The sequence below is a fragment of the Carettochelys insculpta genome, chromosome 1 (assembly GCF_033958435.1).
Source record: "Carettochelys insculpta isolate YL-2023 chromosome 1, ASM3395843v1, whole genome shotgun sequence".
Lineage (NCBI taxonomy): Eukaryota > Metazoa > Chordata > Testudines > Carettochelyidae > Carettochelys > Carettochelys insculpta.
In genome coordinates, this window is record NC_134137.1 from 254,160,065 (window position 1) to 254,304,243 (window position 144,179).

Genomic DNA, 144,179 nt, shown 5'->3' on the forward strand with positions numbered 1-144,179 from the left:
CAATGTGGGGCTGTGCACTCCCTTCTTACTGTTCTCCCAGGCTGTCGCTGCATACCCTCCTACCCCAGCCCATCCCAGGGTTGCCACCAGGGCAGGTTTCCTGAGGATTGTTCCTTTTCTGAGGGAGCTGTCCTGAGAAATCAGTGAGGGAGCTCAGTCCAGATTTATGAGCCCAGACTCATTCCGTTCTTGCTTTGTACTTTGTACCCCCCACCCTCACCAGACACCTTCTTACCTCTCCATACCACAGGCTATTGAGTCTCTAGGCCAGTCTCTGTCTACCCAGTGCAGCTGCTGCTACTGACCTTCACACCCTGAGCTCGGGAGCGTGTCTGGCAAGTGGCTGGTATTTCCTTGCAGGGAGGCAGCAGGATACTTTTCTCTTCCATTTGGCTCCCCCCGCTGGCTCAGTGTGGCACTGCCTCCATCTCTTCACTCCAGGCCATTGTGAGAGAGAGGTCTTGCCTGGCTCTGGGTCTGTCCGTACCTTCCCTGTGCAGCTAAAATATGTCTTATTAGGTGCTGAGCTCAAGACAGCAATGAGAAGCTAGTGTTTATGCTTGATCTGCAGGACAGGTGAGTGATAATGCCCTGTTTTCTTCCCTACACCCTTCCACGAACATGCACTGAAGTCTGCACCTAGAAAAAACCTGCACCAGCACCATTCAAGCCTGGGCAGAGATCAAGACTGGCTGCTAAACGACAAATTACAAAACACCCACACTTTTCCCCACATGCCAGTTGAACTCACAACTCAGCATGTGCTAGGGCAGGGTTATAACTAGTTTATAAGGATTCTACAAGGGAACAGGTAAGATCTTAAAGTGATTTATATAAATTAAACAAGCCTCCCACCACGCTTGGGACATAGGGATGTATTGCCCCTGTTTCAGGGGAGCAATAATTAAGGCACCTAGCCAGAATTTGCAGGAGGGGCAATTATTATTACTTTTTTTTCGGCCCTTTTGCACTTCAGTAGCTAGCAGAATCATTTATGTGTGATAAGAATCATCTCACCCTCTACTAAAATGCAGCCGTGTCTGCCGCGGAGCATGGCATCTGTTGAAAAGCACACACTAGTAATCAAAATTTAAGCACTGAAGTACAGATACCACCAAACACACAGATCATATGAAAGTATAAATTAGGCACACACACTTGTATCAGCACAAATACATGCACACATCTTAAAAAAATAATCCCACCTATGGTCAATTGTGTTATTACTATCGATCAAAACATTTAAAAAGGAATTCTGCTTGATGTGTACCACAATGGCTTGGCATCGATCCTTTCATTGCTTTGCAAATTCATATGAATATAGATGCTGCTTTTGCATGTAATCAGGACTCTTAGATTAGCATGGTGGAAAGATCACTGGGAAGCAGGATTCCCCTTATCAGGAGTACAATATGTTTATCCTAAAATACAATCTAGAGGAAAGTACCAGGCTTAACAATATACATAACAAAACCTAAGACATTGTGCCTGAGCTTGAGTGCTCAGACACTGCTTTGTCTACACCACACTGCTTCTGTGTTGTGAAAAGTCAGTCAGCACAGACACAGTGTGTCATATCTATTGCTCACAAAATTCTTCCACCCTTCAATGAATGGCATTCACATTGCTGATAGGAGTGTGTGCTTGTTGCTAACGTGCTGTTCACATTGGCACTTGCTGTGGCAAAGCTTTTGTCTGTTGAGGCGGGGGGGGGAAGAGGGAATATTTTCAAGCACCTCTGAACAATGAACGTTTTGTCAGTCGCCAGTGTAGACATAGCCAGTTACAATATGCTTTGCAAAATTCACAGCATAAATCATCACCTATTTTCACTATTGGGGGCAGGAGAGAGGGATGAGCAAAAGGTGTGCTAAAAAGTCCCTATTAGGTATTTCATTCAAGTTTTAAATACTGGTTGAACCTCTCTACTCCGGCATCATCCAGCAGGGTCCAGTGGCTGGGAGCGGGGCTGGCTGGGAGTCTGGCAACAGAGGGGCCAGCAACTAGGAGCAGAGCTGGTCAAGGGAGCCCAGCCAAAGCTGGCAGCAGAGCCTGGTGGCTGCGTCTGCGAGTTGAGGCCAGGGCTGCTGTGAAGGGAGCCTGGCTGGGAGGCTGGCAGTCCCTGGGCAGAGCCCAGGTCAATTCTCTCCTCCTTTGGTCCAGCAAACTCCCTCATTCAGGACCAGTCAGCTTCCGAGGGTGCTGGAGCACAGAGGTCCAACTGCAGTAGGTTTGCATATCCTGAACCTGGAAAATATGAGTTAAATTAGATCTCCTCATTTGAAGAAAAAAAGGTGTTACAGGACTCCATCTGGGTTTAGTGTTCACCTACCTTCCTTGGTTAAAATCAATTCAGATCATCTCTGCTCAACATATGAAATTCTGTAGTTTCATTAGGCTATTCTCCTCCTTCCATTTTAATAAAGGGTTGGAGGTACCTAGAGCAAAAGTAAGAATTTTTTGGTATCAACAATAGTTGGTTCTGAAGAACATTAAATCTGTATTTTGAACCATATATTCTCAGTGCCCTTACTACAGGGAGAGACTTAACTAAATTATGCATTTATCCCATTATGGGGAACAGTTAAATTAGTTTATCTAACACTGTTGACTGTTTTTCCTCAGCACTGAATGTTAGGTATGTCAGTCATGCATGTCAAAAAATGTGTATGTTGTAGCTATGGGCCCACATGGAAAATGTCAAGAAAGATTATTTAACCTGAGATTGTCCTGCCTCTATTTAGATCTTTACTGTAAATACAAGCTTTTTTAGCAATGTTTCGAGCTCAGCTGCAATGTTGCCAGGAACATGCCATAGTCACAGCAGGGACATGCTGTCCATCTCACTAAGGCAACAGAAGCAGCTGCTTAGTGCTGTGAAGTGCCAATGAGCAAAAGGTAGATTTAGCATTTATTTCGCGTATCTCACACTTTAAACATTATGACATTCCATCATGCTGTATGAATTGGTTAGTGTAACAAAAATAATATAAATAAAGTTAACACTACAGCTGTCAAAGGGGAGTGAGGCCACATTATGCTAGGCACTCTAAGGGTGTGTCTACACGGGCACAAATCTTCGAAATAACCATGCAAATGGCCATTTTGAAGATTACTAATGAGGCACTGAACTGAATATTCATCGCTTCATTAGCATTAGGACGCCTCCAAACGTGGCGCTTTGAAAGCGCCGCTTTCAAAAGTGTACCGCTACACAGGGGTCCTTTTCAAAAGGACCCACACCTTTCAAAATCCCCTTATTCTGCTCACTGATCAGAGTAAGGGGATTTCAAAAGGTGTGGGTCCTTTTGAAAATATTCAATTCAGCACCTCATTAGTAATCTTTGAAATATGGCTATGTCAAAGATTTGTGCTCGTGTAGACGCAGCCATGCAAATGAGGTAAACTGAAAATGCAAATGAGGCATAAATTTGCATATTTGACACTGCATTTGCATGTTCTAATTTCAAAAGAGCTTGTTTCAAAAGAAGCAAGCCAGTATAGATGCTGCTCTTTCGAAAGTATACCCCATTTTCGAAACAATCCTTCTCCCCTTTATGTAATGGGAAGGATTGTTTCGAAAATGGGGTTTACTTTCGAAAGAGCAGCGTCTGCACTGGCTTGCTTCTTTCGCAAGCAGCTCTTTTGAAATTATATGCAAATGAGGTGCAAGATATGCAAATTTATTCATCATTTGCATTTTTGAATATCATTTGCAGATCTCTTTCAAAAGAGGAAATGCAAGTGCAGATGCACCCTAAAAGCACAGATCATCAGTCCTTGGGCAGGAACTAAGGGTATGTCTGTACAGAAAAGAAAAACCTGCAGCTGGCTCCTGCCAATAGACTCCAGCTTGTGGGACTTGGGCCCTGCCTAGTGGGAGGGTTCTGGAATTGGGCTCCAGCCCAAGTCTGAAAGTCTACTTAGCAATGAAATCACTCTGCAGCAAAAGCCAACTGGCATAGGACACCCAGATTTTTCTTTGTTGTGTAAGCAGACAAAGGCTGGAAGAGGAAACAGGACTATGAGCTATCTAGGGTCACCCATTTGGCCAGTGAGGCTATATGTACTTGGTGCTGAAGTGTGAAGTAAGCTACGCAGTTTGCAGTTTACTTCCAGCAGATTTTGAAATAGGCTATTTTGGCATGTGGTGCTGAAGACACATACCGTTCAGACAGCACCATGTCACAATAAAATGCTATTTCCAGGCATCCCTGTATTCCTCATGCGATGACATGTACAGGGATGCCAGAATAGTATGCTCATTATCTTGATAACTTTTGAGGCATGGGTGCATTGTCAGACTCAGGCAGCTATTCTGGGATATCTTCATATCTCGAAATAGGGCCCGCTGTGTAGACATATCCTGACAGAGCTAAGAATGGAAAATAGGCCTTTTTGGGTACCATAGGCCCAGACCACATTGCTGTTCAATTACTGCTTGTGAAAAATGTATCAGTTAAGGAATCAAGGAATTCTGTTAAATATTAAGATACTTACAGTAGCAAAGGGGATGCCTACTTAAGAAATTTTAACTGACATTTAATAAAAAAAATCTTTACAGCTACACAGAGCTCTGCATCTGATGAAGCGGCTCTTTGCCCATGAAAGCTTATGCTCCAAAATATGTTAGTCTGTAAGGTGCCACAGGACTTGTTGTTTTTGAAGATACAGACTAACATGGCTACCTCTCTGATACAGAGCTCTGCGTAGCTCAAAAGTCTCTCTTTTTTACCAAAAGAAGTTGGCCCAATAAAAGATAATGCCTTATTCCCATTCTCTCTCCAATATCCTGGGATCCACATGGCTGCAAGAATGTTCCAAAGATCTAATACAAGACACTTATCCAGACTCCACATACTCCACTATACAATCAAGCAACACAGGCAAAACTGCAGTGTCCAGCTTTCTGCAAATGAAATGGTACAGAATATTTTCTTCAAAGAGGAGGCAGTTAAAAATAAAGACACGAACAATTAATAGAAAAAAAGTACTCATTTATTCAAGGTATGACAAATGTATTTACAGTACTCATCTGCTCAGGATAGATCCGTTAGTGAGCCTTAATGTAGCAGTTATAAATCACACTGAAAAGAGAAAATGCTCCAAATGTTTCTGTTACAGAAGATACATTTTTTTTGCAGTGACAGAAACACTTAAGGCTAAGAAGTAGTTGGACTTCTTCCCCACCACCTACAGGTATGCAGTAAAACTGATGTTTGTCTTTGAAAATACACTATCTTGAGGGATACGGCTTGCTAAATTCCACAACACTGTCCCTTCTCCATTGAGTAGTACATTTGTCAGTCTCATTCCTGACTAAAAATGAGCATCACTTGTGCTGACACTGGATGTGAAACAGTGAATTCAAGTAGCAGTGAGGTAAATAGCAATTGCACACACCTCAAAGATTCTCCCCAAATTTCTTGTTGAAAAAGGTTATTAGCGTAAGTTTTTCTAGCAATTGCTTCCAAAGTAGAACTGCAGCATACGGTCATGTGGTACAATCCAGATTTTGCACTTTAGATTACTTTCAGAAGAGTAAAGACCACAGCATTTTCCCACATCTACTATAAATGAAGCACTGATTTAAAAAAAAAAAAAAGATTCCCATGATGCAGAATATTTTAAGCCCATTTGGTTGTTCAGAAAGCAAACTATTTAACTAGTGTTAGAAAGGTGTTGCTTGACCAGAACATATACTCAAGGACAATTCAAATTACTTCTTCTCTTGAGGTAGGAGCCACAAGTCATATTTAGTCCTGTTTGTAAATCAATGCACCTAACATCAGGAAAGTAACAGACCAAGCCACCCAACCCATAAGCAAGTTCTTTTATTATTAAAATTCAAAAGCCACAATGCACATTGACTAAGTTTAAAGATGCTCTGAGCTACCGGGATATTTCTCAATTCATTTTGTTCCCAAAATGTTTTGCATTTTATCTTCCACTACCTTGTTCCCCAAAAGAAAAGTAAATGGGGAAGTTTAGAATATAAGCCATGTGATATATATATATCTGCAATTGAAAAACCCACCACATATGCAAAGATGATTTTAAATTCTTTCCAAAAATTTGTATTTTGTATGTGATGGATCATCCCATCTTAAATACAGTTTGAAAGCTTACCTTGGTATTTTCCAACTTGGCAAAAGAAACACTTATTAGATCAATGAGACTAAAGCTACTTGAGTAAAAAAAATTGAGAATGTTTGCACAAATAGAAGTTACTTGCTGATCACTTAAGATGAAAAATGTGATGCATCTAGATTTAGTGGAATTGCATGTTAGACATTCCAACAAAATTAGAAAGCCCACTACTCTTACTTTAATATGCATTCTTCATTTACCTCATTTAGGCTAAAGAAAGTTATTATCCTGATAATATAAATGTTTTGTAGTTGCTTTCATGACTGATGGAATAAATAATTTACAAATGACTAACATCAATTAAGTCATATAAATAGACATTCAGACTGGTATTTTTAGTTAATTTGTTAAATTTAATTTTTTTTAGAAACTCTCTCACAATTTAAAATTTTGATTTTATTATTTGGTTGGTGGAGGGGGTGGGGGAAGAGGAGAAAGATTAGTAGCTATGGCAAAAGGAAGCCTGTGCCTCCAACTATTTAAAAGCATGTTTCATATAGAGTAGGACATATTTCACAGGGTATGTGTAGCACCTTAAACCCAAATATATTATCTCATGAACATGATGTGCAGAAGTTTATTCAGTGACAAATGGCTACATCTTCATCTAGGTGTGCACATGTAACATGAGTGAAGGAGAAAAAAAAATCCGAAGGAGTGTAAGTCAGATTCAAGAGTTCCCATCTAAACTGTACAAGGTCTAAACCAATTGCAATTTTAGACTGAAGTTAGTAAAGATTGACCTTTTTGCTTATTCCAAAATTGAGGGAACATCCAATCAACTTACAATTGGCTATGGAAAATGTAGATAACAATGAAGTTTTAATTTACCCACATATTTACAAAAATGTTTACAGCAGAAGTGTAGAGGGATTTCCTCCTTTGTTGTTCCATATACTTCAAATGATTAACCATTTTAACTTTCATGCGTGAAAGACATCTTTTATTAAACAACAGGTAATTTCCCCCTCTCCCCCACTGTTTTTTGAAGTGGCAGGTGGTGGGTTGGGTAGGTAGAAGGAGAACACCTTAAAAAGACCTGTTCACTCTACCAAGCCTTCAAAATAAGGAGGTAAAGTGCAGGCACCATTATAGTTCCATGAGGGTTCACTATGTTTAGCATAGTTCCAAAAACATTAAAAACAGTCTTGAACAGTTGTAACATGGGTTATCCCATGACTTTCACCTCTTCCATTTACTTCACAAGTTCTTGGAGTAGCTTTTCTAAGAAGCATGCTTGCTGAGCTTCTTGTCTAATGATGTATTTTGTAGACTATATGTTTTAAATTAAACCTTTATGCAAAGAATGTTACAAGCTTTTCCTTTGTGCACAATTTAATCTTTGTGCTGAATATTCTTCAAAAGGACTTTATAAATAATACAATAAATTTAGACCCAGACTTCTGCCCACTTGTCATTATACCATGTTGTTGCTTTCTCCAGCTTTATCTACAAGCTGTAGGAGAGAAGAGAAAAAAAATTCTTTAAATTACTAGCAGATATTTATGGTTGTACACTCAAAATGCTATCTCAAAATATAAATTAGTACTTGTGTGCATTTAGTAGGTGACTGAAAATGGTTATAGTCAAATAGTACTCACCAAGGTCTTGTGAGATATACAAATTTGTAAACATTAAAAATACCTTATGTTGCAATTTGTGTTTCTGCATGATATGTTTTTCATGGCTATTAAAAGTGCAACATGAGAATGCAACACAATGAAAACATAAATCAGAAAAATGCAGATAACACTGCTAGCTGAACGGCCAAAATAAAAAATAAATAAATAAATAATTCACTAAAAGGAAAACATATCAGCCACTCATGCATTAACAGACCAAATAAGATACTTCAACTGACCATTTACTGTGGATTCTCTTCTGAGCCTACGTAGGCTTTGAATAAAACATTAACAATTATCTTTTTAAATAGGATTTAACCCCATTAATATCAATTTATATATGTAAGCAAGATCAATTGCGGAATGGAACAGTCAATTGATCATGGATTATGAGCCAGACCTTGGCCTGGGACTGTCAGACTACAACATTTGAATAGATGAACCTTGCTATGATTATGAGGGTTAGCCAGCAGCCTGGGAGTAAAAGGGTTAACCTCCTTAGCCAGGTGGGGTTGGCCTACAGGAATGTAGGTAAGAATTGAATTTTGGCTCCTTCCTTCTTTTGTTTTTTCTTCTTTTTCCAGCCATGAGGGAGAGAGACAAAATATTTTTCTTCAAGAACAGGCCCTTCAATCTTCTGTAAGTAGGGTAAAGTTTAGATAGATCCGTTAGGCTTTATTGTTTTATGGTTTGGGAAGTGGGATCTGATGTCTGTGCACTTTTTAGAAATGTTCTTTTACTCTCCTTGTAACTAAGTTCTAGGCCCATGGTGGAAACTCCCCATGTGTTTTACTTTGTGACTCTTCCATCTAGTCATAAGGCTTGCAACACAAATATTATTGTAATAACAAAAGTTCTTTCTTTTTTTTTTTTTTTATTAACCTGGTATTGGTTGATGTTTGTGTCCTGGTTTTTTAGTTTTGGGGCTAAGATTCCCCAAGTAGTCTCTCCCTGGTTTCCTTATTATTACTTGGATGGTTGCAGCAAATTTTATCCCCAAAATCTAAGGTTTTTAGGATTTTGGGGGGGAAGTTTATACCAAAACCTGGTAAATAAGGTTTTGGAGGTACTTTTGCTGGCCCCCACTTCTGCATTTATCTTGCTGGAGTGGGGAAGAAGCCAAAACAAACCTGAACTCTGAAATGAATCAATCTTTGCAACCAAGACTTTGTATGTCTTAGGGTATGTCTTCTCTACAGGAAAGATCGACACTGCCACAGTTGATCTTCCAAAGTTCGATTTAGTGCACCTGAAACATGCTAAATCATACTCTCAGGGTGCCTGCACTTCTGCCTCTTGTTAGGAGTAAGGGAAGGTGACAGGAGTGAATGTTCCCATCCATCTCCCTGAGTTGAAACGTCACTGAAGCCTGAATTAAGACACATCCACTTTAGCTATATTGAAATTGCATACCTTAATTTTCTATTCCACTGTAGCGTAGACCTGCCCTTAGTTGTGCAGCTTTTGCTTTTTACCACATTTGTATTAAATAGTAGCTTTCAAGACTAAAGTTAAAATGCTTAACAATTATAAATTTCCAAATACAAAGAGATGTATACGCAACACAAATCCTAGGTTACCCTCTTTCTGGCACTATCTGGCTTTTCCTATTCCTTGGCTATTTTATTAAGAAAATGGTAAATGACATTTGAAAAATGCAAATCTTAGTAAATGGCAAAGCTTAGCTCAAGCACAATGGACCTGAATAAGTATTAATTAGATGAATGATTATGTATCACATGAAAGTTTATGGACCCAATGATATTTTCATTTTACCATATAGTAAGAAATAACAAATCTAGTCTATTTCCTTATTATACCTGCATTAACATCAATAAGGTTCTACTTCCAGTCATCCTCTCATGCTGCATCACAACTGTTCTTCTGCAATAATGAATTAGCCCAATGAATACTACCCAGAGGTCTTAGTCAAAGAATCCACTTACTACCATGGTAACTAAAGGACCTACACAAAGGATGCTGGTGCCTAGAGACAGTGGCTAGGCATATTCTTGACTCATTTTGACAATCTATGCTAGACTTAAAAGCTGGGGCTACATGTGCCCCCTCTGAAAAGAGGGGGCATGTTAATGAGGCAGCTTGGAAAATGCTAATAGGGCACTGACATGAATATGCAGCACTGCATTAGCATAATGGCAACATGTGATTCAAAACTGCCACTTTCAGAATGCCGCTGCCCATGTAGATGGGGCCTTTCGAAAGACCCACCGACTTCAAAAGCTCCTTCCTATTTGGCTTTAGGATTTAGCGGCACTTTTGAGTTGTGCACGGACACCATTATGTTACTGAGGTGCTGCATATTCATGTCAGTACCTCATTAGCATCTTCTGAACTGCCTCATTAACACCCCCCCAAAAGGAGGGGGCATGTGTAGACCCTGCTAAAGAGAACAACTTGAAATTACTCTGCAGCTCCATTAGGTTTGATTTACCACAACAAATTATATCAAACATAAAAACCTAAGTCAGGGTTAAAACTACTCCTAACATTTTTTGACTTACTGGTGTACACAACTAATGAAGTCTCAAATCATTGGCATTTGTAACATGCATGGGTGATTCAAAACTTAACTACAGTGTTGCAGGGATAAACAGCTGTAAGTCTCTTTACTGCCGGGCTACTGTGGAAATTAATTTTATTTTAATTTCTTCTACAGGACTGAATATGACCCATATGGTGAAAGACATGTACAAAAAAGCACACTGAGCAACCAATCTCATTTACTGCTCAGGGACTCTGGATACTATGGATACACAACAGCCTTATTCCAAATAACACACAAAAGTGCATTCAAAAAGAGCACTTAGCTATTTCAAAATACGTTGTCTAAACACATAACTTATTTAGAAACAGGCACTATTCTCTGTCCTAACAGCATCTATTTCAAAACAGCTATTTCTCATGAAACAAGGTTTACTATGTTTGAAATAAGATGGGTGCCATTTTGAATTTATTTCGAAAGAGCAGTCGTGTCATGTAGATGCTAGAATAGTTATTTTGAAATGACAGCTGTTATTTCGAAATAACTGGGCTCTGTGTAGACTTACCCTATGTGTTACTGCATTCTTATTTGCTAAATCTACAATCACCATGGACTGAACAAAAAAAGATTCAAAGTTAATGTTAAGCAGGTGAATACTTACTGAGCTTACACCAGGTAAATTCAAGAGATAACCAAGGACTGGCACTCTTCTAATAAAACCAATCACCACAGGAAAGAAACCCCTTTAAACAAAAAAATTGTGAAGTTACACAGCTCCAGCATGATCATATTCTCACGTATTAGATTGGACAAAAGAACAAGTTAGAGTAATGTCTTAACTGGCATTCTATCACCTGGAACGCTCAAATAACAAGCATTTAACCATAAATAATTTTACTTATGTTTTCCAGAAGTACAGTATAGTGAAAATAACTACAAATAAATACAGCAAATACAGTATATGTTTACAGTGTACAATACTACTGCTGTTGGTAAATCAAGTACTCTGCATACATTTTTGTTTCTTAATATCTAATCTTGTTTTTCTTTAGTGTTATGCATTGCTTGGTATACCTCTCTCTTAGCCACAGTATTTGAATACCTGGTAACTTCCCGGTCCTAGGGTTGACAGATTATGAAAGAGTTTACTGTACTTGAAATAAGACTGCATTAACAAAATTACTTGCAGAGGTGGAAAAAGTACCAAAAAGTTACTTGAGTAAAGTCACTGGTGTCCCTCTGGAAAACTACCTACATACACCTCCCACCACACATTTATTGTACGCAAGCATGCAGAAGTGAAAGCACCTACATTTTTACTCATGTAATTTTTGGGTACTTTCCCCACCTCTCATTACTTGCAGCTTGTTAGCAGAAAGTAACTTCGGACACATGTATAGGCTCTGCTATCTCAGCAGGGGAGGGAGAGAAAAGAAGTTGCTGAAAAAAATGCAAACATCCAAAAGTTTTTTTCCCCCCTCTTTTAAAAGTTTTGAAAACCTCACCCAATAAAGGTAGGATTTTATAAAGTACTTAAGTGAGTTAGGAGAATGTTAAGGGTCACTGGAGCCTGCAATCCTAACAACTGTAGTACTTTTGAAAATTCCACTAATATTTAATAGAAATAAAACATGTTTTACGCATTAATTTTACGCATTAATTTAATCCAATATTTGGGCACAAAAGTATTTCAGAAGCTGATCCTACAGTACAGTACAGCAGATGCAGAGGCTGAATTGATGTTTTAAGGGGAAAGAAAAATCTCTGACAATGTTTAAAGTTTTGGGAAACTTCTTAAGTGACCTGGGGCTGCCACAGCAGATTAACAATTCTGACAATTTAACAAGCAAATTAATGCAAAAACAAAGGCTATGCATTAAAATACCATCTGTTTGCTTATTCTGACAAGTTTATTTAATTTATTTGATCTTTTATAGTACACCATTAATGTACTGCAAATGAATTTAATAAATAAATGACAGTCTCCTTACAGCAGCCACTTATTAGATGTTTACTTAGAAGTAGGTGTAGAGGTGTTTCAGTATATTAGCAGATATACAGATTAGTTATGAGAATTTGTGAGGTTCAACTGTTATTCTAACGGCACTACTGAAGCAAATTTTAAAAAGGAAGTTTATGTAAAAAGCTATGGATTTGGCCAGTTATCGTCTGTGTTTCTTTTGACATTTCAGACTTATGTGCAGAACAGCACTTATTTTTTCCACTTGATTCTGGGGCCGTCACATTTTTTTTATATTGCATACTATAACACAAGTCAATGTTATATCATAAATTCAGCATCATGATGGAGATGGGTTAAAAATAGCAACCAGGGAGCTGGGGTGCCTGGCTCTGGGGGGAAGAAGAGGGCATTTATTTTTTGGGGGGGGGGTAGGTAGGAAGGCTGAGAGTGCCTGGCTCTGGGGGACATAAGAAATAATAATTAGTGAAAGATAACGATTGCAAAATGCTATATTGATTTTTAATAATATTAATAAACGTATCATTTAAAATGCATGTATTATTTAGTACCAAACACCTATCAATATTCTTATATTATTTAATGAAAAGTTTCATATAATATAATGAGTGCATATGGAATGACTATTTTGAATTTATTTCTAAATAGCGGTTATGTTGTGTAGATGCTAGGCTAATTATTTTGAAATAACAGCTATTATTTCGAAATAACTGTGCTGTGCGTAGACCTATCCTACAAGTGTGGCAATCTTTGAATTCCTGTTGAACACTGCTGCTTTATAGATACCACAAGATTCATATCAACCTGTGCTTTTGCAAATTTAAAACAAAAATTTAAGAGTAAATTTACAAGTGACTAAAGCAAAACTGCCTCTGTTAATGCACCAAATACTGAACAAAGTTTTAAATTAATGCATAACAATGTGAAAAACAATTGTGGTGATATTTTGCAATTTAAGAATTAAATAATTTAGACCAATGAGACATGGAAGTTATAAATTAGTATCCAAAGAGGGCATTTTTAAAAGCATTCTGTTTTTGACATAACTCTCCTCCCACTGAAGTCAACAATAAAAATGCCATTGACTTCAGAAGGAGCAAAGGCGGGTTAATGTCAAGTGTTTTTGAAATTCCCAGCATAAAGATAGGATAAATATAGGATTATATATCTGACTAGATACAGTGCAAGTGGCTTCTGTATTGGAGTCACGAATCACATGACAATTTCATTTAAATAGTTCTGATCTCATCAGACATTCACGGTTAAATTCAGAAAGCTCTACTACATCATCTGTGGGTGAGCATTCTCCTCTTCCAGACCAAGAGGTGGAAATTTCAGTAAGGCAAAAGTGATATGAAGAAAAATGATGAATGGCTGAAGTGAAACTCTAGGCACAAGCATGAAATTTATTATATATAAATAATAATTTTTCAGATCTATATAACTTAGTTTGCTACCTATAAAAAAATGCTGCTCTATTTGAAGTGATTATGCTAGACAGAAGTTTTATGAGACTTAAGTTGAATAGGTAATGAAAAGAAGCCTGTTTTAATTTCTATTTCTCATACACTAGTACAGAATCTAAATTGCAAACAGTGGAGGCAAATGTTCAGATAAAGTTAAGCGCATGCATGTGCATGCGTGTGTGTGATTTTTCAAAAGAACATTGTGTTTGTTAGGATTAAAGTTGGTTTTTTTCAGGGTGGTGTGTGAATTACACAAAGTCCACATCTTGTGCCGAAAGGATCTTTTGATCCTTTAAAAAAATCCTTGCTTGATTCGGGGCTGGGGAGTGTTGAAGGGGAAGGAAGAAAATATGAAATTGCCATGCTCAATTTTTCACGTATGTAATAATACAACAGATAACTTTAGATGATGCTGATTTCAAAAGCAACAGACTAGTACACACCAAGTTCCCCTTGCTACAGATATGAATGCAGGATTTGCATAAATTATAACGTACACTTACAGATCAACTGCAGTTTAGCATCTATTGTGGAGGCAGTCAATACTGCCAGATTGACAAACTGTTTCCTCCTAATAACAAAAAGACACCAATAAAAAAACCCATTTCAGTCTTACCTGAATAAAAGGAAAAATCCATAAATTTCAAGTATCATTCCTATCAAGGGCCAACCAATGAGAACTACTAGCACGCCACCCAGGAAAAAGCCTGTTGCTTTCATTTTGTGTTTCTGGAAGAAGAACCTAAATGTTCTTTCCAAGCCAATCACAAATGCCAAGCCAGCCACAAATAAAACCTGAAAGAGAGACATTAAAATCAAACAATGAATGAAAGTGTGTGTTCCAAATGGACTTTGGGTTTTACAAACATTTGATGACCATTCTACAAAGCTGGAAATGTTATGATGTGGGAGTATTTACCTCTTCCCCTTGTCCCTCACTGTCTGTAAATTAGATAAACAAAGCATCTACAATACAAATACAACTACGTCAGGTTTCTGTGAAAGCACTTATTTCCAAAAATTACAGCACATATTTTGTAATGTAGACATGACTCTAATCGTGTCCATGACCAATGACGAAGCCATGGACCGTCTAATAATTTTTTGTGCACACAAGCCCCAGTAGATGGTAGGTCACAGGTGGCTCTACTGATTCTGGAAACATTTCTGGAAGTCACTAACTCATTACCTCTAACTTGCATTTAGCTGGTGTTCATCAACTTAATGCATGAAATGTACAGATATTTAAATGTAGTCATAGAACATAGTGGGAAAAACTGAAGATAAAAGTATCAGCCCTGTATCATTATTAGTTTTTCAATCTATCACACTTGTAGACTAAATGCTACTTACCTTGTTGACCAATTAGTCCCCTTAACAATAGATGCCTGTCAGCTACCAGTGTCTTAATTGTATCTTTCTCTAATCACAACTGCCACCTGCCCGTGTGAAAGCTAATCCTACTAGCTAGAACAGTGGTTCTCAAACTGTGGGTTGGGACTCCAAAGTACATCACAATCCCCTTTGAATAGGGTCTCTAAGGCTGGCTTAGACTTGCTGGGAACCAGGGCAGCCCCAGGTCCATTCCCAAAGCTTCCTGGAGGGCAGGACTCAGGCTACAGGCCCCCTGTCTGGGGCTGAAGACTTTGAGCTTCAGGTCTGGACCGCACCCCTGGAATAGTATGGTTGGGGCTTCTGCCTCCCACATGGGGCAGTGGAGCATGGGAAGACTCAGGCTTCAGTTTCTACTCCTGGGGTCACAAAATAATTTTTGTTGTCAGAAGTGGGTCATGATGAAATGAAGTTTGAGAACAGCTGAGCTAGAGTGAAATATACTTGTGCTCCAAATCCGTCAAAGCCACACTGCTTAGATTTTAAAGGAATAAGACTTGTACTATGTCACTTTTACTCCTTTCATACTGCTCTCTTGTTGCATTTTTTCCTCTTCTGGTTTCACTCCACATTTTTCCCTTTCCTATAAGCATAGTGTATATTTTCTTTGGCTGTTTTCAGTTCTGTTTGATCTTTACTTTCTCCTTCACACTTTTTATTACTTTCCCTACGTTGAGGTATTCATCTCCTGCCCTATATTATTGCTTTTTCCTTTTGTATCCCAAATGTTTTATACATATTTTGCCATATCCAAATTCTCTTTTTTGATGCTTTTGGGGGGAGGTGCTTCTGCTATTGTTCTTCACTTCAAGTATCTATTTTGGGATTTTCATTCAATTCACAGCTGCCACAGTTGCTAGCTTCCACTAGCAGTAGCAACAGAGCGAAGTCGACTTGACTACCATTGCCCACAGCAGTGTTTCTTAAACAATGTTCTACAGAACAAACTGGTGTTCTGTGAACAACTAGCAGGTGGGCTGCAAGCAACTGACACTCCTCTGATATCACACACTTATGGTCTGTATTTTCTGTTATTAAAACCAGACACAATGCTACTCATTCATTGCCATGATACCTGATTTAAATTACTTCATTTTGGTTTTGCTGGGTACATTTCTTTTTGTTTTGTGGTCTGAATTTTTTTCAAAGAAAATTTTCATAGGTGTTCCACATTAAAAATATTAGTGTTTGGTGTTCTGTGGGCTCAAAAAGTTTAAGAAACACTGGCCAACATGGCTCTGAATAGCAGGAGTGAAAAAACAACAAGTCTGGCCAGTTTATACCTCTTGTAGACAGGCAAAGCTGTACAGCAGAAGCACTGGAAAGGTCAGATTTGTAAAGGCAATATCAGTTTATATACAGTTTGTGTGGGAAGTGATCTACTATGAAAGGTGCAATTTTTTTGAAGTGAAAACCTAAGGCTACAGAAGATGAAAACGCCGAATAGGAAAAGTTCCTATTCAGCACAGAAAAAGGGTGTTTTTTTCAATTGCTGATTATTAGCAGTTTGCATGTGATTATCCTTCCTTATCTCAGAAAAATGTTCAGTCTAAATTTGTTAGTGTTTACAGAATATCATCAGAGGGTAGGCTGAGTTAGTCTGTATCTTCAAAAATAACAAGGCCCCTTTCGGAGGGGGCATGTTAATGAGGGATTTCGGAAGATGCTAATGGTAGAGCTTCCATGAATATGCAGCACCTTATTAGTATAATGGCAGCCATGCACAATTTGAAAGTGTCACTTTCAAAACGCATGCCACCCATGTAGATAGGGGCCTTTTGAAAGGACCCCTGATTTTGAAAGCCCCTTCTTCCTAAAACCAAATGGTGGTGATGTGCATTTCAAAAGCGGCACTTTCAAATTTTGCACAGCTGCCATTATGCTAGTGAGGCGCTGCATACTTATGGCAGTACCTCATTAGCATATTCTAAAATCCCTCATTAACATGCCCCCTCCGAAAGGATGGGGCTAGTGTAGATAGGGCCCAAAAGTCCTGTGGCACCTTACAGACTAACAGATATTTTGGATCATAAGCTTTCGTGGGCAAAAAACCTGCTTTATCAGATGCAGTGGGTCTTTCCCCATGAAAGCTTATGCTCCAAAATGTTTGTTAGTCTATCAAGTGCCACGGGACTCTTGTTTTTACAGAATATTAGAATTCTTGGAGGGCAATAAATGTGCAAATTGTCTTATGTCACCTTACATACAAGATAACAAAGGTGTCAGAGAGAATGTCCATACAGCAAAGAAAATTCCTTGGCTGACCTGTGCCAGCTAACTCAGACTTGCAAGGCTCAAGCTGCTAATCTGTTTAACTGCTGTGTAAACTTCTGGGTTTGGGCTTCAGCCTGAACTCTGTGACCCTTTCATCCCACAGGGTCCTACAGCTTACACTCCAGCCTGAGCTTAGGCTGCCATGGGCCAGCTGCAGATTCTTCTTGGCTGAACAGCCAATCCTAGAAGTCTCATCTACAGAATTTGTCGCAAAAGGAGCTGTAGCACAATTACAGCTGAGTTTCTTCTTGGCTGTACAGCTCTCTCTATGACAGCCAATCCTGGAAGTTTAATCTATAGAATTTGTGGCACAAGGAGCCGTAGCACAAGTTTCTTCACTGTGGCTGATCCAACTCTGACTCAGTGGCACCACCTTTAGAATGATCGGGGGGGGGGGGCGCGGGGGGGGACTGGTTTAACTTTCAGTAAACTCTTAAGTCATTAACAGAATGGACCACTCCATTAAAATATAGACTAACTGGTTTGTGGATCAGGAATGTTTTGATGTCTGTTTTGTGCCCATTAACTCTTTGTCTGAGAGAGTTTGAAGTCTGTCCAATATACAAAACATCTGGGCATTGCTGGCACATGATGGCATATATGATGTTAGTTGAGGAACATGAGAACGTGCCTGTCTTACTGGCGTCTTACTGAAGAAGAATTTTCAGTCTGTTTTAGAAAGAGAAGCTGCTGAACTCTCTTTCATATTCAAATTCAACACATTAACACGTGGTTTGAACCGGGATGCAAATTTTCTGGGACATTATAGGGGCTCTTTGGCATACTTGGCTTAATTTAATTCTTGACTCCCTCTCCCCTCCCCCGCTCTCCGATTTGCTCACCTTGATAATTTTTTTCTGATCTGTCAACTTTGATTACTGTTTTTGGTTCTCTATGCCTTAGATATTGAGCCTGTTCTGGTATGGCTATGGTCTGAAGAAGTGGGTCTGTCCCACGAAAGCTCACCTAATAAATTGTTAGTCTTTAAAGTGCTACTTGACTGCTTTTCTGTTTTGATAGTATATAGACTAGCATGGCTCCCTCTCTGTTCTTATAAGCCAGGAATTCTATGATTCCATTTTCCAAAGCTCAGATTCCATTTGATTTAAAAAAACCTCAAAAGACAACATTTAATACAAATTCATCATATACTTAAAATACCCTAACCTTCCTTATCAAAAGTGTATAAACTAAAATATGAACAGCAAACACTTACATTTCCAATAGCCAAAAGTGCTTTGTCAAAAAAGAGAATCATTCCAAAGAAAAGGAAAAACACACCAAAGCCTGTTAATCCCATTCCAATCTCTGCAATATAAAAGCAACATTTTAGAAATGAAGATTAATAAAACAAGTGACACCTATACATATATGTATAAAAAATTTATTTCACAAATTAAGAGTTGACGTGAATCAGCTACAAAAATTCATGTAAAATTTGGAATACTAATATGGAGGGAAGTTAAAATTCTTTATGGTCATATTCAAATTGTCATGAGCGTGGAGAATAAAGTAGGACCCCACTTCAAAAATTTTACAGATAAAAATTCATTTTAAAGCTTCCAACTTGTCTGTAATAAACGTTGTGGTTTTAATTGCCTGAGTCGTCTTTGATAATGTAAACAATAAGCAGTAAGTGAATGAAATGTAAATATTGTTTAACACAGTGATTCCCAAACTTTACAGCATCACGCCCCACCTTTTGATTTTTGAGAAACCCTCACGCCCCACAGCCTCTTCTTTACTATAATCCAACCCCCTTTTAAGAAAAAATTATATTCATAATTTAAAATAAACACAAAAGCTTGACATAAATATTATTTAAAATTAAAAATAAGCCTAAATAATTTTTCTTGGACCTTCGTGGTTGACTGGTGCTGCCCCAGCTGGCCAGCTGCCTGAGCCCCATGCCAGCCTCCAGAACTGCCTGTGCCAGCTGCCCGACCGAGACCTGCGCTGCCAGAACTTACTGACTGAGCCCCATACTGCGGGGGCCAGCCACCCGCTTGCCCACCAGCGGCCAGGGTCAGCCGCCTGCCCCCTAAGTCCCGTGATGCCAGGACCAGCTGCCCGCCCACTAGCCACCCACCCCAGCCGCAGGCCAGCTGCCTGAGCCTCCCACCTAAGCCCCACGTTGCCAGGGCCAGCTGCCCACCCACCATCCAGAGCCACCTGAGCCCCATGTTGCTGCGTCCAGCCACCTGCCCACCAGCCTGAGCCACCCAGGCCCTGCTCTGCCGGGGCCAGCTGCTTGAGCCCCATGAGTCCCACAAGCTGGCAGGCCACGTGAACCCCGCAAGCCCTGCGAGTCTCCCACTCAAGTCCCTCCCCTGCCCTCCTACAAAGCCAGGCACCCCCAGCCCCCCATTTAACCCCATCCTCCTCCTCCTCCCCCTGCAAGCCACATTCACTCTGACTTGCAGAAAGCAGCTAGATCCATGTGGGTCTTTGCCAGCTCCCTGCTTCTTATAGTAGCTGCGCCAGGTCACTCATGTAAAAGAGCAGGGGCTGAGAGCCGGAAGCAAAGGCTGGCTCTTTCTTCAGGTGACAGGAATGATGGGGGGGCTGGGTTGCCTCGTTCCCCCCGGAGGGCATGCCCCCCTCAATTTGGGAAACCATGGTTTAACACTACATCAATAAACTGAAAGCTATGTATAGAAACACAGAGCTAGCCATCTTAGTCTGTACTCCAACAAAGCAAAACAGCATTTTAAAGACTAACAAAATGATTTATTCAGTGACGAGCTTTCGTGGGAACACTTCATCAGACCAATCTCATTTCCAACACAGATTAACATTTACAAATACAGAGGACAAAAAAAAAAAGGGCAACAGCTGACAAATCAAGTACCATAAGGTCTCAACATTCGTGAAGGTTCCATGTTCAGAACCCTCACGAATGTTGATTTTCGCAAATCCGGGGGTGCTCCCAGCCCTGGGTAAGTGGCAACTGCTGGTACTCCCGCCCCAGAGCCCTGGAGAACTGGCAGTTGCCAGTGCTCTCTGCCCTGGAGCCCCAGGAAGCAGCTGCCTCAAGCAGCTGCTTGTACATAACTGAATTCCCGAATATCAAGTTTGCGAATGTGGCGACCTTACAGTACATAGGACTCAAGTAGGTGGCAAAGGGATGGGGGGGGTGTTAAGTGTCCTGCCTGAGATAATTATGAGCAAGCTGTGAATTGGAATTCAGATTCAGATTCAACACATTAACATGTGGTATGAACAGAAACATCAGTTACCTTAAGCATTACAAGGACTGTTTCCCTCCTTTTATGCTCGTAATTATCTCAGGAAGGACAGTTAACATCCCAAATCCCTCTGCCCCTTACTTCTGTCCTATGTACTTGATTTGCCAGTTTTTATTGCGCCATTTTTTTTTTTGGGTCCTCTGTACTTAAAAATGTCAGTCTGTTTTAGAAATGAGATTGATCTGATGAAGTGGGTCCGTCCCACGAAAGCTCATCACCAAATAAATTGTTAGTTTTTAAAGTGCTACATTTCTGCTGTTTTGTTTTATATAGAAACAGAGTTCAACATAAGCACATGATTGTGCATGTGTGCATCTGTGTTCTGTCAAGCAAATTAGTTAGAGCTTTATCACTGACTTATTAAGTGTGACAGTAAATCAAAGTTTGAATTTTTAGAATTACACTTCTTTAGTCACATTAGATCACACCACAAGATAAGTTTCTGTAGGAATGTCTGAAGACCAAACTTAAAAATTTCTCGGCAACCATTATCAAGATTAAAACACAAATGGCTGCAAATGTGGGCTTTGGCCTTTTCTAGCATATGTCTGCACTGTACTTCTGTCTATAAAACTTTGGTCACTCAGTGGTTTTACCAACCAGCCCTTTGTCAGTGGGAGATGCTCTCCTGATGACAAAGCTACTGCCCCTCATTCTGAGTGGTTTTGTTTTATTGGTATGAGGGAAATATCCTGTCAAAGAATGACTACACTGCACATCTTACAGAGGCAAGCCTTTAGCAGCACACCTGTACAACTGTAAGCTGAGCTCTGTAGACATAGACTTATCTGGAGAGTTTTGTGAAGTTCTCGTACAGCTTCTTGAACAGCAAGCAGCAAAGATTCACTGGTTCTAGCACTAGTGTAAATCAAGTGACAATGTTTTAACAACATGGCATACATCTACACTGCAATTAGACAGCTGCAGTTAGCTTGACTCACACAGGCTAAGGGGTTGTTTATTAACACCACAGAGATTCCTGTTCAGGCTGCAGCCAGAGCACTGAGGCCTCCCACCTACCAGGGTTCTACAGTCCAGGTTTTAGCCCGAGCATGTGAACTGCAATTAAAAAATCCCTTAGCCCAAGCCCTGTAAACCAGAATCAGGTGCTACTGGTCAGCAGTGGGTTTTTAACTGCAGTGTAGACATACGAGTGTCGTCTTATGTTGCTCATACAGCATAGGGTAAAAAACACTGTCTGCTGATGTCTTCTACCACTTCCACTTAATAACAATAGTAGAAGATTTTGCAAAACCTCCATGTAGCTATATCTATCCTGATAGCCTTTAGTTTTCTCACTTTTGTATGCTTGTTGAACACCTTTTGATAGCCAAAATTATACTTTTGCAGACTGACTTGTAATTGCACATTTTTAAATGTTAAAACTTAATTTAATTTTTTCTTTGAGTACAAGATCCAAGATGTAATTAGATTCACACTACTATTACAAGAACAAGACAGTTACTCTAGATGTTCTGCTAAAAGATACTGTAAAAATCCACACTAGAAACTGACATTCAAAACTGACCCATATTTCACTTTAAACTTAAATATATCAAATAATTACAGTATTAACACTATATCTGAAATCTGCTGTCCTCCCCTACACAATTCACACTAGCAAAGTGAAACACTGATGTTCTTATCAATTTGAATTCTGAAAAGAGAAATGAGGCCTCAACCACTACCAAAAGGCAGGACTGGAAAGACATCCCAGACACTTGTTAACCATAGGACTAAATAAACTAGTTACTGGCTGATGAGAGAGAAATTCTTACACAGGAGCACTGACAACTTGCTAAGAGAAACAGACCAACCCACAACAGCTGCTGCAATTACGATCATTATTTTTTGTTCTGTAAGCAGATCAGAAGCAGAAAACCCACAAATAATCAGTAAGACTACTGGGTAATCATGATGCTAAAGGAGCACTCAAGGAAGACAAGACCATGGTGAAGAAACTAAATTAATTCTCTGCATTGGTTTTCACTGCAATGGGGTGATTCCCATGCCCGAACTGTTCACTTTATGTGACAGGTCTGAGGAACTCTCCCAGATGAAGGTATGAGGTAGCAATAGAACTGGGTTTTGAACAAATAAATTAAACAGTAATAAGTCACTAGAACCAATCAATATTAACACAAGAGTTCCAAAGTGATTCAAAGACTCCACAGGCCCTCCTGGCAATTACAGGCCAGTAAGTCTCGCAATTCAATACCAGGCAAACTGTTTGAAACCAAAGTAAAGCACAGAATTATCAAACTCATAGCTGAATACTGTATGTTGGGGAAGAGTCAACACAGTTTTCATAAGGGGAAATTATGCCTCACTGTCCAATTAAAAGCAAACTGCAAGGGTGACTGAGAAGATATCATGTATCTGGACTTTCAGAAAGCCTTTGGACACAGTCTCTCACCAAAGTCTCTTAGGCAAAGTAGGCAGTCATGGGATAAGAGGGAAACTCTTGTCATGAATCAATAACTGGTTAAAAGACAAAAAAGAACAGGTAAAAATAAATGGTCAGTTTTCACAGAAGAGATTGGTAAGTAGCAGGTTCCCCAAGGATATTGTATTGGGGTATCAATAAGCAGTGAGGTGGCAAAGTTTGCAGTTGATACAAAATTAATTATGATAGCTAAGTCCAAAGCAGACAACAAAGATTTGCAAAAGGGATCTCAAAAAACTGGTGACCAAACAAAATGACAGAGGAAATTCAAATGTTGATAAGTACAAAGTATTGCACATTGGAAAATGTAATAAACTATATATGCAAAATGATGGCACATGCAATGATCTTGAATCATCAGATCCAACAGATCTTGGAATCACTGTGAATAGTTCTTGGAAAAAAATCTGTTTACTGTGTAGCAGCAGTCAAAAAAAGATAATGTTAGGAATCTGCTCATTGTGTATCAGCAGTCAAAAATGAAAATGTTAGGAACCATTAAGAAAAGAATAGTTAATATCATAAAAAAAAATCATAATGCCTCTACATAAAGCCATAGTATGCCCACAACGTGAATACTTATCACAATTCTGTATGCTCCACCTCCAAAAAGATATATTAGAATTGGAAAAAAATATAGAAAAGGGCAAAAAAATGATTAGGGGTATGGATCTGCTTCCATATAAGAAGAAATCAAAAATATTAGGACTTTTCAGCTTTAAAACCATGTAACTAAGGAAGGATATGATAGCGGGTTATAAAATCATGAATGATGTGGAGCAAAGGTGACATATTTTCCCAAAGGAGAAATAAGACACCACATGAGGCCAGCACAAGCCGCATTTCCAGTCCTTCTGATTCCTGCCCATGTGGGGCTGGCACAAGATCATCATCCTTTTTCTACCATGTCTGTGAGAGCTTGCTTGCCCAGGGGCCACCCTGAAGCCTCCCACTACCTATGGCATGCAGGACCTGCCCAAAGACCTCCTGCATTCCTACTCCCCAACTTGAGGCTCTCCCCTGCACAGGGCTGGCATTGCCACTTGCCCTCTTCGCCCCATATGTCCCTCTGTGCCCTGATTTCACTTTTTTGGCAAAACTGAACATTTATCCCATTTTCTCTTGCCAACTAATCATCAGTGGACAAATGCCCAGTTTAAAAAAAAAAAGTCAGGACCGTCAAAACAGAGCTTAAAAAAGGGACTATGTGACAAGATTGAACAAAGGAATGTCATTTACCCTTTCACATAACATGAGAACCAGGGGTCATTCAGTGAAATTAATAAGAGGCAGGTTTAAACCAACACAAGGATGTACATCTTTGCACAATGCATAGTTAACATATAGAACTTGCTGTCTAGGGATGCTGTGAGGGCCAAAATGGTAACTGAACTCAAAAACAATAAGATATCTTAAATGTTGAGTCTGTTCTGGTCTGGCTATGGTCTGAAGAAGTGGGTCTGTCCCACAAAAGCTCACCTAATAAACTATTTTGCTAGTCTTTAAAGTGCTACTTGACTGCTTTTTGTTTTGATAAATTCATGGAGAATAGCTCCATCAGTGATTATTAGCAGCAATAACGGGGGATACAATTCCATGCTCTGTATGTCCTAAGCACTGAGTGCCAGATCTGGAACTAGATGACAGCAGATGGAACACTTGACAATTGCCTAGTTCTTTCTGTTCATTCTTTTTTGAAGCAACTGTGATTGGCCACTGTTGGAAGACAGGATATTGGGCTACATAGCTCATTCGCCTAGCCATTCTTGTGCAAATACATGTTGTGCTTTGGCCGGGTTATTTATATTAAGGCTTCTTTACAATATCCCAGGAAATAAAGAGGTCTGGAAATAAGCATTAAATATATGTACACATTTTAACAAGGTTTTACCTTGCCAGAGCATTGTAAAAGAGCCATAATGTAAATGTAAATGAAAATCTGCCTATCTTTCTGATTTTAGTGGATTCCGGTTTTGTGGCACCCATTGTTACGAAGATTATTTTATAACATCTAGTTTCTTGGCTGATCAGATATATGCTACTTGGATAACTTTACTTGGGATGGTCGCATTTTCACTCCTGTTTTATTAAAGGCCTCAATAACAATGAAATGCACTGCCTCAAAATTCCTCCCCACCCCCGCCACTTTCATGGCATACAGGGTGGGTGGGGTATGGGCCGGGGCACAATATCGTTTCCGGATGAGAAGATAATTATTTGCAGGGCTAGTTCCTCAAACAGAGATGTCTGAAAACACGCTGCAAACAGCTGCCGTTACAGACAGCCCCGCACGAGCGGGGCTGCTCAGTTAGGCGCAGGGATCCCAGCTCGGAAATCCCGGGTATTGGAGCAGCCTCCCGGAGCACGTGTCCAGTGGGGGTGGCCAGCAGTAGACGAGCAGAAATGGACACTGCCCTACCCCTGCCGGGGTGAAGGGGGGGACCCCTCATCTCCTGCAATTGGCAAAGGGAAGCAGGACGCGAGCGCTGCTCCAGGACAAAGGGGCCGAAGCCGGCGCGCTGGGTCCCAGCCCGACCTGGTGGGGGTGCGGCGGGGAAGCGCCTGACACCCGGCCCAGCCCACGAGCCTCTGGATCCTGCTACTCCACAGCCCCCAGGACCTGCCCCCACCCGAGCCCCAGAACCGCCAGCCCCGCCCCCGCCGCGGGCCGGGCAGACGCTTACTCTGGGTGTCGGTGAGGGAGATCATGGTGGCGGCGAGACCGGAGCCGGCGGCGGCGGGGATCTAGGGGTTGGGGGCAGTGTATGGAAGCAGCGGCAGAAGCGGCCGCCACGTCTTCCGGAAACACGCAGCCCACCACTCCCGTGTTCCCGGCGCCGCCCATTGGCGGGAGACGGACCAATCATCGCCAACTTTGTTCGGTCGTGTTCCGTCGCCGCCTCGGTACGGGGGCTCGGCCGAACCAATCCTCGCGGAGCGCGCTTTGGGATTGGCCGGGCGAGTGGGGAGCCGGCTGCGGAAGTTGCCGCGGGCTGAGACAGGGAGGGAAAGCGCGGGCAAGCGGAAACCAGGCGCTGCGAGCGAGCGAGGTAGGTAGGTGAGGGCGGCGAGGACAGCGCAGCCTTGCACGGGGGCGGGGTATCATGCAGGGCGGGAGTAGGGGCGGGAGGGGTGGCTGTGTAGGGGTACCTGGGGCGGAGGGGAGGGAGGTGTAGAGTAGAGGGGAGAAGGGGCACTTGGGGCAAAGATTATTCAGTGACTGAGTGAAGCAGAAGTGGGGGAATTGCCTCTCACTGCCGCAGCCTCAAACGTAGTTTCAGGGCCAGAAGGAATCTTTGTGCTCATCTGATCTGACCTTTGTAACCCAGATTCCGACTTTCAGCTTTCCCAAGGGGTGCTTCACCCCCACTTGGCCCAGAGGTCTGCGCTCAGCCCCACCCTGCTTCTTCTTGCCTCCTTCCCGCTGCCTGAGGCTGGCCCCACTTTTCCCGTTATCTCTCTCTAGTGCATAGCTTCCCAAACTGGGGGTGGGGCGGCGTGAAGAAATTCCGGGGGAGGGGGTGCGAGGCGACATAGCCCCCTCACGTACTACATGATGGGGTCAAATTTAGCTACGACAGATCAGGAAAGGGATCTTGGAGTTATAGTGGATAGTTCTCTGAAGACATCCACGCAGTGTGCAGCGGCAGTTAGTAAGGCAAATAGGATGTTAGGAATTATTAAAAAAGGGATCGATAATAAGACAAAAGATATCATCATACTTCCCCTGTATAAAACTATGGTATGTCCACATCTTGAGTACTGCGTGCAGATGTGGTCTCCTCACCTCAAAAAAGATATATTGGCATTAGAAAAGGTTCAGAAAAGGGCGACTAAGATGATTAGGGGCTTGGAACGGGTCGCATATGGGGAGAGGCTAGAGAGACTGGGACTTTTCAGTTTGGAAAAGAGGCGATTGAGGGGCGATATGATAGAGGTATATAAAATCATGAATGGTGTGGAGAAAGTGAATATAGAAAAATTATTTACCTTTTCCCATAATACAAGAACTAGGGGACACCAAATGAAATTGATGGGTAGTAGGTTCAAAACTAATAAAAGGAAATTTTTCTTCACACAGTGCACAGTCAACCTGTGGAACTCTTTGCCCGGGGAGGCTGTGAAGGCCAGGACTCTATTAGGGTTTAAAAAAGAGCTTGATAAATTTTTGCAGGTTAGGTCCATAAATGGCTATTAACCAGGGATAAAGTATGGTGCCCTAGCCTTCAGTACAAGGGCAGGAGATGGATGGCAGGAGATAAATCACTTGATCATTGTCTTCTGTTCTCCTTCTCTGGGGCACCTGGCATTGGCCACCGTCGGCAGATGGGATGCTGGGCTGGATGGACCTTTGGTCTGACCCAGTATGGCCATTCTTATGTTCTTATGGTATGTTCTCACTCATTACCTCACCTGAAGATAGATCTGGCCTTTGCTTCCTGGTCTCAGCCCCTGCCATTTTATGTGGATGACCTGGTGCTGCTGCTCTAAAAAGTACACAGCCTGCAAAGACTCACGTGGAGCTGGCTGCTTTCTGCAAATGAGAGTGATTGTGGTTTGTGGGGGAGGAGGATGGGGTTAGATAGGGGGCTGGGGGTGCCTGGCTTTGTGGGAGGGCAAGGAAGGGGCTCGGGCGGGCAGCTTGCAGGCTCTGGGCAGCTGGCCAGCTTGTGGGACGTGCGAGGCTCAGGTGGCTGGCCCCAACAGCATGGGGCTTGGGTGGCACGGGCGGCTGGCCCCAACAGCATGGGGCTCGGGTGGTGTGGGATGGTGGGTGGGCTGTTGGCCTTGGCAGTGTGGGGGTCAGACAGATGACTTGGGAGGCTGGCATTTGGTTGAGGTTGATGGCTGGTGTGTGGGCGGCTGGTCCTGGCAGCACAGGGCTCAGGCAGCTGGTGCGTAGGTGGACGGCTGGCCCCGGTGGCTGGCCCCGAGGGTGTGCGGCTCGGGTGAGTGGCTCTGACAGCACGCATCTCAGGCGGGTGGGGAGCTGGCACGAGCAGCTCTGGAGTCTGGCACGGGGCTCAGGCAGCTGGCTAGCTGGGGCTGCACCAGGCAACAACAAGGGCCAAAAAATTATTGGTGCTTATTTTTAATTTTAAATAACATTTTTATATGCAGCTTTTGTGTTTATTTCAAATTATGAATTAGATTTTTTGTTAAAGCAGGGGTTGGATGATGGTAAAGAAGAGGTGGGGGTGCGTGAGGGTTCTCAAAAATCAAAAAGGGGGCATGATGCTAAAAAGTTTGGAAACCACTGCCCTACTGCTCCCTGACCACTATCAAATAGTGGATCTGTGACAGGCTGGAGGTGCTGGGGAGAGAGGGGAGGGGGTTGGTAGGTGACTGCTGGTGCAACTGAGAGCCTGCTCTTCCACTGCACCCGTGGGGGCCCCCCTCCAGGTACTGCAGCCTCAGAGCACACACTGAGTTGGTGCCTATGCTGTGTAACACAGGTGGTGTGATAGTCCAAAATGCCCCACCACTTAATTGCTATTTACTACTAACAGTTTCAGGTAACCCAGCTGAGAATTTATATAGGCATTAGCCACCTAGCCCTCACTTTTCCTTTTTTGTGGCCTGTACTTGTCCTGTACTCCACTTGCTGTGATTTTAGCCATCTTTTCCCTCAGGAATCTCACCAATGAATCACTACATGAACATTTTGGTACAATTTGCCAGATGCACATTTTCCACATAAACTTCCTGCATACAGCTGAATCATCTGCCTATACTTAGCCTATTTGGGATGTTCAGCTGCCTCTCTCTACACAGGGTGGAGCGCATAGTTTAACACTTTCTTTCACTTTTGAAAATATTTTTTAACCTTTGAAATGATCATTGTCTTATTATGAGATTGCTCCACATGCCATGCTCCTTTTATTCGCCGTTGACCAATGCTTAAATGGTTTTACTTTTAAGTACAGATAAACCTCAGAGTTATGAACATCTCAGGAATGGAGGTTATTCATCACGCTGAAGTAATCTGAACTGAGCAAAACATTACAACTGCTTTTTCAAGAGTCTTTGACTGAACATTAACTTAATACATCGTTCGAACTTTACTAAAAGAAAAAAATACTGCTTTCCTTTTTTTAAGTAGTTTAGCTTCAATCATGCAGCAGCAAAGACCAAACCAAAAAAGCAAATACAGTATGCTTTTTTTGTTTTAGTCTTTGCTGCTGCCTGATTCTGTACTTCAGTTCCAAATGAGTTGTGTGATCAGTTGCCCAGTTCATAATGCTGGTGTTTGTAACTCTGAGATTCTACTGTAAGCCTTTTAATTTTTACAAGCGTATTTTGTTTTGGGGTTTGTTTTGTTTTTGTTTTTGTTTTTTGTTGCTGTTTTTTGCAGTGTGTTTTAATGAGATCCTAAACATCACAGCTTGCTCTTTTTTATATTATCTAATGCAGGTTGATAAGCCACAGCTTTCTTGTGAAGCTGACTTTGTTTTAATAAGTGTTTTTGTAAGTGAAACTAGTCACTGTCTGAAGATTGTTCAGTGCTGTATGTGAAATTAGTCAGTGGTACCTGTGAAATTAGTCAGTGATCTTTGTTCAGTTCCTTAGCATCTGCATTACAGAAAAAGCAACTAATAATAGGACCCTCATTGACAGCATCAGCAGAGAAGCCAAGAACTGAATCATTTATGGGTGCCAAACTGTTTCTCAGAGGTGGATGCTTATTTCAGTGTTGGCAGCGATGCTTGCATTACAATTGCGCATTCTACTCCTGTTTATTGAATAAATTTGGTACGTCCGTCTACAGAGCTCCCATTTCTTTCATAACAAAGTAGGGGAGCTTATCCCATTGATTACGTCAATTTCATATTAATAAACTTCTGATCAGATATAGTAGAGGCTGAACATTGCCACCTGTTCTATGTGTATGAGCACTCTATACAACAATCAGATTCTTTCCAATATAGAGCTCCTTTTAGTTATTTTGAATCCATCATCTGATAAAACAATGTATTTTTGGTGGATATATTGATTGTTCCATACATTGGTCATGTTATCTCATGTTCCATTTCTAGGAAGAAACAATAAAAGTCTGCTGGAGAATTTTTTTTCCTTTACTTCTCCTCAAATCAGTATTCCTGCTTAGGTCAAGGAGGCCATCCTATTTTTATGTTTTAATTTTGTATTACTTTCTTACATACTATAACAAAAGGAAAATCATTAAATATATTTGTTAAAAATGTATATAAGAGGTTTTTTGCTTTGTTCTCTTATAGAATAACAAACTGTCTTATGTCATATCATGATGGTTCAATGCAGTGGTTCCCAACCTGGGATCTGCGGACTCCTGGGGGGCAGTTCACGAGGGTATTGCTAAGAGACCATGGAAAAAGTAGATAAAAGATAAAAATGCTCATAGAAAATAAGTTTTTTAAATAAATTGGAAAGTTATAATCTCTAATTATTTTTAAATGAAATATATTCCAATGATGTTATTAATCACTATCCAAAAATCTGTTGGTTTTCCCTTTTCATTTAATGAATTATACATAGCAGCTAGAATTGGCTTTGGTGGAGGTTCATGAATGGTTTTTGAGAGGTGATTGAGGGGTCCCCACTAGAGAAAAGGTTGGGAACCATGGTTCAATGGTTTTTAGTGGGTCACTATGTAATTAATTCTGGTGTTATGGTTACATTGAGAGACTAAGAGCTAAAATACCCGTGGAAAGTGCAAAGAGCCATATTTACATAATTTATGTAGATAATACATGGCTCAGTGCCCTTCCACTCCCCCAGAGCCAGGCACTCCCAGCCTCTCCCACTCTAAACCAATCCCTATCCCCTCCTCCTGAGCCAGACTCCCTCAGCCCCCTGCTCTAACCCAGTACCCCTGCCCTCCCTCAGAGCCAGACACCACCCCGCCTCTGTGCTCTAACCCAATGCCTAGGGCTCACCAGCGCCAGTTCCACACTGCACTTCTCCCTCCAAGCGCTGGGGCACGTGTACAGCGTGGTGGTAAGCAGTCCGGGTGCATGGCTCTGAGCAGGAGCCATATTTCTTTGCTCAAAGTGCTGTGGCTTGGCCACCCTTGCTGTAGGAGTTGACTCAGGAGACAAACTGACAAAAAGCTTACTTTGAAAATCTAGCTAATGTGCTAGGTATCCTATCATAGACGTCTCCCTGTGAATTAATTTTTTTATGGTAACATCAGTGTGCTTTGTTGAAGGAAATGTGTGACACCCTTAGAGGGGATTGTGAATGCTGACAGGATCTGAGGAATTTCTACAAAGCTGTATGTGTATTTAGCAAATTGAGTGGAATTGCAGGCAAATAATTTAATGTAATGTATTCAGTGTGATTTTACAAGAAACTACAAACTGATGTCCAGTTAATAAGGTTGACTTTTGTTAATAATACGACAGGAATTTATAGAGGGTCACTTAGTAGTTTTGCTGCCAGATAAGAATTGCTCTCGCCCTATTTTTAAAAATAATGAGGAGTCCTGTGGCACGTCAGAAAACCAACGTGTTTATTAGGACATAAGGGCCATGTCTACACTAGCCCAAAACTTCGAAATGGCCATGCAAATGGCCATTTCAAAGTTTACTAATGAAGTGCTGAAGTACATATTCAGCGCTTCATTAGCATGCGGGCAGCTGCGGCACTTCGAAATTGACGTGGCTCGCCGCTCCACGGCTCGTCCCGACGGGGCTCCTTTTCGAAAGGACCCCGCCTACTTCAAAGTCCCCTTATTCGCATCTGCTCATAGGAATAAGGGGACTTCAAAGTAGGCAGGGTCCTTTCGAAAAGGAGCTGTGCCGCGGCAAGCCGCGTCAATTTCAAAGTGCCGCGGCTGCCCACATGCTAATGAAGTGCTGAATATGTATTTCAGTGCTTCATTAGTAAACTTCAAAATGGCCATTTGCATGGCCATTTTGAAGTTTTGGGCTAGTGTAGACATGGCCAAGTTGTCCTGGGTAAAACCTACTTCATCAGATGAGCTGGAGTGGAAATTACTGGAACGGGTATATGTAAGACCAACAAAAGAAGTACTTCTAAATGTAGGACGAATGTTAATGAGTCTAATCAAGTCAGTGTGGCTGTATCTCATTTTCAGCATTTGTTGTGGGGATGTGAATATCAAGAGGGGGAGATTGTCTTTGTAGGGTGTTAACCAATTAAGATCCTTTTTCTGTCCTAAGCTGATAGTATTAAATTTGTAGGTGAACTCCAGTTCAGCTGTCTCCCTTTGTAATTGGGTTATAATTCTTTGTCCTATGTAGCTTGCCCTTTGGCTAAGTGGTTAACCATTATCTAATACCTCAGCTGATGTAATTTTCCCCCATTTCTTTCCTGTAATTAAATAGATTTGTACAGATTTTGATAAAATATGTTGTTTTTTCAGAGAGAATTGTTTGCTGAAGGAGCAATTTTTAATAAAGGAGAAGTCCTTTCAACTTTGAAGATGACGACAACCATTTCAGGTAAACCAGAATTATGATGGCAATTATTCATTCCTCCACCATTTAACTAGTTCTCTCAGATTTGTTAGAAAACTATATTTTCATTGATTGTTACTTCAACTTTGTGCATTTGCTTCCGGTTGAAAATGGTTTGAATTGCTATAATTTTATCATGTTTTCTTTCATATTCCATTTTGGACGTTTTGTAAAAGCTTACCTGGTTTCTAACAATTTCAAATATGATTTTTTTTAAGGACATCTTTCACAGGCCACTAGTCTGTTTCATTGACTTCTTCCTTTGGGTATTTTGGAAGGAAAACATCCACATTTTGTTTTCTTTCCAGCAAATTTGCAGTGTGGATTTTGGCACACAGTCTTAACTTCAGCTGCAGCTTGATTGCTATATTTGGATCAAAGGATAGCATTTTTGAAAAATGTATGTTGGTGTAGTTTTATCTGATGGGGCTGCAAACTGTCTCAGAAACACTGATACATTAATGGAGTAAATTAGATTATGAATTATTTAGTTAAACGGTAAATGCCTTGAATCCAGATACTGAACATTTGACTTCAGTTCACACTACAGGTTGAACCTTTCTATTCTGGCACTCTCTTGTCTGGCAACATACATAATCAGGCATGATTTTAGCTGGCAAGGTGACCACTTATCATGGGTGTGGCAAAGGATGGTTCCATAAAGTTTGTTTACATGCACCAGTCCTTGCTCTGTATTGAGTGCTGTTATTTATAAGACATTTAAGTGTAAATTACAGCTAAGAGCCCAGTAACCAGTCCAAGTATTGATAATATGCTAGACAATGTTACTCTTTTGGGCTGCCAATTTTTCTTATTCAGTACTGGTCAGGTCCCGAGGGTGCAGGGCTAGAGAAGTTCAACCAATCGTATGCTTAGACTCTGTGTGTGTGTGGGGGGGGGGGGGGGGGGGAGGGGGGAGGGGGAGGGGGAGGGAGGGGGAGAGAGGATCTGCCAAGATATGGCCAGCGGGTGGAATCCTGCATGCCAAGCTACTGGGTTCAGCCTGTGGGCAATTCAGGCACAGAGCAGCCAGCTGAATCCCTTACCCCGAGCTCTCTTATGCACCCAACCTTCATCCCAGACCCTGTAACTCCTCCATTAATATCCTGGAAAAGTGCAGCCCTTGACCACTTTCCAAATTCTTGTTGTGCTGCCCACCCGCCTCCCCATCAAAAATTATTGCCTACTCTGGCTTAGACACAGAAAAGAAAATTTACATCTGTACTCCTGAAAAGGTATGACTTCTATGCTCACAGATTTATACAGAATTCAAGCTCTGCAGATTTTCTTCTAGAATTTGGACTGTAGTCCGTATATTTTGACATGTCCCCTGTCTTTCCTTACCTCCATCCTCAATGCACTGTCCGCACTTGGAATTTAATGTTGTTGCTGATGAGAGACCTTTTCCCTGAGCAGCTGGACAGAGCTTGTGCATCCAATTTGGAGCTGGCTGGAATATTTGAGAATGACATGTTAATGTTCATGCTACTTTCATGAAGTTGTAATTCGCAAAATATACGTTTCACAACATTTCATATTCCGCCCCCCCCCCCCCCCCCCCAACCGATTCTCACTTCAGTCTTAAAGGAGGAGCTGATTTCCACTGACAGTGAGCTGCAGGCTGTGGAGATCCAGATTCAGGAACTCCTGGAAAGACAACAAGAGCTTATTCATAAGAAGACGGTGTTAAAGAATAAAATAAAACAACTATCAGAAGATTCAGAAGCTGGGGAAAGTGAAGAAACTGAAACATCAGCTGAGGCATGGAGCAAACAAGGTTGACAAAATCATATTAATTTATTGTTAATTCATCTTTATTCTGACTTAAAAGTAATGCCATTTAGGATGTGTCTACACTTGCATCCCTCTTTTGAAAGAGGTATGCAAATGAGACAAATCATAATGCAAATGAGGTATAATTTGCATATTTGGCACCTCATTTGCATGTTCTCATTTCAAAACGGCTTCTTTCGAAAGAAGGCGGCCAATGTAGACTCTGCTTTTTCGAAAGTAAACCCCATCTTCGAAAGAATCCTTCTTCCCATTGAATAAAGGGAAGAGGGATTCTTTTGAAGATGGGCTTACTTTCGAAAGAGCAGCGTCTACATTGGCTTTCTTCTTTTGAAAGAAGCTCTTTTGAAATTAGAACATGCAAATGAGGTGCCAAATATGCAAGCTATACCTCATTTGCATGTTCAATAAACCTCATTTGCATACGTCTTTTGAAAGACGAATGCAAGTGTAGACACACTCTTAATGTGAAGAGTGTACTGAGAATTATCAATGTGGATGAGATAATGAAAGTTAGAATATGGAATTTTGGCTCACCTGTGTTTCATTAGGAGGTGCTTTTTGTTTTTTCCATGTGGATAATTTCTTTTATTATATCATTTGTTTTTAGCAAGAAGTTTTTCTTGTTGGCTTTGGGTAGTTAGTTGTCCTTAGATTTTAATTGGAGGGTGAAGCAAGTATTTGCTTACTTAGATATTCCTGAGGACTGATGTTGGCGCTGCTGGACTGATTCTTCTAATAACTGATTGTCATCTGTGTTCTCCTTTGCTTGTTATGAAATTATAGTTAGGGAAATTGAAGTTAATAATGAGAATTTAAAGCTATTGGTGTGTTTTTGTTTTTGTTTTGTTGTTTGTTTCTTTGTTTGTTTGGGGTGGGTGATGGTATCTGTTAAGTATACTTGGACAAATTCAAACCCCAGCTTTACCAATCATCAGTTGTAGTCATTTGAGGTTGAATCACCTGAGGGGGACAGTTTTGGTCAGGTGAGTAAACTCTGGCTCTGCTTGGCACTAAAAGAATGTATTCCTCCTTGTATGTTTTCCCCCGATTTTGCTTGTTTATCTGCCTTCTACTTCAAGGTACACTGGTTTAAGAGCACCCTGAAAAATAATTAGAGAATCAGGCACTGTTAAAGGACCTAATCCTGTAAACATTGACTGTCACATATGAGTGAGGTCACTCAGGGTCAACTGCAAGTATGGGGCAGCCACTCCTCAAAGCTGGTGGTTATTTTAATACTTAAATTTTTCAAAGCAGCACAAAACAATCACCTATCATTCCTTACTGGTTACACCAACGACGCAGTTCCCTTAAAGTAACCCAATCATAGGCTTCCACCCAGACACCCAAGTCAAATAAAGATCTGCCAGTCCCAAAGGACTGAACTCATTACCCCAGATCAATGAATATTTCAGATATTATCCTAAATGTACACTTAAGGCCAATTCTTAAGTAAACTTACTCTTATTTTGTAATAATTGGATATGAGATCAGTATAAATACCGACATGAGTACGGTTTTAAGGTCAGATTTGTAGTAGAGAAGGTGAGCTTTGTAGTTGCAAAGAACTCTTCTTGAATTTGGGAGATACAGTGTAGTCCAGTGTCCAATATCACATTCATGGTGTACCAATTTAGGACTAGGACCTAAATCCTTAGGGCTCAGGTTTCTCTTCATGAAACCTTGCGTAGATCTGAGATGGCAGGATCAGGACTCATTGGTCATCCTGGGCAAATGATAGGTTTTTGATGTAACCTTCTGTTTCCCAAGCATGGTATTTAACATAAGGCAATTTATCCATTAAACACTTTATCAGACTTTAAAGAGAAAGATAATGAAATGATTTCACTAAGATTCATGTTAAGTCCCTTTGATCAGCCAATCACCAGCCTTAGTCATAGACAGGAACTGTCTGTTTACATGGCTAACAACTAATGAGATAATTAAGTAAGTCAACACACTTTTAGGTTGTTGCAGTTAATGTGATAGTGGTGGCAACAGTGTTTTTTATGGTCATATCAGAAAACATCACACCAAATAGCCTGCTTTTTTCCTGTTTATATTCATTGGACAAATATTCTGAATTAAGGATTAGCATTTTTATTGTATAGTACCTAGTTTCTTTGATTAGCACGCATTACAGGGTGAATAGATCCCTAAGCCTGGAGACATCTCACATTTATGCTTTCAAAAAGTCTGTAAAATATTTTCATGTAAGTTGTATACTTGTGAACACTATTCCTTAGTTTCCGTGTGCAAATCTTATGGGTGACTTGAAAAATGGCTTTTGAAAATTTGGCCTGATATGACATCACACTATGGTTGGTAAAAATTTCTTCCATATTGGCTTTCTTTTCTATGATTTAGATGCCCTAGTTTATTTTTATCTCTTTTTACAGACTTTCCGTGGTGTGAGAAGATCAAAGCTGCACTTCATAATAATTTTAAGCTCCGGAAGTTTAGGTCTCTGCAGCTTGAAACAATCAATGCTACAATGGCAGGAAAGGATATATTTCTTGTCATGCCCACTGGAGGTGGAAAGAGTCTGTGCTACCAGTTACCTGCAGTATGTTCCGAAGGTATATGAGAATCAAGGTCATGTATAAGCAAAGGCATTTGCTTTTCTCTTTTGTATTGTTGGGGATGTAATACATGTTGTAGAGATGCAATGCTATATTATTTAGTTACTGTAAATAAAATTGTGTAATGCTAAGAAACATAACTCCCCAGGAACAGAAAGAAAGAACAACACTTTGGAGAGACAAACTATGTTAAAAAGATATTTCTGCTTGTTTTCACTTTAAAGGGACACTATTGGCTTAAAAGCGTAACCTTGCTCTAAACAAACTTATTTGTCCAAGTTCCTATCAACAACCTTAGCTAATTAAAAGTGAGACATTTTAAAACCCAATTTTTTTCCTGCTAAATTTGCTCTGTTTCTTGAATTTCAGTTTATGCAAAGTAAATCATTGAAGCCAATTGAACTTCTGTTTCTCTCAGTTTCACTTTCTTAGTGGTACAGTGCTTTGATTTTTCAGATGTTGCAGAGGAATGTATTTTAAAAACAGCTGCTTTATTGGGATTTTTTTAAATTGTGAAACCATTTTTATTGTTCTTGATTTTATAAAAAGAGACAATTTATTGTTTAATATTGTTTAGCCCCCTCCCCCCGCCCCTTACATGGCTGTAGTATACCTGATCTTCTTTGGACAGATATCCTAGATGTTATGTGGTGATTTGTTTTATTGCATTCAAGATGTTTCAGTTCAGTCCCAAGTGAAAAATGGTGTGAGCTAAATATTTCAGAAAAGTAATATGAAGGAGTATTTGTTTCAGGTTTTACACTTGTGATCTGTCCTTTGATATCACTTATGGAAGATCAGCTAATGGTTTTGGAACAGCTGGGAATTTCTGCAACTTTATTAAATGCTTCAAGCACTAAGGTAAGTTTAACTGTCATGTGACACTGTTACCTTTTATTCATCTTGTTTATGAACATTATGTGGAAATTCTTACTATCTCAGCTTCATATCTCAAATTCATAAGCCAAGGAACACAATCTGCCTGCAATCTTTACTCAAGATATTGTTAATCTAAATTGAATGTACAGGTTTAACCTCTGTTGTCCAGCAGGCACCCTCACTACCTGATACGTGCTGAACCAAAGAATTTCTTGAAACAGGGGAGATCAATGTAGGGTGTCTGTAGGTCTCCATAGATGTTTGAAAGTCACGGTGTGGGTAGCACTGCAGCAGCTCTAGGCTTTGTGCCCAGTATGGCCCCACGCCTGGGGCACTGCTACCATGTGGGGTCCCTGCTGCTTAGAGTCCCTTGCCTGGGAGTGAAGGAGGGCAGAGGAGGAATCTTGTTGCTGATGGGTTCTCTGCACCCACTAATTTTTCTCTGTGAGTGCTCTAGCCCTGGAGCACCCACAGAGTTGCTGCCCACCAGACCATAGATGTTGTCAGGCCACAGAATTCTGGATTAGAGAGGTTCATTCTGTTTAAAACAAGACAAAATCTTGGATGAAGTCAATAGAATTTTGTGGGACTGCATTAGTGACATGAAAAATAGTTTGCAGATGATACATATTTTTGATGCTAAAGTGACTCTTTTATGGCTGTATCTCTCGAATTTCTGGATCTAAAAGAAGGTGCACATTATTGCATCAGTTAGTAATGTTTAGTAATTCAGATTCAAATACATGTAATCAAGTCTCTTGTTTTAGGCTATAAGCTGACTACCACACAGGGCAGAAAGGATTTCCCCACCCAGTGGTATGGCATTGTCCAAGTTCTTGGCTGCACTTTTTGATGTGGAGAAGTGTTTTGTGAGGCTATATCTAGACTACAGGGTTTTGTCAGCAAAACAGCTGTAAATTGACAGAACTCAGCACTTTTGTTGACAGCTGTATGCTGCTCGCCATGCGGAAGAACACTTCCTTTGATGGCAATCTTTCTACAAAAATCCAGTCTGGACATTTCAGGGGGCCTTTTGTCAATGCAAGGGGCTTTTGGGACATCGGATAACCCTGTCTGCTGTGGTTCTGTTCGGCCATTTTGCTGCTAGAGCACTGGGCAGTCTGGCTGTTCTCTGTCAACAGAGTGGATTGCTCTGATGGTCCACTTTGGTCTTTTGCCAGAGGCTGGCTTGCCATACAGGATGTCTTTTGGGATCCTTCCATCAATCATCCTGTGGATGTGGCCAAGCCAGCGAAGCTGCCGCTGCCTGAGGAGGGTGTGCATAGCTGGGTTTCCAGCTTGCTCAAGGACGGTAGTGTTGGACACTCTGTCTTTCCACGATATTCCTGCAGCAAGGAATGTCACTGTCATGTGGGTCTTCACAGTCACAGCCGACGCTGCAAATGAGGATGCCAAACAGAACTACGAAGGGCGCTATCCATAGTCTACATAGACTGAAGGATGCTGCTGCTACTACTACTGCTACCACCACTTTGGTGGTCTGGCCATGCTCTGTCGACAGAAGATTTGTCAGAAGATACTGCCAACAAAAGCTCCTGCTGAAAAATCCTTCTAGTTAAACAGAGCTTGTGCATGTAGTTTTTTTTGCTGACTGCCATCAAATAGTGGCCAGTTTGAGAGGAAGGACACTGGACCTAATGGATTAAGGGTCTGATGTGGTCTAACGAATTTCAAAATTGGGTTAAAAAATAAAGAGTACAGTCTGGGGTACTTTGCACAAAGATTTTTTCCCAAAATATAGCAGCAGACGTGGTTGACATGGGAAACTTGACAAAGAAGACAACCCTAACTAATACAGTACAAATATTCACATTGTATTTGCTACCTTTTTCTAAAATCTGTGACTTCAATTGTAATAATTTTTTCTGGAAACATCAATTTATATCTCTATATATCTACATAGATATTGTCAGATCATTTGGAAATTCTTATGTTGGGTGTTGCAGAGCGTTTTATGCATTGAGCCACAATTGATTCTTGCATAAAGGAACAGGTGCATGATCTTCTGGTTGGTTTCCAGCTTCCTTTTTTGTTTTTTAACAGGAACACGTAAAGTGGGTTCACACTGAAATGCTGGATAAGAATTCACAACTAAAACTCATTTATGTTACTCCAGAGAAAATTGCAAAAAGTAAAATGTTTATGTCGAAACTGGAGAAAGCGTATCAAGCAGGGAGACTCACTCGTATTGCTGTGGATGAAGTTCATTGTTGCAGTCAGTGGGGACATGACTTCAGGCCTGGTATGCCCATATAGAAATACATATGCAAAGTTATTCAAGTATAAATAAATGATGAGTTAGACTTGAAATGAGGGAAATGTTTCTCTTTTCATAGCTAAGTGTATGCACAATGCACGACACAGAAAATACTTGTACATTGTCTGAAAGCTTTTTAATTTCATTTACTACTGTTCACAAATAATTTATGGCCTTCTCTAAAGGCCCAAATCCATTTACGTTAGGGACCTCTAACTGTGGGTTACATTTTCAATTTCCTAGGAGATCTGATTTGATTGTGATAATATGGTACTGATTAATGTAGCATTGCTGGTGTAAGAAACCAAATCTTTTTTCTCTTATTCTTGTTTAGACTACAAGTCACTTGGTATCTTAAAACGACAGTTTCCCAATGCTCCTTTGATTGGGTTGACTGCAACTGCAACAAGTCATGTTTTGAAGGATGCTCAGAAAATTCTGTGTGTTCAGAAATGCATTACTTTTACTGCCTCTTTCAATAGGCCCAATCTTTATTATGAGGTATGTATTTATTTTATTTGTATTGGAGTAGTGCCAAAGGCCTTGTTATGGACCCCCACACCATTATGTTAGGTGCCGTACAAACACAGAACAGTCACTATGTTCCGCTTTTTGTAAGACAAAATTTCATTTTATAGTTCTAGGGCAGAATGAGGGTACCAGTAACAATTATGGTTGTTTTTTAAAATATTCAGAGCTTGGGCTCTGCCTGCCCTGGGTACCTTTTGAGAATATTCTCCTTCCTCCATTTTTTTCTATGGTGGTGATTTATTTGTCAGAAGATATAGTTCTAATAGTTAATTCATCCTGAGGACAAACAGTGGCTAACTTTTTTTTTTTTTGGGGAAATGTTTAATTCTCACAGGATTCTTCAAAGCTAAATCTCTGACAAATTAATTTCTTTTGAATTTTTTCACTCTGAATTTGTCTGATGGAATGACAGAAAAGGAAAGGCGAAGAAGTGGAGACTGCGGGCTCCAAACCTAGCAAAGTAGGATAGGACTCAGGAGTATGACAGAAATAATTGTAAACACTAGAATGCTAAAAGATTAGTTTTTTTTCTTGTCGTGTGAGAATTTGGATTCGTGGTCTGTTTTTTCTTAAATGTTCCTTTTTTTTGTTGTTGTTCTTGTTTGTTTCAAACTAATTTTTGCCACCTTGGTTCTAAGCAGCATCTGGGAACCAGGAGTTGTATACTAGTACTGATACTGAATTTTAGGCTTTTGTGATTAGTAATATTGGACGTTATCCTTCCCTGTTTAATGACTTAGCATCTGAGCTGGGCTTTAGTGCTTCACCATAACTTCTTGCTAAAATTTGCACCCTAGCCTTTCGTAGAACTTAGGAAGCTCCATATATCATGAGTGGAGATTGGCAGACTAAAATGTTCACAGTTGAATGGCAGGAGGCAAGCACTGTCGACTACAGCGAGTATTTTAGTTTAGAAAAAACAGTGCAAATGTCTGGAAAAGTTATGAACTTATGTGGTTTGTTTCGCATTTTTCACTGGAAAGCATCTGTTTGTGCTTATTTAGTTGTAATGGATCTTTAAATTGTAGAACAGATTTAAATTTAGTTCAAGGGGTGAATAATGGGCTTACTGTATTATGAGGAGCATAAGAAGTTGGCTAAATGACCCCTTAACAGTTCTTTGTATAAATTACCTGTGTGTGTGTGTGTGTGTGTGTGTGTGTGTGTGTGTGTGTGTGGTTTTTCAGGTTCGTCAAAAACCTTCAAACAGCGAGGACTTCATTGAGGACATTGTTAAGATCATCAATGGAAGATACAAAGGACTCTCAGGTAAACAATATATAAACTAATTCTTTTCAATTTTTTATTAAAGGCAAGGTTACAATAAAATGATAACGTAATAAATGGTACATCATTTGTCCAGGATCCAGTTAATATTCAAAGAACCTGGCTAAAGGTTCTGACTTGCTATCTGGGGAGCCCTCCTCCTCCTCCTCTGCATATGTTAAAACAGTGACTAAATTTCTAAATAATTGTCCTCTTCTTGGGGCATATCTTGTGTATAAGTTTTATGAGAACTTTTAACTACAAGGACAGCAGTTTTTTTTTTTTTGAGCTAAGCCATAATTCTATGTGGGGAGGAGAGGACCCACACCTTTTCAATACAGAAAGGTCTCAATGCATGTGAATCCAGAGTACGCAACCCCGCTCTTGCATGGCTGACCCTCCCGATTCATGCTTATGCTCGTGATCCGTACTTATGTGCTATGCATGGGGCGAGAAGCAAATGTACAGTACTCACCCCCAACATCTCTCACTAGCATCACTTGGAAAGTGAGTCTACCCACACAGCAACTTTCTTCTCTCATAAGAAAAGCGAGACTACCATCATCCAGCATCTTTTGCCCTGCATAAGAAACAAGTCCACGCAACTAGCATGTTTTGTGTGTATTTATCATGTTGTTATACTTAATAAAATATATATTTTTTTTATCATCTAAATACTTTTATTTAGATTGTTCATTGTGTTGGGATTATTGCTGAAAGGTCTGCCTTAATAAATTACATAAGAATCTCGCATGCTAGTGTGCAAGCTTACGGACTATTGGACTACGCATCTTCTTTCTCTCTCATGCTGTTATTCCACGAACGTCTCCCTCTTATACTCTTGTAAGGTTTTTCTTTGTTAGTGATTTTTACTGCAATCATGGGCCTTAACAGGAAAATAAGTAGCGGAGCTAGTTGTGTTGAAAGTGAGAAGAAGAGGTAAGCTCATACTGTGAGAACCTTTGAAGAAAAGTCAAGATTTTGGACTCATTAAGAAGTGGCGCATTGAACTCTGAGGTTGCACAGCGGTTCAACGTGAACGAATCTTTTGTGCATTCTGTTAAAATTCGTGAAGGGGAAATACGCAAAGCTGTGGAAGACAGTGCACCAGCAACAGTCAAATTGATTCAACACATGCGGGATCCAATTCTTATTAAGACTGAGAAGGCCTTAAATTTATGGCTAGAGGACATGAATAAAAAGTGTGCGCCATGGAAGGGTGTTACAGGAAAAAGCTCTCTCTTCGTATGAGCACTTCAAGAAATCCATGGGTGGTGAAGGATCTACCGTGTCTACGAAAACATTTTCAGCAAGTAAAGGGTGGCTGGCAAAATTCAAAACCCAATACTCGCTGCATAACATACAGTTAATAGGGGATTCGGCAACTGCCAACCATACTGCAGCCAAAAAATACCCAGCAGAAGTAAAGAAGTTGATCCAGGAGAAGGGATATAGACCAGAACATGTGTTTAAAGCAGACAAGACCAGCGTTTTCTTGAAGAAAATGCCTAGTAGAACCTACATTTCAAAGGCTGAGAAGCAGGCAACTGGGTTTAAGACATCAAAAGATAAAGTTACACTCCTATTTTGTGGCAATGCTACTGGGCATGTGATCAAGCCTGGGATGTGTGTTGCTCTGGGAACCTCAGAGTATTGAAAGGAAAGAATAAAAACCTCCTCCCTTTGTTTTGACAGCCCAATAAGAAGGCATGGGTAACAGCACAGATATTTTTGGACTGGTTCAACAAGTGTTTTGTTGCTGAAGCAGAAAAATTTCTGGCTGCAAAGGGAATGGAATTCAAGGTGCAGCTCATCATAGATGATGCTCCTGGGCATCCTGAGTCTCTACAATTTGCACACCCCAATGTGGAAGTTGTTTTCCTTCCTCCCAATACTACCTCTCTTATCCAAGGTGTGACGCACATCCAAGGCTATCTACACTTGCCTCATCTTCTCCCACATCTGAACTGCTATGGATCTTGATCCTGAGCTTGATGTAAGCCATTGTTGGAAGAACTTCAGCATCTGGGACTGTATTACGCATGTCAAGGAGGCTATGGAGGAACTTAAGCCTGAAACTGTGAATGGGTGCTCAAAGAATATTTGGGAGGAAGCTGTGAGTAACTACACAGGCTTCCCCAAGGTAGATGACAAAGTCAAGAGGATGGTTAACATTGCTTGTCAGGTAGGCAGTGAAGGATTCAATGACATGGCAGAGGACGATATAGAAGAATTACTAAATGGTGATGGGGAAGAGACCATGAAGAGTGTGGAGGAGGAAGAATTAGAAGAGGAAGAAGAGATCGAGCAGGCATCATGGGACCTCCATAAGTTCAGCAAAGTCTTTCAGCTGCTTAAACAGCTAACTGACAAGGTGCAGGAGTATGATGCTTCGATGGAAAGGAGTTTAAAGATCACTCAGGAAGTGAACAGATGTTTCTTCCTGTTAAGGGAGATGTTCAGAGAACTCCAGTGCAAGAAGAAACAACTGCGTATCTCCATGTTTTTCAGGAAAGTACTGCAAAGAACATGATCTCCCTCGCCAAGCTGTACCATCGCACAGTCTCCCACCGCATCGCCGACGGAACCTCCTTGCACACTCCTGTTTTGTTGCCTGCACGAAAAAAGGTTATGAAATCACTGACCAAAACACCTGTCGCAACTCAAGCCTTGCATTCTCCTGCTTCGTTGCCTGTGCTAGTTGAAGCCTTGCATTCTCTTGCTGCCTCAATGTCTGCGTCACCTGTTTGCAAGAGAGCTTCACAACCTCTACTTTCCTCTGAAGTGGATCCCAATGACCTCCCATCTGTTAAGGGGTCAGAGGAGGAGGATCAGAAATAAAAAGCCTCCATCATGCTATATATTGCACTTCATCATTGTCTTCATCTGTCATTGAACTGTACATCGGGCTACGTCGTCGTCATCACATGAAGAGAAATGGATGATCTTGCATTCAGATAAGCCCCATTTGATTTTTATATAAGAATTATAGTGTCCAGGCACAGTATTTTATAACATTTAGGCTACATCTACACTAGCCCAAAACTTCGAAATTTACTAATGAAGTGCTGAAATACATATTCAGCACCTCATTAGAATGCCGGCAGCTGCAGCACGTCGAAATTGATGCGGCTCTCTGCCACGTGGCTCATCCAGACAGGGCTCCTTTTTGAAAGGACCCCAGCAACTTCAAAATCCCCTTATTCCTAGCAACAGATAGGAATAAGGGGATTTTGAAGTTGCTGAGGTCCTTTCCAAAAGGAGCCCCGTCTGGACAAGCCGCGTGGCGGTGATCAGCCTCAATTTCGAAGTGTTGCAGCTGCCGGCATTCTAATGAGGCGCTGAATATGTATTTCAATGCTTCAATAGTAAACTTCGAAATGGCCATTTCGAAGTTTTGGGCTAGTGTAGACACAGCCTTACACTTTAAGATTTATGTACATTTAATTGACACAAATAAAATTTATAAGAACACGTGCATGGTTTAGAGGAGTTTGCAAAGTTTTACTTTCCGTATACAATAGTTTTCTATAGGGAGACCCAATTTATGCATATTCAGTCTTATGTGGGGCTAACAGGAACCAAACCCTTGCGTACTTTGAGACCTTACTGTAATGTGAAATAGACAATCAAGTGGCTAACAATAAATAAATAGTCATTTTATGTAAACTGTGGATCCTTTATTAGAGTATTACATAAGGCAGGGTGGGATATTTTTGAAGCTGTCATCTTGTTATAAGACGATTTTTTAAATTTCCTCTCAAAATAATCTGATTCCTGGACGTAATCACCATGTTACCACATATGTTTCAATTTCCCTGCAACCTCCCTGACAGATCAGCTCCCTACTAACAAAAATCTGGTGGGTGTTAACTGTAATGAAATGCTGTCAATACAGTGAATTTTATAAATTGAAGATGAATATCCCCTTTTCCATATAAAGGCCCACTCCTCCAGATCAACTTGTTTGTCCAAATCTCTCTCCCATCTTTTCATTGGCTGTATTTTTTAATCAACATCTTTTTTTGAATCAAAAATGTATTTGTTAGAAATTAAATATTTTGTTTAAGCTGTTCTTTGGTCAGCTCCTCAAATGAGAGAGCCACCGTGTATCCAGATTTCACAATAAGATAGTTGACTTGTAAATTCTGAAAATATAGGATCTTTAATTTATTACATGCCTCTCATACATTTTCAGATCAGGATCAAGGACCAGCTGTCTGAATTGAGTAATATAAGCTCTTACCCACAACTGATCACTTTGCTATTTCCTGTGGATAAATTCATGATTTTTAATAAAAGTAGGTAGGGGAGAGGGTCTCAGTAACAGGAATTTTAGAAAATGTATCTAAAGCTGCTAGGATGGTCTGGATGAATGGATGCCTTCATTTTTTTTGGTTACTTGAATTTCTCTATAACTCAACAATTAGTATACAACCCAGTGAAACCTCTGCAAGAGACCTTAAGCAACCTCCTGTGTTATGGAACTGCTCCAGAGTATTCCCAAAATATATCAAGTACTCATCATTCTTCTTCGAGTGGTCCCCGTGGGTGCTCCACAATAGGTGTTGGGCTCGCCCGGCGCCGCAGATCAGAATTCTTCTAGCAGTTTCTATTGGATTGTGCATGCGCCGATGCGTGCCGCTCCCTTGCACGACCCGGCCATGTGCGCGATCCGGTCCCCGCCAGTTCCTTCTCAACCGCCATCGGCTGCAGACGGAATCCGCTCCGGCTAAAGCCAGAGACAGATAAGATTGTTTGTTTGTTTTTTGTCACTATAAAAAAAGAAAAAAAAAAAGAAAGAGGAGGAACAAAGGAGAGAGGGGTGGACAAGAAGGCTAGTTAAGCCGTCCGCTGCCCCGCAGGCTGGTGAATGTTATTTTGGGTTAGAAAGCACTGATTAGTGGCTAAGTACCCTATTAACAGTAAAGACTCACCGCGATGGCCTCCTCGGGGTTTAAGAAGTGTGAATCATGCCGTGAGGCTATGCCGGCCTCTGATGTGCATAGTGAATGTATTCGCTGCCTGGGAGAGTCACACGTTACCCAGAAGTGTTCCCACTGCGCTAAGCTTACAGCCAGGGCCAGGGCCAGGAAAGACAGAGAGATGAGGCTCAAAATGATCTTGTTTGATAAGGCTGTCCAGCCGGAACCGCCGGAGAAGCCTCGCACAGAAGGGCCCTCTGGGTTGCATAAAAGGAAGGCAGCCTCTTTGACCCCCTCTGTGCAGAAGAGGAGGAAACTCTCCCTGGCTCGATCCTTGCTGGCGGGCCCAGCGGAACGCAAAGCCCCCAGCTGCGAGCTCATGAAAGCGGCCCCGCAGCAGCGCACGTGGCAGAGGCTGAGCCTCCGATTACACAACAGGTGGCACGGAAGGTGCCGCGAGCGCCAGTGAGGCAAGCGCCGGAATTGGCGGCACCGAAGCATGTGGCACTGGCCCCCGCGGCGCTGACAGCGCAGGGGCACCTGGCACGGAGCCTATCGACGCCAGATGAAACTACCCGTGCAGCACCGCAGCTGAGTGTGCCCAGCGCGGCGCCGACAACGGGGCCAAGATCCCTGGCACGGGAAGGGGCGGCGCCCACCCCGCAGGGGAGGGGCAGGGCAAAAACAAAAACTCGGCACCTCAGTCCATCTCCAGGCAGGGCTGTGCTGCCCTTATCTCCTAGTCCCCCCCCTCCAAGATATACACGCTGCACCGACGGGCTGTAACTCCACCGGCTTATTTAGGGCTTCCCTCTCCGTTCCTCCAACCAATTTCGCCGTGGCTTGGGCCACCTTCACCATTTCTGGGCATGGATCCCCTTGAGTACTATCACAAACCAGCTTCACCACTGTCTATGTCGTCGCGGAGGTCCCGCTCTCCCAGACATCATGGGTACACTCCCCGATCGTGGTCCAGGTCTCCATCACTGGGCCCTTGCCCATGCTGCTATGGTCGTCCTCATCATGCTGAACACAGACACCGCAGGTCTAGATCCAAGGGCAGGTCCTCCCCTGCTACTCGTCAATACTCCCGTGTACACTCTCGCTCTGGGACGGGAACACAGTTGTCTCAGGGGCAATTAGGTCCAGAATCCCGAGACTTCCCTTCACAGTCCTCCAGGGAGCAAGTATATCACCAGACTCAGGAGCTAGAGGATTTGAGGGAGGTGTGCCCGAGTAGTTCCTCCTCATCCTCCCCAGATGAGGCCATGGTCCCCGGGGATGTTTCCCACCCCCCGGATGACCTTAAACAATTCCAGGAGCTGTTCAGAAGAGTAGCTTTCACGCAGGACATTCAAATAGCAGAGGTGCAGGAGAAGCATCATAAACTCCTGAAAAATTTGAGACCCCCGGCTTCATCTAAAATCTCTGTCCTGCTGGACGAAGCCATTATGGAGTCAGCCACTAACATATGACAGACCCCGGCCTCTATTTCACCTACAAACGAGAGCGGATAAGAAGTACTTCATCCCAGCCAAGGGCATGGAGTTCCTCTTTAGTCACCCGCAACCGAATTCTTTGGTGGTCGAATCGTCCCAGCAGAGGTCGAAGATGTCTCAGTACAAGTCGGGGGGGTCGGATAAAGATGCTAAGAAGCTAGAGCTGTTTGGCAGGAAGATATATTCCTCCTCTACCGTATTATTGAGAGTGGCAAATTACGTGGCACATCTGTCAAACCACAACTTTGACAATTACTCTAGACTCACTCCCCTCATGGATTTACTCCCGGAGGACAAGAAGCCGGTGTTAAAGGCGATTGTCCAAGAGAGCTATGCGGCGTCGCGGACGGGAGTCCAGATTGTCCTGGACGTGGCGGACACAGTGGCACGTTCAACAGCTGCAGCAGTGGTAATGCATAGGGAATCCTGGCTCCAGACGTCTGGTATCCCCAGGGACCTAGAGGCGAAGATCGTGGATCTTCCCTTTTGATAAGCAAAGGCTGTTTGCGGACTCAACCGACTCGGTCCTCCACTCCAGCAAAGACTCGAGGGCCACACTTAGGACCTTGGGTATTTATACTCCCCCATACAAGAAGAAGAAATTTTATCCTCAGCAGAGACGCTACGCTTACCAACCACAGCGTGCTCAATATCAGCGAGGCTACGACCAAAGGCGCCATCAACGGCAGCAGCAATACAGGACTCCCAGGCGACGTTCTCAACAAAGCCGTACACCCTCGGGGCAGGCCCAGAGACAGCAAGTTTGACGGGTATGTCGGGGGCTGCACTATCAACACCATCGCTCAAAGCCACTCTCATTTCATGTTCCATCATCGCCTCAAACCGTTCCACTCCCAATGGCAAAAGATCACCACAGACAAATGGGTGCTAGAAATTATAGCCACGGGTTACACGATCCCTTTCCAGTCACTTCCACCGACGAAGCCTCCCGCCAGGCCTTATCTCAGGGATGCTGCCCACAAGGCGAGGCTCAAGCAGGAGGTAGATCACCTCATGTTCATGGGGGCGGTGGAAAGAGTGCCGGAACAATTCCAAGGGAAAGGTTTTTATTCATGCTACTTCCTAACAGAGAAGAAAACAGGAGGCTGGAGGCCGATCTTGGATCTACGGGGCCTCAACCGTTACTTGCACAAGCAACGCTTTCGGATGATCACAGTTGCCTCCATACTTACGGCAATGGACGATGGAGACTGGTTTGCAGCCCTTGACTTGCAAGACGCTTGCTTTCATATAACAATCCACCCGGCACACAGATGCTTCCTCCGCTTCACGGTCGGCAAGGAACATTTCCAGTACAGGGTTCTTCCATTTGGCCTATCCTCGGCACCCAGAGTCTTTACCAAAACCCTGGCAGTGGTATCAGCCTACCTGCACAGACAGGGGGTGTTTATTTTCCCATATCTGGACGACTGTCTGCTGAAAGGGGCCTCAAAGGCAGAGGTCTTACGCATGATACGCGTCACTGCGAACACGTTTACTTCACTAGGCCTAGTTATCAACCTCACAAAGTCAAAGACTGAACCCACACAAGATATAGAGTTCATAGGGGCATGCATAAACTCTATCACAGCAAGAGTATACCCACCCGACACCCACTTCCGCGCCATCAACTCCCTGGTGCAAGTCATGATGTACAGCCCCACGGTGCCGGTCCTAATGTACCTGCAGCTGTTGGGGCACATGGCAGCAGCAACGTTTGTGGTACAGAATGCCAGGTTACACATGCAAAGCCTGCAGCATTGGCTGGCGAGTGTTTACAAACTGGCATCCCACACTGTCCACAGGGTAGTGTTGCCCACGATGAAGGTGTGCAGATCCCTAGCATGGTGGGAAAATCCCAAGAATCTGCTAGTGGGGGTGCCTTTTCACCAACCACAAATTTCTATCTTTCTTACTACCGATGCCTCCCACATAGGATGGGGAAGCGCACATTGGCAGCAAGGTGACGCAAGGGCTATGGTCCCCTGCGGAACAGACACTGCACATAAACATACTGGAGCTCAGAGCAGTGTTCAACGCGTGCAGACATTTTCGAGATTACCTGCATGGCAAAGTAGTCGGGATCAATACCGACAATACCTCCACTATGTTCTACATCAATTGACAAGGAGGGGCACAATCCCGTGTGCTATGTGCGGAAGCAGTCCAATTGTGGAACTGGTGCATTGCCAACAACATAATGTTGAAAGCCTCGTACTTGCCGGGCGCTCACAATGTGAAGGCAGACCAGCTGAGCAGGCGCTTCGCACTCACGCACAAATGACAGATTCGCTGCGACCTGCTACGGCACATATTTCGTACATGGGGGTTTCCCCAAGTCGATTTGTTTGCCACCCAGTGCAATAACAAGTGTCCCCAGTACTGCTCCAGAGCAGGAATAGGGCGGGGGTCCATGGGGGACGCATTCATGATTTCATGGAAGAGCCCGCTACTCCACGCGTTTCCCCCCACAACGCTTATCCACAAGGTTCTGCAGAAAGCCAGAAGGGAGACAGCTCGCATGATACTCATAGTCCCAACTTGGGACTGGCAACAGTGGTTTCCCTTGCTTCTGCACATGTCGGATCGTCCACCACCTCCGCTACCGGTGGCGCTGGACTTACTCACGCAGGCTCAGGGGTCCATAGTGCACCCGCACCCTCAGGGTCTGCGCCTACAAGCATGGTTAATCCATGGCTCAGCGCCTTAGAGAGCACGTGTACGGAGGGAGTACAACAAGTCCTGGAGTGTAGCCGAAGGACCTCCACCAGGAGGACTTATGAACAGAAATGGACTCGATTTACAGCCTGGTGTTCTGCCAAGCAGTTAGCTCCCCTTGACGTTCCTATAACCATAATACTAGAATACCTATTGGACCTCAAACGAGACCGGCTTTCTCTATCCTCGCTAAAGGTCCACCTCGCTGCTATATCAGCTTTTCGGCATACAGAGGAGGGGCCCACTGTATTCGCCCACCCTATCGTCACAAGGTTCTTGAAGGGGCTGGTAAACCTTTACCCCCCTCGAAAACCACTTCCGCCGTCGTGGAATTTGGACTTGGTGCTCAGCGCGCTATTGGGACCACCCTTCGAACCATTAGCCACGGTACCCCTCCGACTCCTTACGATGAAAACAACCTTCCTCCTTGCGATTACGTCAGCCCTCAGGGTGAGCGAGCTTGCAGCAGTGATGGCAACGCTCCCCTGCACAGTATTCTCAAAGGAGGCGGTAACCTTACGGTTACACCCAACCTTCATTCCAAAAGTTTCCTCGGAGTTCCATCTTAACGAACCAATAGTTTTACCCTCGTTATACCCAAAGCCTCACAGCTCCAGCAAGGAGGCGCGCTTACATCTCCTAGACGTGAAAAGGGCATTGGCCTTTTACATAGACAGAACTAAGTCCTTCCGGAAAACGGACAGGCTCCTAGTGTCTCTCGCTCCCAGGTCAAAAGGGGAAGGCCTCTCTTCACAGAGAATTTCAAAGCACATTGTGTCCTGTATAAAAATGTGCTACGAGCTTCGAAAGACCCCTTTGCTGGCCCCGCCTACGGCTCACTCCACCAGGGTGGTGGCGGCGTCAACAGCCATCTTCAAGGGCATCGCGTTAAAAGACATCTGTAGAGCGGCGACCTGGTCATCCTACGACACCTTCGCCAAGCATTATGCCCTACATCGGGTATTCGAGGAGGATACCCGTCTGTCGACAGCAGTCCTCTCGGGGGCAAGCTGCACATGAATCGATTACCCACCTCCTTACTTGGGTTACTGCTGGGTAGTCACCTATTGTGGAGCACCCACGGGGACTACTCGAAGAAGAAAGAGAAGTTACTCACCTGTAGTAACGATGGTTCTTCGAGATGTGGCCCCGTGGGTGCTCCACCACCTGCCCATCCTCCCTGCTTCGGATCTCTGTTTGGTGTTTTTCAGGAGCATCCGAGGCGGTTGGTCAAGGAACTGGCGGGGACTGGATTGCGCACATGGCCGGGGGCGCGCAAGGGAGCGGCGCGTGTTGGCGCATGCGCGATCCAACAGAAACTTCTAGAAGAATTCCGATCTGTGGTGCCAGGCGAGCCCGACACCTATTGTGGAGCACCCAAGGGGACACATCTCGAAGAACCATCGTTACTACAGGTGAGTAACTTCTCTTTACAAGACGCCCTCCCATTAAGCATCCAATTTAAGAGCAAAACAAAAGTAATAAGACATTTACTTTCAATGTTGTATCGTCCCGTATTACTTCTCATGTTTAGATTGTAATCAGGCCTGCACCTGTCTGTGTGTGTTCATTGTTGATTGATCCTGAGTAGGTCTTTTGACACCACTCCAATACATACAATAATAAAATGTTGAGGTTCCCTTGAATGGTAGCTTAAAATTGCTTGAACTGTATTATGAAGCAGTTTTAAAGGTGCTACGAAATACTGTTACAACAAAAGTGGTTTGGAAAAGGAAGAGAGAGACAAGGATGAATATTTCTTATTGGCTCAAGTTCTGATGGTGAGAGAGACCAGTTTTTGAGCTTACATAGAACTCTTTTGCACAGCTGGGAAAGAATCTTGTATCTAAATAAAAGAATGAATGTAAGCACATGTTCTGAGGAATCATTCAAGGTGAAATGGCCCATTAACATCCTATCAGAGAGAGAGCAGTTCTAGTCTGTATCTTCGAGAACAACAAGAAGTCCTGTGGCACCTTTATAGACTAACTGTTATTTTGGAGCATAAGCTTTCATGGGCAAAGACCAGCTTCATCAGATGCATGAGTGGGGAGGGCAGGGTTCCAGAGGGGTATTTAAAGAGTGGGGTCCCAGTAAAAGGGAGGGTCAGATCTGACCAGGTCTATTCAGCAAGGTGGAAATGGCCCATTATCCGTAGTATATATCTTTTGATGGCTCAATCTTTTGATACACACTACTGATAAGGGGCCATTTCCACCTTGCTGAATAGACCTTGTCAGCTTTGGCCATCCGTTTTGCTGGGACCCCACTCTTTAAATACCCCTCTGGGAAATGCCCCCTCCCCCATGCATCTGACGAAGCGGGTCTTTGCCCATGAAAGCTTATGCTCCAAAATATCTGTTAGTCTATAAGATGCCAGAGGACTTCTTGTTGTTCTCGTTAACATCCTAGTAACTCATAGGACAAAAAAGGGGATGGGGAGGTTGTATGTTTTTGTAATAAGTCCAGTGCCTTAATTATTAAGTGCATGAAGGTCAGAGGGGGGGTTGCACAACAGTTTTTCTTCAGGATAGGGATCCTGAACTCTCTTTGCCTTCATATAACCTGTCAACTGCTCAGAGCTCATCACAAGAGCCGTGCTGCCCACAGACCAGGACACGCTGTCTCAAAACTGCACTGGACCCTGCCAGACAAACAGGTCTGCAGGTTTTGCATCTGTCTTTACTGCTACAATGGTCAAAATCCATGGGTCTTACATCATGTGGTATGGCTCATCCAAGCACTAAACATCCTGATAACTATGTGGGCAAAACCAGACAATTATGCACCCTTGAATTAATTCACACAGTTAAATGACAAAAAGGTGTTTATCACCTGTAAATAAACACTTTCACAATCAATGACTCTACATCTTGCCCTCAGTCCTTATCCTCAAAAAGAAACCCTCTCAGTGATTTCAAATGAGGAGCCTGGGAACTTAAATTTATAACTGCACTAGACGCTAAAAATCATAAAGAGAGGGACTGGGTTTATGTCTATGAAAACAATTTGTAACCCACTAGCCACTCCTTTTGTTTTAAGACTTTAGAGGAGGTAATGGGCACCTTCATCTTGAAGAGCTCTGTAAAACACATTCTAAATACTTATGTTAAACTGTTTAATTTTTGTATTTAGTTGTGACACACTTCAGTGGCCTACTAAGTGACATTGGGCAGTTAATTTCCCTTTTAGTTTCCCTGTTTTTATAAAATGGGCTAATGATATGGATCTCATTTGTAAAACATCTAGGGGTCTACTGATAAGTGCTATATGAAAGCTAGGTGGAGATGATGTTTGTTGTTATGAATGGCATTGCTATCTAAGCAGAGAGTCCAAAATTGGAATAGATGGAACTGCAATACTTTTTCTGCATTAGACAGGCTCTTTACACAAGGCCAAGCTTATTAATGAGTCAGTGATATGGAGTTTTGCGTTGTCCCCATGTTTTATCAGATCCTTTTGGACATACAGAGGAAGTTATCTTCAAGCTTATTAATCCTGCAACTTGCACAACATGAAATTGACTTACTTTTTTTAACATTTCATTGTCATAAAAGGGTGTATGTGTTTTTCCCCCCCCCCTCCATTTTTGGTACAGGAATTATCTACTGTTTTTCACAGAAGGACTCAGAGCAAGTTACCGTTAGTTTGCAGAAACTGGGAATTAAGGCAGGTGCTTACCATGCAAATATGGATCCCAAAGATAAGACCAAAGTTCACAAGGGATGGGCAGACAATGAAATTCAGGTTAGGTATACCATTATTTCTCTAGACTTACCTGATTTAAATAAACTATACATCTGTATTCTGATGGTTAATTGTTGTATTCCTCAGGTGGTAGTGGCAACAGTTGCGTTTGGCATGGGAATTGATAAGTCAGATGTGAGATTTGTAATTCATCATTCAATGAGCAAATCCATGGAGAACTACTATCAGGAGAGTGGACGTGCAGGTATTGTGAACAAGTTGGCTTCTGCTGTTAAAGGGAAAATGAGTCCTTGGAGGGCCAGGCAGCCTTGTAGTTAATACACCTGGTTTCTAGTCACATAATTCTCAATGGGAAAGGCCTTCAGTCTGGTTCCTAATCCTTATGTGGCTTATCTTCATGTCGGAAATCTCAACATTCTTACCCTCTTCTCCCTACTGTGTATAGGGAATAGAAACGCTCTGTAATCTGGAAAGGAGTTGGGCAGAAATTAAGCTTTTGCTTTTCCTGCCGCAAGGGTTGTTTGTTAGGGGAGCCCAGGTATCTCCTCCATCTCCCCTGTCCAATGCGTCCAAGTTTTATATAGGACAGTAAAAGAAAATGCTCCAAAATATTGGTTAGCCTGTAAGATACCACAGGACTTCTTCTTCTTTAGTAAAAGAAAAGACCACTAAACTTTCAGCCCCAACTGGACTCAGCAGGCAGTCTTTTTCTTCACATGCGAGCTTCTTCAGCACCCTTATTCAGGAGCCTGCAGAGTCGGTCTCTCTTCCTCTGCCTTCTGAGCTGAGTTGCTCCCTTTGAAGCTTCCTTTCAAATTAGACATTGAAAGCATGCTCCAGAGAGGTAGGGCTACTTGGGCTTAGTGTTATTCATTAACTCACTCTGGCATAGGTTTATATACCTCATAACAGCATTGTAATTGCAGTATGTAGTCATCAGGCCCAGATGGTGTTTCCCCAAGAGTTCTGAAGGAACTCCACTATTAAATTTCAGAACTACTGACTCGGACATGCAACTTATGACTTAAATCAGCTTCTGCATAGCTGACTGGCAGATGGCTGCCATGACGGCAATTTTTAAGAAAAGGCTTCAGAAGCAGTCCTGGCAGTTGCAGGCTGGTAAGCCTAATTTCAGTACCAGGTAAATTTTGGCTGGCACTGTAGTGAAGAACAGTTACCAGACATGCAGAGGAATGTTGCCTCTTTCCCAATAAATAACTTAGCTTTTGTAAAAGGAATTCACACACTAGGAATTAAGGGACTGGCTACAGAGAGGGGTTAACTGGCAGAGGCACATCCACAGGGCCTCTTTGCTGTTGGAAGCCCCCTCTGCTGAGAGTGAAATCTCATGCAGCTATGCTAATTAGCCATGTGATTATGCTAATGAGCAACTATTTGCAATTGCAAGACTGCTCATTAGCATGGAGCTGCCAGGAGTGCAGCTCTATGTAGGTGTGACCAGCCTGTAGGACTGTTCTTATGCTAATATACATTGTATTTTGACCTGGCACTCATTTACAGTTAAGGTACCTTTACACTATTCTGGCAGTTAAACAGGTCTTATAGTGGGCATAAATTATGCTTACGCTCGCCTACAAGGGTTTTATACACTGCAAGAGCCTTAGTGCAAGTGAAAATCTGTTCCTTTTGCCTTTTGGTTTTAGCTTATTCTGGTTTTTTGTAACACCAGTTGTTACCAAAATTACTTCATGACATCCAACTTGGTGGCTGATCAGACGTGTGCTCCTTATTTAGCTTTACTTCAGATGTTTGTTCCATGACTGTGTTTCAGGTCTCTGCAGACCTCACTCTCTATGTATGGGCACCAATCCCCAAATGCTTGAAGCATTCCCTGCTGCCTCCAACCCCTTGTCCCCAAACACTCAGAATTCGTGGTCCAACTAGTCCCAGGGGAACAGTACACGCCAGTTTGTAAGAGTTCCATTTAGGTCCAACACTTTGCTTAATACTTCAGCAGTTAGATATCTGTCTCGTGAAAACAAGAATTACATTGATAACTTAGGGAGATTCAGGTAATGGGGAGTTACTATATTATAAATGATTAGATATAAAACATAATGATAACAACTTCTAAATGAACAGATTAAGCTGTTTTAAATAAGTTTCTAACGCAAGTTCTCTTGAGCCTTTTCAACCAATCCTAGCTGAGGCCCCTTTTTTCCATGGAGTAAAATGCAGCCCTTTAGTCCCTTTTTTTCCTTGACTGTGTCTCCCCTCAAGCAAAATTTGATACTCATTTTAAGACAATGTTTTCTTTCTCTCATGTTTCTTCTTGGTGTAGTTCATTTTACAATCCATCATTTTCATTCAGTTCATTCTGGTGAAAGGAGAACCTATTGTGACTTGAATAGCATTTCATTTACAAGTCTCCAGTCGGTCAGACACACTTTTTGAGATTTGCTGGGGACTGTTGCCTTGCTATGGACTTTTAGGAGCATATTTTTCAGTGTGTGAAAGTCAGTGTGACACTGGTCATTGTTATCATTGTGAAGTGTATCTGCGTTCATTTCATAATGATAATGATGACCAATGTCATGCTGACTTCCGTTTTGAGATCTCACTACACATTCTTTAAACCAGAATGTGTATACAAAAGCCAGAGATTCCTGTAAAAATCCTGCATCCCCTTTGCCAGTTGGCGTTAATTGGTTCTTGGGTCACAATTGTATGTTCATAGACCCTTTCTTCTTTGTTCCTAACTTCTGACAAGTCTAATTATTTGGTGGTGTTTCAAATGCATCGTAGGTCGAGATGACCAGAAAGCTGACTGCATTTTATATTATGGGTTTGGAGATATATTCAGAATCAGCACCATGGTAGTGATGGAGAATGTAGGACAACAGAAGCTATATGATATGGTATCTTATTGCCACAACATGAACAAGTATGTAACCCCAGCTTCGTGAATGTTTTATTTTTATGAATAACTTTTTGGCTTTTTGTGTTTATAGATATTAATAATGAACAATCACATATGCCAGCAGTTGTATATCTGAAACCCCTATAACTTAATCTTCCATATGAAAAAAATGAGTGCTAATTTATCACTCACTGTCTCTCGTTATTTAAAAATATTGATGGTAGAAGTAGTTGTATTACAGCTGCAACACAAGTTGACTAAAAGCACAAAGTTGCCACCCCTTTCAATGTATGATGGCATGTATGAACTGGAACGTTTTTGCTTTTTTGAGACGTCGATACATAATAGTCATACTGGATCAGACTACATAATAGTCCTAATGTTTAATCTGATATGCCTCAGGAGAAGGTGAAACTTTGGCCCTCAGTGTCCCTGACCAGTTTCAGGAATACAACAGGTATAGATGAAAATCTTGGCCTAATCTAATCAATCAATTGATATGCTGGAGAATTAGAATCATAGGCCTGGAAGCGACTTCAGGAGGTCATCGACTCCAGCCCCCTGCTTCAAGCAGGATCAGCCCCAGCTAAGTCATCCAAGCTGTAAATGACTTAACCTCTAGGGATGGAGATTCCACCACCTCTCTATTCCAGTGCTTCACCACCCTCCTATTAGAATTAATAGTTCTAGTAATTGTCATCCTACTTACTGGAATTGCAGATGGTGCTCATTTTCATGTACCTAACGCTCTTTCCTATTTAACTAAGCTATTCACTCAAAAATAGTCATAGTAGTGAATGCCATTGATTATTCATATGTTGTGTAAAACAGTATTTTCTTCATCAGTTATGTACTTCTCGAGTGACCCCCGTATTCTTTTTTGAGAAAAGATCCGATTACCTAAGTGGCTTTATCTGTACCATTCACTTGCTTTAATTGTAAAATGCAGATGCACATACACATCACTTCTTGTTCTCCTCCTCAACTCTAAAAAATATATCTATGCTCTAAGGTGTCGCCGAGTACTGATTGCTCAGCATTTTGATGAAGTATGGGATTCTGCAAACTGCAACAGAATGTGTGATAACTGCTGTAGAGAGAAGATTTGTAAGTAAACTGGTGTTTTAATCTGAAAACAGGTGATAGAGCTTGAAAAAATTGTCCAGTCTAGACAAAGTGTTTATAGTCTTCTGGAAGAGGAATTCAGCTAACATGCCAATCATATAGGCAGGCTAGTTGCGCTGCCTGTGTATTAAAGTTGCTCAATATTTCCCATTCCCATCCTTTTCCTATAAATTTGCCTAGATTTAACTGTTTCAGTGAAATTTTTTGTGCTGCTGGATATCATCCTTGGGCTGAATTTTAAATTTCAGCTGAAACAGTGCAGCTGTTTTCAAGACCTAGGCTAAGGGAAAATGTTATGCCAGGGTTAAAAATATATTCTGGTGTCCTTTTGTTTGAGAAGCTTTAGATTTGCAGCAGACAGTTGAAGTTTGGCTGGGGGTTAGCTTTTGTGTCAGATGTGCCTTCTTGCAGTCCCTATGCTAATTTGCCCAAATTTGTCTTCGAAAAAATTGTTCCTGTATTTTCGGTAGAGACTACATAGAAATCAGTAGCCAAAATTGCAGAAGATTCCATTCAAAATGGACATGCTCCTTCTCCTAGGCTTTCTGTGTCAATCAGACTGCACACATGCATGCTGTAGTACAAGGTTGTGGGTGCTCAGAAGGACTTTCCAATTGCTGCTCTGGACTGGCGTTGGTCCAGGCTCTGCAATCAAGATCAGGGAAGCTGTCTGGGCTGTGCTCTCAGTGATTGTGCCCAGGTTATATGGAGGAGGAAGGTACTTGATTTAAATTATAGGGGACAAGAGGGAGATTGGGCTGTGGAGGCTGGTGACAGTGAGGGAAGCTGGCAACTGGGAGCTGAGATATTTGGAACTGACTGGGAGATGGGATGGTGGGGAGCCAAGTCTAAGAAGTGCAGACTGGGAGAGTGTAAGCAAGGAGAATGGGACTAAGATGAAGAGCTAGGGGTGGGAAAGAAGAAGACTGGAAGGGACGGGACAGAAGGATCTGTGCCCACTGGAGCACACTGTTTTTCAGAGCCTGGAATGGAACCAAAGACTCCAGTGTCTTGTCATTCCTCTGCTGTCAGAGTGGGTGTGTCACCCCCTGCTGGTAGTGGTCCATGCGGAAGATGACTCTCTCTGTGTTACTCATGCACCTAATGAGGCAGAAGTACAGGGGGACAAGTAGCGTGTAATCATTAGACACATTTTTGTTAGTGCTACAGCCTTGTCATGGCAGTGGAAGAATTTAAAGATACTGTGGCATGTTGGGTCTGTGACTGCCTTGTGGAGAAGTTCTTGGTGGATCATCCCACTGGCCAGGTCAGAAGGGAGAAGAGAGGTAGGAGAGCAAATCTGCCTTACACTCAACCTGCAGCAGCAGCTCCTATCCTGCAGGGCTGGGCAGTGCCTCTGGCATTTGGCTTTGCAGCTCCCCTGTCATGAGTGGGCTATGGCTGAGTCAAATCTGAATGTATAATTTTGCAACCTGTTGCACAAGGTTGCAGCATCATTCACTCGGATTTGACCCAGCCACCTTTCCATCATGACGGGGCCAGAATGCTCAAACCTGAGCAGTGCTGTGAGCCCAAGCTCCACGTTGCAAAATCTCAGGTAGCAGGCCAAGCTCAGCCCTGCAAGACACAGGGCTACTGCTGACTGTTCCTAAGGTGAATGGGGGAAAGGCTCACATCTCACCCACTCTCCCTTCCCAGGACCCCCTTTCCTCCCCAGCCCAGGATTAGCATAGCAGTGCCTGAGTAGAGGGTGACAAGTCACTGGGGTGGAATGGAGGACAAGAAGGACACTCATTTTGAATGGAGAAAGTTGAATTTCTTTTGTTCCGGGCATTTTTAAAAAATTATGGTGCAATCACTGAGGCTGTGACTTTTACTAAAGTAAAATCACCAGAGCTGTCATGACACATCTGCAGGTGTAATCATTACTGGCAACTTTAATTCTGGCATTTGTAACTTTTAGAGTGTACCATGAATATACTCATCCCTCATTTAATGAGTACTTTACTTATGAGTACTCGCTAAAATGAGAGGGACACATCCTAACCTTTGTTCACTAAACGAGTGAACTTCCCCAGCTTATATGAGCCAGCTGCAGAATCCCTGCCTAGGGGGCAGGGAGACCTGCAGCCCTACTGCTGGAACCTTCTCTCAGACATGCAGCCGTCTGACAGCCCTTCGGCTGGGGAGGGAGAGGGAGAAGGCTTAGCCTGGTTCCCTCCTCTGCACTGGTGGAAACATGAAACTGACCAGCCATGAGCTGATCAGTTTCTTGGCCCCGCAAGCCATGGGGAGACTGGAACCAGCCTGCCCCTGGTTCCCAGCTCCTGCCACTCTGGGAGCCAGGAAACTGACCCACCCTGGTGTTTCCTGGCTCCTCTCCCCTTGCAGAAAAATTCAAGCTACGCAGGGGTTGCAGGAACAGCCCTGGGTAACGCCAGGATTTACTGTATTAGTTCCCCCGCAAGACCTCACCCTTGACCAGGTTTTAATCCCCCGCAAGGTCCCAAACCACCCCCAGCCTTAGAGCCCCTCAGCAGCCCCAAACTACCCTCAGCCTTAGACTCCCCCAGCAGCCCCAAACTGCCCACAGCTTTATACATCACCCCCCTCCAGTAGCCCCAAACCACCCCCACCAGCCTTAGACTTTCCCTGCAGCCCCAAAGTTCCCTGAGGCATGCACCCCACAGCAGTCCCAAACTTCTCCCAGCCTTAGACACTCCTCCTCCTCTCCTGACGCAGCCTTTTCACCAGGACTGCTAGGCTGGGTGGCCCCCCCAGACCACCTGCTCCCAGCTGATAACAATCCTTAAAAACCAATTAACTCAAGCATTACGGTTTCAGCACCTTGGCATAAGGTAATTGCTATCTCTGATAGGTGCTGGGAGATGTCAGCTATTGCTATCTCTATTGACAGATATCTCCCTGAGGCAGCAATGTTAAGAAACTGCAAATGGCTTTAACTGCCACATGCAGATGGGAACTGCGCAGCTGGCGACCTTTAACAAATCTAATGGGACCCATGTTTGGGTACTGACCCATCGGTTGGGAATCCCTGCTCTACATACATACGCTACATCCTATTTCTGGTGCCAAACTATTCAAATAAATCAGAAAAGTACCTAAACTCAAGTGGTTCATGTCAAGTTACGAGCACTTGGAACGAATTGGAGACATTTACGTGTATTTTAATGGGAATTTAATGTCACTTTTATGAGTTTTTTGCCTACAGGCAGAAATTTGGGAACCAATTGTTCTCGTATAGCGAGGGATGAGCAGTCCTAGCATTTACATAGTACCTGTCATACCACAAGTTCGGAATGGTTTAACCATTGCAGCAGGCCTATGCATTGTCAGAACTTGGAGTAAAGCAAAGGAATCCTGATTCTTCAGTCTCCAGCTCTGATTACTAAAATACATTCCTTCCCTGTGTACTTATTTTTCTTTATTGTTTTAATAATGGGCTGGGGGAGAGATCTGTGAAGAAGCTTGAATTACTTCTTTGACATTTTTTGTCATTTGCTTATGTATAACTTACAGTGTGGTGAAGCTCTTAATTTCACACAGTGGGTCTTGGCCATGTGGTAGCAGTAGGCTAAGTAGTCTCTCTCTCCATCTGGGGAAAAGAGTTGCTCACTGCTGCTCTTGGGCTAACCCCTGTAGTTCATGGACAGACCGTAATCTGATTTAGTTACTCTCATAATTGATTTGCATAGCAGTGGGAGAAGGAAGGGGAAAAAATCATAGTCTCTAGTGGCTTTTCTGGGCATGAAGGCAACATACTAGATTTCTTAGCTCTAACGGGTTTTACCTCCCTTGGACTTGTGGGCCTCAGAGAGGCTATTCCCTGCCCCTCGCTGCTGTACCTGCAGGATTCCATCCTGGCATCTAACAGCATTTCTTCAGCTCCTAGTCTCCAGCAGCATATCCTCCTCCCCCTACTCCTGACATGCCACTAAATTGACTAACTGGGAGGTTTTTAACCAGGTCCAGCCAGTCCTTGATGGGTTTGATTGGGACACCTGGATCCAAGCAATGTCAGCTTGTTCTAGCAGGTTCTTGACTGACTCCTGGTGTCTTAATTAAATTGGGGTAGACCTTGTTTGGTTACCAAGGAAATGGATTAGTTTAACCTGGGACTGTAACTTTCTTGTAGCTATCTGCCCTGACCCTGTCAAATATATAGCTGTCTAAGTTTTATTTTTTTGCAAGGAATGAAGTTGTAGATCATTAGAAATGAGGCTGGCACAGCAATGTTCAGATCCTAGGGTTTGATTTGGACTTGTGTCTAATAAGAACTGGTCAGTGAAAAATATTTGAAGCATGACCTGTCTGGTTGGTATTTTATTCTCAATCTTCTGACATACAGTCACTCCAGTTTGTTTGGTAAAGTGGGTTTTATCCACAAAAGCTCATGACCTAATACATTTGTTTAATCTCTATGATGCAACAGGACTACTTGTTGTTTCTAAGATTATAGACTAACACAGCTACCTCTCTGAGTTTTTCTAGTTCCATTAGAAGGTAGTTGGGAAAGGTCTAGAATTCTCGGTAGAATTATAATCTAAGTGTATAATAAACATTATTCTAGTAGCTGTTGTAGTAGATCAGCATTTCAGCTGACAGACTAAATAATCAGGCTGAGCCTGTAAAAACAACTTTATGATCTGATGGATGCCATTGAAATCATTGACTATTCAATATATGAAGTTGAGCATATATGAAAGGTTTTGTGTTGTTGCTGCTAACTTCTAGCATAAATGTGATTTTTGTCATGTATTATCCATCACAAACATCTGATTTCTAAAGATTAAAGCTGTATAGGATTTTGTTTATATTTTATTAAAAAGTAATATGCATCTGGCACAGTATGTTTTGTTTCAAAGTCCAACTACTCTTCTTTTACTTGTAGTGTTTGAGAGAATGGATGTAACGAGACACTGCAGGGATCTAATCAAAATACTAGAGCAAGCAGATAAAATGAGTGAAAAACTCACTCCATTGAAATTAATTGATGCCTGGCTGGGCAAAGGCGTGTCAAAGTTAAGAGTAGCTGATGTTGTTCCCCCAGCACTCCCCCGTGATGAATTGGAGAGGATTATTGCCCATTTTATTCTGCAGCAGTATCTGAAGTATGTGTCACCATTTGTCTCTTTCCTTTGAAATATATAATTATTACTTTCTCTGCAGGAGTGCTGTTGTGGTATATCATCACATTAGTGGATGTGCTAGCAACTCATTCATTTCAGAAGTGGTGGTTTACACAAGGTAGGTCTACATAGCACAGTTATTTTGAAATAACAGCCGTTATTTTGAAATAACTGCGGTCTACACCTACTCTGTAAACCAAGCTTCTGAAATGAATGAATAACAGTCATTTTGAAATAACTGTGCTAACTAGTCTACACAATGCAACTGCTATTTTAAAATTAATTCGAAATAGCAGCAGTCTTATTTCAAAATTGGTAACCCTCATTTTATGAGGAATAGTGCTTATTTTGAAATAGATATTTCAAAATAGGTGCTGTTAAGACAGGGAATAGAGCATATTTTGAAATAAGCCATAGTGCATGCAATGGGTCTGTTTCGAAATAGGCTCTGTATGTAGAGGCTCTATTTCAGAATACCTAAGAGCTAGTTCAAAATGCAGTTTTGTGTGTAATAGTGTAATTTTGGCATAGTTATTCCAGAATAGTTTATTTTGGAATAAGGCTGTTGTATAGACATACCCACATAATATTATTTTTTCCTTATTTTCTTGGAAAACAATCCATGTCAATTTTAGGACAGAAAAGTTGGAAAAAATTTAAAATTAAATTGTGGCTTAACATAATACTTTTTTGCTTTTGTAGTTTAAAAATGCTGCTGCTTTTTTAATATACTAATTTTTTGATACTTGTTCCCAATCCTTCAACAAGTGCCACAGAGGCAAACTGCTGCATTTGAGCAGCATGATGTTGACTGCAGTGTGATGAGGTGGACCAAGAAGGCTGCCTCTGCAGAGCCTTTTGCGGCATTAGTGATTTACAGTGGCATGTGAAACTTAAACACAGTAAAAATGACACCAGTTTCATTTTGTAATCTACTATTTCACATATGTATGTTACTTTCTTTTCAACTTAAGGCCCTCTGAATGTAGGGGACTGTTAACATCCTTGGGTCGTAATTTTCTGCACTGAACAAAAAAATATGACAAAGGATTTACATGCTTGACCTTTTGGAGCCTGACTGGCCAGGAAGATGACTGAGTCAAAATATTTTTTTTCTTGTCATTTTGTTCCCACCATTACATCAATGGGAGGTGCCAAAAAGTCAGCAAAGTGGAATAAGGTTTAGAGTGCCCATGATGGCCATATCTACATGAGAAGCATCTGTAGACAGATGGCACTGTCAGAGGAGATGTCCTGGCAGACCTCTGTTGACAGATTGCGTTTACACACAAAAGCAGTTTAAAAGAGCAAGCCTGTCTGTCGACAGAGACCAGCTAAACTGCCTGGCCCTCTCTCAACAGAATGGCAGACTGGAAGCTCTGCAAACAGGGCAGCCCCGCACCCGGAAGTTCTGTCTTTCGACTAAAGGGGCCCCGGAGCAGCTACTCAGCTGTTTTCTCGACAGAACACTGTTGAGAGAGGTGTTAAACCTGAATGGAGAGAGGTATAATGCTGCTAGCGGATGCACCGGATTTTGACGACAGACTGTTGATCATTTTGCATGTAGAAACTCTGTTTCTTTTCTGAGAAAAGCCCAGTTTTGTTGGAAAAAGCCTTTCTTGTGGACATGGCCCATAAGAGCCAATCTTGCCAACTCCCATGACAATTGGGTTATTTATTTGCTTGCATAAGTGCAACAGGATGAATGCATTAGTGTGGCACAGTTATTAAATGTAGGCACAGTTCCGCTCATATATTTTCTGCCTGCTCGACTGTTTCCAGTTTTTTACTCTGACTGTGGGTTTATGTTTGCAGGGAAGACTTCAGTTTCACAGCATTTGCTACGATATCCTACTTGAAAATAGGACCCAAAGCTGATCTGCTGAAAAATGAGGCACATGTTATCACCATGCAAGGGAGATCGAGCAAAAAAAGTGATGACAAGGTATTTTGTGTGTGTGAATTGTCTGTCTGTCTGTCTGTATGGACTGTTTTTATTATTTTTTCCATTAGTATTTAGCACAGCTGGTTAGTGCCTGTTTACTGTGTGGAAAATTAAGAATGCTATCCTCTGAGTACTTTGCTCTCTACCTCAAATATGTTAATTTTGAGCCTTTTGTGATGGTGTCCTATTTTTCCAATTTTATATCTTAAAAAGTCTTGTACTGATTTAAAAAAAAAGTTTGAAGTGTCATTTTCTACACTTCACCTGAGCAGATTTATTCATTCTTGCTCTGTGTCATACAATGGAATTAACATGAGTGATCTATGCATTTAGAAGCATATTGCATATAAGCATATCATTTGTTCATTCTAGGGAATATAAATATTAAATCATAGTTGTCACTATGAAGTGTCTTTAGAGCTCTCATAAGTTGCAGGTTCCCTGTTAGGCATTATAGCGTTGAAGATTTATATTTGAAACCCTTTTTGACAATAAGACAAAAGTTATGTAGCTATAGCAACATATTCTTTCCTGTTAGCCTGGGTAAGTCCCTAACGATGCAATTAATTTTGCTGGATTTAATAGGAGTTATTTTCATGTCTTGTAACAAGAACTTGGGTCAGTGATTAGACTTTTTGGAAGAATTGTTGCTGTCCTCATTGTTCAATATAACTGAATCAGTCTGCAAACAACATTTTAATTTGCCTCTGTATCCCCAATTAAAATACAGATTAACGAAACAGTGGTACTTATATAAAATTAGGGACCACATACATTTTATAGGTACAGATCTACCAAATTTTGCTAATGTAAGAACTGGGCCACGTGAGCAAGAATTTCACAAACTGGACCCTTGATCAGCTCTAGTGAGGCTGTAATTGGTTGCCCAGGAATGGATAATTTGAATGGATGAAATACATACTGACTGGCTGGAAAATCTCTAGGTTTAATAGAATGTGTGGTTGCTACATGGAATACATTTGTCATAGATGTTAATGGCTGAGAGGGATATTTCAGGTTCAGCTTCATCGTTCTCCTGTTGGGCATAATACACAGATGTTGTTGCAAAGGAGCAGAACAATGATCAGGAAAAGAACTCATCTGTGCTTTATTATTAATAAAACTTGATCATTATAGTGTTTCATATGTAGGGAGAGAGGAGAAGGAGAGTCTCAAGTTTCTGTATTTATGATCCACAGGTCAAATATCCTCAGTCTTCTAATTCTGAAGGGGCTGGTGGAAATGTAAAAGAAGACATTTCTGAGGTTGTCTATGATGCTGCCACAAAGAAGCCAAAAGAACATAAACGGCGCCAAAGTGGGAACAATTTCAAAGCAAAGAAGCTTAAGCTTGAGGATGACGATGACAGCTGGTAGTCCTTGACTGAATTTTCTTGTGAAAAGTATATCTAGGGTCTCACCATCTCTGCTTCTCTATGAGAAATTGGCGCACATGTATAATCCATATTTTACTAATTGCTTTCTTTTAAACGCAAAGCATTTGTCTGAGTTGTTCCTCATAATAGTTCAGCAGAACACAAATATTCAGAAAATTGCATATATAAGCAGACAAACTGGCATCATGGTGTTAAGTAGACACTGGATAAACAAAGCACCATTATAAAAATGATCAGTCCATATCTGATGATATGGATGTGTTGTCTCATATGCAGATCACGTCAATATATATTGCTTTTTTCACCCCTCTTTATTTTACTAAGCCCACAATGTCTGCTTATACAATATCTGGTTTATATGCATGTAAACATAAAGCATCCTCATTTTTCCTTCTAGCTACACTGCTTTTAGGATGAAAAAGCAAAGTAGACAATAGGTATTCACATACACAACAACAAATACGTTCATCACATCGTCTTAGAAATTGAGGTAATATTTTCTTAAATTCCTCCCTCTTATTCAGATTTAAACAGATCCAGAAAAGGTAATGTCTCTATGTTAGAAAGGGGTATGTTGGCTTAAGGTTTGTATTTTCTAAAGCATGGGAAGAGGTTAGGTGTCTGACCCCTACTGAAAGTTATTGGGAGTTAGGCACCTAACTCCTTAGGTGCTTTTGAAAAATCCACTATTCAAAATAAAAACAAACTATCTCCATGCTCTACTGTGAGCACATTTCTCTGATTTTTAGCTCATGTTGTATTATTTGATGAATGTGCAAACCATATGTTCACTAATGAATCTTACAAAGAATTCCGTTTGAACACAAATGTATAGAACTAGTTCAACATGCCTCATATTGAACCTGATCCTGCTTCCATTGAATATTGATGGAAAATTTGCAATTCACTGAGGAATGACTGCGCCTGCAGTCTCACAGGAACACACATACTTCTGCTCCAGTCTGTGCTGTGGTACAATGTGGGCTAAAGTCTACTGGTGCATCCGTACTTCATGGAGGCCATGGGGCAGCTATAGAAAAGTGTTTGTCAGTACTTACACAGTTGAGCGTTTTTGGCCTAGGATATAGCCTACATTAAATTTATCTATTGCCATATAACTATTCAATCCTAAGTTTTTAGCTCAAGCATGTTGTCTCTGAGAAACATGCATATATTAATTTATATACACGTGTTATTGTAGACAGCAAAAAGAACAAAAGCCACTGAACAATCTCCATTTTTAGAACCCTGCTGATGATTATTTGACAACAGCTTAGACGATTAGCAAAGAAGGCAGCTTCTGTTGGCTTATCTGTAAGAAGCAGGAAATCCGTATTTAGATACAGACAAGAACAAAATTTGCTAACAGACTTGGGACAAAATTTTAAGTGGTTCAAATTGATGTAGCTACACATAGCAAGGGAACAATGCTGATTTACACTAGCTCAGGTTCTAGCCCCTCATGTTTAAATTTCTACAAGAGACTATAAAAGAACAAAGTAAAACCAAAATAGATTATTAAAATATTATTGACAGCATCCCTTCCTTTATGATCAGTTATAGTTATAAAACATTCACCTTTTGGTTATGAATGTTTATAATCAAGTTCAAAAATGATTTTAGGAAATCTCTGAGATGGCAAACTAGTTGAATGTTAACCCTAGGAACTTGAAACTGACGTGTTCTTTTGGCTGGCTTCATTTAGCTAAAATATGTACCCAAAGAGTTGTTGATATAAGGTTAATAATAGCCCTACAGTAAAATTCAGGATTATCAGGAAAGCTGTGTGCATTAGTCAACTTGAGAAAAAATTGCCTTAATTTGTAACAATTCTGTATGTGATTCCTACATCCTGAATCTATATATAAATTATATATATATGCCTTGTCTAGTTTCATTAGAACAGTGCATATAACAGCATGTTGTTTGGCAGACAGTCATGTGGCCAGTACAGGTTTTGTAAAGTGATATGTTAGAAGGACTTCTTATTGTTTATATTGCAGATTTTTTATATATGTATATGAGAAGTGGGCCTAAGTTTCTAAAACGTCAGTGAAATTCAGATTTGGATCTGAAATTTCACACAAAGTCCATGTCTCTCTTTGTTTGTTGTTGTTCCTATCCCACATAAACAGAGATTTACTTCTTACTAGTTGAATTTTGTCCTGATGGGCAATCTGCATGTCAGCTTCTTAACAGTGACAGTTGTTGACATGAAAACCTGCATATCATGGACCTTATCAGTAGACAAAACTCTCACAAACAGTTTAATCCCTTTATTGGGATGGTGTAACAAAACTTTAGGACTGCATTGTTGTGCTCGTGTATGTTCTGGGAATGGTCATAACAAGTACCTCCTTAGCATGGTAAGTTTCTCATGTGGCACTGAACTAGATAGTCAGAGCTCAAATAATTACTGAGACAAAGGGATGATGCTAAAAATGATCTGTTACATCACAGGAAAAGTTGGTGGTAGGACAGCTGGTCTTGATAAATATTTCGAAAGTAGGAGGAGTTTGGTAATTTCTGACCTAAAGTTGGTAGCTTTTGGTATTAAATTTTGATTATGAAGCTACATACGCTGGCCCTTGGAATTTGGGAAGTGAATTTACATATTGTTCCAAACAAAACTAATTTTGAATAATCTTTGGCCTGCTTTGCTGGAAATACATGCAAAAACAGTTTCCAAATTCTGTTTCCAGTTAAGCATTGTCAGGGCCTGAGGCTGATAGCGGGGGAGATTTCATTGTGGAAGGGAATACATAAGTGGAAAATTGAGTGCTTGCTCCCTGCCAAACCATTACTCCTGCTTTTTCCTATGAATCCAACCTCGTGGCTTTTCAACTCTGAGGCTACGTCTACACTAGCCCCAAACTTCGAAATGGCCACGCAAATGGCCATTTTGAAGTTTACTAATGAAGCGCTGAAATGCATATTCAGCGCTTCATTAGCATGCAGGAGGCCGCAGCGCTTCGACATTGACGTGGCTCGTCCCGACGGGGCTCCTTGTCAAAAGGATCCTGCTTACTTCGAAGTCCCCTTATTCCCATCTGCTCACAGGAAAAAGGGGACTTCGAAGTAGGTGGGGTCCTTTTGAAAAGCAGCCCCATCGGGACGATCCGCACGGCAGCGAGCCACATCAATTTCGAAGCGCCGTGGCTGCCCACATGCTAATGAAGTGCTTCATTAGTAAACTTCAAAATGGCCATTTGCGTGGCCATTTCGAAGTTTGGGGCTAGTGTAGACACTGCCTGAAGCTTGCAGAAGATCTGTTGTTGAAATCATTTAGTATGGTACATTAACAAATCACAGTGCATCAAAATTGAAGTGAGTAGAGAGTAAGTTCCCCAATCTATATTGCATATGGCTTAAGACCTAAGAGCACTGCTGGTTCACTCTTCTTTTGTTGCAACTTCAGGAGGATGACAACTGCCAGGTTTTTATGCTGGCAAGCTCAAATATCAAGCAATTTTTATTCTTTAAAAAAAAAAATACAAATGTTATGTTTTTTTATTAAAAGTAGACAAACTTGCATAAATGGCCTGTAGGGCCCTGGTTGCACTGACATTCTACCTGCACATGTGCACTTAAACAGGAAATATTTTCATAGACAAGATTGTACTGACTTGTTTGTACTTTGTTACAGAACTGGACATTGTTATTTCTTTGATTCCTTGCTTAAGTCACTTCAAAATGTATCTTGAAACAACTGTTGCACTTAATTTAATTTTATGTTTTTGAATAGTGTATTTTAACCCTCTCTGCTTGATATATAAAAACAGTGGTTACAGTTGTGGGTGGGGGAAAGCATAAAACCAATTAAAGATGAAAACAATATAAAGCTTCTGAGTTCTAGCTAGAAAAAGTTCTGGATTTCCTTCAGTTTAAGATGTTTCTTTCCCTGTGCCCATTCCTCCCTTCCACTTTGTATTGCTGGTGTCTCCCTCACTTTTTCGGTCATTATCTCTAATTTGCAGATTTACTCCTGAAGGGATTCTGCAGCTAAAATTCTGCACACATTTTAAAATTATCCATCTTTTTTCTTAATTTCAATCATGCTGGTTTCAATTATTTTAGTAATTCTATTTAAACACCAGTAGCAAGGCTGGAGAATGGAACTATACAGCACTGGGGGAAATCTCCAAGCCTATTTTAATAGTAATAGAGCTAATTTTGATTCTCTACTTCCAGCTAATGGGCTATCGAAAAGATGTCAGCACAAGATAGGCAAATTGCACAATGCCTTTGCATATGTCCTGCTGCCAGTTCTGTTGGCAGAGGCTTTCCCAACATTTGGCCTGCCCACATGGGGCCAAATGTTGGTGAAAACCCCCTCTGATGACACATTTTCCTCATGGAACAAGGATGACCAGCATGGTGGCACACTTCTGGTGGGAGAGCTCCTGACAGAAGCCTGCAATCTAGACATAGCCTGAACAAATATACACAGCTGTATCCTCAGTGTTACATCAAGTAAGGACTGGGGACTCAAACTCACAATTTATGTTGGAAACTGATCACCTCCAAAAACGTCACTAGCAATAAGTTCATGGACCACATTTTGATAGAAAATTTTTTCAGTCCAAAATTTTAGACCAGTTTTAATCACTAAAGTGTCATAAGCCTTTATAAGGCCACTTTGTCCTTTACAGTAAAACTTTTTTCTGTCACGTTGGCAACGTAAAGGAACCTTAGAATACGTGTTATGTTTTTTTTGATCCTCCTGGGGGAATTCACTAAGCACACTGGGAAAGATTCATAAGCAGGCAGGCAACTACATTCTGTTCTGCCTGTGGGGAAAGAGCTTGCCCCACGCATATCTCCTCTAAAGCCCACTGTGCCAAGAGTGCTACAAGTACAGTCTGTTTGTCTTATGACTGCACAGACCCTCTTCCCTAGGTGGTGATTTTATGGCTGTGTTAGCTGCTTCAGGTGCCCAAGTGACTTACTTGCACCGCTGAGGAGGGACTCGTGACTTTTTGTGGTTTCCCTTTCTTGTCCCATCAGAAGTCATTTTTCTGGGGGGAACCAAATAAATCTGTGGGTGGCCATGAATTCTCCCAGGCGTGAAAACTGTATCTGACTTACTACAGTAAATTCTTTCATGTCTATCATCTGGTATTCTCAATTAAATGGCATTTTAGTTAGTATAGTGAAAATAGATACAAATAAATGCAGAAAATCCAGTATAAGTTTACAGTGTACAATACTGCTGTTGTTGGTAAATAAAGTACTCTGCATACATTTTTGCTAATATCTGATCTTGTTTTTAGTGTTATGCATTGCTAGGTATACCTCTCTTAGCCAGAATATTTGAATATCTGACAACCTCCTGCTCCTGGAGATGCCAGATATGGAAAAGTTTACTGTATTGCCTAATATGTAAGAGTCTCACAAAATGCTTTGTTTAAATCAGCTGAAAAGGAAACCACCATTCTCACCAATTTCCTTCCCCATGACCATTTATGATGGATCTCATTCTATTCCCTGGTCCATCGCGGGAAGAGGCAGAAACTCTATGGAAGAACCTGACACATCAATTCATGTTGCTCTGGAGGAGTGGTGCCTGCATGATAAATTTGGAGTAGCAGGGAAGCTGAGTGCTGGGGATCCATACTTAGAGCTCATACTGTGTATCACAAGGTTATGAGTGGTATATTGTGCAGCCATATCAGGTTGGTGCAGAACCTGTGGGCAAGTAGTAGAGACCGGTTAGGTAGCCATACCAAAGGAGTTCCAATAATACACTCAACCAACATCCCAGCCTTAAGACAAGCAAGCTATCTGCCTTTGAGACTGGACTGGACTGGACTGGACTGAACTCCAAATACAAAATTAAGGAATGTTAGTACCTACAGCCCTCCCCTTTCCAAACCTGATTGGGAACTGCTATTGTTTCACCTTAAATTGAAAATGTCTAAACCACTGTAGCTAGCGTATTTGCAAACCACCCCTTCCTTTAGCTGCATGTGTACAAGGAGTTAAGATCTACTTGATCTAAGCTTCTAAATCCAAACTGTCTTCAGGGCATTCCAGGGGTGTGGTACACCTGGTATGCTGCAAGAACCTCAGAAGCATGGTGTACCACAGCAGAAGCAGCTGTAATAATTGTGCTGTTTCTTATGTCAGACATCCTGCCTTCCATCTACATTTTAAACATCTAAATACTTAATTAGGTAACAGATCATACTAGAAGGTTTGATCATGTTTTGGGGCATAACATAAAGGCTATAAAAAAATTGGTTTTCAAATTTTTGAGGGATAACACAGACAAATGCAGAGTTCTGTCAACAACAATTTATAGGTGTAAAACGCTCCCTCTTTTGTCGACAGAAGGCCCCTTCTTTTGACAAACTCTAGTGGAGACAGCCTTGGAGATTTTTTTTTTTTAAAAATGTGCCTTGCAAATTAGTATTTCAGCATAAAAAACAAATGATGTCATTGCTGCAGCTTGTACTGTAGAATACATACAAGATATTTAGAATTGCTTTTAAGTTCTTGACTCCTTTTGAACACTTAATTTCAAGGGTAACAGATACTGAACAAGCTGCAGAAAGTTCTTAAGAGTTGAGTTGCTTTACATCTTTCCATCACCATCTAAAACATGCCTCTTTGGAGAACTTCAAACACACTATGTGCTAGAACGATGTAGTAAATTTATTTTAGTGGCACAAACAAAAATGACAATTATTTTGCAATTCACAGTTAAATATTCCATTTATAATTATCATAATACATGTTTTAGGCTTTAATGCTGCCACTAACTCCTCCCTGGAAACAATGATGTGGGACAGTGCAAATAAGCCTTGAGGGAAAATAAAGTCTTACCAAAAAAAGGTCCTCTTTAATAGCGTTCTCCTTAAATGACAGAATCAAGTACCTAGGGAGAACCTGCACACACATTTGGGAACAAAGGGCCCCAAAAATCTTAGTCCATGTCCTGGACTTCCCCTTTTGAGAATGGGTTGAGAAAAAGCTGTATGATGCCTGAACTGACATGATGTGGCAGTTGCCAAGAGTGAAGTTCTCACAGGGGAGCCTCTTACTACCAGTTTTCCTACAGGTGGTACCGAATATGCAGTGTGGGTGCTACCCACTCTTTAAGTGGCCTTGTGCTCTATTCCACTCAAAGCTGCTATCTGGAACTTCTAGAAGCCAGCGCAGTACTCACGACACTCTGGATTTGCTAATTTAAGAATGACAAGGAATTAAAAGTAGGCGTAAAACAACATATAATTCCAATCTGATCACCACCCTTCAAGTTTTTCAAGTGCTGTATTACCAAAATGTGAAAAACTCATGTTTTTAAAAAAGAACTATAATTCCCAATCTGATTTATAGCAGAGTTGTACACATTTTGCTCATGGACAGCAATGTTTTTGTTTCAATCAAAATAATCCTCTATGTCAACATCTGGATTTAAGAGCTCTTCTCCATATGCAGAAAGATCCATCTGATTTAAAATCAAGTTTTCAAAGGTTTCTTCTAAGTCTGTTTCACCGATTAATACAGCTCCCATCATTCTTCCATTCTGCATCACCACTTTGATGTATTCTTGCCCTTTGGTACATCTCAACATTAGTTCATGGTCTAAATCCAAGCCCTGAGCATTGTACTTTCCCAAAAGAACCACCTAGAGATGGGAAAAAATTAAGACGTTATAAGATGAATACAATGAGTCAGAATCTTCTCTTTTATACAAATGCCGTCAAATTCTAAAGGGTTGATGTTAACAGGAAATTCTGCTTTCAGATGTGTCCATAAATTCTCAATGGCTTAGAGGCAGCATGATCTAAAGCAGAGGACTTGGCATCAAAAGACCTGGGTTCTATTCTTTAATCTGCCACCATATCACTATCAGTTTGAGGCAGTCTGCTATCCCCCATGTGATTTAATTTCCTCATCCATAGGAGCAATGCATTACTTACCTTTAAAAAGCACTTTGAGATGTGAACACAGTGGGAACTGCACTGTGTTTATATGATAGTAGAATGATTTCACCAACATTACAAAATGGATGAACAAAATGGCCAAATAAGTTATATTTAATCACCCGTGGAAAACTGAATTTGCATCTTTTAGATCACAGATTAAACAAGTTTGGTGATCAGTGGATATTTTTCCATAACACAAAGATTATAATTTTAACACAGAGGCTATACTTACAATCTACTTTAAAAACTAGTCATTGGAATATGACTCATTTCAAGAGTTGGAGTTAGATGTAATCATCCATTGAGATACAGAGCATTTAATGAACCAGCCACCATGTTGAGTTTGCACTGAATATAAACATAGAATGCATCATAAGGCTATAGGCAGGGATATATGAGCAAAAATGGAGGATAAAATCATTGACAGAAATTGTCCTGTGTTCGTAGGTGCTCTATTTAGTTCCAGTGTTGAGCCTTCAAGGTTAGTATCAACAAAGAGACAATGAATGAAACACTAACAGAATATTATATTCAGTACACCAACAGGGTCTTTTGTCAACACAGGTTGGACCTCTCTAGTCCAGCACACTCATCTGGCAACATCCATAATCCAGCATGATTCTGATTTGCGGGATGACCACTTACTAGGGGTATGGCCAAGTTTCCCATGGTCCCATAAAGTTTGTTTACACTACAACCACCAGTCCTTGGTCTCAGTGTTCTGTGGTGATATTTATTTGTAATTTACCCCAAATGGGTGCATCTACACTTTGCATTCCTCTTTTGAAAGAGACATGCAAATGAGGGAAATTGAAAATGCAAATGAGGCACCGATTTACATATCTGACACCTTATTTGCATATTCATCTTTCAAAAGAGCTTTTTTTATGGGAAGAAGGGTTTTTTCGAAGGTGGGGTTTACTTTCGAAAGAGCAGTGTCACCACTGCTTTTCTTCTTTCGACAGAAGCTCTTTTGAATGAGGAATATACAAATGAGGTGCCAGATATGTAAATGTGCACCTCATTTGCGTTTTCAATTTCCCTCATTTGCATGTCTCTTTCAAAAGAGGAATGCAAGTGTAGATCCACCCAATGTCTTCTAAGAGCCCAGTAAGCAGTAGAAATGTTAATAATGCTCCTAGACAATATTGACCTCCCGTGTTCTGGCAAATTCTCTCATTCAGTACCAGTCAGGTCCTGAGGGTGCTAGACTAGACAGGTTCAACCTGTATTAGATAACAGAGAAATCATTTGTTGAAGTGGTATAAGGGTTGGTTTGATTAAATCAACAGATGCTAATACCAACTAATCAGCGCTTTTAAACTTTTAGAACAATTTACTTACCTTATAATTGAAAAATTTTGTAACATGAGCAAAGAGTTCAAAACTGAAGTCCATGTCAATAGATTCTCCTAAAGAATCTGCTACCATGCACTTTGCTGCATACCATCCCATCTGCCTAGCTTGCGTCCAGAGCCTCATCTAAAAAATACAAGATTAATAGACATGCTATGTGTAACAAACGTATCAGTTCACATGTCTTATATACTCAATAGCCTCACCCATCCAGAGACAAGGATCTTTGGTCTTTGTAAACAAACTATAGGTACATCAATATCAGGTAGAATCACTGCACTTCTACTGAGACTTACTGCTGGAATAAACTTAATTACAATCATATCTACAAATACACTGTGCCGTTTAATGTTTGGATTAGAATGCACATAATTTTATTCACCTGCTGCCACACTGGACTAGGTTCCCACGATGCAGTGCAGATATCACCTGCTGCATAGATATCTGCTATTGAAGAGCACATGTGTTTATCCACTTTCAGGCCACCATCTTCACCTAGATCAAACTACATATTTTTATGGATCAGTGCTGAAGAAGAAACAACCCTAGCAAAAGTCATTTAATTGGAAAGCTTCTGGAGGTTTAAATTTATCCTGGTTAAGTACCCATCTCATTTACATACTGTGTGTCTTAAAGCTATCCTTCATGCCCTGGCTCTGCTGCATTTTATCAATTTTCTGCAACCAAAGCACGTGCAGTTTTAAAACCGTACCGACGACCCTTATCCAATAGGACAGTTCCCTGGCTGACACTGGGCAATGCAGGCTCGAGTCATTAGCCAAATCAGTGATGTTTACTCCTGCTTCTAATAATGCTACTTACAATTGTTGGGACCAGAAACCCTTACCACAAAGCAGCTAGTATAGTTAAAACAGTCTTGCTAAAATAGAAAACTTATTAAAAAAGCAGGTTTCTGGAGCAACATCACATCAAAGCAGCTTTTCTAACTGCCTATGTAGGGCCTAGTCAAGCATCTTCTATTGAGCTAATAAAACACTTCTCCATATTATATCAGAGAGAGAATTTTAATTTCTCCACAATACTCAATTTTACCATTCAAACATGAATGTTAAACATGATTTTGTCCAATTGTTAGAGCCCATAACTCTAATGAAATGATTTTTTTTTTACTATGTACTCAATTTCATAGCATCTACCTCATTTTAAATCTGTTTACAACATGCAAAATCCTAACCTTTCAACATTTTATCTTAGGAAATGTAACATAAAATAGCTACCACAAACTTTAATATAAAAAAGGAAAGTCAATAGTTATATTTAATAAATAATCCTTACGTTATTACCATCAAGAAATGGCTTAACATTTGGCACAACTCCAGTTGCACTGACAATGAAATCACAGCCATATATCTTCCCATTGGTTAATTCCATGTATACAGGCCACATCTCTGAAAAAGTGTAAATTCTAATTTGAAAACACAACCAACGCAAGTTATTATTTTAGTAAGACACGAAATACACACACAACAAGAGCTACTTGTGTACAACCTACCTTATTATCTGAGTCAAAAATAATTCTCACAAGCAACTGCTTTTCTTATTTTAATCCTAGGAGACCTAGAAGGGCACTAAAGATCAAATCCTCATTCTGACATTAACTCCTTGTTGGAGTTATCCTGCCTTAATTAACCTACTACTCAACACTGTGCACACTTAACTGGAATATTCTGCGGATTGGATTATATTTGTAAAGTGTTAGGAAGATATAAATTGTATGTAAATATTAAATATTATTAATAAATCTACACCTGCAATGCACAGAAAATGCTTTACTGAATTAATGCACTGAACATTTTAAGATTATTACATTTTAAGAGATCACCAAGTGTGCAGGAACATATTGTGTAAAGGGAATACTCTCAATACTAGTGGAAAGGCAAGGACTAAAGTTGATAAGTGTAGGTATGAACTGAAGAGAAACAGGAAAATGGAAAAAAAAATTATAATTTACCTACATCATATGAAGGTAGATAAGTAAATACTTAAAAGTTTGTAAATGCATGTATACAAATTCATCTGGTGCCACATTGGACTAGGTTCAGGCTGGATGTCTAAATACTAAGATAGGTGAACTTAACTGCCTTATTTTAAATGAGGATACTGACATAAAAGGCATCACAAAACCTTGGAGGAAAAATGGTAACCAATGGGACATGGCAATACTGTACCATGATACAAAATAGTATGCTAGAATGACAGAGTAGATAGTGCTGATGCAGGAGGGGCACTAAATGTGAAAGAAAGAATTGAGTCAAATACAGTAAAATTTTAAATTACCCAAACTTACTCCAGAATCTCTATGGATAGAAAGTCCAAAATTGAACAATAAGAGTTTAGAACTATTGAGCACTAAAAAATATAACAGTCATTTTGAAATGCTCAGGGAGATTAGAGGGGCTACAAAAATAGGAAATCCAACAATACACAATTTCATATCTTTAAAGATTGACTGGCAACATGTCACCTCAGGATGGGGTACAGAGATAGCAGCTGACTCAGTTCTAAGTGGAGCACAGGATCTGGTCCAAAGGTGAATACAGCTGAACCACTGCTAACAACAACCATAATATAATTAAATTTAACATATTTCTATGGGGAAAATACAAAAGAAATCCACCACAATAGCATTTAACTGCACAAAAGGGAACTGCCCAAACCCAAAGAAGTTAATTAAGTAGAAATTACAAGGACTGATCACAGCAGCAAAAGACCTGCAAGCTTCAAGGAAATTATTTTAAAAAAGACGATAATATAGGCTTATTATAAACATACATCTGCCCCCCCCCCCCCCAAAAAAAAAAAAAAAAAAAAGCAGTAAGAGGACCAAAAGAAAATGCTACCCTGGCTAAACAGGAGTAAAACCGAGGCAAAAAGGCATCCTTTAAAAATTAAAGTCAGGTCCTACAAAGGAAAACAAAAAGGTGCATGAACTCTGGCAAATAAACAGCAAAAGTACAATGGGGCAGGCAAAAAAAGAATTCAAAGAACAATTACAAAAGAGCATAAAAACAACAGCAATTTTAAAAAAATATATAGTTGGCAGTCTTCCTGCTCCTGATAACTAGCCATACCACTAGACAAGGACGGCAAGGCAATTACGAAAAAGTTAAATTAATTCTTTGTATTGGTCTCCGCTGCAGAGAATATGAGCTAGCGTCCCATAGCTGAGCCATTCTTCTTATGTGACAAATCTGAGGAACTGTCCCAGAGTGAGCTTCAGCAGAGGAAATTTTTGAACAAACTGATAAATTAATCAGTAATAAGTCAAAACTAGATGTTATTCTGAAGGACTCAACCATGAAATTCCAGAACTACTCGCTTTCATGTATTTCTTAAATCAGCTTCTGTACCAGATACGTGGAGGATAATAAATAGAATGCCAGACAAATAATGTTTGAAACTATAGCAAAGAACAGAATTAACAGACGCATGAACAAGATATGCTGAGGAAGAGCCAATGTGGCTTTTGTAAAAGGAAATCATGCCTCATCAATCTACTTGAATTTTTTGAGCGTATCCAGAAATGTGGATGAGGGTAATCCCATTATACAGTGTACTTGTACCTTCAGAAAGCCTTTGACCAGGTCTGAAACCAAAGCCTGTTAAGCACATGGGGTATGAAGGAAGGTGCTCTCGTGGATAAGTAACTGATTGAAAGCTAGGAAACGAAGGGCAGGAAGAATCAGTTTTCACACTACAAAGCAAGGTGCTACAAGGATCTGTTCTGAAACCTGTGTTGTTCAACATATCCAAAAATGAGATAGAAAATAGAGTGAACAATGTGGAAGCAAAGTTTGCTGATGTTACAAAATTACTCAAGATAGCTAAGTCCAAAGCTGACTGTGAAGAGCTACAATGCAATCTCTCAAAATTGGCTGAGAGGGCAAAATGCCAGATGTTATTGTTCTCTTCTCTTCATTCCCTGTGAAACATCTAACCACTGTCAATGAAAGGATGCTGGGCTAGCTGGACTTTCGTTTGATTTTGTATATGTTCTTGTAAAATTTTAATAGGAATCTATGCAGGATCAAAAGTTAACCCTGGAACTAGAAGGTGATCGTAGTCAATTCTCTAACCATCTCAGGATTGTCCCTTAACATGTTCTCTAAGGCTTTATCCAGTCTAATTTGACTGAACGAAAGATGGGACAGCCACCATTTCCTTTAAGAGATTCTTCCATAGTTCGGATGAGAACACATTCAAATAAGGATAATGAAAGACTATTTTCCTGTATTTACTATGATAATAAGGATATGCCTTTATCTAAATGTCACCGTGGCTACGTCTACACTAGCCCCAAACTTCGAAATGGCCACTCAAATGGCCATTTCAAAGTTTACTAATGAAGCGCTGAAATGCATATTCAGTGCTTCATTAGCATGCAGGTGGCCTCGGCGCCGCGCGGCTCGTCCCGACGGGGCTCCTTTTCGAAAGGACCCCGCCTACTTCAAAGTCCCCTTATTCCTATGAGCAGATGAGCAGGAGCTCCATCGGGATGAGGCGCGTCAATTTCGAAGTGCCGCGGCTGTCCGCATGCTAATGAAGCGCTGAATATGCATTTCAGCGCTTCATTAGTAAACTTCAAAATGGCCATTTGCGTGGCCATTTCGAAGTCTGGGGCTAGTGTAGACACGGCCCATAACAGTCAGAGTGTCCTGTTAATTCTACTGGGTTTAAGTCTGATATCTATTTGCTTTTTGGAAACCACAGGTCAGATCCTCAGCTGGTATAAGTTTTCAAAGTCTCACTAATTTAATGGAGCTATGCTAATCTTCAGGAACAGATTATCTGCCCCCATTTATCTTATTTGCTTCAAAACAAAAATATATAAATATATTGTACTTCTGCTATGCTTGCATCACCAAGAGTGTTTCAAATACTTACCTTCATCTGGGTGTGCATTCTGCTTATCTGAATTATCTTCAGGAAAAGACAAAGAGGTCTTCTGCAGTTGCTTGAATTCTTGCTGAAGGTATATTTTCTTTATTTCACACAATGTTTCAATGTGAACTTTGTGAGAAAACTAAGTAAGAAAATTGATAGTTATAATATATATGACTATAAGCAATACCAACACTATCATACATGCTTATAAACTTCCAAGAACTGAATGTTAATATTACAAAAAAATCCCAAATGTTGAACTTTGATGCTTTATTTGAATCCCTTTTGTTACTTCCCTTCAGAAGGAGCATTTATCTATTTTCTTGTCACTTTCACTGTCACGGAATTTTAACCAAAACAATCTTAATGTGCTAAATATATGCTCAACATGTCTTGAATGCAGGTTTCTGGATTAGAAGAGCTCTCAAAGTCTCTTCCAATGCTACAATTCTATGATTATGATTATTTTGAGAGAGAAAGCAACAACTTTGACATGCCCATTCCTTTTGGGTATGTCTACACTTGCATTCCTCTTTTGAAAGACGTATGCAAAGGAGGTAAATCAAAAAAGCAAATTAGATGTAAATTTACATATTTGGCAAAAGAAGAAAGCCAGTGTAGAAGGATTCTTTCGAAGATGGGTTTACTTTCGAAAGAGCAGCGTCTACACTAGCTTTCTTCTTTCGAAAGAAGCTCTTTTGAAATTAGAATATGCAAATGAGGTGATGAATACGCAAAGTTACACCTCATTTGCATACCTCTTTTGAAAGAGGAATGCAAGTATAGACACACCCTTTCAGCATAGTTAAAAATACAATTCAAAATTGAAATTTAAGGCTAATATTTTTCATATAAAAATCTTTCCAATAGAGGTTCTATTCAAAAACATTCTTCAGAATGACAGAGAAGTTCAAAAAGTGAAAATGTAAAGAAAACACAGAAATGCCTATTCAGTTGATTTTTGAAAAGGTCCTCACCAGTACTTCCAGGGATTTTAAAATTTATTCATGTTGTGTTTCATTTTTAATGAAATATCTATATCTGTAATGATAAATGACTGCTGTACCATTGGGTAAGTTTCATTATCTTCTCTCTCTGTGATTAAACTTAATTTGAAGAATCTGAAGTTAGAGAGCTATTTTTGCTCTTTCTTAAAACTACAATTAGGCGAAATCCCACAGAAATTAGAAACTGAAGATGTGTCTGAAGATGAAGGAGCAAAAGTATGGCAACAGATCCAATTCTCTCCCAGTAAAAGTCAGTAGTAACTCTAAGGCTACGTCTACACTAGCCCAAAACTTGGAAATGGCCATGCAAATGGCCATTTCGAAGTTTACTAATGAAGCGCTGATATACTCAGCGCCTCATTAGAATGCCGGCAGCCCCAGCACTTTGAAATTGATGCGGCTCACCACCACACTGCTCATGAAGATGGGGCGCCTTTTCAAAAGGACCCTGGCAACTTTGAAATCCCCTTATTCCTAACAGCAGATAGGCAATGACAGCAGATAACATGGCCATTTCGAAGTCTTGGGCTAGTGTAGACACGGCCTAATTGTATTTACTGGATTTCCAAATGTAAATTTGGTCTAGTAGAATTAGTTCATTTGCATGCTGGTTTCTTCCTGGCAACAATGTTTTGCATTGTACTTTTAGTGCAATACTGCATACTTAAACAAGCATTTAAACAAATGTAGTTAGGGTGTGAGCCTTACCTCTTTAGCCCCTTTAAGATGTAGGCCTTCGTGCCAATCAGGGCCTAAGGCGCTGCCAATTTTGCTAGCTGCTGCCACACTTCCTTCTTCCTTCTCACTTCCTGAAGTCAAGGACGCGGAGAATACAAGACTCAACATATATATTATAGAAATACATTTAACGAGATAAAGCATTTGAAATCTGGGGCATGAGAATAGGTTAAGCAAAAAATATTAACATCTAAATTAATGCAGATGGGGAATTTTAAAAAGCATCTAGTGTCATGAAATATTAATAACCACAAACAGCTAGAAAATTAGCTTTGTGTCATATCCAAAAGAAACTGTACTGAGCAGTAGCATCTCCTAACATTCTGCAGTGGTATTAATTCAGAGTAGAGTACTTTCAACTACCAATATTATTTGCCGCAGCTCTTGGGCAATTATATTCAACATTATCAAATACAGATAGGCTGTTTCTACACATGCCACTTGTTCCGAAAGAGGCAAGCTAATGAACAAGAAGATGAGGCTTCCAGAAGGAAGGAGATCCCTGGGGTCTGTGCTTCTATACGGCTATTTTGGAGACCGGAAGAACCTCTTCCAGACTCTGAATCATGTGACTGCATACTAATGAGGCACTGGAAAATTACATCCACACCTCATTAGCATTTTCCAGGCTGTTGATGAGCATCCTGCTTTTGGAACAAGTGGCATGTGTAGAAACAGCCATAGAAATACATGCATTATAAATTAAATAATCTTTAGGAAACTATATTACAAATAATCTCATATATGGAAATTAACAGTTTATTTCTGCAGACTGATAATTAAGATCTTTTTAACATTTGTTTATATTTTTGGAGGGCATACTATTTTGAACAGTAAAGCTTTTCTGAACATTATTAATTTGGCTCATCTAAGGTTTACATATGATTTTGGATGTTGGTGTAAATTCAAGTGCCAACCAATATGTTAACATATTAAAGCAAAGAGTGTAATTTACTGTTTGCACAATACCTTCTGTTGTATATTTAGTTCTTTTACATGTGATTTCAGTCTCTGATTTCTCAGCAGTTAGCTTTGGAATAAGGAATTCAGCTGCTCCAGCATCAAAAAAAGTATTCCCAATAGCTTTATCTTTAATGGCCCAAATCACTTCACATCCTTCAATTTCATACCTAGAAATCACATTTCAACAATGGATACAGTTATGGGTTTTCACAGAGGAAATCTTTGTTCATGAGTGGATTAGATTAAAGGAAGGTAGGAGCTTTCATTTCTAAACCTTGAAATGAATGTAATGCCTCCCTGGTGATAGAAGAAATTGTATACATCCTATTTACATTTAGTATTGGTTATAGAGATTACACTGTCCTCCTTTTCATGAGGCCAATCTATACATACAGAGGAAAGCGTTGTGCATTTGTACCACATGCCAGTTTCCAAGATCCAAGAAACAGGGATTACAAAATTTCCTAAACCAGTCCTGCCAGCTCCAGTCATGCTCGAGAGACTGCATCTGATCTACTCCATTCCCTCCTGGGAATTTAAGATAGAACCAAGGCAGATAATATGACAATTTACATCCCCCTTTTGACTCACAAGTTATTTGGATTATCACCACATCTTGTCTCCCCATATTTGGATGCCAAGATCTAGGCACTAATGGGTCCAAAACCCTACAGCAGGGGTGGGGAACCTTTTTGGGGTAGGGGGACACTGACCCACAGGAAAATCAGTTGGGGGGCATACCCTTCACTGATGTGTGTCCCAAATGAGAATCAGAAAAACTCTCTGCTTATAGGAGTGCGCACCCTTATTTTGTGCGCACCCCTACAGTCTTGGGTGGGGTGAAAAAATGAGGGGTTCTGTGTGTAGGAGGGGAGTGCTGGGAAGTGGGATGAGGCTTTGGGGTGTCGGGACATGGGGTGTCCAGGTGGGTGGGAAAGGTACAGGAGCAGTCTTGGGGTTGGGTGATATGGGTGGGAGGAGGGTGCAGGAGCAGACCAGGGCTGTGAGATCTGAGCAACAGGAGGGTGCAGAAATAGGCTAGAAGCGTGGGGTCTGAGCAGGAGGGAGAGTACAGCGCTTCCCTCCCACTCCCCAAAGGACTTCCCTTACCTTAACAAGCAGATGCTGAAGCCCCTGCTGTAGCCAGGCAGGGGAGGGCTCCTGGCTTTCCCTTGCTGCCTGCTGCCTGAGTTGGGTCTGGGCAGCGAGCGCTGAAGCAGGAAAGGGATCCGGCCTTTCTCTGCTGCCACCTGGGCATTGAGCTCTGAAGCTGTGGCCACCTGGCCACCTGGAGGGGAGCGCAGAAGCACATGGGCTCCTTATCCTGCCTACCAGAAGTGTGCACGCTGCAGTTGAGTGTGGTGGAATAGGCTGGCGACCCCCTCCTCCCACCCGGCACGGGCTGGATTCAATGGAACGACTTTGGTCCCTCAGTGGTCCAGATCAAAGTGTGTTGGGGGCCGGATCCAGACCACAGGCTGGGGATTCCCCACCCATGCCATACAGCCTTGAGAAGGCTCCTCCCCACATCCCAGTTACATCTACTACTATCCCTAAAGAAAATCTTTTCCTGATGAGACAAAAGCCATAAACAAGACTATCTTTGGACGTTCAAATTGGTGATCCCTGCAGTGTCCCCCACCACTTGAGCCTCAATTTAGAGCAGGGGTGAGACTTCCAGCAGCACATTATCCTGATTCCAACACTAATCCTGGTATTTAAAAGAGTTCAGAGGAAGGTGTAAGGACCACACAGCAGAGAGATCTACTCTATGCTACCACCCTGGGTCTTGTTCTAATTTCTAATAGTTAAGGAAATACTTTAAGCATGAGCTTTATCATCCCTTTCAATTATTTTATACTACTTTAACACAGGATTTTGTTCTCCATACAAATTTCCAATCCATTTTTAAATCTTGCTGAATTCTTGGCCTCAATGATCTTCTGTAATAAAAAGTCTGATTACATGTTGTATGTAACTACTGCTTTTTTAATCAATGCCCATATTAAAGACAAAGAAATAATAATTACAACTTTATTATGATGCTTTTTAAAAACCCCTAGCATAATATACCCTTGGTTTACAGCCCAGTTGTTCTATTCTTTTTGCACACATTTTTGAGTAGCTTAAGAAAATAAATTTACTTACACTAGTTCAAGTGCAATGCCACCATTTCCCACAACTGCTATTCTTTTAGCTTTAGCCAAATGTTTCTGAAATGCCTATATTTAAAAAAAATAAGTCAGCTTACAGTGTTTTGGTCATTCAAACATAATAAAATTGAATAATTTAATACTCCGCATGTGTGTAATTTTGATAATTATAATTCATGATACACATCTAATTATGCTAAGGCATCTAGCTCTGTTAGGATGCCATAGTGTTATACCACTTTTATAGCTAAATAAATTGCAGAGGGGAAAGATAACAGTTTTAGTTAAAAATAATGGCAGAGCTCATACAGGTTGAATCTCTGTAGCTGGCACTCTCTCAGCCAGCAACAACCGTGGTCTGGCATGATTTCAGTTACCTAGATGTCCACCTATCATGGTTGTGGCCAAGTTTCTTGTGGTCCTGTAAAATTTGTTTACAGCCACCAGTCCTAGCTTTCCGTGTTCTATGCTGTTATTTAGCTATAATTTACCTCTAAATGTCTTCTAAGAGCCCAGTAAGCAGTGGAAGTGTTGGTAATGCTGCTAGACAATAATGACCTCCCGTGGTCTAACAAATTCTCTGGTTTGGCACCGAGATGCTGAGGGTGCCAGACAAGAAAAGTTCAACCTGTAATACAACCCAGGAATCTTTCCCTTGCCCTAACCAACTAAAGCACGTTTCTTCCCATATTATATAATGTATTTAAAAGGCAATATTGAAATCTTGTTCTGTTTGTTTGAGTCCTATTTTATTTCACTCAGTCTCTTGTAAAAAGTCAAAATAGACCACAATAAGGGGACTGTTTTGCATGTATAACACTGTTTTAATAATAAAATTCTTACGTTTGCCTGGAAGAGATTCTGAAAAAGTAAAGTCCCAGAATTACATATTTATGAAGAAAAGAAGCTGCTATTCAGAAAATAAAATATACCAGACAGTATTTTGTATTATCATCTCATCATCTCTTGGGACACTATTCCATTGCAGAGGTGACCTGTAAGCTGCTGTCAGACCACTAGACAGGTTGTTTACCATGCATTTATAGGTACAGCCGCTTGCAGCTCCCACTGCCTACAGTTTGTGATTCCTGGCCAATGGGAGCTGCAGAACTTTGTTTATTCTGAAGGTTCTCAGATGAGTATCCTCTTTATCCATTCAGAAGTAATTTTTTGAAAATAAAGATTTTACTTTTAAAATGGCATTTCAGAGCTACTTCTCTAATTCTAAAAATGTATAACAATGGTTTCTGTTATTTATTCCTGCTATTAGAATAGCATCTTGTTTATCCATTTCATTCCAGATTCATTTTTACATTACATTGTGACTAACCACACATGCTTGGTTAGGATACAAAATGTGAACATGTTTATGAAGCACAAAAAGATGTTACCTGTGCACTGTCAGTATCCCGGATTCCTAATACATATGGGTTTTCTTCAAAAATTAGCTTAGGTTTTGCTCCTGTGCATAGGCAGAGTTTTTCATATACATACTCTTTGCCATCTTCAGTGAATATTTTCTGATAAAAGATTAAAAAGGAAAACCATCTATAAGTCAACTATAAGGTGCATGTAAAAATCACAGTATTTTGCTTGCATCAAAACTGTAACTGGCTATTGGAAAAGTAAAAAAAAAAAAAAAATTATGCAAGTCCTCTCTCACTAACTGATTAAATATCCAGCAGTTTACACTATGCTCACGACAATGCTATGTGAGCTCCTAAATCAGTAAAATGGAATTGCATATAGTAAATTCAATAAGAATACAAGGCAAAATATAAAGTTTGCCTCTTGGTGGCACTCTGTATTTTATTATGGTGTTGAGGGAAAAGTTTGTTTTGTCCATCAGACTGTTTTTCACACTGCTTTACTGGACCAAGTGCTATTATGTCAGAAATTACTGCTGTATTTTAGAATGGAAAGCTGTGATTAATTTACATGTATGCACACATAATTACGCTGGGGCACTATGGGGCATAAACAGTTGTTTTACGAGATCTGTGCTGTGGTGGTGTGTGGGGGCGAGCAGCTGGGGAAGCCACTTGAGCAGAGTTATGCTATAGCAGCACAGCATTAGGGCCACCCAATGTTACAGGGCAGGGGTTATTAAACCCCTTACAGGTCTGGCTGATCCCCAAAATATCACAATGACCACAACTGGGGACCTCCCTAAAACAAAACAAAAAATACAACATATTAATAAAGCACACATAAACAACCCAACAGATATAGAATGTAAGTATGCTACCTCGCACTGAATACCGTGAATCAATTAGAGGTATACCAGATACATAAAATAAAAGCAAAAACACAGACTTGACTCTGAATGTGGATAAATGAATAATAATGAGTTGAAAAACAAAGCCTTCCAACTCTTTATTCTGTAAGTAAGACACCGAACAAAAATTAGAGAGACTGCCTATAGTATATTTTTGCTGGAAAACAAAGTGTAAGAATTTATTTATTTTGTTTTCTTGAGTAATAAAGGTGGATATTATAAATTTATGCAGTTAATACTATTTTTCACTTAGTTATACCAAGACTATTAGTTTTGCTCCAGCAACAATGAAGTTAGCATTCACAGAGCCCCAATTAATGAGTTAAGAATTTGTCAGCAGTCTCAATTCCAGCATATCTAGTTTCACAATCAACCCCTTTGCTCTTCAACTCTAAAGATCCATGCAATATGTTAGAGGAGTGATCCAACCTTCATAACCACTGAATTTTTCTGATGACTATGTTTGCTTTTTACCCCACTGCATACATCTGACATTTTAGTTCTGTTCTAAATCTTGGTAAATTAATTAAATAATTAGCCATTCTACTTTAAAAACACATTTCATTTGAAAAAAAATGGATCCCTTTAAACCCATTCACCTTCAGGATCTACAGAAAATCAGGTAAAACAAAGTTCTCTCACATGCTCATGACTTTTCAACTGTTTCACCCCAGATTCTATAACTTTAATGTTGGGATACCGTTTTTCCAACACAGCAGTAGGCTGTTCTTCAACATCAAATTCCTCTAGTGTTTTGGAGACCTATATTTTAAAAACAAAAACAAAATGAAAGAGAGAGAGAGAGAGAGAGAAACTGTTGTAATTATCTTTCCTCTTTTATTAAGCTTTTAATTAAACCTACTGATTGAAAAAACAGATGTTCATTCTCAATCTGTAAATTTAAAGCACCAAACGCACAGCACATTCTTTCAACCAATTGAGAAACCTGCTGATGACATTAAGCATTTAGCTACATAATCAGTTAACAATATTCCTGAGAAAGGCTGTCAGCAGCACATTGCCATTCAAAATGACACTTCTCTCTATCTTGAGAAATTTAAAATGAAACTACACCTGAAAATATGCAATAGTGCAAAATACTATACTTCCCCTGGGAAGGTCAACTAGGCAATCAGATAGATCTTTTCTATGTCTAATTTCCATTACTGTACGTAGGGCTCATAGACCCATCTATTACTAAGGTAGTCCTATACTTTACATTTTAAGACGGTTTCCAGTTGCTTATCACTTTGGAAAACTAATTCACTTGGGCTGCAATGTTCCAATGAATTAGCCTAATATTTTTGGGAAATTTTTGTCACATCAATTTAGTTGTTTCTGAGATGAAGGCTAGAAAAAATACACTGTTTTGTCCACATTAAAAAATGTTGGTGATCTTTTCTTTGAAGAAATCTATGACTTCTACACTGTGAGCAGAGACTTCAAAGTTGCCAGGTGGGAGGGATGAAGGTGACCTCTGTGTTAGGGGTATGCATTTTGGTGCTTCTGTGAAAATATGCCCAAATTTGGCCAAGTTATAAAAGTGAATGAAAAATTTCAGTTTGTACAGGTATTCAGAAGAGGTTAAGAAATTCACAGCTAAAAACTGTGAAAATTCCATCATCACTGAGCATGTTTGAGCCTTTCACAGTTCTTCACACAGCAAGTAAGCTTGCCCCATTCTCTTGTAGCGCCTACACGTGACCAAACTCTGCATAAACTGTCCCCTCAACGCAATTTGGTATGCTTTAGCCTAGGTCTGCAGGCTGAAATCAGATTTTCTCTGTCAAGACTGCTCAGAGCTGGGGAGCACAGTCTCTTCTTGGCATGTGGCGAGGCTGGAAAATGAAGCTGTCTCATTCAAATTCAGAGAAGACCAGAACCAGATTAGAGAGTGGGAAGGAATCTGGTATGATTGGAACTGGCAGAGCACAGGAGAAACTGGAATTGGCTGGGCATGGAGACTGTGTCAAGGAGCAGGACAGGGGAATAGAAACTGAGACTGAGAGCTTGAGGGAAGAGCTAGAACAAGTTAGACAAGTAGAGTGTAACAGCAACGAAGGGTCCTGTGGCACCTTACAGACTAACAGAAAAGTTTTGAGCATGAGCTTTCGTGAGCACAGACTCACTTCATCAGAGTCTGTGCTCACAAAAGCTCATGCTCAAAACTTTTCTGTTAGTCTGTAAAATACCACATGACCCTTCATTGCTGTTACAGATACAGACTAACACGGCTACCCCTCCGATACAAGCAGAGTGGGACTGGAAGCCAGGGAAAGAAGGGGCAAGTGACTGAAACAATACACACAAGAATTTGCAGAGTTAGACCCTAAATTATCTCTGTTGAGTAAATGCTTTAGTAATTTTTATAGACACCTACACACAATAAAATTTCTCTCTCTCTCTCTTACCTTCTTGAAGTTTGTTACTGCTTTTATAACTGGAGAAGCTGTTACTAAGAGAATGTCTTCTGATGGAAATTCTGTTGCCAGCTTGTAAAGAAAGAGAATGATGAGTGACTATAGATGTTGGTGGAATTTAGCTTTAAATAAGACAATAACAATCCAGCAACAGAGTGGCCGCCATATTAATCTGTATCCTCAAAAAAAATGAGTTTGGTGGCACCCTTTAGACTAAGCATTTGTTGCATCTGACAAGTGGGTCTTTGCTCACGAAACCTTATGCTCCAATAAATTGGTTAGTCTACAAGGTGCCACGAGCCTTCTCATTGTTAATCCAACACTAAAAACACAAGTTATAATTTTAATCTTGTAAAATCCAGAGACATAGGCGAACACTATCTCCATTTTAGAGAAGGGTAAACTTGACTTGGGTGATTCAATTGAAGTGAACCTGACTCCCAAGTCTAGGGCTTAATTTATTTAGACATTTCTGTAAGATTTATATCATGGCATGAAAGCCTACCCAGAAGACAATCCTTTGTACCATTATACTAGCCAAACTGAGAGGTGTAACGTCACAGTGAGATCTGAAGAGCCTGTATATCTGGAGGAACCAATATTAGTGGACAGTGGTAACTCACTGACAATTATGTCAAAGACTTTTGACAGTGGGAAGAATGATAAGTATTTGGTATCTTTGAAAAATTTTATAGAAAATGAATTATAATCTTTGCTTAAGTATGGATTTTTGATACACTGGCAGGGGTGCACAGTGAGAAGAAGGGCTGTGTTGGAAAGCGTGAAATTTCTTAAAGGGGCCCCTGCAAGATTAGGTTCCGGATGGCAGGCTCATCCATCTCATTAAAAATATTGAAATACATTACTGTTTTTATGTATGGATGTGTCTACACTACGGCGATCTTTCGAAAGAAGTCCTTCCAGAAGATCACTTCCAAAAGAACTTCTTTTGGAGGATTGATCCACACACAAAAAGGCAGATCAAAAGATCGATCCACTCTTTCGATAGAGAGCATCCACATAGTCCCTGTTTGTTCAAAAAAATAGGCCATGAGGACTGCTCTTTTGAAAAAAGGGCCCGTGGAGCATCTGCACACATTTTCTTTTGAAAGCAGCTTTTGAAATAAGGCACTCTTCCTGAAACAGGAGTGGAAGAGTGCTGTCAAAAGGAGCACTGCATTCTCAAAAGAATGCTTTGTGTGTGTATATGCTCCACTGGATATTTTGAAAGATCCCTTCTTTTGAAAAATATTTCAAAAGAACTTGCTAGTGTAGATGCGGCTTATTTGTATTCACATGTTTATACTGATTAATAAAGTTTTCACACACTTATTTTCTTACACATGCTATCAGGGTGGGTTTTTTTCACATGAACATTACCAAAATTTCCATTAGTTTGAATGATCTTAGACAGGTGCGTGTGTGTGTGCGCGCGTGTGTGTGTGCGGGGAGGGGTGTCCTGCTCGTTGCAGGGGGGAAAAGTGAGGCCCCATGTAAAAAGCGTGCTCATCCCTGGATTATTCAATCTGAAGCTGTGAAAAATTTGAAATAAACTGTTTAAAAATTCCTATTTGGCTATTTTTCCCAGGGAGGCTTCGCAGCTTTCTGCACTTCTCTAGCAGAAAAATACAAACACAGATATAGCTTAAATTTAAATATATCATTGTTTCTGTAAAAATGCTTCCTAGAATAGAATCCTTGGGTGACTGAATAGCTGTTTTTTAAACAAAAGTATACTAAAGTGGTAAGAGCAAGTTTATATGTTAGCTGAAACCACTGATTTTTAATTTGATGACAAAAAAACTGTTTAAAAAAGACTGTGCTCTGGCAAGAATATCAGAGACAGACAGACACATTTGGTTGCTCATATGGGGAAAATTGCTTTAGCTTAGAATGAGGAGCCCAGATGTTCAGATTTCACCCCATTCAAGTGCAGTAAAATTCTCATGCAATTCACCACCTTTATTACTGACTAAGGCCATGTAAATTTGAAACGGAATTTTAATTTGTTAGATGCCAAATAATTTTATTTAAAAATTATTTAGGTTTTTCAATTATTTAAAAATGATTTAGAAAATATGAAATGGTAGGTCAAATCTTATTGTTTCTCTTACTGTCAACTCACGGGTTTTGGCCCCCTCTATTTAGTCACAGGTACTGCAAGGGCTCCACAAGCAAGACTAAGCAAAATAATCACAAATTTCAGAAGGGTAGTTGTGTTAGTCTGCACCTGCAAAAACAACAAGGAGTCCTGTAGCACCTTAAAAACTAACAGATTTGTTAGGGTAAAGCCACATAATCAGATCCATGCATGCCAGGACCTGAGGAACACACCTCTGCTTCGGCTGCTCCCTGCGTTCCATATTCCAAATAATCTTTTTAATCTTCTGAACTTTTTCCAATTCTAATATATACTTTTCGGGATGGGAAGACCAGATCTGCACACATTCACAATGTGGGTGTACCATACATGTATACAGTAGTATATTTTCTGTCCTACTGTCTAACCCTTTACCAATGATAAACTTCTTGTGTTCGTTTTGTTTTTTTGTTTTGACTGCTGCTGCACAATGAGAAGATGTTTTCAGAGAGAAGATAAGTAACAGTCCCCTGGCTTTATCAATGACAAACTGTATCAAGCCAACCCACTAGAATGGGACAAAGCTGTAGATGTAATATATCATAATAATGTGAGTAATAGTTTTATGATCATAGGATGTTCTCTGAAACAAACTAGGGAAATACAGCGTACAAAAACCTGTAATATGATGGGCGCATAACTGGTTGGAAAACCGTACTCAAGAGAGCAGTTATAAATGGTTCACCATCAAGCTAAGGGAAAGGTGGACACCTGAAATTGGGTCCTGCAGGAATCTGTCCTGGATCCCACACTATCCAATATATTCATCAATTATTTGCAGAATGGTATAGACATTATACGTATAAAGTTTGTGAGTGATACCCAGCTGGGAGCAGGTGTAAGTGCTTTTTAGGACAGGATTAGAATTTAAAATCATTTGGACAAACTGGAGAAATGTTCCGCAATAAATAGGATGAAATTCATTAAGAAAAAAATACAATACTAATTTAGACAAGAATGATCAAGTGCACAATACAAATGGGAAACAACTGCTAAGGAATACTGCAGAAAAGGAGATGGAGTCTACAGGGGATCATACAATAAACACAAGTGAACAGTGAGATATTGTTGCAAGCAAAAACAAGAAATCCTATGGCACCTTATAGACTAACAGATATTTTGGAGCATAAGCTTTCAAAGCAGGTCTCTGCCCACGAAAGCTTATGCTCCAAAATATCTGTTAGTCTATAAGGTGCCACAGGACTTCCTGTTGTTTTCGACAATACAGACTAACACGGCTACCTCTCTGATAATTGTTGCAAGCAAGCGAACACCGTTTTGGGACCCAGGTGTCAGGGCTGTATAAGCAAAGCACGGGGGGTGGGCGCAGCGTGCAGAGTTGTGTGGGCACGGGCACAGAGAGGAACAATAAACAGCTCAGACAGGCCATGTGCGAGGTTGGGACGGGCTGGGCAGCGCGGGGCGGGGTGCGGGAATGGAAATGCATGGGGGAGTGAACTGGGGGCAGAGGGTACGGTGCTGTGGGGGCGGAGGAGGGGGACACTGCTGGGGACGAGGTAGGGACCGCGGTATTGCGCATGTGCGCCCAGAGCGGGGTTCCGCGTGGAGTGGGGAACGCGCGCGCGCCCGCGGGGGGGGGGTACCTACCCGCTCGGCGCAGGTGACTCCCGCAATCCCCCCTCCCACCACCACAAAGCGACTCCGGAAAGGGAGGGGAGTCGCCATCTCGACAGCTGGCCTTGGCAACGGCGGGGAGAAAGAGGAGGAGGAGGAGGAAGAGGAGGAGCAGGAGCTCTAACTACGGTGCTCAGCGGAGCTCAAATGTCTTCCCTTCGCGTTTGCGGTGCTCTATTGTATTTCCGCACTCGTGGCTCTTGGCCATGGGCTGGAACGTCAGGCGTGGCGCGCGGGAGAGGCTGCAAGGCTGTACTCAGCTGAGTCCTGCCTGGTGCTGCCTTCAGAGGTGGCTCTCCCTTTGTTTGCACTAGCGGTCGGTCACGGTAGTCTCAAGCCCGAAGTTAAAAATACTCTTGAGTCAGCCCTGCCGCACCCTCAGATGTAAAAGGAAACCAAATATAGTTAATTGCGGCGTTCTTACTGTCTTTTGGGTTTCAACCCATGAAAGCGCCAGATTCCTCCACATGGGTCCTTGAGCACAAGGGGGAAAAGGTGCCCTCCAGTTTTTTCCCGTGTGTGGAATGAATTTTGTCATGTGCATGGGCATAAGCAGATGTGCACCACCAATATAAACAGCAGCAGTGGGTGTTCTGTTAATCAGCTGGGCAGCATTTGAATTTGCTGGATGGCTGCTCAAGCACTTAGCTTATGGGGAACACTGCTTTCTGCCCCCAAGGATATTAAAGAAAAGATGGGCTTCTAGGAGAATGTCAGATAGCATGAGACTAGTGACCAAGATGTGGCCATGGAGTGAATATTCGTTCTACTGCATATAGGCTACATCTAAAGGAGAGGCGTCTGTCAACAGCAGTCACTGTCAGAAGAGATTTCCTGGCAAAACTTGTGTTGACAGATTGCATCTACACATAAAAGCAGATTGAAAGAGCAATCTGCTGTGTCAATGGAGAGCAGCCAGACAGCCCGACCCTATCTCAACAGAATGGTGGACCAGAAGCTCTGCCAACAGAGCTGCCTAGTCAACTGGAAGCCCTGTCTGTTGACAAAAGGCTGTTCTGTTGACAGAACACTGTCCAGAGAGGGTAATGCTGGTGGATGTGCTGGGTTTTGTTGACAAACTGTCAACAAAGTGCATTTTGCATGTAGACACTCCACAGTTTTTCCTGATAAAAGCTCAGTTTTGTCAGGAAAAGTGTCTCATGTAGGCATAACTACAGTCTTAGAGGCATACGCTGCAGGTCAAACATCTATACTGAGGTCTTGGCTTAGGGTAGTACTCATTCCAATGTTTCTAATAGCTAATTGCAAGAAAAAAGGCTCTCCTACCAGTGGATATACCAAGTCTGGAGCTTATGCAAATACCCTTTTAACATGAGTAAACACATCTTGTTCCAGTTCCCTTTCCCATTTGCAATCTTTCCTTAATAACTGTACAATGAACTAGTTTTTCTGCATAATTTTCTATATAGTCTTGAGAAATCAGTCATCCCTAAAAATGACCTTTGGGTTGATATATCTATTGGGGCTGGTAATTTTGCAATAATTCTACCCTCTGTCTGGTGTTCATCCTCCTTGTTCTAATGTCACTCCAAGGTAGCTGACTTGTTCTGGGCTAGCCTTTAAGCCTATTTCTTTTACTCTTTGTAAATCTAATCAAATATTTTGAGATTTAATTTTTGTGCTAATGAGGGTAAACTCTACATTGGATATGATGCTATCCTACGCAGAGCATTTTGCCCCACATTTTAGTCACATGTATATGACAAATAGCTGGGGAGTTATGAAAACCCTGCAGGGGAGGGGTTATGTAAAATAGAACTGTTGTACCTGAAATGTAGATCTATACCAGGAATCTGTCTGTAAAGGTATGGCAAAGGCATTTGCTAGACCCAAGACTGTAAATTGCCATGCTCATCACATAGGAGAAGGAATTACTCCAGGATATTTTGGATGAACTTTATTAAGTGGGTTTAAGATATATAGTTAACCTCCGAGTTTTACCATCTACTTTGAGAACTGGCCAAATATCAGCATTATTTATTCTCTGTTGTTTTACTATAATTCCCTGCTGTGTCTACACTACAAAATAATTTCAAAGTTGCTTACTTCAAATTACAACATTGAAGTAAGCAACTTCGAAGCTGAGTATCTACACACACCCTACTTAGAAGTTAAACTTCAAAGAAGGGCACTACTCCATTCCTGTGGATGGAGTAAGGACTTTGAAGTTGGGCTCCCTGCTTCGAAGTTGTAACGGAGAGATAGCTGTGTTAATCTATATACTACCAAAACAAAAAAGCAGTCCAGTAGCACTCTAAAGACTAGCAAAATAATTTATTAGGGTGAGCTTTCGTGGGACAGACCTATTTCTTCTATCCCACGAAAACTCACCACCTAATAAATTATTGTGTTGGTCTTTGAAGTGCTACTGGACTGCTTTTTTTCTTCGAAGTTAACGTTGAAGTAAGGGAAAAATGTGTGTAGACTCTCTGCTGGCTACTTTGAAGTAATGCCTAACTTCGAAGTTCATTTTGAAGTTACTTTCTAATGTAGATGCACCCCAAGAATCCTTGAATAGTTTTAATTAAGCTAGGTTCTGCTTCCTTAGGATGCTTAAATTATCTTTGTGATGAGAATCAGATCCCCTAATCAGTACTTCAGTTTTCTACATATTGCCTTATGAGCAGCCCAAATCGCTTTATGCTTTTGTGCAATTTTGTAAAACTTCTGATAGCCAATCAAGCCATTTTATTTTTTCTGCTGCTTTAATAATAGCTAATTTATGCCCTGCTTCAATAAAAATTATTGATCTAAAATTCTAATTCTATCAAAAGGTATTTCCTATCATACCTTATTTACTGAATCTGCTATTATGGTAAGCTTCCTAGTATACCAACACCAATTATTTCATAACCATCCAAATTCACCAAGCCAAACTGTTCTTTTCCTTGTTTTATTTCTAAGTGAAAATGAACTGGACCATTAAACATTATCTTCGTCCTTGCTTCCTTAAATACCTGCTGCTCCTTGGCTGTTACAGAGGTCCAAATTAATTTTTATTGCTTGTATTTATTAAAGAAAATGTGGCACGTGTCTATTAATATATTATTTCTGAACATTCCCTAATAAAATTCCACATGAACAGTGTGCTACCAAATCAGCATGATCTTCTCCTGATATCATGGAGATATGGGTTGCTTGGTCTCTGTACCTAATCTTTAGGGTAAGGCGGAGCTGTAGGCATACTCATGTCAGGATTCCCCAGTCTTTGAAGTAACTCTTCTACAATTTGTTCTTTAGATTCACGCTGCAGCAAGTTTCCCCAGAGCCAATTTTTTTCGGTATTAACCATACTTTGTTCATAAGAAATAAACCCTGTATTTTTATCTTTTCCTTTACTTAATCCTTCACGATTCTGATGCTTTTGTTGATTTCCCAGTCTTCTTAGATCATTATTAGAGAGAGAATTACCAGTATTTTTCATTTTTTCTCTTAGAAGATAAGTGTGTTTCCCTTGGTATTTCATATAATTGTTAACCTTGCGACTATGTTGGTCAGGAGTTATAGGCCAAGTATATCTTGCAGCTACTTAGCAGGATCTTGGATCCTTATCCCATATCTGTCACTTAGGGTTTAGGGTTAAAAACAGTAGTGTGCCTCCCTATGTTGTGACACAGAGGCAAATAAAGAAGGGAAAAGGATGAAAGTAAACATATAGTAGGCATCCTTCAGTCTGCATAGACTATGGATCATGCCCTTTATAGTTTCAATTGAGGGCTTCATTTACAGCGTCTACTGTGACTATGAAGACCCACATGAGAGTGACAATCCTTGCTGCATCTCTTGCAGATGTGATGGGTGTCTGGCAAGTCCTTAGTGTGCTTTCTGTGCGCTCGCTTCTCCTCTGCTAGCTGTCTGATCCTCATCTCGCCCTTCTGAAGGCCCTTGTGTAACCCCTGCCTCCATCTGCTGCGGTCGTCTGCTAGTTCTTCCCAGTTGTCCAGCTCGATGTCTACCTCTCTAAGGTCTCTCTTGTAGACATCTTTGTAGCACAACTGGGGGATTCGATCATTAGAAATATAGATAGTTGGATTTGTGATGACCGGGAGAACCGTATGGTGACTTGCCTGCCTGGTGCGAAGGTTGCGGATCTCTCGAGGCATCTAGACAGACATATGGGCAGTGCTGGGGAGGAGCCGGTCGTCGTGGTACATGTTGGTACCAATGACATAGGGAAGGGTAGAAGAGATGTTCTGGAGGCCAAATTTAGGTTACTAGGAAAGAGACTGAAATCCAGAACATCTATGGTGGCATTCTCTGAAATGCTTCCAGTTCCACGCGCAGGGCCAGAAAGACAGGCAGAACTTCAGAGTCTCAATGTGTGGATGAGACGATGGTGTAGGGAAGAGGGGTTTAGATTTATTAGGAACTGGGGACACTTTTGGGGTAGGGGGAGCCTATACAGGAATGATGGGCTCCACCTAAATCAAGGTGGATCCAGACTGCTGGCATTAAACATTAAAAAGGTCGTAGAGCAGTTTTTAAACTAAGAGGTGGGGGAAAGCCGATTGGTGCGGGGGAGCACCTGGATCGGACGGAGACTTCTCTTACACAAGGCTCCATAGATAGGGATTCCCAAGAAGTTAGTCAGATAGGGAACGTGGGAAATAATATATGGGCAAGATCAGATGTGAAACAATCGCATATAAAAAAATCCAACGCGTCTGTGAAAGGCGGACATATAAATAGTGGTAGTTTTTTAACGTGCTTTTACACAAATGCTAGGAGTCTGTCTAATAAGATGGGTGAACTGGAGTACCTCATATCAAAGGAGGAAGTTGACATAATAGGCATCTCAGAAACATGGTGGAATGAGGACAATCAGTGGGACACTATCATACCGGGATATAAATTATATCGGAAAGACAGAACAGGTCGTGCGGGTGGCGGAGTGGTACTATATGTGAAGGATAATATAGAATCAAATGAAGCAAAAATCCTAAAGGAATCAAAATGTTCCATAGAATCATTATGGATAACAATTCATTCCTCTAATATGAATATGGCATTAGGAATATATTACTGACCACCTAACCAGGACAGTGATAGTGATGCTGAAATGTTAAGGGAGATTAGAGAGGCTATCAAAATAAAAAACACAGTAATAATAGGAGATTTCAATTATCCCCATATTGATTGGGTGCATGTCACCTCAGGACGGGATTCAGAGATTAAATTTCTTGATGCCTTAAATGACTGCTTCTTGGAGCAGCTAGTACAGGAACCCACAAGGGGAGAGTCAATTCTCGATCTAGTCTTCACTGGAACGCAGGATCTGGTCCAAGAGGTAACTGTTACTGGACCGCTTGGAAATAGTGACCACAGTATAATAACTTTTAATATTCCTGTGTTGGGAAGAACACCGCAGCGGTCAAACACTCTGGCATTTAATTTCAAAAAGGGGAATTACACTAAAATGAGGAAGCTAGTTAAACAGAAACTAAAAGGTAGAGTAATTAAACTAAAATCCCTGGAAGCTGCATGGAAACTGTTTAAAGACACCATACTAGAGGCCCAACTTAAATGTATACCCCAAATAAAAAAACACAGTAAGCGACCTAACAAAGAACCACCATGGCTAAACAGCCATGTTAAAAAGGCAGTGAGAGAGAAAAGGGCAGCTTTTAAAAAGTGGAAGTCAAATCCTAGTGAGGAAAATAGAAAGGAACATAAACACTCCCAAATTAAGTGTCATAAGCTGTGTCTACACGTGCACGCTACTTCGAAGTAGCGGCACTAACTTCGAAATAGCGCCCGTCGCGGCTACACGCGTCGGGCGCTATTTCGAAGTTAACTTCGACGTGAGGCGGGGAGACGTCGAAGTCGCTAACCTCATGAGGGGATCGGAATAGCGCCCTACTTCGACGTTCAACGTCGAAGTAGGGACCGTGTAGACGATCCGCGTCCCGCAACGTCGAAATTGTTGGGTCCTCCATGGCGGCCATCAGCTGGGGGGTTGAGAGATGCTCTCTCTCCAGCCCCTGCGGGGCTCTATGGTCACCGTGGGCAGCAGCCCTTAGCCCAGGGCTTCTGGCTGCTTCTGCGGCAGCTGGGGATCCATGCTGTAGGCACAGGGTCTGCAACCAGTTGTCAGCTCTGTGTATCTTGTGTTGTTTAGTGCAACTGTGTCTGGGAGGGGCCCTTTAAGGGAGCGGCTTGCTGTTGAGTCCTCCCTGTGATCCTGTCTGCAGCTGTGCCTGGCACCCTTATTTCGATGTGTGCTACTTTGGCGTGTAGACGTACCCTCGCAGCACCTATTTCGATGTGGTGCCGCGCAACGTCGAAGTTGAACATCGACGTTGCCAGCCCTGGAGGACGTGTAGATGTTATTCATCGAAATAGCCTATTTCGGTGTTGCTACATCGAAATAAGCTATTTCGATGTTGGCTTCACATGTAGACATAGCCATAATGTAATAAGAAAAGCCAAAAAAGATTTTGAGGAACAGCTAGCCAAAAATTCAAAAAACGATAGTAAAATGTTTTTTAAATACATTAGAAGCAGGAAGCCCGCTAAAAAAGCAGTGGGGCCCTTGGACGATAAAGATATAAAAGGAGCGATCAAGGAAGACAGTGACATTGCGGAGCGATTAAATGATTTCTTTGCTTCAGTCTTCACGGCTGAGGATGTTACAGAGGTTCCTAAATCTGAGCCAGCCTTTTTAGGTGACAAATCTGAGGAACTCACTCAGATTGAAGTGACATTAGAGGAGGTTTTGGAGTTAATTGATAAGCTGAATAGTAACAAGTCTCCAGGACCAGATGGTATTCACTCAAGGGTTCTGAAAGAACTCAAATGTGAAATTGCGGAGTTATTAACAGTGGTTTGTAACCTATCCTTTAAATCCACTTTGGTACCAAATGACTGGAAGACGGCCAATATAACGCCAATATTTAAAAAAAGGCTCTAGAGGAGACCCTGGCAATTATAGACCGATAAGTTTAACATCAGTACCAGGCAAATTAGTAGAAACACTAGTAAAGAATAAAATTGCAAGGCACGTAGAAGAGCACGAATTGTTGGGCAAAAGTCAGCATGGTTTCTGCAGAGGGAACTCGTGTCTAACTAATCTATTAGAATTCTTTGAAGGGGTTAATAAACATGCGGACAAGGGGCACCCAGTGGACATAATATACCTAGATTTCCAGAAAGCCTTTGACACGGTCCCACACCAAAGGCTTTTATGTAAATTAGGTGGTCATGGGATAGGAGGAAAGATCCTTTCATGGATCGGGAATTGGTTAAAAGACAGAAAACAAAGGGTGGGAATAAATGGTAAATTTTCACAATGGAGGAGGGTAACTAGTGGTGTTCCCCAGGGGTCAGTCCTGGGACCGATCCTGTTCAACTTGTTCATCAATGATCTAGAAAATGAGGTAAACAGTGAGGTGGCAAAGTTTGCAGATGACACCAAGTTGTTCAGGACAGTCAAAACCAAAAGGGATTGTGAAGAACTACAAAAAGATCTCAGCAAACTGAGTGATTGGGCAGCAAAATGGCAAATGAAATTTAATGTGGGTAAGTGTCAGGTAATTCATGTTGGAAAAAATAACCCAAATTACACATACTACATGATGGGGTCAAATTTAGCTACGACAGATCAGGAAAGGGATCTTGGAGTTATAGTGGATAGTTCTCTGAAGACATCCACGCAGTGTGCAGCGGCAGTTAGTAAAGCAAATAGGATGTTAGGAATTATTAAAAAAGGGATCGATAATAAGACAAAAGATATCATACTTCCCCTATATAAAACTATGGTACGCCCACATCTTGAGTACTGCGTGCAGATGTGGTCTCCTCACCTCAAAAAAGATATATTGGCATTAGAAAAGGTTCAGAAAAGGGCGACTAAGATGATTAGGGGCTTGGAACGGGTCCCATATGGGGAGAGGCTAGAGAGACTGGGACTTTTCAGTTTGGAAAAGAGGCGATTGAGGGGCAATATGATAGAGGTATATAAAATCATGAATGGTGTGGAGAAAGTGAATATAGAAAAATTATTTACCTTTTCCCATAATACAAGAACTAAGGGACACCAAATGAAATTGATGGGTAGTAGGTTCAAAACTAATAAAAGGAAATTTTTCTTCACACAGCGCACAGTCAACCTGTGGAACTCCTTGCCCGAGGAGGCTGTGAAGGCCAGGACTCTATTAGGGTTTAAAAAAGAGCTTGATAAATTTTTGCAGGTTAGGTCCATAAATGGCTATTAGCCAGGGATAAAGTATGGTGCCTTAGCCTTCAGAACAAGGGCAAGAGATGGATGGCAGGAGATAAATCACTTGATCATTGTCTTCTGTTCTCCTTCTCTGGGGCACCTGGCATTGGCCACCATCGGCAGATGGGATGCTGGGCTGGATGGACCTTTGGTCTGACCCAGTATGGCCATTCTTATGTTCTTATGTAACTGGGGGCGTCCAGGAGGTCTTTTGCCAGAGGCTAGCTCACCATACAGGATGTCTTTTGGAATCCTTCCATCATTCATCCTGTGGACGTGGTCAAGCCAGCGGAGCCGACGCTGCCTGAGGAGGGTGTGCATGGTTGGGATTCCAGCTTGCTTGAGGACGGCGGTGTTGGTCACTCTGTCCTTCCATGATATTCCAAGGATGCGCCTGAGGCAGCGCAAGTGGAAGACGTTCAGCCTCTTTTCCTGGCAGGCATACAGGGTCCAAGTCTCGCTGCCATAAAGGAGGGTGCTGAGGATGCAGGCTCTGTAGACTTGCATTTTAGTGTGAGTGTACAGCTTGTTGTTATTCCACACTCTCTTGCTGAGTCTGGACAGAGTTGTGGCCGCTTTTCCGATCCTCCTATTTAGCTCAGTGTCCAACGACAGGGTGTCAGTGATGGTGGACCCGAGGTAAACGAACTCGTGGACAACCTCTAACGTATAGTTGTCAATGCTGATTGATGGGGATTCAGCTGAAAGTAAACGTATAACAGCTTTATTTTTAACAGATAGTGAAACGGTAAACAACAGTGAGACTATTTGAAACCCAGGCCCAAGCAAAATATGTACTGAGGTAATAAACAAATAATAAACCCCAAAACGAAACACCCCAGATACTACACTGTGTTTAGCTGTTTTGCAAGCAGTATATGGAATGACACCATTGTTGCAGGCAACTGGTGGACCTCATATCTCCTACTGAGAGAACAACAGGATCCACTGATGCTGAGGAGGGGCCTGCCTTTGCAATCAGCTGAGGGCGAGGGATTGACTGAAGGGTGAGAGATCCGCAGAAGGTACACACCTTTCTCCAGAAATTATGTTAAATTTTGGACATTCAGGCAAGTGCAGTTACAGTTCTTAATGTTGTTGTCTTTTCTTTGCAGGGGATGGTCTTCGTCATGATTGTTCTGTATCCCGGTCCATATTGCTACGCAAATAAAACAGTATTGTGGCTGCCTCTGTGATGGACAGCAGCTGGGCTTTATATATAGATGCAAGCACACGAAAATTCTGAGGTAACTTGGCAGTTCCCCTGCTGGAGCCTGTTTGTACCAGTTCTGTGTTATCAATTAGTTTGTCTCTCTCGCCAAAGTTCTTAAGGGTGTGAATAAACTTCACCAAGAAGCTGAATAATGACAGAGTTGAGCTGTTGCTAGGCAGGTGTGCCATTTTGGACATTTAGACTCCATATTTGATACATAACCAAATACCTTGAACAAGGGAATGAGGTATAACAATAAACCATTTTTAAATACAAAACAAACCTTGTGGTCATCTATGTGCCATAACAAATCATGATACATACTCTCTTTGCCTTTTCTACTATATCATGAAATGCAGGCCGTAGGCGATCATCAGAAACTGTAGCCATTCTTATTTCTGGATTAAATCCCAACAGTAATGCTCATTTGAATTATGGGACATTATATAACGTGATTCTGTCTTCATGGGGCATTCCTGAATGTTTACACAATTATCTTCTCCTAGTTACATATGGTTCTGGCCTTTCTTCTTCTTGTTGCTTTTCCCGACAGATCCACACTACTGGGTCTTCTCCAGGAAAGGAAAACTTAAAACATGTCTTCCTCTTCGTATTTGTATCTTTTTTTCTCCTCCTTCCTGGATTTGAAGACTTGCAAATTCATCTGAATTCATACATTCTTTATCAAAGCTAAGATATCACTCCCTCTTAAGCTAGGCATTCCTGATGTGTTTTGCCAGCCATTCACAACTGTACTTCTATTTAATAGATGGGAGCAACAATGAGGAGTACCAGAGTCAACTGTTGAGCCCTGATAGTTCAATTTCATGGATCACCACTAGACATTTGAAATCGAACCCTGGAAGGTCGACCCTGATCGGTTTTTCTTCCTGTAACTATAGACATACTCTTTGTCTATTACATCAACTCGTTCACGACTTCTAGCTTTTATTGCAGCTATTATTTTAGTTTACTGCCAATTCTTTTAATGCACAAGTTTGTTTTTTACCAGGTGCATGATTTATTTTTTTCTCCTGTGTCTGAGGGTACCACTCTCACTGCCGTTTGTCAAGCCATTGCTTTTTGCTTTCATTCCTCAATTTCTTTCCTCTCATTTTCTTATTTTTTTTTATTTAGTTTTTTTGAGACAACAATTTGTACTGTTTGAGTCAACACAGTTGCTCTTAATGTGTCAGCTTCTGCTCAGAGACTGACTAATTTGTTATTCCTCAGCTCACTTTCCCTTCTTACATCTTGTTTATCTGACACAGGTTGTCTGCTTCTTCATCTAGGGTACAAGTCATGAGTTGTAACTCTTGTAATACAGCTTGCTTTTCTTTTTTGCTTAACTCTCCTGAATGGGGGACAAAAAATCTTTTCCCTTGGGTTGAATCTATTGTTCTCATTTCCTGTGTGATTGCTCAGAAGCACCAGATCCAACAAATGCTTTCTCTGTCCAAGGACCATATCCCACCTTTCTAACAAAGTCTTCTAAATTGTTTGCCAGTATAATTTCTGAAGCATTATCATGCCTTATTTCCCCTGTTCTCATATTGACACTGTTCACCTTCGTCCAGACATATTTATACTAGGTATAAATACAACCCTAGCTACACCTGGGTTTGTAAGTTTTAAGACTTTCAGTGTTCCCTCAAATATTTTCCATTTATGGTCATAAGACATTTTCTTATGTGCACCCAGGCGTGTGCAGATTTGCAGCATTAATAGAAACATAAACTGCCCACTGTGAGTGGCTGTGGGTACTCTGTTAATCAGCTGGGCAGCACCTGAATCTCTCCTCGGCGGCCGCCCAAGTGCTTAGGTTACAGGGAACGCAGCTTACAAACCACTGTCAATCCTTTCAAAAATTTATTGGCCAGGTGTGGAAATGTTCCAGGCATAATTACAACCTCAGTCACAGCTGAGTGACAGGTCCTGCTTGCTTTTCCTTCCTAAGCATTCTAACTTCCTTTCCTATATTTGGCTTAGTAATTATTTCAAACTGACTATAATTGTTTTTATATAACCTCACCCTCAGCTACACCTGAGTAACAAGTAGTATTTACCGTTCAGACTTGCATGGTTGCCAGATGCCTCATAAATTTAAATCACCCATTTATCTGGCCGGTTCCTTGTTGCCTCCAACATCGCCAATCCTAACCCATGCTTGGAGGCCAGGACTCTTGTGTACTAACAATGAAATCTCACTGGAACCTGACTTGCAAGGCCTTCTGCTTCCCTCTCAGTGCCAAACCCCCAAATCTGCCTCCTTTCAGTCAGTATAGGGGTAGCCGAGTTAGTCAGTATCTTCAAAACCAATAAGGAATCCTGTGGCATCTTTTAGACTAACAGATATTTTGGAGCATAAGCATTCGTGGGCAGAGACCCGCTTTGTCAGATGCATGAGTCATGCATGTTCCTTTCAGTCAGGTTTCCCTTCCCTTTGGGCGTCATCCAGGGATTGTTCAAGGAGCAGAAAATAAATAAAACTATTAAGATCATCCTCTCCTTCTGTAGCTGTGATCACTTGAATATTTAAAACAAAACTTTGAGCCTGACTTCCAGGGCCTTCCACTTCCTCCTCAATGCCGGGCCTCACAGAATTATCAGTTGTAACTACACTGACTCCCTATATCCACCTAAACATTTTTCACCGTGATCATAGGATTATGTGCTGGCCTTTTCAACCAGCCCTTAAATGTTTTACCCAGGCTTCCTAATTCCTTTAGGATTTCAGTTAGGGCATCAGTTAAACAGTAATTTCCTTAACAAGGCATATACTAATGCTTTCAGTTTTCGTGTTCTAATTTAACCCTGTACTTAATACAATGTACTTATTACAGTCTCTCTAATCTGGCACCCACATGACCCAACATGCTGAATGAGGGAATTTGCTGGACCATGGGTGGAGGGAGTCAGTATACTCTAGCACAGGGGTCTGCAACTGAAATAGTGAAAGGAGCCATTTTTTCAAAATGAATACTGAAAGAGTCGCAATGCACGTGAACACAAGACATTCCTTAATAAGTAACATCAAACTGTGCTTTTTGTCACCCCTCTTGTAAGAACAGTGCACACACAATGATTTGTACTGGTTAGAAAGTTAAATTACCCCCATCTCCAGGCTTTACCTACTTCAGCCCCCAAATGCACCTTCCTATCTCCAAGCTTTGCCCTGCATCTCCAGGCTTAATCCCCATCACCCTCAAACCATCCCCTCATCCCCAGGCTTAACCCCCATGTCCCCAAAACAAGCCACCCCCATCCCCAGGATTTACCTGCGTGAGATGACTGCCTCTCCTGCTGCTCTGCCCTGCCACCTGGGTGTTTATTTTAAGGGCTGTTCAAAGGGAAGAGACTGATTTCAGCTGGGAGAAGCTGAAAGCCCAGGGTTGGGGGACAGACACCTTGCAGCACCCTGAGGTGAGAGGGAGTTAGTGTGTAGGGTGTGCACCCTGGGCTTGACACAACCTCAGTCCAGCCCCACTTGTGCTGGCTTGAGTGTGGTGGGCTCGAGCAGCCCTTCACATTGGACAGCAGCTCCCACGTGACTGGGAGGCAGAGCCCACTCATCCTCCTTCTGCAAGCCAGCAGCTGCCCAGCTGCCTCCTCCTCTTCTCCAGCGTGGCTGTGGTAAGGCAGGCTCAGCTGCCCTTTCCCCACAGCTCTCCTGCCTCTGTGTGTAGTGTGCAGGCAGCTGCCGGCTTCCCTTTCTGGGGCCCCCTTCTGCCACTGACTCCTCTGGCAGCTCTGGAGTCTGCCGCCACTTAAACAACAGCAAAAAACCCTAAAGCCTGTTTTAACTGCGGGCTTTGTTGAAGTGGCGGCAACCTCCAGAGCCACAAGTGGAGTCAGCAGCAGCAGCAGAGCTCAGAGCTGCAAATGGCTCCTTAAATAGCCATATACAGCTCTGGAGTTGTGGGTTGCTGACCCCTGGTCTAGCAGCATTTCTAACACTTCCACTACTTATTGGATGCTAAGAAGACATTGGGCTTGTATATACTACCTCCCTACTTCAAAGGCAGCATGGTAAGTAGGGTGTTGGGAGTTTTTTAATGAAGTGCTGCATTGCATATACAGCACTTCATTAAGCAAATCCCCTCCCCGCCCCGCAGCAACTTCGAAGTGTTAAACTTCCAAGTGCTGGCTTGCGTCTAGCTGCGGTTCACCCGCTGGTACTTGGAAGTGCTGGTGGGTGAGCCACAGGTAGACGCGAGCCAGCACTTTGAAGTTTAACACTTTGAAGTTCCACGGGGGGGGCAGGGTATTTGCTTAATAAAGTGCTGCATATGCAGCGCAGCATGTCATGAACAAACTCCCAACACCCTACTTACCATGCTCCCTTCGAAGTAGGGAGGTAGTGTAGACACAGCCATTGAGAGGCAAATTACAACTAAATAATAGCACAGAACATTGCGAGCCAGGCCTGGAGGTTGTAAACAAACCTCATGGGACCACGGGAAACTTGGCCACACCCAGGATACATAGTCATCCAGCTAACTAAAATCATGCTGGATTACTGATGTTGCTTGACTAGAGAGGTTCAGCCTGCATATGTGGCCTCTCTATACACATATCAGAAACCATCATTACATAACATTTGACATTTAACATTTAATTTTCTGTAAACACAGGCCAAATGCTTATAAGAAGAGATCTCAAAACACAGGCATCCAGCTTCATTTACAAACATACACTCTTAAATGATAGGTAGAAAAGATGATCAGATTTACACTTGTATGCAGACATCCTCTGGTTCGTCTAACTGCTCCTTCTGAGCTGTCTGATTTTAGAAAGTGGCGACACCCCAGCTGTGATGATGCTTCTTCAGGTCATGGATACCTGCAGTTGCTGCTTTTCTGTTACTGATGGCAAGGTGGCTGCTTGCAGGCTGTTGTTCATTGCCAAGGCAACCTCAGAATTCTGCTGCTGCTGCTCCTTGAAGTTTCTTGATCTTCTAAATATCTCATCACTCATGCTCTTCTTGAAACTTCAAACCCTTACAGTTTCAGGCTGCTGGTTAATGACCTCATATACTGGTTGATTTCTCAAGGTCAGCTCCTCTCTGCCAATCAGCAGCTAGTTTTCTAGCCGCTCTGATGATGGCACCCCATTTTTAGGAAAGATTCTCCTTGATGCTATCTTGAATTCTAGACCTTTCTAATGTCCTCCCTTTGATGCTATCTTGCTTCCCAGACCTTTCCACTAGCTAATTTAGACAATCATCCCTGTCTCTACCACTTTGATCAGCTAAGCTGGATTTTTTAAATTTAAACTAACATTGATTTTTACTCAGTTAGAATCTTAATTTTAAAATTGATTGCTGTTTTATGCAAATCAAAGTATCCTGATATTGTCACCAGTTTAATTATATTAATTAGGATAAGTGAATTTTAGAGTGTTTCTTAAACCTCTTCCAAGATTTGCTGCCAGTCATCTCAGAACATTCAAAGCAAAAATTTCTTTTTACTGGGAGGAGACAGCAACATTCATACAGGAATATGAGTAATGCACCACTCTTAAATATATAGAATAAGGTTCCAGGTTTGTCACTCTGAAGCCTAAAATGGCAGCTGAGTCAGTGTGAAGTGATGGACACACCTACAAGCACGTCTGAGAATTTTTTTTTTTGATCAGAATGTCACCGGGTTCAATCAATCACTGATTGATTACCATCCAATTTTTAATTTGTTACTATCCAATTTTAATTTCTACACATTACAAATTAGCTGTGTGTGGCATCATGGGCTTTCACCTAAAACTAAATTAATTTCGAGCTCACGAGAAAAAAGTGCTATAGCACAGCACACTACCATACATTTCTCTCTCTCTTCCCTTCCTCATGCAGGTAGAGCAATTGTTCAGAGTGATACAAGGATTCTCCCACCCAGTACCATAATAAAGGGGACTGAAAATTATTTTGTATTTGAGAATCCTTGGAAAGTGGGCCATAGAAGTGGTAAGTACATTAAAATAGCAAAAAAAGTTACATGTGCTGAGGTTCCAAGAAGATATTCCTTGTCAGATAGTACGTGGATCACCTAAAGGACAAAGGATGTAATATTATCAAGAAGTCCTGTGGCACCTTATAGACTACCAGATATTTTGAAGCATAGTTAGTCTATAAGGTGGCACAGGACTTCTTGATGTTCTTGAAGATACAGACTAACTCAGCTACCTCTCTGAATATTACCAAGATAACTAATGTGAATGATTTTTAAACTTGCTTCTGGCCATTTATCAATCTGCCATTTAAAATAGGTTATTTTGTTGAACTGTAATTTCAATCTTTGATAAACACTTTATTATGTTTCAGGACATATTGAAACAAGCTAAACCATTCAATCAGTTATTGGTGCATTTGATTCTTTTCAAGAAGATTACCCTTCTGAGGTTTTTTGTTAGGAAATGTTTGTGTGATGGATATTATAATTTTCTTTGACACATTGGACTTGCAAAGAAATAAGCAGGTAGATAATTAAACAGCCAAATGAATGTTTCATGTTGTCATAATAATTTTATTAGCTGCAAGTAAAACAATTAGCAAACAATATTCCATGATTGACTGGTGAAAACGACTTTTACAGGTTTAGATCTCATGTGTAAATATAGATTACCTTCAAAGAAGCCAGTGGAGTAACTCTTGATTTGCCCTAGTGAAGCTGTAATTCATCCTTTAAGCTCAATTTTATTTTATTGTAAGTGAGAAGACTGGAAAATGCAAGCCTCAATTCTGTCATCCTTTGTGTAGTGGACTCACAATTGTGCCTCCCCCTCTGGCCCAGAGAGAGGCCACATCACACCGCTAGGCACATAGCATTAGTACTGGGGGAATCAGCAAATCAATGGTTAGGGCCCCTTAGCAAGTAGGACCAATAAGCTCTTAAATATCTCCAGTGATGGAGATTCCACGACCCCCCAAGGCAATTTATTCCAGTGTTTAACCACCCTGACAGCTAGGAAGATTTTCCTCGTGTCCAACTTAAACTTCCCTGTTTACAATTTAAGCCCATTGCTTCTTTTCCTATCATCAGAGTTTAAGGAGAATAATTTTTCTCCCTCCTCCTTCTAGCAACCTTTTAAGTACTTGAAAGCTGTTATTAGGTCCCCTCTCAGCCTTCTTTTGCAGACTAAACAAACCCAGTTCTTTCAGCCTTTCCTCAAAAGTTTTGCTTTCTAGACCTTTAATTGTTTCTTTTGCTCTTCTTTAGACTTTCTTCAGTTTGTTCACATCTTTCCTGAAATGTGATGCTCAAAACTGGACACAGTGCTCCAGATGAGGCCTAATCAGTGCAGAGCAGTGCAAAAAGAATTACTTATTGTGTCTTGCTTATTACACTCGTATTAATACTCAGAGATGATAAGGTCATTGCAGAGAAACTTAATTAATTCTTTGCATCAGTCATCACGGCTGAGGACATGAGAAAGATTCCAAAACTTGAGCCATTGTTGTTAGATGACAAATTTGAAGAACTGTTCCAGATTGAGGTGCCATTAGATGAGGTTTTGGAACAAATTCATAAATTAAACAATAATAAGTCACCAGGGCCAGATGGCGCTCACTGAAGAGCTCAGAAAGAACTCACATGTGAAATTGCAGGACTGCTAACTGTGATTTTTAACCTATCCTTTAAAGTGGCCAATAGCAGCTGAGAAAGTGTGCTGTGCAGAGAGGCAGCACACACAATCTGTGTCTACACGTGCACACTACTTCGAAGTAGCGGCACTAACTTCGAAATAGCGCCCGTCACGGCTACACATGTCGGGCGCTATTTCGAAGTTAACATCGACGTTAGGCGGCGAGACGTCGAAGCCACTAACCCCATGAGGGGATAGGAATAGCGCCCTACTTCGACGTTCAACGTCGAAGTAGGGACCGTGTAGTCGTTGCGCGTCCCGCAACATCAAAATTGCGGGGTCCGCCACGGCGGCCATCAGCTGAGGGGTTGAGAGACACTCTTTCTCGAGCCCCTGCAGGGCTCTATGGTCATCGTGTGCAGCAGCCCTTAGCCCAGGGCTTCTGGCTGCTGCTGCCACAGCTGGGGATCCATGCTGCATGCACAGGGTCTGCAACCAGTTGTTGGCTCTGTGGATCTTGTGTTGTTTAGTGCAACTGTGTCTGGGAGGGGCCCTTTAAGGGAGCGGCTTGCTGTTGAGTCCACCCTGTGACCCTGTCTGCAGCTGTGCCTGGCACCCTGATTTTGATGTGTGCTATTTTGGCGTGTAGACGTTCCCTCGCTGCGCCTATTTCGATGTGGTGCCGTGCAACGTCGAAGTTGAACATCAACGTTGCCAGCCCTGGAGGACGTGTAGACGTTATCGCTACATCGAAATAAGCTACTTCGAAGTAGGCTTCACGTGTAGACGTAGCCAAAGCCTCTTTACCCCACCCCAGCATGTGACCCAGAGAGTCACATGGAACAGGCCACCACTTTGAGCTGTCTGAAGATACTGGCGGGCAGGGAGGCTGCCTGAGGGTCCCGCTGGCCTGCTGGCTGGGAGTTTAGGTGAGTGCCTTCCAGCCAGAGACCCCCCCTCCCCAACTTTCTGCCCAGATCACCAGCTCCTCCTGTCCCAGGTCATCACCCAAACCCTCCGCACCACACTCTGCCCTATGTCACAACTTCCTCCTAGACCCTGCATCCCTATCTACACTCCTCCCCCAGGCCAGAATCATCTCTTTCACCCATACCTCCTCCCAGACTCTGCACCTAAATGCCCAAATCCTTGCCCCAGGACACAACCTCCTCCTTCACCCAAATTCCCTCTCAGACCCCACACACTCTCCTACAACCCACTCCCTTATCCCAAACTCTCTTCTGCACCCAACCTCTACCCAAGACCCCGCATCCACTCCATAGAAAAGTACAGTCCCTGACCCATTTAACAAAATCTTGTAGTGGCCTCTCATCAAAAATTATTGCCCACCCCTGCTCTACATGAATACTCTCAAATAATTCCTGTGGGCATGGATGCTTCTCAGCTTAGCTACCTCCTCCTGTAGCTCTTCCACCTGTTTACAGAGACATTCCACTAGCAGCCCCCTTTCACATTGGATGATCCCCAAACCCGGAAACACAGGCTACAATCTCTGCAAAACCACACCAGGATCCAATGGAGGCATCTATGGTCAGGTGGTCTACCTATAGCTGTAGCCAGGCATAGGAGACAGAAGCTCTGTTGGCACATGTGATATGGGCTTTCCTAACCATACTGGTGGTCCTAGTACTTCCTCTCATACTCCCCTGTCTACGATTGCTTCACTTTACTTCACTTGATGACTTAGTTGGGGTTGATCCTGCTTGAAGTAAGGGGCTGAACTAGATGACCTCCTAAGGTCCCTTCCAGCCCGATGATTCTATGACTTCTAGCTTTTAAGGCCTTCTCTCCTACATCATCCCTACCCCCTTGTTAACTGAGTGGGGGAAGGTGATCATAAAGCTGATTGAGGCTGATCCAGGGTGATTAAAGGAACTAAAGTTCAAATGGACCCCAGACACATAATTCCAACTGACACAGTAACTGAAGTAACGGAAAAAGAAGACAAGTACAAACAAACTGTCAAGCAATCTCACTCAACCCAAAGTGAGTACTCACACCTTGTCCATTCAGCAGGTTGATCTGTTTCTGTCCCTCTCAAATTCTGTTTTTGTTTTAGAAAATGCTGAAGGCTTGATTCTCTTCCTTCTTGAATTGGTTTTGGACTTGTGGATTCTTACTTTTGCAGCTTTTATGTCCAATTGGTTTTCCAATTCTTGAGTAGTAAAATGGATTTTTGTTAGATTTCCTTCAGTGTAAGACCACAAATACTCCTAGGAGAGCTGCCTCTTTAGCTAGCTGATCCACTGCATTATTGATTCCTTTTGGTGTGCCTTCACCTTACAAAAGTAAGTATCATCTGATGCTAGTTCTCACGCATGAAAATATTTAGCATGCACAATTGATGTTTCCGTTGGTGGACTTCATTCCCCATTGAACCCAAAAGGGCATCCATTCTCTGAAGGCTCTGACAACCCAGTCAGAGTCTGAGCTCATGCAGATGTTAGTTCTGGGATCCTCTTCATAAAGTACAACCAGCATCATCACGACTTCAGCTGCCTGTGATGACTAGGGCTTCATTATCCCTTACAAGGTCTGGGATGTTGCTTGCAGTGCCTTTTATCCAGCATGGGGCTTGCCATGTCTGTAATTATAACTTCCGTTGACTACACAGATGGTAGTTTCAAATTCTTAATCTGCTGGAAGTTGTTTTTCACCATAAATGGTGAGTAGCACCTTAGCTGGTAATGAACATTCTTGGTCTTGTCTCTCTGCTAGCAAGGCATAAGGCAATACACTGATCTGAAAATGAATTTTGAATTTTAATGTCTTGATTAGTCAAGCTGATTGTCCAGTTAGCAAGCCTGGAGCTGGAGACATGGCCCTCAACCAAGTATGGCCTGGTAGGACATACTTCAAAAGGGACTGTGAGGTCTTCAGGACCCCTGGAGCTATGCTGACCAAGTACTTCCAGTGACTTAATGCCCACACCAGCACCGCCATCTCCCTCTCACAGATATTAACTTGTTCTCTCTCACTGAGGGTCCAAGAAGCATGTGCAATGAGTCATAGTCCATTACCTTAGTCCTGTAATAAGATTGCACTGATGCTGTCCTTGGAAGTAGCCGTGTGGTAAAGTTGATCAGGTTCTGAGTATGCCAGGCTGGGAGCTTTGGCAAAGGATGCAGAAAGGTTGTGGAAAGCTTCTTCGGGTTGCTTCATTCTTTGCCATTTCTTGCAAAGCAGAACGTATAAGGGCTTTGCTTGCTCCACATACCCCTTGATAAATTCTCTTGAAAACCTGGTCACAACAAGGAATGACCACACAGCAGAAATGTCGTGAAGTTACTTACAGATGAGGCTTCTTCTCTGTTTATAAGGGCATCTGCCTTGTGGACTCAGCCTGAGATCCAAGTAAGTCACAATCAGTAACGCCAGCTGGGTCTTTAGTGCATTGATTGTAAACCCTGTGGAATGGCCCTTCTCTGATACTGCCTCCAAATTTTTCAAATGTCATCATCTGGTAGTGGTTGCAATCAATATGTCATCTATGTAACAAAAGATCTTGCTGTTGCCCACAGCTTGCTCCAAATTCTGGAGATGAATCCTTGGTAGATAGAAGGTGCCTTGCATAACTCCTGAGGGAGTCTGCTGTTGGTATACTGACACTCACCATAAGTAAATGCAAACTTGTGTCAGGATGTTGGATAGATGAGATGAAGAAGAATCCAATGAAGACATCAAGTATTGTAAACCACCGTGCCCCAGATGTGATGGTTGCCATGGTTTCATTGTAATTGGTGACCACCAGAACGTGCATGGTTGTGACTTGGGTCAACAATCAGTAGTCATCTGTGAGGTTCCACGTCTTCTCATCTGGTCTGAGCATGGGCCAGGTAGGGGAATTGCAGGAATTCTCCATTTCTAAAAACACCCTTTGCTATACTAGGGCTTCTGTGGTGGCTCCCAGACTGTCCTCTGCAGCAATTGGGTACCTTTATTGTTGTTGTGGCTTTGGGTCCAGTCCATGCACTTAAACCTCAGCTGCTATCTTGTTGGTTGCAAGCAACTTTTATATGTCTCTGCATTACTTGAGTTACCTCAGCATCGCACTCCAGTATGATGAGGTCTTCTGGAGCCTATAGCAGTTAGTGGTGAGAGGCTGATATTATCCCATGTTTGATAGCTCCTTCACTTTGGATGAGCTATAAATTGGGGAGGGTGGGGTGAGGTGGGAAGAGGGAAATCCACTATCAAGTTTAACCTTAACATTAAATCCATATCCAGTATGCCCTGGCTATTCACAGCTTGGATACCAAAAGTGGTCTATGTCAAGATAGTGTGGATGTGACACCTGAAAGATTTGATGAAGAGCACCACACGAGTTCCTCCATTAAATCCCTTGAGTATTTTCTTCTCTGGAACAGGGAACAGTTTTACTTTAGTTAATATAAAACTGGTACAGAGACACCAGTTGTCTATAAGCATATGCTGACCCTTTCTTCCAGACTCTCTGCCCACAGTGACCATGGTGTCAGGTCTTCCTCATCTGTTATGTTTTATTTGTGCTTTCTCTAGGGTTATAGAGGGAGCTGAGCCCCATCATAACAAGTTGGAGTCTTCTTTCTTCTGGTATCTTGTCTGAGTTTTTTTCATGCAGAGACAGTCTATGCAATAGGTCCTCAGTGGGAAGTCTGGTAATGTCTTCCTCCATTTCATATTGGAGCAGCTGCCTTTTGCTTTACCCTGTGTAAGCTGCTTTTTGGTTTACCTTTATTATGGCTAGGCACTGCAAGGTTCTTACTACTGTGGGAATAATTGGAACTTACCTTAGGAACTTTTATGAATGCCTTTTCTTTCTTGCCCCTCTCTGTCTCCATGGATATTCGTTTTCTTGGCCCCAGAAATGGGAAGGCCTTTCTTTGAATTTCAAAGGCTTCCTGTAAATAATCCTCCAAAATTCCTTAGGATAACTCTGAGGGTTCAGTGCTCCTAAAGCAACTTAGGGATGAATCCTCGCAGAGAGAGTTGCCTCTTGAAATTCCTGCATGTCGCAGGACATCACTGTGGACAGCCAATACCGGAGTTTCTTGTGATTTAAATATTTTTAGGGGGAAGGAGTTGTTTGGCCATTGTCTTTCAGAGTGCTGTTGCCATTGGTTGGATCTATCCTGTCCTGTAGCTGATCATGGTAGTAGGGATCTGAGCCATTGGTAGCTTGTTCACCAACTGGTAACTCTCTTTGGGTGGTGCTGATGGCTGCCCTATATCTCTTGCCCATGGGAGTCTGGAGGTCTTGTGATGGAATTCTTCCTCTGACTGTATTGAACTGCTGTGCTTAAAGCTCTCAATAGACTTCTGATGTACTGAAGCTTTTGCTAGAACTTCTCAGTTTTCTGCTGGCAGTTAGAATGGGTTGCCCGCTGGTTTTGCTTGAATGCGCCTCCTTCGTAAGTTTCTGAATGGCAGCCTGCGACTCCTCTTGCTGGACACCCAACTGGTGACGTTCTTTTATTACTTCTTGCACAGAGGGTCACTTAAGTCCTGCTTTTGTCTTATCTGGGATGTGTTTGCCCATTTTGAGACTCAAGGCCCTCCACCTTGCCTCCCAGTTTATCACTCTTTACAAGTCAGGCTTAACTTGGTTCTTTAACTCAAATACGCTTGCTGCCTATGCAGCACTGAGCTTACTTAGCTCCATATGGAGCACAAACCATAAATCAGGGCCCTTCTCTTATCCTTTTTGTTGGGCTTGGATTTGTCCTGGACAAATGCTTCACATTTCTGTGAAAGGATAGTGAATGAGTCCTCTCAAACAGCCCCACAGCGCCAAGGCTTTTCCTCTTCCTGAATAAATGAACACAGTACTCAAAGGAAGTGTTATTGTGCTCCAGGAGCCGCCCTGAGGCTCCAGAGGTCCATGCACTTATCCCTGTGACTCACTGTCCTCTCAAGCCAAATGGGGACCTGAGGGTCCATGATTGCTGACCACTCTGTGAGAAGCAGAAGTCAAAACGCACCTGACAGCGGCTGACACGAGCTGGAAGCTGTTGGCTTTCCCAGTGACTGTACTGAGTTTGCAGGCTGAGTTAGGTCCTGCTAATGATCCTGGCCAGTCTGGACCTGCTCTTGTAAAGCACAAAGCTCTTGCAGGCCACAAGGCTGGGCTAAACTGCAGTTCACTTTGGTACTGGGAGTGGTCGCCACAGCTTGCCAGACTGCCAGACTACCATCCCAACACGCTTAGTCAGAGATCTTCCACGGCTTTGTGCCAGCAGATCAGGTGTGCAGCAAATACTAAGTTGCTATACCTCAAGATTCCACTTCTGTGTTACACAAACCACACCAAAGAGACAAGAGTAGTTCTTCCCTTGTCTCTGCAACATAAGGACGTACTTGCACCCAACCCTCCTGAACCTGGAAAGACCAAAGAGGCATGGTAGCTAGTCAGCCTCCTAATCCCCACCACAAAAGTCTGCTGGTCCCTCCTAGCCTCAGCCAGGCAGAGGGCTGGAGGCACATAGGCCACAGAAGAACTCAACCATGCTGAATTGCCAATTAACAAGTGAATAAATGATGAAGAGGGATCAAAACACAAGAGGGAGTTCTAGTGCAGTCACCAAATCTGCTAGCATGGCTAAAGGCTCAATTAGGTTTCTTCCACTCTGTCGCACACCTATCTTGAGATTGTTTTAACTCCCAACAAAGGATGGATAAAACTTAAGGTGCAAACAAATTAAATTTCCTAACTAGACTTGAAGCCCATGTCCCAAAGAATATTTATAGTAGATAGTCAGGGATTTTAAAACTGCATCATTTCCATGTTGACAGGTTAAATGCATGATATTAGTAGGATGGGAGCACAGGACCCTGATGAAGCACAGGAAACTGGAAAGTAGAGGCTTTCTTCAAATAAGTTGTTCTTCCTTCTTCTTGGACCTGCACATTAGAAAGAGACAGCTGATGGACTGTTATCCTGAGTGGAAGTGAGTATCTTCTGTATATTACAGGTATTGGACAGCAACGAAGTGTCCTGTGGCACCTTATAGTCTAACAGAAAAGTTCTGAGCATGAGCTTTAGTGAGCACAGACTCACTTCATCAGATGCTGGTCTTGGAAATCTGCAGGGCCAGGTATAAATAAGCCAGAGCAAGGGTGGGGATAACAAGGTTAGCTCAGTCAGCAAGGGTGAGGCTTACTACCAGCAGCTGATCTGGAGGTGTGAACACCAAGAGAGGGGAAGCTGCTTCTGTATTTAGCCAGCCATTCGCAGTCTTTGTTTAAGCCAGAGCTGAGAGCATCGAATTTGCAGATGAATTGTAGCTCAGAAATTTCTCTTTGGAGTCTGGTCCTGAAATTTCTTTGCTGTAGGATAGCTACTTTTAAGTCTGCTACTGTGTGGCCTGGGAGATTGAAGTGCTGTCCTACGGGTTTTTATATATTGCCATTTCTGATATCTGATTTGTGTGCGTTTATTCTTTTACCTAGAGACTGTCCAGTTTGTCCGATGTATATAGCAGAGGGGCATTGCTGGCACATGGTGGCATAAATTATATTGGTAGATGTGCAGCTGAATGAACCCACGATGGTGTGGCTGATCTGGTTAGGTCCTGTAATGGTGTTGCTGGTGTAGATATGTGGGCAGAGCTGGCAACAAGGTTTGTTGCATGGATGGGTCCCTGAGTTAGAGTGACTGTGGTCCGGTGTATAGTTGCTGGTTAGGATTTGCTTCAGGTTGGCAGGTTGTCTGTGGGCAAGGACTGGTCTGCCTCCCAAGGCCTGTGAAAGTGGGGGATCATTGTCCAGGATGGGTTGTAAATCCCTGATGATGCGCTGTAGAGGTTTTAGATGAGGACTGTAGGTGATGGCTGGGTATGGGACAGAGATTAATTACCTGAAGATGTTAACAATGCTGGCCTACCTATGGGCTGGCTACTTTATGCAGGTGCACTGACTACCTCTAGAATGGACAGTGCCAAGCTACTGGAACGTTGGACTTTGCTGTTGTCAAACAGATTAGCCAGTCATGTGCTCTTGATCTTTCCCACCCTTCTACCAAAAATGCACCAAAACCAATAGGGCACCAAATCTGGGTGAAGACGGGGAACAAACGGAGGCTGGACAACAGCATATAACAGTGTTTCCCAAAGGGTGGTAAGTATACCGCCAGTGGTGCACAAAAGGATTTCAAGGGGTACATGGCAGAAAATCAATTACTAAATGTAGTAATGATAGGGCCTGACAATCAGGCATGGTTTAAGGCTAACGGCACAGAATAATGGTCAATGCCTAGCTAAAGCACCTCAAGCCTGAATAACATAGGTTTAAAGCAAAAATGTGAGCTAGGTAGATTCTGCTCACAGGAATGCAGCAGGAGACAGGGCTGATCAGGACATTATCCCATAGTCCTAAATGTGCAGTGATGCACAGAGACACATCCTGCTTGATACAATGTACTCCCCATACCCTCCATACAGATAACAGCTTAGCACCAGAACATTCTGACCCACGTTCAGGAACAGGTCGTAATGACAATATGATGGATAGTGTTGTTTTGATGGTACCACCACTCTCCCCAAGTTAATGGGTAGATCTAGTTACAATGAGGGGCACTGATGTATTACAATAAAGGGGTTATACCTGGATATGTAATGGGTATGTGACTTATTTGTACCTGAGTATAAAAGTGTATGTCACACTGAATGTATTGCCTGGTTTAGGGGAACTGTGTTGGTTCCCTGAAAATATACCGAAGCGATTGTTGCAGCGTATGCAAGCACCAACATAAAACCATAGACACCTAATCTAGGTGCCCAGGGGGTTGGAGACCATATGTCAACGACAATAAAACCTGGTTCCAATGCCTTCGTATCTCACTTGATTTGTGATTCTTGGGGGCTCTCTGAGGTCTGTACTGTTGGCTAACTGATCAGAGCCAGCACTGGCATTCAAAGAGAGCTCATGCATGTGGCCAAGGTGATTAACATCAAATGGAACAGAGTGGACAGCCAAGCACCATTCCGGTAGAGACACCCAACTACACTAAAAATCAGAAGATAGATACTTGGATGGCACTGAGTGGTGGGGGTATGCCAATAAGGTCAAAGTCCCAAAAGGGGTATGCAAATGTTATACGTTTGGGAAACTCTCTTTCTTCTCTTGGTGGTCACTCGATAATAAGTAGGATGTCTCCATGTCACCCTCCTATTTTCTGATCATCTGGACTCTGGAGCTGCGGATCTTATCAGAGAAGGGGCAGGTGTTGGTAGGTGTTGGAGGGCAGTTTTTGACGCTCTTTTCTTCTTCTCTGCCTCTCCTCATCTGCACTGTAGTGGGACCTCTCAAATTGCACCACCCCCTCATGGATTACTGTTCTCTGCTGAGGACAGTGTTGGGCAAGGTTCTCCCAAGTGCTGATACCAATGCTGCACTTTTTCATGTGTGCCTTCAGTATGTCCTTATATTGCTTCTGTTGGCCTCCAATGCTCCTCTGACCTTCCTCCAACACAGAAAACAGAATCTGTTTTGGAAGTTACTGATCAGACATATGCATCATGTGACTAGTCCAACAAAGTTGTTGATGAATAATAATGGTTTCAATGCTGGTCATGTTTGACTCCTCCAGGATACCAGTGTTCATGTGCCTCTCCTCCCAAGAGATATTTAGGATTCTTTTAAGGCAGTGTTGATGATATTGTTCAAGTGCCTTCAAATGTGCTTGTATGTTGTCTTGGTTTCACATACGTATGGTAGCATTGGAACAACCACTGCACGATATACAAGGAACTTTGTCTTGGGATAGATGTCCTGGTGCTCGAAGACACTTTGTCTCAAGCGGGTGAAAGGAGAACTTGCATGTCTCAGATGATGCTGGATTTCCACATTAATGTTGACTTTGGTGGAAAGGTGTGGGAAGTGTTGCACATTTTCCAACAGCTCTCCATTGATTTCAATTGAGGGTACATGAAATTGTCCTGTTAGCAAGGTTTGGTGTAGCAGCTTGTTCTTTTTGATGTTCGGTGTGAGGCTGAGATTCTCATATGCTTCAGCAAAGGCACTTGAGGTGGTGCGAAGGGCTGCAGGAGAAAGATCAGCAATCATGTTGTCATCCACGTACTGCTCCTTGATTGAGGTTGTGGAGGTCTCACTTTTAGCCTTCAGTCTCCTGAGATTGAAGAGCTTCCCGTTCATTCTACAGACAATCTTCACACCATCTGGAGACTTGCCATCAATAAGGTGAAAGGTCATGGTGATGAAGATGTAGAACAGTGATGGGGCAATGATGCAGACTTGCTTAACTACTTTTTGACCTCAAAGCAGTTGCTTTGGGATCCATTGTTGCTCAATACTGTGGCAGTCATGTTGTCATGAAGCAATATCAAGATGCTAATTAATTTTTCTAGGGCAGCTGATATTTGAGAGGATGGTCCACAGGGCACTGAAATTGACTGAGTCTAATGCTTTGGTTAGGTCAATGAAACTGCTGTATAAGGCTTGGTTTTGTTCACAGCATTTTTCTTGCTGTTGCCAGGCAGTGAAGATCATGTCTGCTATTCCTCATGTAGTACTCAGAGGTGCTGAGACCTTATCTAGGATGAGTGAAGTCTCTGCTCTACAGCCTTGGCTGACAGCCAGCTGGCCTTTAGCTCCAGGGATAGAGCCTGTGAGCATAGGGTCTAAAGCCCTGCACTCTACCACATGAGCTAAAGGCCAGCTGGCTCTCAGCCGAGGCTGTAGAGCAGAGACTTCACTCACCCTAGATGGGGTCTCAATACCTCTGGGTACTACACTCAGAATGGTCGGAAGCCACACTGGGCTTCTGGGAGAGTTTCTTCTGAGAGCAGCAGGAGTCAGTTTGCAAATATTAGAGCCGAGATTTTCCCTGCTGTTGCCACCCTTCTTGAAGAGATTGATGATCAATGTGTCTCTGAAATCTCATGGCATCTGCTCCCTTTCCCAGATCTTGAGAATCAGGAGGCAAAGTAGTTTGTGGAACTCTGGCCCACCTTCTTTGAAGACTTTGGTGGGGATTCCATCTAGTCTGGTTGCTTTGTTGCACTTCATTGTTTTGATAACAGCTTGGACCTCATCCAGGGTAGGAAGTATTGCACAATTGTCCACAGAAGGTTGCTGAGGGATTTGGTCAAGGGATTCTAGAACCATGGTGGAGGGGTGGTTCAAGAGCTCATTATAGTGCTCCCTCCAGCAAGAAGCAATGACTTAATTTTCTTTCAAGAGTTGGGCACAATCCTTTGATCTCAGGGGATTCCATTGTTCCTCAGTCCATAAACTGCTTTGGTAGCATTGAAGAAACCTCTTGTATCAATGATGTCTGTGACATTCTGGAGTTCTGGTGCCTTCTCAGTCCACCACTGGTTTTTTTGCATTTAATGTCACTTTGCCAGGCCCTAGTGGCTTTCATGTTTGCCTCAGTCTGGTATTCAATTTCCATGTCGTTCTCATCAAACCAGTCCTGATGCTTCCTAGACTATTAGCCAGTGGTTTCCTCACAAGTTCCAATGATGTCATTTTTAAACAGACACCTCTGAAACACTGTCTGGAAGTCATTTTATCTGATGGGGTCCTTCAAGCCTTGTATATTGATCTTTCGTCAGATCTGTTTCCTTGCGCTTCTCTGTTCGGTGGCAATCACCATGGTGGATCGAATAAGATGGTGCTCGGTCCAGCAATCATCAGCCCTAGTCATTGCATGTGTGAGAAGGACATTACACTGATCCCAAGTGTGGATGATGACATAGTCTTTCAGGTGCCAGTGCTTCAATTGAGGATATTGCCATAAGGTCTTACATTTGTTTTTCTAGCGGAAGAGGGTGTTCATGATGACAAGCGTGTTCTCCGCACATTTCGTAAGGAGGAGCACTCCATTGGAGTTGCTGTTGCCAACTCCGTCTTTCCCCATGGTAGACTGCTGGAAGTTCGCGTCTCTTCTGATCCTGGCATTGAAATGCCCCAAGAGAATAATCTCGTCTTCCTTGGGGATGTCTTTGAGGACTGTGTCCAACTGGGCATAGAACTTCTCCTTCACATCATCTTCAGTGTCTGGAGTTGGTACATAAGCACTGATGATATTTGCCTGTTGTTTTTTGGCAAGCTTCAAGCAGTGAGTCATGAGATGCTCATTGATACCGACAGAAACTTCAGATAGGATCTTTGTCAGTTCATTTTTGATGCCAAATCATACTTCATGAATTTATTTTTCTTTCTGTGGGGTTCCTTTCCAGAAAAATGTGTACCCTCTGCCTTCTTCTCTTAGTCGTCTTTCTTCTGGGCTATGCTTTAGTTGCCAGGGCAGCCTTATTGATACTGAATCATCGCAGCTTGCGGGCGATAACTGCCGTGCATCTTTGGGTTGCTCACTCTTTGGATTGTCCGTTAGAGTCCAAATATTCCATGTTCCGATACTGTTGGATTTTGACCTCATAGAGGTGGACCCACTGGATGCAGTTATCCTGTTGGGGGATTGAGGTGGATTATGTTTAGGGCACATTTTCTAGGCCCCTCCCCATGTGGGGTAAGCAAAGCAGATTCTAAATAGGGCAGCTCAGTCATGGATGCAGCAGCCAGACTGTTCTACCGCCTCAGTATTCAAAACGGACTGACTCATACATACATCTACCACCTATGCACTGGTCCATGACTAAAAGCTTCCAGATTTCACAGTCATGCTCCTGTTGCCATTCACTATATGGCTTATGTTTAGGAGAGTAGTATACAGAGGAAGATGCTTCTGCATGACTGGGAGTCTCCTGTCTACTGCAGCCTTCATCTACCTTCACAGCCGTTGTAGCATTACCCTTGCTATCCTCCACCTGTTTTGCTGCTGAGGACTTTTAGGATCATTCTTCATCTGCACCCACCTCCTTGACCTTGCTGCCACAGGTAACCCTGCTGGGAGTATGAAACTCACTACAGCGTTGCTCTTGGGTTTGTTGGAACACACAAACCCACTCACAACAACAAGGTGATGATCCAAACAGTGAGTTTCGGAACACTGGCATGTACTAACCAAGATGGCCTGACAGGAATAAAGGTTAAAAGTGAAAAACTTCCCATACTCCAGGTCCCAGGCGCAGGCGCCATGTGGACTCTCTTTTGGCTCTGTTCCTTACCATGCAGTGCTCTCTGTTCTCTTCATGGGTGAAGAGTGGTAGGACTCCAAGAGAGATGAGTCCTGGAGGGTAGGCTGAGGAGACCCTATCCGATGCTGAGTTGTATGGGAAGGAGCCCTGTCATCTTGGTGCTAGTGATGGATCATATGGCAAGGAGCTCTATAATTCCCTGCACTGGAACCAATTAAATGCCTGGGATAGGAGCGTGTGTGTGAGGCTTGAGTAGTGTCCCTCCCCATGTTAAAGTTTAATAAAAGTTGTGGCCTGTGGCTTAATTCTGCTTGCCCTCATTTTGTTGCTGTGTCTATGTCAAGTTGAACTGGGCAATCTAAGCTGTTTTTCCATTCTTGGAGTTGGATGTAATAGGCTCCTGTCATTCTCACTCATGATTTGTGTGGTTAAGCTTTGCTTTCATCTGAAACATTCTGAAACAGAGATGACATAATTTATCATTGCTCAGAGAAGCATACTGACAGTTCTATTTTGTTACCTCATTATCAGACCACAGTGGTGTCACTTCATGTTAATTGTGCCTGTCCACGACAGTCCAAATTAGTTCTGCTGGTAAATTTACAGTATTGGGGGTTCTGACATTGTTCTTTTTACTAGGCATTGTCTTCTATTTGTCATTCCTTCTATACGTGGATGGCATATGATTGCTATGTAGCAGCAAGGCCTCGACCACATCAAGCCAGGGGCCATCTGAGCAAATTGACTGGCTTGCAATTCAGCCTGGGGAAGTGATATGATTTCAGGAAACATTTTTATTTCTTTTCATTTTATAGCTTTGGTTTCTGTGTGAGGTCCCCCTCCCTGCCCTGCATTGTTATTTAGATTGTAAGAGGCATCCCACCTGATGGTTTCCTACTGAACTGGGTACTTAGAAGTCATGCTTTCAGAACAAAGTCTGTCTGAACTAGTTTCCTAAAGTTCTGTTCTCTTTAAAGCATATAGACATAATTTAATTTGAAGGTGGATAAATGATAAACAAGTGAACAACCCTGCTCATTGGAAGTGGAGGAGGTGCAGCATTTCACCTTTTAAGATAAAGTTAGCTGTTTAAGAAAATGTAATTGTTTTGCTCCTGAGAGGTGCTACATTGAATGTCAGGAAAGGTAAAAATGTCTATTTACAGAACAGAATATCACAGATATCAGCAATACATGCTTCACCACACTAACCTTCCAATATGCCTCATCTCTGATCTGGAATAACCACTTCTTCAGTCTTCATGGCCATTTAGTAGAGTTACGCAAAAATCAGAATTTCCATCCCACAGGAAATTCCAACAGTTCAACATTTAGTTTTGTCCCCAGTCATGAAGAAAAACAAATATCAAAATTTTTCATGTAGCAAAAAGGTCTGAAAAAGTCAATCATTTCAAAATGTTTTGTTTCACCATTTTCCATGGAAAGGAAATATTCCCCCATATCCTAAATCAAAACATTTCATATGGGCATGTTGAACCAAATCAATTCTTTTTAATTTCCAGTCAGTTAGATAGTGAGCTGTATGTTCCTATGATCCTTCAGAGCCTCATGGAAATTGTTCAGATGTCTCGTTCCCTCATGCTTTCCCTGTAAGCCATGCTTTCTGGCAGAATTACATTTTCAGAAATGCATGCTCAGACTGTTTTACATCCCTGGTGTACCATATGACTTGGTCAGAGGGAAGGCTGTGATGCATCGGGGAAATGCAGGCAGGCCAAAGATGCTGGATCATAGGAAGGAAACAGGCAGGAAGGCACCTGAGTTACAGCTTCCCATGAGGCACTGCAGCACCTAAAGCAGATAAAGGTTAATGTCAGACTGACTAGAAATCATTTTTTTAACTTTGGTTCAACACACCCAGGCTAGGTCTACACTAGAAACATCTGTCGACAGAAATTACTGTCGGCAGAGAAACCTCAGTGGAACCTCTGCTGATGGGTTGCTGCTACACACAAGCCGTGTCTACACGTGCACGCTACTTCGAAGTAGCAGCACTAACTTCGAAATAGCGCCCGTCACGGCTACACGCGCCGGGCGCTATTTCGAAGTTAACTTCGATGTTAGGCGGCGAGACGTCGAAGTCGCTAACCCCATGAGGGGATAGGAATAGCGCCTTACTTCGACGTTCAACGTCGAAGTAGGGACCGTGTAGTCATTGCGCGTCCTGCAACTTCGAAATAGCGGGGTCCGCCATGGCGACCATCAGCTGAGGGCTTGAGAGACGCTCTCTCTCCAGCCCCTGCGGGGCTCTATGGTCACCGTGGGCAGCAGCCCTTAGCCCAGGGTTTCTGGCTGCTGCTGCCGCAGCTGGGGATCCATGCTGCAGGCACAGGGTCTGCAACCAGTTGTCAGCTCTGTGTATCTTGTGTTGTTTAGTGCAACTGTGTCTGGGAGGGGCCCTTTAAGGGAGCGGCTTGCTGTTGAGTCCGCCCTGTGACCCTGTCTGCAGCTGTGCCTGGCACCCTTATTTCGATGTGTGCTACTTTGGCGCGTAGACGTTCCCTCGCTGCGCCTATTTCGATGTGGTGCTGCGCAACGTCGAAGTTGAACATCAACGTTGCCAGCCCTGGAGGACGTGTAGACGTTATTCATCGAAATAGCCTATTTCGATGTAGGCTTCACGTGTAGACGTAGCCACAACTTGCTCTGTCAACAGAGAACTACCAGGCTGCACTGCCCTCTGGTGACAGAAAGCCAGATGGCGGCCCTGCAAACAGGGCTGCCTGGCAATCAGAAGCCCTCTCTGTCGACAGAAGTGTCAACATTGCGCTTCTATTGACAGTATTCCTCTGTTGACAGATAGTTATACCTCAGGGGTGTGTCTACATGGGCACAAATCTTCGAAATAGCCACGCTAATGGCCATTCCGAAGATTACTAATGAGGCACTGAACTGAATATTCAGCACCTCATTAGCATTAGGACACTTCCAGCCGCGGCACTTCGGAAGTGCTGCTTTCGAAAGCACGCGGGTCAGCACGGCTACATGGGGGTCCTTTTTGAAAGGACCTGCATCTTTCAAAATCCCCTTTCGAAAAGGACCCCCGTGTAGCCGTGCTGAACTGTGCACTTTCGAAAGCAGTGCTTTCGAAGCACCGCAGCTGGAAGCATCCTAATGCTAATGAGGTGCGGAATATTCAATTCAGCGCCTCATAAGTAATCTTTGAAATATGGCTATTTCAAAGATTTGTGCCCATGTAGACACAGCCCAAGGGTGAGTCTACACTTGCATTCCTTTTTCGAAAGAGTTATGCAAATGAGGTAACTTGAAAATGAAAATGAGGCATCAATTTGCATATTTGGCACCTCATTTCCGTATTGTAATTTCGAAAGAGCTTCTTTCAAAAGAAGAAAGCCAGTGTGGATGCTGCTCTTTTGAAAGTAAACCCCATCTTCGAAAGAATTTTTCTTCCCTTTATTTAATGGGAAGAAGGATTATTTCGAAGATGGGGTTTACTTTAGAAAAAGCAGCATCTACACTGGCTTTCTTCTTTCGAAAGAAGCTCTTTTGAAATTAGAATATGCAAATGAGACGCCAAATATGCAAATTTATGCATCACTTTCATTTTTTGATTTACCTCATTTGCATACCTCTTTCAAAAGAGGACGCAAGTGTAGACGCACCCCAAATTTTGGAGGGATAACTGTCGAGGCAAATTTAGAGTTCTGTCGAGACTCTGCTGACAGAAGGCTTTATGAGTGTAGATGCTCCCTGAGTTGTGTCGACAGACCTCTACAGTGTAGACACAGCCCCAGAGTGAAATGTTTTAGTTAGATTTTCCTAATGAAAAATTTAAATAAGTAAACATAAATAAAATGTAAAAATCAGTAAAATCAAAATTGTGATGCAGAAAATGTCAGTGTTTCAGAAACTGCATTTTCCCATAAAAAAATCATATTGACAGAAAATTCTCAACCAACCTAGCCATTCAGTTCTTGGCTTCTCTGCTGAAATCATGAACAAATATACCAGTTGTCCACCTACTTTAGGTTTGAGACCTTAATTCATTTTTAATGACTAACTCACTAATGATCTGGAGGAGGGAAAAATTCCATATTAGCTTTTCATATGATGCTCAATTGCAAGGCATTCCTAATTGATACTCTGTGACCCCATGTGGATCATGTCAGCCAGCTTTTGGGCATGACCACCTGTGTAAAATGGACAGGTTGCAAACTGTTCATCAGAGATTTGAGCCTACAGAGATTTGTGTAATTTCCCTCATGGTTATATTTAAAATGAAGATTTGCCTTTGCATTTATTTGTTTGTGTGGCTGGGTCCCTGGAGGCTGAGTAGTTTAGTAGGGGACTGAGTGTGCTAGTCAGTCCCAAACTGAGACTTTCCCACCCCCCTGTCCAAGCCTGGCATTGGTTGCAGGTAAAGTGGGGTGGGGTGAGCTGGGATCACAGGCTTCTTTAACCTCTGAGTGCCAGTCTCAGAGAATAGCTGTCTTACAGCATCTTACAGACTAACATTATTATATATGAGGTGATGAGCTTTTGTGGGACAAACTCACTTCTTCCGATCTGGAGAATAACTAATAACTGAGAGAAAAAGAACTGAGAAAAAAAACTGATAAAAAATGGGAGAAAAAATCTGACAAATCAGCTAGATGGGGTGCAGGAAGGTGGGGAAAGAAAATAACACTGCACATGTCTGTTAAGTGGGATGTCTGCCATCATCGTGAATATCAAAGGTGGGGAAACTGTCCTTGTAATACGTAAGGTAATTGAGATCTTTGTTGAGTCCACGGTAATAGGCATCAAACTTGAAAATTAATTCCAATTCAGATGTCTCCCTTTGTAATCTGGTGTTAAAATCTCTTTGTAATAAAACACAGGACATTAAGTCATCGATAGTGTGTCCTGCCAAGTTGAAATGCTCGCTGACAGGTTTTTGTGTATTCAGATTCCTAATGTCTGATTTGTCTCCATTCATTCTTTGGCAAAGTGATTATCCGATTTGTCCAATATACATGACAGAGGGGCATTGCTGGCAGACACTCTATTCTCCACTCCCTCACAGTTTTTTTTTTAAGGGTTATCAAGGGAGAAGTAGTAAGATAAAGTTTCTTCAGACTTTTGTGTCTATTAACTGCATTTTTTACTAGTTAAAGTTTTAAAAACAACAGCCTTTTGATTTTCTCTCCCTCCAAGCCCGTCATGTTTTCAGTGACTCTGACAATAATAAGTTTTGATAGTTTAAGCAAACAACGTTTGGTCACATCTATTGCTTAATAGTTCTCGTAATGTTGTCTTGTCATGGAGCTAAATTCATCTGTTGACAAATGAAACCATCAGAGTAGAGACAGGAACTTCCTTTGTAACCTCTTTCATTTTACTGTCATTTTCCCAAAGCCTCACAATGAGCAACTGCAATATGCAATACATATATTGATGATTTTCAGTGTGGACTGATTTCATTTTTCAGTTTTCACAGGTGACTTGCTATTGCCATTTCAACATGTACAGGCTATATATTTTTAAATATTGCATGTTCTCAAATCTGTTGTATGAAAGTATATGACTTAATATATATAACTCACTGCCATTTGACATATATACTGTAGCTAGCTAGATATTTAGCTGTATTTTTATGTCATATAAGTATTTTTAATTAATGCAACAAAATAAATATAACATTCACACTTGTATATTGTAGCAGATTTTGTTTGAGGTGTTCAAAATGTGTTATGAACACGAATGTATTTCATGCAAGCTGCCCAGGTAAGATAGGCAAGTATTTTATTCTCATTTTTCAGATGGGTAAATTGTGGCGCAGAATGGTTCCGATATTTGCTGTTGTAGATATGGGGCTAGAACCAGCTTCTTTTCAGTTAGGCTTTGGGCCAGGGGGTGGTAAAGAGACATTTAAGGGGTGCCTGTACTGCAATATAAACCCAGGGTTAGTGGGACTTGAGTTTGAGAATCCAGGGACTGAGTACCTATGCCAGTGGTCAACTTTTGGCTGAGACTTTTTCAATCCAGTCATGAGCCTTGGGATTCTGGTGACTGCATTGTAGTACACAGACCTGAGTGCAGCCACACATACTCCAGACTTGCTAGAACCCTCCTGAAATGAGGCCATTCTAGCTATTCATTCATGGTGTGGGAAGCCTTGACTGTCCACCCCACGTTACAGAAGGTTTGAACAGTCTGTCAACACATCCTGCCAAACCATCATTTTAGTCTGTGTGTTCCCAACAGCTGGAGCCATTTCATTTTGTTTGGACTTTCACTCCTGCTTCAGGACCCATTGAGACTGTTCATGAGATGCTGATGAGCAGTTCATCAGTATTGTCTGATCTGCCAAAGGCACCTGACAAAGCTAGTGACAGAGTATTAGTAGGAGGAGGGCACAGATATGGCGGAATGAAACTGGCTAATGTTGCTCATGACACTCTGTACAGCAGCCCTATGTACATTTTCCTTTAAGCCACATATCTTAAAGAACTGCTTTAGAAATGTTTTAGAGAATTTTAAAATTTGTGAGTCTAACAATGCAGGGTTCAAATGGCAAGGAAGTTTACAACTAATAACATTATAGGAATCCCTGCGAATGACCTAAGGTAGCTTTTCTGTGTGTTTAAAGGTAACAGCTTTAAGATTTGGCATCTTAGGAATTTCCAGGGCTAGAAGCAAAGTGTGTCCTGCTGGAAAGCTGAGTGTGTCCCCTTTCTAAAAAGTCAGTTTTAACTCTGTAGGGTTACAGAGGATTAGACCTGGAGTGCCAGATTCTGTTGTCATTATTCAAATATATTAGTACAAATAGTCCTGTGTATTTCAACTGGAGTAAGACTGGCAAAACCTGGTCCCTAAGCTTTTCTCTTTACCATAATTGAATATCATCTGTCTTGAGCCTTTTTTCAAGTGTAATTCTAGAGAAAAAGGGGAAACTGACAGGTGTCTATTAACAATCATCATAATATGGTACATTTTAGTTTGTGAATATATGATGCCGTTGTTTCCTCTGCATTGATAACAGTGAAAAGCCTGGAATAGGTACTTAAAGAAAGCTGCTATGATCCCTGGGACCCAACCACTAATAGCACAACCACCCACCTTCACCCACTTTTTAATTTTGTTCTAAGATTAGATTTATGAACCATCTGTAGAGAGATTAACTGCATGATTCATTTGAATATAGACTCCCTCAGTTGAATTGAATAGGGATGCCTGATCTCAATTTGATCTCAAGCTTTTGGGACATTTGTGAAAACTTTTTTCAGTAGTGGCAAGCTATCACCAGTGGTTTCTCCTCCATAGTGTAATTCTTCTGAAAAGGTCAGCATGACTCCACATTCTGGGTAGGATATGTAAAATTCCATAACTATGATACTTACTCTGAGTAAAGCTTTCTTTACAAGTAGTCTCATTTAACAATGAGGTTATTCAGAATGAGCATAACTTTCAGAATTTGGTCCTTGACTTTTTTCCTGCTCCCACACAATGATGAAGAATAACCATTTCTCCTAAAGGAATTTTTTTGGTAAATGTACTTATATACACCCATGGGAGTGTGAAGAAGAAAAAGAGAGACTGTGGCCTTGAGAAAACCCCACAAAGTCAACAGAAACACTAACAGTATCCTCACTAATGAATATATTATAGAGACAAATCCTTTTGAGGAGGAAATAATGAACTTTGGATTGTGATATCCAGGCTATCTAAACATTTTCATTCTGGGAGAACAAGAATAATTGTCTTACAAATCACTAACTAAGATAAAATTCCCTATGTGTGTTGTATTAAAAGACTGATTATGCCCAGATCTCGCTGATAATACATAAAACCATTAATAATCTAGCTCTCAAAATGTGTAGAATGTGCCAAGCTATGTTAATATATATGTCATTTAAATAACAGAATGCCACAGGTTATCACATACAGCCCCCCCAGCATTGCACAAATTGCATCAGTTATTTGGAGTTACAGCTACCGTGTAGCCATAGCTTGAGGTACACCACAACTCCTTCTTGATCCAAATATGTGAATCTAGGGCTGTGTCTACACTACCTCCCTACTTCGTTAAGCAAATTCCCTCCCACGGCAACTTTGAAGTTTCACGTCTAGCCACAGCTCACCCGCCGGTACTTCGAAGTCCCTTTACTTCTCAAAATTACTCCTCAGAAATGTCCAGGGTACACTTTGAAGTACTGGCAGGTGAGCCGCAGCTAGACGTGAGCCGGCACTTCAAAGGTTTAAAACTTCGAAGTTGCCGGGGGGGGAGGGGTGGAATTTGGTTAATGAAGTGCTGCATATGCACCACAGCACTTCATTAATAAACTCCCAACACCCTACTTACCATCCTCCCTTTGAAGTAGGGAGGTAATGTAGACAAGCCTTAGGGGTTGCAGAGATACTACCCAACACAAAATAGCTATTTTTTCAGCAAGTCTTTAGCTGGGTATTTTGTACATACAACAAGAGCTCAAACTGTTGCTGTGATACACATCAAAGTGGTCTGTATCTGTAGAGCTTTACGCAAAGCAGTTCATCATATTCATTAAATTTATGAGGAAAAACAAATTGTGAATGGTATTTAAGAAAACAATTTCTTCTTCACTTGCACACGTGCAGTCTGGAAGGAAAGTAGTGTTCATGTACCAATAAAGAAAAAAAACCCATAGAGTTTCTATGCTCCCACTTTATTGTTGTCTAGGCAGTTTGAGGGACTGTCATTCCGCTGGTGAACATGCTGTTACTGATGTTTCTAGTACAAACCTTTGTTCAACCATACAATAAAGATTTAATAACTTACAATGCTTGCTGCAGCTTGTCTCTGTTATAAAATAATGTGTTTTTGTTTTATGGGGAAGTTCACTGTAAACCCAGCAGAATAGTCAGCAGCTGTTCTAAGCTAGATGTTTATTATGTTGGATGATGACAGGACTATGGGTGGGGGCAATGGGGGTAGGGAAAAGGAAGAGGGGTAGCATCTGTGGAGAGGAAGGCCATGAGGGCAGGTGGTAGGCAAGCTTTGGGTTGTTTGTTTGAGAAGAATCTTTAATTTACTCGCTCCTAGCAGAAGAGAGGGGAAGTGGTGGACAACTGGCTTGGTAACCTTGGAACCTGACAGTGCCACAGGCCAGTGTGAGTATGCTCTGTGCATATTTGGGCATTGATTGAAGAGGGTAGATGGAAGGTGGCATGGGCAACCTTCCCCCACCTCCTAACAGTTTTAGATGGAATATTGTGGTATGAGTGAATAGGTTGTACGTGGGCGTGAAGAACTTGTACACTTCAGCAGTGTGGGGTTTGGAGAGTAAAAAGGATGTATGGTATGCTATGTATGTATGTTGGGCCTGTGCTACTGGAGGACAGTTAAAGTTGCATTTTCTGGTTTTCAGAAGTCTGAGTATTGCTCAGCTTCTTGTTCTGTAAAGGAACAACATACTCCCATGCAAGCTTTTTATACCATTGACTGAATATTGATATATGTAGACTTGGTCGTTATTGCAGTGCAACTAGTTCTATGAAACACTGTGTGTTGCAGCTGTAAGTCTCTCAGATGATCAGGAATCAGGATAATTCAATTGTGTGCTGCTCAAATGAACAATAAAATTAATCCACATCTGAAAGTTTTCTTCTGACTCACCTGGAGAGATGTATAAACCACCTGTGCAAAGTTCAGGAGCCTAGCTTGAAACTTCAGTGAGGGCTTCAGGTATGAGCTATTAAATAAAGGCACTTGTAAGTGGGTAAAACATAGGCTGTGACCTGAGGGAGAAATGCAGTGGGGCCCTGGAGGTCAGACTGTCAGAGGGGCAGAGGTTATAGAAGTGCACCCTTGTCTTTCACAATGCCCCCATGCTTGGGTGTGCTTGAGTCAAGTGAGAGCTTCAAATGGCAAGGAAAGGCTAAATTTAGCTAAGGCAATATACCTTTAGGCATTTATTATTTATCAATTTTTCTCTGCATTTGTTATGTTCCTGTGGTCAAATCAACAATACTTGCTTTGAAGAGGCTGTCCTGAGTGACTGCAATTTCACACTTGTCACAGTCTTCCAAAGAGACGTCTGTAGGCAGACCTGCTGAGGTAAATATGATTGGTAAGCTGTAGCTAACTCCGCCATGCAGCTACTGAGAGCTCCATGCCAGTCCCAAGCCTGGATGAAGGAGGAGGGTTGGTCAGATGTGTGTCGATGCGCTGACCGTCAAACAACAGTACAAATGAAATCTGATGCCAGTACAACCAAATGTTAAAAGATGCTGGCTCAGACGTCGCCCAGATAAAAAAGGTCTGCGATACCAATTGAGCAATCGGGGTTGGGTCGATAAGTTGGCTGCCGAAAGAAAATTACACCTAACACATATGCTATCCTTTGGAACATGGAACGTCCGAACACTGTGGGCAACTGGAAAATTAGAGCTGCTTCGGAAGGAAATGGAGAGATATCGATTTGATGTACTTGGACTGGCAGAGATGCATTGGACGGGCTCAGGAGAGATATGCAGTTGCGAAGTCATTTGGTCAGGAAACAAAACGAAGCATGAAGCAGGAGTTGGATTCTTTCTTAGTGAAACAGCTAGAAGAGCATTATTAGGATACAAACCAGTGAGTGCAAGAATGATGGTCACGCGATTCGAAGCAAAACCGTTCGACATGTCAGTCATTCAGGTGTATGCACCCACATTGGACAGTATGGAGGAAGAGACTGAGCTATTTTATAAAGACTTGACAAAGACGGTGGAGGAGATACCGAAGAAAGATGTGTTGATCATTGGAGAAGATTGGAATGCGAAGGTTGGAACAGATAATGAAAGTTGGGAGAGAGTCATGGGAAGGTTTGGATATGTAGAAAGAAATGAATGAGGTCAGAAACTGTTAGAGTTTGCCACAGAGCATGAGATGCTGATTTGCAACATGAAATTCCAACAAAAGGACTGTAGGAAGTGGAAATGGCGATTGAATGATGGGAAGTCCAAGAACATGATAGATATATTTTGATGACAAGAAGATGGATAACATCAGTACAGCAGTGCCGAACTTTCCAAGGAGCGGATATAGACTCAGACCACAGTCTAGTGATTGCAAACATCAAGATAAAACTCAAAAGAAAATGTAAGACACAGTTTAAGAAAAGAAGAGATGTGGTGAGGCTATGTGAGGAAGAAACAGGGAATGCATACAGAACAGTGCTCGAAAAGAAGATTAAGAATATCGCCACAGAGAAAGACCTAGATAAGAGAGTCGCAGGGATAGCCATCGCTATAGAAGAAGCAACTAAGCAGACTGTTCCAGAAGAATAAAAGATCAATAAGAAGTGGATTACGCAGAAGACACTGAAGTTGGTTCAAGAGAAAAGAGCATTGAAGATCAGAAAAGTTGTTTCTGAGATGGCAGAACAGCAATATAGGATGAAATGCAATGAGGTAAGGAAAGCAGCCAGAAAGGCTAAGGAGAAATGGTTACAGGAGCAATGTGAAGATATCGAGAGGTATTACAGTGAATGTAAGACCAGGGAGGTGTATAAGACAATTAGGAATATTAATAGAAAATGGCAACTGAAGCAGATGGCGATCAAAGATGAGAACGAAGAAGTGCTCATGAACAGGGAGAAGATTGTGCAGCGATGGACGAGATCTTGCACTGATCTATACAAAGCACAGTTGGAACCGAGTGTCTCAGAGAGAGTGATTGAAGAATTGAAAGAGATTTTTCCCCCCCGAGCGTCGAGAGCGAGACCAATATTTCAAAGGAGGAAGTAGAAAAAGCAGTGAAACGACTAAAGAGCAACAAGAGCCCTGGAAATGATAAGATCATGGGAGAGATGATGAAATATGGCGGAGAAAGTATGATTCAGGAAATACACCGACTATGTAATTTAGCATGGAAAGAAGGGAAGGCGCCTAAGGAATAGACAAGATCTGTGCTAGTGACAATACCCAAGAAAGGAAGTACATTGGAGTGCAAGAACTACAAAACGATTGCCCTACGAGTCATCTAGGTAAAGTGCTGATGATGATACTGAGTGAGAGATTAAGATCACAGATAGAAGAACATATAGCAGACGAGCAAGCAAGGATCAGAAAAGATAGAAGTATCATACAGCAGATATTGGCACTAAGACTAATAGCGGAAAAAGCTCGACGAAAGAACAAAAATGTATACGCTTGCTTCATCGATTTTCAAAATGTATTTGACAGCATAGATCAGAAAGTGACTTGGGTGCTGTTGGAGTCATACGGAATGGATAGCAGACTAATACAGTTGTTGAAAGATATCAATGATAATGCGGAGGCAGCGGTGAGAACATGCAGGGAGTTGGGAAGTTGGTTTAAAACAAGTAGAGATATGAGACAAGGAGATACAATGTCGCCAAGTATCTTCATTGCACATCTGGAGAGAGTGATGGACAAGATCAAGGAAGAGGCAGAAGGGATATCTGTGCACGGGAAAAGAATTAACAACATGAGGTTTGCGGATGGCATAGTTATCATTGAGGAAGATGAGGAGAAGCTAGCAAAAATGGTGTGGGTGTTAAACGAAGAAGGGAAGCAGTACGGACTGATTATGAACATCGATAAAACAAAAACAATGGTATTTGGAGATAAGGAAATAGGAAGGAAGACAAGTGTGGAGTATTGAACTAGAAAATGTAGAGAAGTTCACACATCTGGGGAACAACATAACGTATGATCTAGACTGTGAGAAGGAAATAGCAACTAGAATAGCGAAAGCAAGAGCGAGTTTGAAGGCGATGGATAAGATCTGGAAAAGCAAAGAAATTAGCTTAAGAATGAAGTTGGTTGTCTTGAAAACGTGTGTATTCAGCAGCATGTTGTACGGATGTGAGACATGGGTGATAACGAAAGATTCAAAAAGAATAATATTGGCGTTTGAAAGGAGTTGTTATAGGAAGATTCTGAGAATAGGATGGATGCAGAAGGTCCCCAATGAGCCGAAAGAGAACCTGCTGCAGAAGGTTATAAAACAGAAGCTACAACTATTTGGACATATTTGCAGAATGAACAATGAATGAAAAATCAAGACCCTAGTATTCGGCATAGTGGATGGCTCAAATAGGAGAGGCAGACCCCACAGAGAAAGGATAGATGATATAGTAGATTGGTGCGGAGCTAGTCTAAAGAAACTAAGCCACTCTGCACTGGATAGGGAAAGATGGAAGGAAATAGCGAGGGAGGCATCAGACACCAATGGGCACTGAGCCCACAGTTATTGATGATGATGATGAAGCTGTAGCTAGTGTTCTAGTCAAAAAGATGGGTGAATTGTGGGATCCCACTCAGAAAGAAGTAAAGGTGTAGGATTGTCACTTTGAAACGTGCAAATGGAGAGACCAAGAGAGCAAAGGAATAGTTCCCTGAAAAGTATGTTCATCTCCCTCACAAGATTTTTCAAGATGAGCTATGATTGGCGAATTTTCCTTTCTACTGTCTATTTTTATACCTTAGGTTTTGTCTTTCCTTTTGCCCATTATGTTTGTTTTCATCAAATCTAGCTGTCTGTTCCATTTTCCCCATATATTTATACTGTATAATATCTCATAGACATATGTTGGGTACTAGAGAAATCAAATTTATAAAATATATGAGTCATCTGATAAATGGAAGTCTCGTTATGTGTAGCAGGTGCCCATGCTATGGTTAAATAGTGAAGAAAGGCTCACGTGTTTAAGTGACCCAGGAAATCGTAGCTTACAGTAGCGAACAGGGGCAGCGAACTGGGGGTTTGGCTGGGAATGCATCCAAGAGGAGCTCAGGCGAGTGTGGATTTTGGGGGGGTTGCGTTGTGAGCTGGTGGGATGAATATTTGCCTGTGTGTCCGAGCATTTGTTTTGCAAGAGGGGCAGTTTGAAAGCATGTTTGACAGTTTGATAAGTTCTTCCTTTCCTGTTTCAGGAAGAGCATTTGATAAGTTTGCAAGGTGTGAATTGGGAGTGCTTTGTTCCAGGTGGGCCTTCAGGGGCTGATTAGATTGGAGGCAAGGCTTTGAGCTGAGCCTAGCCAGCCCAGCAGCCTTATAAGAAGGCAACCACAGCAAACACTGTGAGCAGCAAACAGGAGCAGCTAACAAGGAGTTTGTCTGGGAGTTCGCCTTGGGGGTGAGCCCCATACCAGTTGTCCCTGTGTTATGGGTTTGTTTCTTTTGTGCCCTTCAATGCAGCACTAAAAACTTCTAGGGGAACTCTCTGAAGAAAGGGGAATAATGGATGATGACATGCCTACTGAGAAATCTGCTGTTGTGACCTGCATGGCATGTGCTATGTTCGTTTCTCTCCCAGACAATAGGAAGAATTTTATATGTCCCAAGTGCAAGCTGGTTGTCATTTTGGAAGAGAAAGTTAGAGGACTTGAGGTGCAAATATCAACCCTTAGGTCCATCAGAGAAGGTGAAGACTTTCTGGATAGAAGTTACCATTTGGTACTGCAGGAACAGCAGGCTGTTGAAAATAAGGAAGAGAACTGGAAGCACGTTGCCTCCAGGAGAAGAAAACCAATTCAGGTCTCTCCAGCTCCAGTGGAGATAAGCAACCGCTTTCAGCATTTCTGCAAAGGTGATATGCTGGAGATAGCTGGAGCAGACACCTCACGGGGAATGGATAAGAAGACAACCCCAAGGATTGAAAGGCATGGGATGCACAGTCCTAGGGATGGGGGATCTATGACCACCACCCCTAAGAGAAGATAGCTGGTGGTGGTCAGGGACTCCCTCCTAAGGGGGATGGAGTCATCCATCTGCCGTCCAGACCTAGAATCCTGGCAAGTATGCTGCTTGCCAGGAGCTAGGGTCTGGGATGTTACAGAGTCTCTTCCAAAAATCATCATACCCGCAGACCTTCCTACTTCTTCATGTAGGGACTAATGATACAGCCAAGAGTGACCTTGACAAGACCACTGTGGATTACATAACCCTAGGAAGAAAGATCAAAGAATGTGGAGCACAAGTGGTGTTCTCATCCGTCCTCCCTGTGGAAGGAAGGTTCCGGGTAAGGATCATCGAATTGCTGAGGTAAATGTGTGGTTGCATAGGTGGTGTAGCAGAGAAAGATTTGGTTTCTTTGACCATGTGATTCTCTTTCAGGAACAAGGACTGCTAGAAAGAGATGGCATCCACCTAACGAAGAGAGGAAAGAGCATCTTTGCAGGTAGTGAGGAGGACTTTAAACTACATTCATCAGGGGACAGTGACACAAGCCCTGAGATAAGTGGGGAAGGAGCAGGGTACAACAAAGAAGAATTCCTAGGTGAAGAGGAGAAAGTGGGCCAATCAGACACTTCTCTAAGGTGCTTGTACACAAATGCAAGAAACCTGGGAAATAAATAGGAGGAACTAGAGGCCCTGGCACAGTCTAAGGAGTATGAGGTGATTGGAATAATGGAGACTTGGTGGGATGACTCACATAACTGGAGCACAGTCATGGAAGGGTATAAACTGTTTAGGAAGATCAGGCAGGAAAGAAAAGGAGGAGGAGTTGCAGTCTATGTGAGGGAGGATTTTGATTGCTCAGACCTCCAGTATAAGGAGAGAGAAAACCAGCTGCATGTCTTTGGGTTAAGCTTAGAGGCAGAAGCAATAGAGGTGGTGTTGTAGTTGGTGTCTGCTATCGACCACCAGATCAGGGAGATGAGGTAGATGAAGATTTCTTCAGACAGCTAAGAGAAGCTTCCAAATCACAGGCCCTGGTTCTCATGGAATACTATAATTATCCAGATATTTGTTGGGAGACCAATACAGCAGCACACAGACAATCCAGGAAGTTTTTGGAGGATGCTGGTACAAGTGCTGATGGAACCGACCACAGGCTGTGCACAACTTGACTTGCTGCTCACATACAGGGAAGAACTAGTAGGAGAAGTAGAAGTGGATGGTAACCTGGGCTGCAGTGATCACAAGATGGTAGATTTCAGGATCCTTACAAAATGAAGAAAGGTGAGCAGTGATATATAGACCCTTGATGTCAAAAGAGCAAACTTCAACTCTCTGAGAGAACTGGTGGGCAGGATACCCTGGGAAGCTAATATGAAGGGGAAGGGAGTTCAGGAGCAGTATTTTAGAGAAGTCTTGCTGAAGGCACAGGAACAAACCATCCCGCTACATAGTAAGAAATGCAAATATTGTCAGCAACCAGCTTGGCTTAGCAGGGAAATCCTTGGTCAGCTTAAACTCAAAAAGGATGCATATAAGAAGTAGAAACTTGCACAGATGACTAAGGAGGAGTATAAATATATGGCTGGAGAATGCTGGGCAGTAATCAGGACAGCAAAGGCGCAATTAGAACTGCAGCTAGCAAGGGATGTGAAGGGTAACAAGAAGGGTTTCTACAGGCATGTTAACAATAAGAGGGTTATCAGGGAGGGTGTGGGGCTGTTACTGGATGAGAGTAGTAATGGAGTGACAGATGATGTAAGAAAAACTGAAGTACTTAATGCTTTTTTTGCCTCCATCTTCATGGGCAAGGACAGCTCCCAACCTACGGTGCTATACAATGCAGTATGGGATGGTGGAGGGCGGCCCTCGGTGGGGAAGGAACGAGTTAAGAGCTACTTAATAAAACTAGATGTATATAAATCCATGGGTCTGGATTTAATGCACCCAAGGGTACTGAGGGAATTGGCAGATGTCATTGCTGAGCCTTTGGCCAATATTTTTGAAGATTCTTGGAGATAAGGAGAAATTCCGGATGATTGGAGAAAGGCAAATGTAGTTCCCATCTTTAAAAAAGGAAAGAAGGACAATCCAGGGAACTATAGAGCGGTCAGCCTTACCTCAGTACCTGGAAAAATAATGGAAGGGATTGTCAAGGAATCCATTTTGGAGCACTTGGAAGAGGGGAAAGTGATCAAAAGTAGTCAACATGGATTCACCAAGGACAAGTCCTGTCTGACCAAGCTGATTAGCTTCTATGACGAGTTAGCTGGCTCTGTGGACATGGGGAAGTGAATGGATGTGATATAGCTTGACTTCATTAAAGCTTTTGATACAGTCACCCACAACATTCTTGCCTATAAGTTAGGTAAGTATGGATTAGATACATGGACTATACGATGGATAGAAAGCTGGCTTGATGGTCGGGCCCAACAGATAGTGGTCAATGGCTCAATATTTGTATGGTAGTCAGTTTCAAGTGGAGTGCCCAAAGGCTTAATTCTGGGGCCGGTGTTGTTCAACATCTTTATTAATGACCTGGATGAGGGACTGGATTGCACCCTTAGCAAGTTTGCATATTACACCAAGCTAGGGGGCGAGGTAGATGCCTTAGAGGGTAGAGATAGGATCCAGAGTGACCTGGATGAATTGGAGGATTGGGCCAAAAGAAATCTGATGCGGTTCAACAAGGAGAAGTGTAGAGTCCTGCATCTGGGTGGAAGAATCCCAAGCATGGTTATAGACTGGACACTGACTGGCTAAGCAGCAGTACAGCGGAAATGGACCTAGGGATTATAGTAGATGAAAGGCTGGATATGAGTAAACAGTGTGCCCTTAATAGCCATATTGGGGTGCATTAGAAGGAGCATTTTGAGCAGATCTAGAGAGATTGTTGTTCCTCTCTATTCGTCACTGGTGAGGTCACATCTGTATTGCGTCCACTTTTGGGCCCCCCCAGTATAGAAAGGATGTGCATGTGCTGGAGCAGGTTCAGTGGAGGGCCACGTGAATGATTAAGGGGTTGGAGCACATGACCTATGAGGAGAGGCTGAGGGATTTGGGCTTATTTAGTTTGCAGAAGAGAAGACTGAGAGGTGATTTAATAGCAGCCTTCAGCTTCCTGAAGGAGTGCTCTAAAAGGGATGGAAAGAAACTGTTCTCAGTGGTGACAGACAGGGGTAATGGTCTGAAGTTACAGAAGGAGAGAAGGAGGTTGGATATTAGGAAAAACTACTTCGCCAGGAGGGTGGTGAAGCAGTGGAATGCATTGCCTAGGGAGGTGGTGGAATCTCCATCCCCAGACTTTTTTATGTCCTGGCTTGACATCGTCATGGCTAATGACAGAGAGATAGCCATGTTAGTCTGTATTCTATCAAAACAGAAAAGCAGTCATGTATCACTTTAAAGACTAACAAAATAATTTATTAGGTGATGAGCTTTCATGGGACAGACCCACTTCTTCAGATCTGAAGATTATAGCTTATCACCTAATAAAATATTTTGTTAGTCTTCAAAGTGCTACATGACTGCTTTTTGGTTTTGACAGTCGTGGCTGGGATGGCTTAGTTGGGGTTGATCCTACTTGGGGCAGGGGGCTGGACTCGATGACTTTTTGAGGTCCCTTCCAGCTCTGTGATTCTATGACTAAATAGTTACTGTTTAAATGAGAGACAAGACATCTTACAAGAAATATGTCCACTCTTTAGGGAAGCATGTAATGAGTGTCACCGAGTTGCCGGCCCTTTTGGGAAGCTGCTTGGCTAACAAGCACACACCTGATCCTTATAAAAGGCCATCAGGGCTCCATTAGAAGAAGGTGCTCCTAGACATGTGACCTTCTGTAAGGAGAGATGCTTATGCAGGTAGCACTGGCATATGGCTACTGCCTGTTAACTTTGCTAAACTTATAGGTCAGAGGGCTGAAGTAGAAAGGGACCAGCATGGCTGTAAGCAGGGTGTGGTGGCAGGGCAGCTACTCCGGGTGAAACATGAGGGGGCAGAAAAATGGGGTTGGAAAATTACAAAGAATGGTAGGGGTTGGAGCTGACCTCAGCACTGTCTTCAGAGCTGGGTGCTCAGCCAGAAGCTGCTACGTGGTAGCTCCAGAAGTAACGCAGAAGTAAGAGTGATAATAGAAGGGCTTTCTTGTTGTTGTTTTTGAAGTGTGAGGATTATTTTTTAATTTTGTTCTCATCCACTCCTGCATTGTGTGTTGAATTTTTATACCGGTGGATTCTGGGGACCCATAGGATTCCAGTCCCACTACAGGGTAGAGCAGGAGCTAGAAAAAAAATCAACAAATAAAGTAGGAAAAGGTGAGAGTAGGTATTCCAAGGTGGATGGGAGTGGGATTAAAAATATAATTCCAGGAAGGGCTAACCGGGGTGCAAATATGCTTCCTCGCACTGGGTAACAAAATGTCTACATATGGCACAGGGGAAGAAGTTGACTGTGGGCTATAAGTACCTGAAATATAACCCAGCTCCAGAAAGAATGTTTTGGACTCGTTATCTGATGAGAATCAGATAGCCCAGCTCCAGAAGTAGGGCTGGGAACTCCTAACTTAAGATAACTATGACAAGAAATTTCTTCAGCCCTAAGAAGAATGGCTAGGAAGTCCCCTGACTAAAAGGGGAGCTCTGAACTGATTGGACTAAATGAAATAGACCCTGGGGGCAGGGTGCTGGGAATACTGTTTTTAAAGGCGTGAGGGAATTGAGAGCTGTGTGTTTGCAAAGCTCTA

General features: G+C 41.9%; 3 protein-coding genes across 5 annotated transcripts; 1 reads left to right on the forward strand and 2 right to left on the reverse strand.

Annotated features, from left to right (window-relative positions):
- Positions 1–4,980: 4,980 nt before the first annotated feature.
- On the reverse strand, positions 4,981–25,889 carry GOLT1B (golgi transport 1B). The gene is made up of 5 exons (XM_075004914.1): positions 25,767–25,889; positions 18,605–18,696; positions 14,339–14,517; positions 10,937–11,018; positions 4,981–7,606 (listed from the first exon to the last, which is right to left on the reverse strand). Exons 1-5 carry the CDS (start codon positions 25,789–25,791, stop codon positions 7,568–7,570), a joined length of 417 nt encoding a protein of 138 aa, XP_074861015.1. The 5' UTR covers positions 25,792–25,889; the 3' UTR covers positions 4,981–7,567.
- RECQL (RecQ like helicase) lies at positions 25,812–70,198 on the forward strand. 2 transcript variants are annotated; one of them, XM_075004873.1, is made up of 15 exons: positions 25,812–26,132; positions 32,450–32,528; positions 34,123–34,320; positions 36,737–36,916; positions 37,674–37,780; positions 39,863–40,061; positions 40,411–40,577; positions 41,795–41,876; positions 54,614–54,762; positions 54,850–54,967; positions 57,490–57,628; positions 58,617–58,711; positions 63,603–63,822; positions 65,656–65,785; positions 66,985–70,198. In XM_075004873.1, the coding sequence occupies exons 1-15, from the start codon at positions 25,848–25,850 to the stop codon at positions 67,159–67,161; spliced, it is 2,325 nt and encodes a 774-aa protein (XP_074860974.1). In that variant the 5' UTR covers positions 25,812–25,847; the 3' UTR covers positions 67,162–70,198. The 2 variants fall into 2 exon arrangements, with proteins under 2 accessions (XP_074860974.1, XP_074860984.1); XM_075004883.1 differs by having other exon boundaries at positions 26,095–26,136; positions 66,985–70,197.
- Positions 70,199–74,472: 4,274 nt separating this feature from the next.
- On the reverse strand, positions 74,473–94,781 carry PYROXD1 (pyridine nucleotide-disulphide oxidoreductase domain 1). 2 transcript variants are annotated; one of them, XM_075004895.1, is made up of 12 exons: positions 94,684–94,781; positions 90,927–91,007; positions 89,158–89,277; positions 87,629–87,757; positions 86,233–86,306; positions 84,091–84,251; positions 83,092–83,192; positions 81,377–81,515; positions 77,768–77,880; positions 76,854–76,976; positions 76,460–76,597; positions 74,473–74,814 (listed from the first exon to the last, which is right to left on the reverse strand). In XM_075004895.1, the coding sequence occupies exons 1-12, from the start codon at positions 94,759–94,761 to the stop codon at positions 74,566–74,568; spliced, it is 1,506 nt and encodes a 501-aa protein (XP_074860996.1). In that variant the 5' UTR covers positions 94,762–94,781; the 3' UTR covers positions 74,473–74,565. The 2 variants fall into 2 exon arrangements, with proteins under 2 accessions (XP_074860996.1, XP_074861004.1); XM_075004903.1 differs by lacking the exon at positions 90,927–91,007 and having other exon boundaries at positions 94,684–94,766.
- Between the last annotated feature and the right edge of the window lie 49,398 nt (positions 94,782–144,179).

Excerpts from the sequence above, each read along its gene's own strand:
- GOLT1B (XM_075004914.1), bottom strand. The coding sequence starts at position 25,791 with ATGATCTCCCTCACCGACACCCAGA. Across the intron at positions 18,697-25,766 it reads CTCCCTCACCGACACCCAGA|AGATTGGAATGGGATTAACA; the intron begins GTAAGCGTCTGC and ends TTTATATTGCAG. Across the intron at positions 11,019-14,338 it reads GGATTTTTCCTTTTATTCAG|GGGTTTCTTTCCTGTGGTGA; the intron begins GTAAGACTGAAA and ends TTTTGTTTAAAG.
- RECQL (XM_075004873.1), top strand. The coding sequence starts at position 25,848 with ATGGAAGCAGCGGCAGAAGCGGCCGCCACGTCTTCCGGAAACACGCAG. Across the intron at positions 54,968-57,489 it reads TCAGGAGAGTGGACGTGCAG|GTCGAGATGACCAGAAAGCT; the intron begins GTATTGTGAACA and ends AATGCATCGTAG. Across the intron at positions 57,629-58,616 it reads TATTGCCACAACATGAACAA|GTGTCGCCGAGTACTGATTG; the intron begins GTATGTAACCCC and ends CTATGCTCTAAG.
- PYROXD1 (XM_075004895.1), bottom strand. The coding sequence starts at position 94,761 with ATGGCGACTCCCCTCCCTTTCCGGAGTCGCTTTGTGGTGGTGGGAGGG. Across the intron at positions 83,193-84,090 it reads AACTAAATATACAACAGAAG|GAAGTGAGAAGGAAGAAGGA; the intron begins GTATTGTGCAAA and ends CCTTGACTTCAG. Across the intron at positions 77,881-81,376 it reads GAATGCACACCCAGATGAAG|AGATGTGGCCTGTATACATG; the intron begins GTAAGTATTTGA and ends ACACTTTTTCAG.